The 115,842-nt window shown below is 48.3% G+C and overlaps 3 protein-coding genes across 6 annotated transcripts; 1 reads left to right on the forward strand and 2 right to left on the reverse strand.

Moving 5' to 3' along the window:
* Positions 1-713: 713 nt before the first annotated feature.
* On the reverse strand, positions 714-4,211 carry GPX2 (glutathione peroxidase 2). The gene is made up of 2 exons (XM_079769822.1): positions 3,927-4,211; positions 714-1,381 (listed from the first exon to the last, which is right to left on the reverse strand). The coding sequence occupies exons 1-2, from the start codon at positions 4,146-4,148 to the stop codon at positions 1,031-1,033; spliced, it is 573 nt and encodes a 190-aa protein (XP_079625948.1). The 5' UTR covers positions 4,149-4,211; the 3' UTR covers positions 714-1,030.
* Positions 4,212-8,296: 4,085 nt separating this feature from the next.
* RAB15 (RAB15, member RAS oncogene family) lies at positions 8,297-32,160 on the reverse strand. 2 transcript variants are annotated; one of them, XM_079769532.1, is made up of 7 exons: positions 31,882-32,160; positions 15,162-15,222; positions 14,306-14,366; positions 13,798-13,857; positions 12,999-13,088; positions 11,053-11,118; positions 8,297-10,874 (listed from the first exon to the last, which is right to left on the reverse strand). In XM_079769532.1, exons 1-7 carry the CDS (start codon positions 32,003-32,005, stop codon positions 10,716-10,718), a joined length of 621 nt encoding a protein of 206 aa, XP_079625658.1. In that variant the 5' UTR covers positions 32,006-32,160; the 3' UTR covers positions 8,297-10,715. The 2 variants fall into 2 exon arrangements, with proteins under 2 accessions (XP_079625658.1, XP_079625657.1); XM_079769531.1 differs by having other exon boundaries at positions 13,780-13,857.
* A 13,509-nt stretch (positions 32,161-45,669) lies between these two features.
* On the forward strand, positions 45,670-104,668 carry FNTB (farnesyltransferase, CAAX box, subunit beta). 3 transcript variants are annotated; one of them, XM_079767557.1, is made up of 12 exons: positions 45,670-45,907; positions 63,608-63,672; positions 68,043-68,115; positions 70,242-70,333; positions 77,324-77,470; positions 77,573-77,656; positions 82,420-82,506; positions 86,107-86,236; positions 89,663-89,795; positions 96,299-96,410; positions 97,312-97,426; positions 103,043-104,668. In XM_079767557.1, the coding sequence occupies exons 1-12, from the start codon at positions 45,764-45,766 to the stop codon at positions 103,172-103,174; spliced, it is 1,314 nt and encodes a 437-aa protein (XP_079623683.1). In that variant the 5' UTR covers positions 45,670-45,763; the 3' UTR covers positions 103,175-104,668. The 3 variants fall into 3 exon arrangements, 2 of the variants coding, with proteins under 2 accessions (XP_079623683.1, XP_079623684.1); XR_013813352.1 differs by lacking the exon at positions 103,043-104,668 and having other exon boundaries at positions 96,299-96,493; XM_079767558.1 differs by lacking the exons at positions 45,670-45,907; positions 63,608-63,672; positions 68,043-68,115; positions 70,242-70,333 and adding an exon at positions 73,082-77,092.
* Positions 104,669-115,842: the final 11,174 nt, after the last annotated feature.

Genomic DNA, 115,842 nt, shown 5'->3' on the forward strand with positions numbered 1-115,842 from the left:
AGCCATTGGACAGAACTCTGTTGTCAACAGAGGACAGCTGTCACGTTGGCAGTCTGACCGGGAAGGGAGGCCCTCGCCCAGCCCCACCCTTGTGGAAGAAACAAAGCCGATGGTTCATGCCTAAACTTGTTTGTCTTGTGCCTGAATTTGTGAATATGAAAAACAAGGGTGCAATGTGAACGTTATAAAGGAGGGCGAGTCAGTCTAGCACAAGATCAAAAACAAGTGTGCTCAGCAAGGTGACCAGGAAGCGGATGAAGTGCCCTTTGTGTGCCAGTAACTGCACCCTCCCCACCCTGCTGCTAGTGAGAGTCCACTGAATTGACTTACCAGGAAATCCTCAAGGGGTAGGTAATATTTAATTGGCCCAGTACCCATAGCAATAGCCTCGACTTCTGGGAATCCCCTAAGTAACCTCCTAGTACTCTAACCAAAGGGCCCATTGTCTTTCCTTCTTCTTTACCACCTCCTTCCCACAGCTCTGGAGAAGAGCCATAAAGTAATAACACAATTTACTGCCCTGCCACTCCACCTGCCTCGAAGAACTTGACCAGGGCCTGCTTTCCAGGCAGCCATTAGGGGGTTCCCCTTGATCAGGGCCTCCCTCTCCGAAGCCTTGGTGTGCTGCCAGCTCCTCTGGCCCACCTGCAGCTTGTGCCATCCCTCCACCTTGTCAAGGAAGAAGACACAGAGAGCCAGGCCATTTCCACACCTGCCCTTTATTGGACTCAGCTAGCAGGCTGGCCCGGGCTCTTCACATGCCTCAGACCCCGCCCAAACAGGTTTAGGACGGTGCCATCATTCTGTGAAGGCCCAGACCCCACCTACATCTTGGAGGCCACGTTGAATCACCAGCCAGAAGGTTGGGAGAGAAACAGGCTGACAGGAAAGGCAAGGCTCTTTGATGAAGGAGAATGATCTCAAGGGAAACCTGAGGTCCAGCAGTGTCTCCTGAGGACACTCTGAATCCTAAGGAGAGATACTCAGGGGCTGGATGGAGTCGGAGATCTGTGTGCTGAGCAGCCGGCGTCTATATGGCAACTTTGAGGAGGCGCTTGATGTCGGGCTCAATGTTGACGGTGGGGAAGGTGCGGCTGTAGCGTCGGAAGGGCTCCCCCTCTGGCCCGATAAGGAACTTCTCAAAGTTCCAGGCCACATCCGAGCGGCGCACTGGGCTCCAAATGATGAACTTGGGATCCGTCATGAGAGAAAATGGGTCATCATAGGGGTAGGGGAGCTTGTCCTTCAGGTAGGCGAAGACAGGGTGCTCATTCTGACCATTCACCTCACACTTCTGGGCAAGGGTGAAGGTGGGCTGGAATCCACCCCCAGGGCGGACATACTTGAGACTGTTCAGGATCTCCTCATTCTGACAGTTCTCCTGGGGGAGGAAGAAGACAGAGAGCATGGAAAAGGGGAGGGGAAGTGAAGGGTCCACAAAGCAAACCTTTCACCTTCTAGACTCCTCCCCAGGATCATTCTTTTCTATGTATCTTTCCCCCCCTCTGTTCCTTTTCTTCCCTTCTTCATTTGCTCTGCCCTACCCTTGACTTAGAATTTTCCCTCTCACAGCTATTATGTTTTGCTAGGCCATTTCTGAAAGTTTTTGCAGTTCCTATCTTGGCTGTTCCTATACTGAGAGATTTAGCATTTTTGAACTGTTGTTTCTCTCTCCAGTCTACCCTGAGCAGTTCTTAGGGTGTCTGTCTGAATCTCAAGGAACCTTAAGTTCAGGGCAGTGGAAAGGAAAAGGAGGCTCAGGTCATACTGCATAGAACCCTCCTTCTACTTACCTACCCACTCATCCTGCTACCTTGCCCTTCCTGTGCCCTGGCTTTGCCTCTGTTGCTTCTGTTTTCATGTGAGTGTTGAGGCCTTTGCCTTTGCCCTACTCAGCTCCTCAAGCCAAGGGTGAAATTGAGGCCGAGGGGAATGGGGTTTACGCTTCTTGCTTTCATCTGCCTTGTCCTGTATCTGAAGTGCAAGCAGGAGGGAGCTTTGCTGAAGGAAGACCCCCATCCAAGGAAGTCTAGTTTTCAGGTGCCACAAAGGCAAAGTGATTTGGAGACATCAGTGAATGTATTCTAAATGTAATTACTTGGTGGCTAACAGGGATGAATGAATAGGTTAGAGGGTTTAGGGGTTAGGGGTTAGAGGATTTAGGGATCTGGAACAGGCCAGGGAAAGAGGGAGTTAAGGAAATTAAGTGCTTGAGGGCTAAAGGTTGTGAATTCCTTTCATTTCTGGACTACTATCCCAAGACTCCTGCCCCTCACACTCAGTCTGCTCAGCTGTGAATGCTTTAGCCTGAACCTGTTCCTTGTCTTTCCCTCCCGCTGCCATCACCGATCTGTCCCCACTCAGCATTCCCCACCCATGACGTCCCCAAAAGGCCCCTGGAAACCCTTATTTTCCAGGGCACCCCCCCCCCCCAAGTCTAATAAGAGTCAGGTATCTCCCACTGGGAGAAAGTCCCTGCTTCTGACCTACGAGGACCAATTAGAACAGTCAGTTCTAGGCCGTCATGACATCTTGAGCCCAGAGTCCATCTCTATTAGGCTTCTTATCTCTAATGCAAATGGCTGTCTGGCTACTGGTAGGTTGTGGACTCCCTCCAGCAACTAGCTAGCTGGAAGTGATGATGTGAGTCTGGAGGCACCTCCAGGCCAGAGAGACACCTATAAAGAGGTTTTGCTTTTGCCCAGCTGGCGTGGCTCAGAGGTTGAGCGTTGACCTATGAAGCAGGAGGTCATGGTTTGATTTCTGGTCAGGGCACGTGCCCTAGTTGGGGGCTGGATCCCCATTGTGAGGCATGCAGGAGGTAGCCAATCAATGAATATCATCATTGATGTTTCTATCTCTTTCTCCCTCTCCCTTCTTCTCTGAAATCAATAAAAATATTTTTTTAAAATAAAATAAAATGAAGAGGTTTTGCCCTTTTTTATCTCTCCTGCTTTGGCCAAGCCTAGAAGCAGACTGAGCCAGGGAAGGTACAGTCAGAGCAGTAATGGTGTGGGCTCAGGTTTGTCACAGCCAATGACATTTGTCTGCCTGCATACATCTCTGCTAGTCTCTTCCTTCTCTTCATGCCACTGTGAATTGAGCTAAGGGGATTTAATGGGAGGGTTCGGTTGAGGACATTCTGCCTGCTTGTGCTGTTAAAACAATACGTGAAAATAGAAGAACCCCTAAAAGATAACTTGAGGTGTGTGGGCTGAAGCTCTATAACAACTTGACCCATTAATCAGACAGAGAGGTGCCTGTGATGCCCGGAGGAGACATAACACCCTGAGCTTTCCCTCAAATTTACTCCCCACTTGGCTGATTTCAAACCAGCAAATAAAAGTCTTCAATCTAAACAATAAAGTTGCTTGCATTTGCATATTACTTTTGTATATCTTATCCTTGAAGCCTCACAATAATCCTATGAGATAAGTGGTATTTTCTTCAATTTAGAGATGAGGAAAGTAAAACAGAAAAAGTGGGTGACTCTTCCTAGGGCACAGAGCCATTAAGTAGCAGAACCAACACTAGCTAGATCTAAGGTCTCCTGAGTCAGTTTAATCCTCCTTTGATTCTTGATCTTTTATTTCCTCCATTCATTCATTTAGCAAATATTTAATGAGTATCTTCTATATCTGAGGCACTGATAATACAATAGAGAGAAAAACAGACCCAGTACCAGCCCTCATTGAGCATAGTGGGAAGACAATAAGCAATAATAATAATAATAAAAATCCACGCCCTCGGTCTTTAATCACAGACAGAATCATATGTATACTTCTCCTTGGTAGTCACATGTACTAAAGACCTACATTGACAAACATGCCCCCGATTCCAGGCACTCCCACACACACAGTCTTTCTCCCTTCCCCTTAGCCTACTAGACAACCCAGCCCTTGTATGCAATACAAGGGACCCCTCACCTGATGTCCAAATTGATTGCAAGGGAAGCCAAGAACCACCAGGCGCCTGGGAAAGCGGCATTGCAGCTCGTTGAGCTGGGTGAAGTCCCGAGTGGTTGTGCCTCAGAGCGACGCTACATTCTCAATCAGCACTGCCCTGCCTCGGAATGTATTGAAATCTATCTTCTCCCCATCCAGGCTGATAGCACTGAGGTCGTAGAACGACTTGGCAATGAAAGCCATGGTGAGCGTGCAGGGTGAGCCTGGCAGGTGGCGGGAGCCCACTTAAGGATCTATTAAAGGGGTGGGGAGGGAGGAGGAGCCTGGAAGGACAGGAAGGATCTCACAATGGGGCTTTGAGCATCCTCAGAATGACTTAGCAAAAACAGTCACCCACCTGCAAGGGCTGTTTGCACAAGGAGGTTGCTCCTCCTATTTACAGACTAAACAAAGCCACCTCCCTGCCCTACCCTGCTGGCAACCTGGGAGGGCCAACTTGATATCTATGAACAGACATGAATAATTCACTACTTGCAGGAAACCAGAGCCCCAAAGGTCGCCCTGGAGGAAAAAAGGGAGGGAGGGACGCAGGATTGACTCCTACTTGCCCCAACAAGTTGTTTCACGTGGTGCATACATTTATTGAGTGCCTGCTGAGCGCCAAGTTCTGAACCGTGCAATGGAGAAGTCAGGGTCTGCTGAGATCTGAAATGGGAGGAAGAGAATTGGGATGCATGTCAGACTAAATGTTTGACTCAGACTAAAACTGAAATAGATATATTACTGCTCACAGTTTTCTCTTTGGCTGTTGCTTTCCACTAAATCAAAGGAGACCTTGGGGCACAATTTGTGATTTTTATAAAATAACTAGAGGCCCGGTGCATGACATTCGTGCAGGGGGGGGGGGGGGGTCGGTCCCCTCAGCCCTGCCTGCACCCTTTAGCAGTCTGGGAGTCTTTGGGGGATGTCCAACTTCAGCTTAGAGGGGAGCGAGCCTAAGCCGTCAGTTGGACATCCTTAGCGCTGTCTGCACTTGCCAGCCGTCATCTGGCTTGTGGCTGAGTAGTGCTCCCTCTGTGGGAGCATCTGCCTCCTGGTGGTCAGTGCACATCATAGTGACTGGTCATTCTGCCATTCGGTCGATTTGCATATTACCCTTTTATTATATAGGACTAGAGGCCCAATGCATGAAATTTGTGCACAGAGGAGGAGGAGGGTGGTTCTCAGCCCGGCCTGTACCCTCTCCAATTTGGGATCCCTCTCACAATCTGGGACTGCTGGCTCCTAACCGCTTGCCTGCCTGCCAGCCTGATCACCCCCTAACCGCTCCCCTGCCAGCCTGATTGATGCCTAACTGCTCCCCTGCCGGCCCAATTGCCCCCAACTGCCCTCCCCTCCCGGCCTGATCACCCCCAACAGTGCTCCCCTGCTGGCCCAATCACCCACAACTGCCCTCCCCTGCCGGCCTGATGGCCCCCAACTTCCCTCCCTTGCCAGCCTGGTCACCCCCAACTGCCCTCCCCTATAGGCCTGGTCGCCCCTAACTGCCCTCCCCTGCAGGCCTGGTTGCCTCCAACTGCCCTTTCCTGCCAGCCATCTTGTGGCGGCCATCTTGTGATGACATTGCATAAGGGCGTCACGTGAGGGTGTGATGCACCTAGGCTTTTATTATATAGGCTGGCTTTCGGTGCCTCAGCTTGTACCACGCTGAAGAGATGAAGTTGTGTTTGTCTTGTACAGTCTTCCCATGAGTGAGGTCACCTGCTCTCAAGAAAGTCTGCTCCTGCATGGTGCCATCTCCTCTCCAATACCCCTGACTCAGAAAGTCTGGAGGCCTTGCTAGAAATTGAACTCACAGAGATTTATTCCAGGATCTTGGAGTTTGCAAACTGGGAACACAGCTGGGCAAAAACCCAGAAGTGTTCCAAAGAAGAAAGAAAAGTTAAACATTCTTATAGTAAAAAGTTCATTCTTGAGAAGTATCAGTCCTGCTTGCTTAGCCCTAGGATTGGTCCAGAATATTGTCAGTCAGATGCCAGGCAGTCAGGATGAAGGTTGCCAGGTGGTCGGAAAGATGGGACCACAAGGTCAGGTCAAGTCCTGGTGGTCTGGATAATGAATGTCAGGTGGATGTATAGGCGGGTCTTTCAGGGGATAATTAGAGGGTCACCTGAAGGTCCAGATGTATATCCAGGCATTGATGCAGGACTAAAAAGTTCAAAAAAGTTTAAGTTAATGATGCCAGGCTCATTAGAACAAGAATGGAGTATTTCCTCATGCCTCAATTTCCATAACTTAATCATTTGAGCAGCTTGGTTAAAATGACTTCATTTTATACATTCCCTATCTTTACTCTTTCTTCCTCACGGGGTTGTGAGGATGCAGTCAGCTGTGGCCTGGTAAGGGTAACAGGAGTTGCATAGCAGGTGGGGACACTCAGAGGGGATGAGCTATACCCATCTCTTCTCAGACCAAGGCTCAGTCCCAAAGACTTTCCAGAGGGCTGTGCTGGTCCCACCCCACCAGAAGGGAAGTCTGCAGGGAGTCAAGCTGCTGCGATTCTAGACCCAGCGAGGCCTTCCATGACATTTTCAGCACCAGCCATGTAGGGTATTGCAGGCCACCTGGGGACCTGCTGCGGCTTGTCATGGTGTGAGCACACCCCTGGAAGCCCACAGGAATCAGAAACACCGAACGCTCCACTTCATTCCCCCGAGCACCCACCAACTCAACAAATCACCTGCTTTTTTAATGCCTGGATTTCTCCAGCGGTAAAACTGGCAATTGGGCTTTACCTGGCTTTGGGAGTGTAGAGAGATTTCAATAACAATGCAAATGTTTACTGGAGACAGTTTTCACAGGGACAGGTCCACTGGGAACTGTCTCCTAGGACAAGTAAGCGAGGCTGGCAGCAGCCAGGCCTGAGAATCTGATCTGTGAAGATGGAGAATCACTCCGCAGAGGGTGCCCGGCTTGTCTGGCTTTTGTAGCCTGTCCCATGGCTGCTTAAAGCACGTGGGAACCTACACGTCTCAACGGGCTGCTCCCTAAGAACAAGCCTCCATTACCTAAGTGGGAATGGAATCTGGCCAGCAGAAGAGGTAGCAGGAAAGGCGGGGTGGAGTTCTCAGAAGCAGCCCATAAATGTCTCTACCAAGCCACTGAGTCAGAAGGACTTGGCCTTGACAGTGGGCTAAACTTTAACATGAACTTGGCAGATTTACGTGTGCCGAGAGCTTCTCCAGAACTCCGGGTTTCCCGACACCTCCTATGGGCTGCCCTCCTGTGACCTCTCTCCAGGAAGGCCCCGGAAGTTCCTGAGCTGAGTGGGGGGTTCCCTCTCCCTCAGGTACAAGCCATTTTTTTTTTCTCTAGGTACGGCCGTTGAGTCACCCAGGTTCTTACCTTTCACAACTGAATCACATCGATAAGGCTCTCCTAAAATTCCTCTTTGTCCAACTTTACCTCAAACCAGCCCACTTTCCAGAAGCTGGTAACTTGGTGACATGCCCTGAGTGTGTGATTCCCACAGCTTCCCACAGGGACAGTAGGGGTTCTGATAACTGCACTGGCTCAGCAGGCAGAACGCTTAGGCCAGTGGTTCTCAACTCTGGCTGCAAATGAGAATTGCTTATAAAGATTTTTCTAAATAGAGGACAAAGCTTTCCCCTCCAGAGATTTCAGTTCCGTTGTCTCTAGCCACGACTCTGCCACTGTTACTTGGGGCCCCTAGACACCTGTTTCCTTATCTGTTGAACCAGGAAAATCACCCAACTTATATCACCAGATACGATCAGTGGGATTGAGGAAATCAAGTATTACAAGTACTCTTTAAACTGGAAAGTGCAAGGTAAGATCTTAGACTCTTGCCCTGCCTTGTTTTACTCCTTCCTTCTTCAGTTGACCCTTACCCCCATTCTCTGCCTCTTCCATCAACTCTGAACCCCAAAGTATAGTATTCAACAGCCGCCACCACCCAGACCTCCAGGATTCCAATATGCCGTGCTCCCCGGGAGTATTCAGTCACAGGGCTAGGATGAACTTCTGAAAGATGACTTTGCCCCTCCTCAGGCCTTCAGGAAAGCCTGTTCTCATCTGACAGCTGAGAACATTCTTGGCTTTAAAGACTCCCTCAGTGATTCTGCACAGTCTTACTTCTGCAGTAGAAGCCCATCACCCAGCAATGGGGACTTTGCTCGGGGCTCCCCTGCAGGAGGCAACAGGAAAGGTACAGCATGGAAGATGCTGGCCACTCCCATTGTCCTTCTACTGCCATTGCTTTAGGGTTCTGGAGCCTCTCCCACCAGCCCTGCCTCTCCCCTTCACTGCTAGGGTCTGAGCGAGACCTATTCCCAGGAACTCATACAGGCATCCACACCTGTGGTTTGAAATAGTCTTTATTTTGTAAACATCTGTGTTTAAAATAGATGAACCCGGCTCACAATTCATATACTGGACCCGAGACACAGCACACAAAGTTCACCCGTCACAGGGAGATGGGGGGTCAGGAGCAGGTGGAGGGCCAGGGCCGGGGCTGGGCTGAGTCTCAGGACAGCAGGTGCAGAAGTGGGAGGTGTAAGCAGGCAGGAGTGCCCGCTCAACAGTCTGGGCCTAATGCCAGACCCCAGGCCACCTCCTGGATTGGAGAAGTTTAGGGGTGGGGGGCCACCTCTGGAACCTGATGAATGTAATGCACCCTAACATCCCAACCGTCCCTGGGCTCCCACCCCTCCCCCAGCTGGGGGCTAATCAGCCCTAGAAGCTCTTCTCTTTGCTTTCCCTCCCAGAACCCCTGGGGCACAGTTAAAGCAGTCCCCGTGTCCTGAGAGGTAGGAGAAAGGCAGAGGTGCTCAGCTTGTCCCCAGGGAGAGCTGCAATACTGCCCCCCACCCCCTTGTTGGAGCCAAGGCGAATAGGACCTTCCGTCTCTGAAATCTGGGCTGAGGGCACTGAGAGCTGACTCTGAAGGCGGACGTGGCCGCCCTCCCACCCCAGGTGATGCTGCTTGTGTCCTGGCATCCGAGGAGCCAGCCCTCAGGAAGCATCCCTAGCCGGCTCTCTATATTCTTCACTAGCCAACGACTAACTGCGCCTGCCCTCCTCTCCTTCCACTCTGCTAACCTGTCCCCCTCCCTGCATCCGGAGTCACCCTCGCCTGCGGTCTCCTGGCCTGATAAGCCTGGAAGGAAGGGTTAGTGATTTCATGCCCACACCCCATTTTTGGGTAAGGAAGTGGGGCTCCTATTCCTTCCCATGGATGTGCCCTGGATTTTGGCCTTAGTTGGTGAATGCTCAACGCCCAGTTGTTCCTTTTAGCTCCAGGCCCAGCCACGCAATGCAGCTAATACGTAGCTGAAGGACGATCCCCCTGTGGAAGGGGGCAGGAGCCCTCCTGGGGCTGGTAACTGACTTGTCCCTTCCTTAAAGGGCCTTCTTCAGGATACTCTTAGGCCCTAAGGGGTTAAGAACCTTCTTCCAGAACAAAGAGCCCTGCAGGAGTCCTGTTCCCTCCACCTGCAGCCACCGTGCAGCTGGCAAACCTCAAACTTTGCCCTCAGGAGCCAGAGGGGCAAGGTGAGCCCTTTGTCTGGAAGAAGGGAGAGAACAGTGCCGAGCATTTCCTCAGGGCCTGCCTCCCTTCTTCCCCGGAAGTCCTGCTCCTCTCCCACAAACTCTGGGTCTCGGGAAAGCCTTGAGCTGCAGGCTGGGTCAGTGAAGGCCCACCTCTCACCTGCCAGGGGGTTGTGGGAAATGCTCTTCTCACACAGGAACCAGAAGGGCCCAGGGAGTCCATATTCCCCTTTGGCTGGCAAACTGCGGTCCCTGGCCTGCTCTCCCTTGCTCGTAACCTGATATATAGGAACTAGTCCTTCAATTGCAAAGGCTCCTCTTTCTGGAGTCCTTGGCTAGCTTGTCAATCACTGCCCCGGGCTCTCCTTGCCCCAGCAGTGCCCTCAGGCTTTGGTTCGGGTCTTTAATCCGGGAGCCCAGGGGGGAGGAATTGTGTACGTGCAGCACGGGAGGTAGAGAATGGAGGTGACGTTTTATCCCTGCCACTCCTCGCCATTTATTTTCTCCTCTGAAGCACCTGCCTCTGAGCTCAGTTCCCCAAGAGGGAGGTGGGCAGGCAGCCAAGCAAGGCCAAAGCTGGGAGAGGTAGGGCAGCCCCAGGCTGAGGACCACGGTCCTCCCCACCTGATGTTTCACTTCCCCAGTCAGTGGTGAGGGCCCGTGGCACAAGAAGGACGTGGGGAGGGGAGGTGGGAAGAAGCACCCCACCGTTGGCCCACCCACAAAGCAGGGTGGGGGTTCTCCCAGGAGCAGAGATGGAATATCCCAGGAGCTACAGTCCACCCCCTTGGACAGGGTTAGGAAGAAAGGAAAGAAAAGAGCTGCATCAGCAGCCACAAAGCAGGACACACAGGGCTTAGGGCGTGGGGGGACAGAGAGAGAAGTGGGAAGGAGAGAGAAAAGCGGACAGGAGACAAGACGCACTGAGAAGGAGACTTGAAGTGGCCTCGACTCCGACTCCGCTGTCTGGGGAGCTCGGGGTGAGCGTGCTCCCGCACATTGGGCTCATAGCAGGCTGCGGCGGGAATCGGGGTGAAGCATACCACTCCGGGGGAGGGGATGGGGGCTGCTCAGAGGTGACAGCGGAGTCACCCTCAAGGCCAGGCTGGGGGAGTAGCAGCTACTGATGTTCCACGGGGTCACCCAGATGAGAGGAGAAGCAGGGCAAAGCCCAGACTCCCTGTCTGCCACAGGCCTCCTGAGGGGAGGGGGAATTTGTGGGTGCTCCTCGCAGGGCCCTCAGCACCAGCAGGTTTTGGAAGAGTTCACCGGGCCCTCAGGTTTGCTCTCATCCTCCTCGAGCTCTGCCAGCGCCAGCTCTTTGCTGGCACGCGTCCGGACACCATCCAGCTCCTTCCGGTGGGCCTGCAGCACCAGCTCCGTCAGACGCGTGAAAGACTGGGGAAAACCAAGGGGCGCAGGTCAGTCCAACGTTTCCTCCTCCTCCTTCTGCAGCCCTGTAACTGCCCGAGGGGCGAGGCCTCATCTTATCGTGGCTTCTACCTGCCACCTTCTCCTCCGGCTCCCCCACTCCAGACTCAGCCAGAGACAGGCAGCTGGGCCTAGGCGTCCTCACCTCTTTAATGTTGAGGTTGGTGCAGGCACTTGTTTCGTAGAAGTCCATGCCGTACTCCTTGGCCAGCTGCAAGAGAGAACATTCCTGAGAGGGAGTCAGGGAGGGAAGGGAGGCGCCACGGCACCTGCAGGTACTTCTGCCACTGCCCTCACACCCCTTCCTGAGTGGTGACAATTTCTCAGAGGAGGTGACTTCTCAGGTGAGGCTGAGAGCTCCTTCTAAGACACAGGCTAGCGCAGACACATACACACCCAACAGACACCAAAACAGGAAGCCCTGGCAACCTAATGAAAGACACGGGCTTTGGAGGCAACGAGTCCTAGACTTGAATATCAGTGCTGCCACTTAACCGCTGTATGGCCTTATTCAGCTGTACGACAAGGTACTTATTCTCTCTCAGCCCCAGCTCTGCCATCTGTTAAAGGGGGATGGATGACAGCGTCTGTTAACCAAGGTTGTGGGATGATTAAATGAGGTCATGCATCTCCAAGCACTGGCTTAGCACATGCAGGGCTCAATAAATACTATTATTCCAGCAGCATCTGTTTCTACTCTCAGATTCTTCAATAACTAGGCATTATTATTATTGTTAAATATATTTTTATTGATTTTAGAGAGGCGGGAGAGAGAGAGAGAAACATCAGTGATGAGAGAATCATTGATCGACTGCCTCCTCCACGCCCCACACTGGGGATTGAGCCCGCAATTCAGGCATGTGTTCTTGACTGGAATCAAACCCAGGACCCTTCAGTCTGCAGACTGACGCTATATCCATTGAGCCAAACCAGCTAGGACAAGGCATTATTTTTTAAAAATATATTATTTTATTTTATTTCTTTTTAAATATATTTTTATATTGATTTCAGAGAGGAAGGAGAGGGAGAGAGAGATAGAAACATCAATGATGAGCCCTAGTTGGTTTGGCTCAATGGATAGAGCATCGACCTGTGGACTGAAGGGTCCCAGGTTCGATTCTGGCCAAGGACACATGCCTGGGTTGCAGGCTTGATCCCCAGTAGGGGGCGTGCCAGAGGCAGCCAATCAATGATTCTCTCTCATCATTGATGTTTCTATTTCTCTCTCCCTCTCCTTTCCTCTCTAAAATCAATAAAATATATTTTAAAAAAAGAAACATCAATGATGAGAGAGAATAATTAATTGGCTGCCTCCTGCATGCCCCACACTGGGGATCGAGCCTGCAACCCAGGCATATACCCTGACCAGGAATCAAACTGTGACCTCCTGGTTCATAGGTTGATGTTCTGCCATTGAGCCATACCAGCCGGGCTGCATTATTTTTTACTATCAAAAAATCAATTTCATCTTAAGTGCTAAAGGAATGCTATTGACTGAAGAGGTGGAGAAAAGCACTTGAGGCCCTCCGAGTGAGTGCATGGGTGACTTGTCTCAGTAGCATCTGTCTGTCTTTCTGTCTTCTGGGAGGGTGGTCTCCCTGTGTGCTCAGCACCATCCTCCTACCCTCTCTGCCCCCAGGGCCTCTCTGACTATGGGCCCTTCGTTCCTCATGTACCTTGCTACCTCCTTCCAAGTGTTAGAAGGATAGGGAGGGGGTGAGGAGCGGGTGGGTGGCTGTAAGACGGCACTATGCCTGGGTGCTGTTGGAGAACAAGCCAGCAACTTGAAGTCCTTCCTCCTCACTAACACTGGAATGAGCTCTTCAGCAGAGGTAATCTCACTCTGGGGGACTTGGAGTTGGGAGAGTTTCTTCCCAGTAGGTCTTTGCATCAGGGTGGACCCCAAATCACTGTCCCGAAGGGCAGAAAGCCAGCTTTCAAGGATGGCAGCTCAACCAGCGCCTGGGCCTATCATAGGAGTATGAGGGTGCCTGATGGGGGTGACAGACTCCTGGGTCACAGCTCTCAGGACTGGCCTGGAAGGTAGCAGAAAACCCCAGGGATGGATTCGGCCAGCTCACTCCCACGTACCTGCTGCCCTTGCTCTCTTCCCACCTGCCGCTTCTGCTCTTCATCGGCCTTATTCCCTATCAGGATCTTCTGGACACCTTCTGGCGCGTACTAGGGACAGAGGACAGGCAGAACCGCCCGTGAGTGCTGCCTTCCCTCCCGTCTCCCCACCACACATCTACCCTGGCCTCACAACAGCACCAAACGTCAGAGCCCTGGGACAGAGTGGCGGGCTGGGTGCAGCTGCCAGGCTCCCCCAAGAACCATGGGTGACCACAGTGTCATGGGGACAGTCTGAATAGGAAACACCGGCTAATTCTGAGGAGCTCTCACCCACGTCCCAGCCTACGTGATGGAGTGCTTCCTGAGACTGGACAACTGGTACCTGAGTTGGAAAGGACACTGGACTTAAGCCCAACCCCTCATTCTACAGATAAGGAACTGTGGACGTAAAAGAGTCCGAATGGCTTGCCCAAGGCCCCACAGCTACCATGGCAGAGCCAGGACCAGAATCCCACCTGGTCCTGAGATTTCGGGGAAGAAGCTGTTCACGGGGTAGGCTTTGACCTAACTCACTTCTGGGCAGCCTGGCTGGGTACAGAGCACGGAGGGCATGGCAGCTTGGGCTTCTCCCTATAGAGGACTTACCCAGAGGTCTTCATCCCGGGCTGTGGAGGGCAAGCTTTCCTGGCAGCGTTTGCTCGCCAGCCTCGAGAGCTTCGGCCTTTCCCATCCGGCCCTCCCTTCGCCTTCCCCGCTGAGGTGCCCTCCCCCACCCCAGTGGTGAGGTGGCATCTCCTACCTCATCCACATCACTGACCCACTTCATGATGTGCTGGTAAGAGCGCTCGCTGCTAATGTCGTAGACTAAAAATATTCCCTGGGGGAGAGAGCAAGAGAGAGGTGGGGGAGGGGGATGCGCACGGGCATGGGGCCAGAAGCCGTGTGGTGCCTTAAATGCTGGGTCCCACTCTCCCTGCTCTCTGCTTAGCATAATAAGGACCCCGCAGCACCCAGAAATACCTTCTTCTGTCTTAGACCCACCACAAAACTCTCTGAGGTAGAAAGCCACCAAATACTTGGACCTGGGTCTTTAGCTTAGGGTGGATGGAGGGTGAGGATGGGGGACCTGCCTATAGTGAGTGCTCAGAGAATCACTGATGAATGCATGGTCCACGAACAACTCAAAGACCACCTAGGGGCTCCCTCCCCAGCAGGCAACCCAAGGGCCCTATTTTGGGGGTGAGTGGCACAGATAGCTCAAGTACCCAGAGCCGGGAGTGTGGGTGGCAGCATCCCACCTCTGAACCCTGAAAATGGTGGCTCACCTGGGCCCGCCGATAGTACTGCTTTGTGATGGTCTGATATCTCTCCTGCCCCGCTGTGTCCCTGCAGTAGAAAGCCAGTCCCTCAGAAGAGCGGGGACCGTAGAAGCAGGTGAGAAGGGAGGAGCAGGAGCTGAGAGACCCTGTGCCTATGCAGGAAAGACTGGGGAGCTGTAGGGTGAAAATTAATGGAGCTTTGGTCTCTCAGGGGATCTGAACATACCTGAGTCTGCAGGAGAGGTGCCTGGCCATCTGGTGCTGACAGGGGTAGGGGCCTTGTTCACTACATCTGCACCAGAAGCCACAACCATAACTGGGCCTTGACAACTCGCTCTAGAATTTGGCCAGACTGGATGGACTGCTCCACCTCCAGATCCTCTGAAGGCAATGGCCCTACCACTCTGGAGTTGGGAGGCAGCCCGCAAAGGCAGTGAGTGTGGCCAGGAGTGGAGGCCAGAGCCACAGCGGCCCCCTGTGGCTACTTGTGGGAACTGCACCATGCTGCACTGAGGACCTCTCACCAGCGTCCCACCCTAATAGGTGGGGTATAGCCCTTTCTCCTTCCAATCCTACCATGAGTGGCACAGCCCAAGGACAAAGCCTCATTCTAAGGCAAACCCACAGTGGATAATCTGTCAATTCCTCTCATTTCTGCCTTTTGGTGACTTGTGGTCAATCCCATAGTTTCTTTAGGACAAGATCAAAGATTAAGGCTCCTGGGAGCAGGAGATGGGCTTTGAGACTTCCATTTCTCTCCATGGAACAGGTGGCCAGTTGTGCCAGATGAAGCCTCAGGATTTTACACGTGGCAGTGGCAGCTCGGGAGCAGCCCGAGGTCCTCTCCTCCCACCCAACTCACCAAATCTGTATGCGCACTTTGATGCCATCCACCTCTATGGTCTTCATCTTGAAGTCAACACCTGGGGAAAGGAAGAGAGCAAGCGTTAGGAACGAAGAGCCCACCTCGAACTGAACGGGACGGCCGGGTGCTCGCACTTGAAGGGAGCTCCTTTGGTTTAACTTGGCAGAAAGATGGCATGAAGTGAGGGCCTTCTATATATATAATTGATTTCAGAGACAGAATCATTGATAGGCTGCCTCCTGCACACCCTCTACTGGGGATTGAGCCCACAACCTGGGCATGTGCCCTGACTGGGAATCAAACCGTAACTTCCTGGTGCATAGGTCGATGCTCAGCCACTGAGCCACACCGGCCCAGGCGGTAAGGGCCTTCTTGAACCAAAAACTGACCCCAAGGAAGTGTCTGGTGCTCTGAATGGGGCTCTCCTTCCTCCTTGAGCTGAAAGTTGTCAGCAGTAAAGAGCCTGGGGGTACAGGAAGTGAATGAAGGAACATAGGGAATCCACTCCATCGCTGCCTCAGCCCCAAACATGTCTCACTCACTCATGTGTGACGTCTTCCTAGTTACACTTCCAGAGAGAACGGCTTTATTAATGCCTCTGGGGAGGCTAATTCCTACAAACAGCGATCCACCTTATGGGCCTGGGCTTTCTCTCTCTGCCTTATTAACCATCAGGAGGGGCTACGGCGCTGTCCTGAACGTGGGGAAGGGGCGTGGAGCCTGGAGAGAGGAGGACTGCTTCCCACCATGGTGTGTATGAAGCCCTCGGCACCCAGCAAAGGCCGCCGAGGAGAAGGCCTGGGGGACCTGCTGTTGACTAACTGGTTTACTGTGGGAGGTGCTGTGGTTTGCTGGGAGCCTGGGCTTTGACGTCTGGCCTGAGCTTGAATTCTGACTCTGGCCACTAAATTCACAGCCATGACTGGGCACCTTGCTTCTCTGAGCCTCCATTTCCTCATCTGTAAAATGGGGATATTACCAGTCCTTTCAGTGGGTCCCTGAAAAGAACAAGGGACATAGAGTGCCTGGCACCTGGTGGCTAGTCAGCCGCCTGCAGCGATCACCATGCCCTCATACTGTCCTGGTCACAGTGGGGGCTCGGGAGTGACTGCCAAGGACCGGATGAAGAGGCGCGGCACAGCGTGTCGTTGGGGAGGGAGAGGAAGACAAATGGGTCTCGGGCTTGAGGGGCTAAGCTGCCACAGTACACGGGACACGCAATGATCTGGCAAACCAGCCCAGGGCAGAAACGTATTTCGGGGAATTTGCAGCAAGAGAAGTCAGCGCCACCAGCAGCACACGGGCTTGCATCTGAGAGATGACAGGGAGATGAGCCGAGAGGTTTTTATCCCGGCGCCTCTCCCCAGCTCTGACGGCGCCCAGTGAGTCAAAACTGTCTGGTAGGTTAATTAAGCTTAAGTCTCCGTGTACTCCCTGGAGACAAGTCAGGAATGGGCATCGTTAACGAGTGTGCAGATGGAGAACACGGGAAAGGCAGCGTTCTGGACCGGAGTCCCCAGGCTGCACAGCACAGCCCCGCCCCGCGCTAGAACTCCCCACCTGGCTGCCAGTCCCCCGGGGCATCAGTTCTTTGCCAACCGGAACACTTCTGCCCTTATCCATCCTGTCCCCAGCTCTCCGCAAATTCAGACAGGTCAAGTTCAGGCTCTTCCCTCTCACCATCGAGACCAATAATCATTTAATTAGAAGGAGAAAAGGTTCAGAACCAACAACCTGAACTAAATAGAATTGGTTGGACGTGAATCATGTTGCCTGCCCACGCCGATTCCTATCTATGGAGCTGTACTTTTCCAATGGACAGTGCCTGGCAGCCATTCTTCCGAGTGTGCGGAGAGGTGAAGAGAGGAGGGCGGAACAGGGGAGGGGGCACTGGCCTTGGTGGGGGCAGGAGCATGCTCACGCCCTCCCTAGACAAACAGTTGTCAGGAATTTGCCTCTCCCCAATACCTGGCATAGAAGGAAAACAAGTTCTTGGGTTTTTTTTTTGTTTTTTTTTTCATGCTACAGTGCCTTCTTCCTGGGAGAACCAGCAATTGTGTTCACATGATAGTAAACCTAGCTCATCCTCATACCTAGCTCATCCTCTTACTAGCCTAGCAAGTCTAGTGCAGTGCCTCATGCCAAGTGGTCACAAGGGGGCTGCAAAGCGCAGCCCCAAAGACCCCAAAGGTGGGGGTGGGGGTAGAAGGTTCTACGTCCTTTATTCCACAAACTCCATGGGAACTGACTGTGTGCCCTGCACACTGCTCCGAGCAAAGAGCGGCAAAAACGACCCACGGTCCCTGCCCTCACAGAGCTTAGTGGGAAGGAAGCAAAGGCCCCGGGGGTGAGATAACAGCCCGAGGACAGCACAGCCACGGCAGAGGCCTGCTGAGGCCCACAGCCCATGCACCCCTTCCTGTTTCTTGAAGGAATGATGGAGAGTTGTGGGCTAACTAGGCATAGAGGCCCTCACCACACTTGGTGTCCCTGTTTCTCCGAAGGTCCTGGAGAAGGGCTGAGCCGGGGGAGGAGATCCCAGCGCTAGGCCCTCCCCCCCTACCCCCCACCAGGACGAGCGCAGGCTGTTGGAAGAGGCAGGGCGGACAAGAAGGTGCCCAGCTACCCTGGGAGTGAGAGCTGGGCTTGGACTCCCTCGCCCCGCCTCCCTCCCTTCTTAGCTGTGTGGCCAGGAACTCTGGGGCTCACAGCACCCCCACCACCTGTAACCGTGGCCCTCCTGACCACCCAACAAAATTTGTTGTAACGTCTCAGAGAAGCCAAATGCTTCAATTCTTTTCTTCATAAGCACTAAGGCAGAAACACTGGAAGCCTAGGCCTAGGTGGGAGGGATTTTCCGCTCCCCACCCACTCCCTCTCTTTTCATAAATTTAAAGATGAACAGCCCACGGATCCTCAGGGGAACCTGTTCCTTTTGCTCTACTCCCCCACACCCCGCACCTTCCGCTGGGTCCACCTGCGAGTCAACACCTGGCCTTCCACGACCTGCGCCCAGCCACGGCCCCTGCCGTCTGCCTGACTGGCTGCTGGCTTTTTCCATTGCTGAGCACGGCGGGCAGTCAAAACACTGGCCTTGTTTAGTCGCCTGCAGACTCATGCTTTGTCACCTCAGCTGGGCCCCCGCGGCTGCTCAGCAAACTGTTTAATCGATGTGTGTTCACCGCTCACATTCCTCACAGCTACTGTCCCAGTGCGTCCCCTCCCCACAGCTGAAGCCTTCCAGAGAATACCGTGGCCTGGCCGAGGGCAAAATGACGCTGCCTGATGGTGCCTTTCCTCTGAGGCCCACCCCCGTTCCTCAGAATTTTCTCTTTTCTCCACCTTCCCTGAGGAAGAGTCCTCTCTCCTTCCCATGTCTTCCCTGCAGCTGGGCATCTTCCCCACAGCTGTCCGCATCAGGCCCCTCTGGTTCACACCCCAACAGGTTCGCCCCTCTCAGTTGCGTCCTCAGAATCTACAGGAGGAAGAGCGGTTCTTCATCCGCCCCACCCCCATGTGTTATCATCCTGGCTCCCCGAAGGCAGCACTTCTCAAACTTCAAGGGGCACGCAGGCCCGTGGGAGATGCAGACTCGGATCCAGTAGGTGGTAGATGAGGCCCGAGATGCTGCATCAAGGCTCCCGGGGAGGGTGACGCTGCCGGTCCATGGATGACACTTCTGACAGCAGCTTCTGGGACAGCCGTTCTGCAAGTGCGGTCCCCGGACCTGCAGCCTCGGCATCAGGCAGCACGCACAGTCTGAGAACCACTGTGTAGCCCATCTCTAGGCAGAAGCACACCCCAGGCTCTCTGCCCTACTTATAGCGACAGCACACCCCCTGGCTAGGGGACCCAGAACCCTCAGTTCTTCCGCCAGCCCCATGAAGCAGGTAGGAGTGGAGATAATCATCGTGAGACACCGAGTGGCCCAGTAATTTACTCACTCATGTTCCCACGTCTTATGGCTGAGCCAGAACTGGACACCTGTCTCTTTAAAGCCTACCCAGGGTACTCCTCACCCGACCAGTGGCTTCCCGGCTCTCTGAGGCTGTGGAGTCTTTGCTGCCACGCCCCAGGGGCCCCCGCACCTGCTCTGGTATTACGGGGCGTCTGGAAGTGAAGCAGTGGGCGCACAGGGGCAAGCCCGCCACAGCCTACTTTCAGGGAGCCCCTGGCTCCGTGGGCGTGCATGATTCCACTACGCCCAGAAGCATCACCCTGGACAGGGCCACCTCGGTGTCCCTACAGAGCGCCTGCTTCCTGTCCCAGGCACAGGGACGGCGCGGGTGCGAAGAAACTAGCAAACCACCCCACACAGCTCCTGCAGAGGTTCCTAGAGACCCTGGAGCCCCGGGGAGGGGGCGGGGCAGGCAGGAAGATGGAGCCCCTCCCAGCCACATGCCAAGAGCATGGCGAGCAGCTCATGGTTCTCCCAGCACCTCAGATATGTTGATTGTGGTGTCTGCCACACCCAGTGTCCTTTTCCGGCTGGAACTGCCCAGCCCACAGGCTCTCCTCAGCGTGTTCTTTGCAGAAAAGCAGCTCCTGACTGGACCAGGGTGGATATCTGACCGAAAGGAGGCCCATCGATGGGCTTGCTGGTGACCCCCACGGTGACCTGGTGGAGAGGGACCAGGGGAGCTAGCTAAGCTGATCAAACCGGCTCCCTCCAGACGGTGCAGAGGGGACTGGCCAGTGGTAACGAGGGGAGCATGGGGCAGACAGATGGGCAGAGAGGCGGGATGCCGAAGGCAGGAGCGTGCGGGCCGGAGTGAGGCTCAGGGCGCTGTGTCCCAGCACAGCTGCCAGGCCACAGCAGACCCCACCTTCCAGCCTCATAGTGCACCCCATTCTCTTAGAGAGCACCTCAGGATACCCGAAGAGTCATAGCCTGTGAGTGTCAGCTGCTACCTAATGGCCCCTCTAGCCCCCCTCCCCTCCCCCCAGCTGGCAGGTAGACATTGCAAGCAAGGGGCTGGGAGGACGACTCCTAAGACGGTGTGACCTGCTCCCTGCTGCCTCCAAAGTTTGTGTCTTCCAGCCCCAACTGGTACCTAAGAGGCACATAATATACTTTGTATTTGACAGAGTTTTCTGTTTGTTTTTAAAACCTCGGCCCCCATGCAGTGTAAGGAGGGACGGGTGCCCACGGCTCAAGAGCAGGGGCGTGTGTCCTGCCTTCTGAACGCTTCGCAGACACCAGCAACAAAATCTCAGGTGAGGGCAGTGCCCGGCGCTGACGCACCAGTGGCCTCCGGCTCTTCCTGCTGTGTCCCCGCTGCCAGGCCTCTGCCCCTCCAGCAACCCCAGCGGCTGCCAGGCCACAGCGGAGGCGGAGCAGTGAGAGCTGCTGTCAGAGAGCTTGGGGGAAGGTGAGGCCCTCCTCGGGCCCAGGGCGCGGGGTCAGGTCAGAGGGACAGGGCAGGGGACAGGCACGGGCAGGCGCTCACTTGGGCAGTAAACCAAGGCTGAGCTGACTGCCTCCCCGGTCCAGCAGTGGAGACTGTGGAAAGAAGGGGACAGGGCACCCCCCGGGGGAAGGACACTCCTCACCATGACGGTCTCTCTCCAAAGACAGCCCTGAAGCAGGGAGGCAGTCAGGGCCCAGGGGTGAGGCCAGCGTTTGCTTCCGATCCTGCCTTTGCCGCGAGTCACCTGTGTGGCCTTGCGAACGCTACAGAACCTCTTTGATTCCTTTCCTCGCCTATAACACGGGGTGACAACTCCCGGTGTGGGAGTTTTTGTGAGGATGAGGAGATAAGGTGTAACACCCGTCCCACGGGGCCGGGCACACGGAGCTTTGTCGAACGTTAGCGGAAGAAGCTGCCAGCTCCCTCGGGGAGGATGAGACTTGGGGGCCCAGGGTCACAGCGTGGGCACTGGAAAGAGCTCTGAGAAGCAGGAGGGCTCACGCTGGGCAGCGGAGGCAGAGAGGCGAGAGAGAAAGCGCCAGAACCAAGCTGGCGCGGTTTCACAAAAAGAAAATGCCACCCCCCCCCACACACCCCCCGTGGAGCCCGAGGGCCCCCAGCATCCGGCTGCGACCTGAAATCTGGAAAAGCAGGGCTGTGCCTGCTGGTGGGCCAGCACCTCACGGGTTAACGTCAGGTGCCAGCCGGCCTGCGGCCAGGTGCCACATGCTTCGAGTGGAAACGGGGCTCTCCGGGGTGCCAAGTGTTATCACCGCCATCAACCGCAGCCCAAAGGACCAGCAGCGTGACCTGAGCCTTTTCAGGAGCAATGAGACGCCACCACAGGAACAACTTAATACACCTGAAACCCAAGGCCGACACCTAATCCCTGGAGCCGTGCTGGCTCCAGTTACCAAGCCCAGGTCCCAGCAAGGCCCCCTTCGGCCCCTAGGAAACCGGCATGTGCTGGACGGTGGAGTTCACGTGGGTGTGACAGGAGGTCACCAAAGAGCAACCCCAAGACAAGTTTAGGGATGGGCCGACCCTGCAGGGGGCGCCTGCCGGACTTTGCCACCCCACTTCAGAACCCCCTTCTCTCATCCAGAGAGACCAGTGGCGCTCGGAGACCCATGATGCCATTTCCCCCAATGGAGGTAAAGAGCGGGAGAGCTAAGAGCCAAGACTCAAGAGAAGATTGAAGACAAAGGCTCCTGGCACACCACCGTCCCTCATACCAGTTAGGTTGGGGGCCAGGGGAGAGCGTCTTTGCCCCGGACCTGCCACTTGCTGTATCCTCTTCCTTCCTTGTCTCCGGGGACCTTAGCCTCACTGTCTGGGGGAATACATGCCCACTGACCTCCTCCTCTTACCCATTTGCAGACAGACGACCCCTCACGCCGGCCTCATCCCTGCTCTGAGCACATGCTCAGCCAGCCTTCGCACCATCTTGCTCTGGGAGTGATGGGAAGCAGAAACAAAGAGGCCCTGGTCTTCGGCAGACAGAATCCTGGTCTTCTAATGCCAAGGCCATGTTTTAACCTCCAGGGCACTGGGGTCAAAGGTCTGATGAGGACGCCCACCCACAAGAAAGATTGGAGATTTCAGAAGGATACTCTTCTTTTTGTCAACATACACACTTACAACCCCAACATGGAAGGTGGTTTGGGGTCTAGGACAACTCTAGAGGCAACCACCTTCGCATCAATCAGCACAGGCCAGTCTTTAGAATCCCAGGAACCCAGGGGTTTTGTTTTGTTTTTCATCAGGCAGCAGGGTTTCCCAGCCAAACCCGGACTCCCAAGATGCTGGAAGGAACACATTTCCCCAGTACCGGAGCCCTAGGAGCTCCCTACTGCAGAGCCCAGCCATGAGGTGGTCCTGGAAGATCGCTCCAGCCGCCTGGGGAGCTGATGGGCTACACCTGACACCAGCAGTGACCCTGAGCGACAGGCAAAACTGACCTTAGTCTAAGATACAACCCCTCATCTCTTCATACACTAAGAGGACCCACTCATACAGGGATTGCGGGAGCTTGTTCTTGCTCCTTCCTGCACCTGAGCTGCTCCTAGGATGTGTACCTGAGCAGAAGAGCTACAAGCTACTGGAAACAGTTCACCCCTACAGTACTCCCCCGCTCTCCCCGTCTCAAACACGTGTAGCAGAGTGAGTCTCTCTTAACTGTCTTAGGAGTCCCAATTAACCAATGATGTTTGAGACTTCCTTCAGGAGGAGGATGGAGGAATGAGGGGTCAGTGCCCACTGTAAGGCAAGGCCCAGATCAGGGTCCTCTAAGAAAATTCATTCATTTATTCATTCGAACAAACTGCTACTGAGCACCTACGATGTGCCTAGAACTAAGCTCAGAAGACACAGCAGTGAATAATACAGAGAGATCCTTGTCCTCAGAGAGCTTCTATTCGCATGAGGAAGACAGATAATACAGAAGTAAACTAACACGTCATTTCAGAGAAGGATGTGTTCAGAGGCAAACGCAGAATCGTGGAGTAGACAGTGAAGAGATCTGTGTGCAAGCGGCTTCCGGTTAGCTGGTCAGAGAAGACCTTTGGAAGCAGGTGGCATTTGAGCTAAGAGCTGAATGACAGGAAGGTTCCAGCAGGGGGAAGATCTAAAGGATCAGGGTCCCAGGCAGGGGAAGCAGCAAATACCCATCAGACCGGCACACATTTCAGTCAAACTTACAGTTCCTCAGGGAGAAAAGGAAGAGGGACCAACATGATCCCTTCTATTGTTATAAAAAGAAAAAGGCTCAGCAAAGCCCTCCCTTCCCTTGGGTCTCGTGGGGACCCACCCTCACATGTGCACACGTGTGCACCCACCCACACGTGCATGTACACTTGTTTCAGGCTCTCACCTGAGAAAATGTACCAAGAAACTTCTCAAACACTAGCAAGGCCAAGTTGAGGGCTCCGCACCCCCACTTTACATCTCTGCACTGAATGCGCACGTGTGCAAAGCACACTATTTCTGTGTACAGAGCAGGTACACAGAACAGGTGGTTAGGAAACATCCTTTCCTTTACCCTTGCCCTTTCCACTGCCGTGTGCACAGACCTCCATGGGGGCTCTGCGACATGTGCCGTGTGCTCCAGCTAACCCTGCCGCACCGCCGTCCGGCAGACCCCGATCTGGGCCTTGCCTTACAGTGGGCACTGACCCCCCATTCCTCCACCCTCCTCCTGAGCCTCTTCCTAGGCAGGGCTGCATTGACAGGCAGCAGAAGGTTCTGGGAGGAAGACTCGGGCTGGGAGCCTCAGAAGCAAACACATGGGGTGGGGGGTCAGGGCCTTCAGATGCATCTACCCCCACCCAGAGCCCAGCAAGGACTGAAGTGAACGTACGCTGGTCTGTGAAGTTCAGACCAGCCAGGCACATACTGCACCTCCTCCCCCACCCCCTTACCCCCTGGGGAAGCCTTCTTCGTCTTCAAGGCCCCACTCAAATGTCACTTCCTCTGTGATGCTTTCTCCAGCCTCCCCAGCAGGAATTAGTCACTCCTCTGTGACTCCAGAGCTTTTGCATCGTGTTCCGGTTGTCTGTTTGGAAGCCTGGCTCCCCACCTGCACTGTACGCTCCCAGAGGGCAAAACGGCATCCTGTTCATTTCATCTGATCACCGCCTGGTAGAAGGTAGATACTCATTACATATTATTCAACAAATTGAATAAGTGAGAGAGAAAATGAACGCGTGAGCAAGCGAGTGAATAAATGAAGTCAGCACAGGCCAGGAGAGGAGATGCGTGGAGAGAAACTCTAATCGGGAAGAGCGATCAGGAAGGACCCACATTTCAAAGCCAACTGTCCTCTCTGTAGATCCCGGTGCCCTGGTCACAGAGTTCTCAGGAAATAGATTGTCAAAACAGTAACACGAGGGCGACACTCAGATCTCACTCTCAAAGGTCCCCCAGCCGGACTCCTCAGTCACACACCCCCGCCTGCCCTCCAGGGGACGCACCACGGTCCCACGTCCCACACCCTCAGACGGGTGGGGAGCCACGTGTCCTCTTCCCTTTGGCTCACAGGACGTTTTGCTTGGCAACCGCGGAAGGACCTTTCAGGATGAGCAAGGGCATGAACAAAGCCCGTGTGGAGAACTGGGGGAGGGGAGAAGGCTCCAGTTTGGGCCACCTGCCTGCAAGATGTGAGTCATCACTTATCTCAGGACCTCACATTTCCCAGTTATAAAACAGGGCTGATGAGTAGCCCTTTCCTCGTCAGTGGGCGGAATTAAATGTCTGTGGCCCCCTTGACAAAGCACGCTGCCCCGGCAGAATAGCCAACGAGAGGTCACAGGCCTCCGCAGAGGATTGGCAGTTTTGCAGGGGAACGGGCACACATATTAGGTTACAGACGAAGGCACTCTGAGAAGAGCTGGCAATCGGGGTAGAAGGGTAATGGCCAAATATCGACTTTCATGTGAGAAAGCTCATCACCATGCTGTCCGGGGAGCAGGAGGAGGCTGGGAGGAGCAGGAAGGAGCAGGAACGAGGGCGCCCAAAGCCGTGGGTGCCTCTGCAGAGCTGTGAAGGTGTCACAAGTGCACAGAGCAGCAGAAATGAAATCCTTGGAGGGTTTCCGAGAGCCATTATCGGGGATCATGACCTTGGGGAAGTGGGCGGGCAGAACGCAGCCTGAGGCAGAGTGGCACCTGACAGAGCCCTGAGGCAACCCCCCTCCCTACTCCTTCACACTTCCTCACCAACCCTTCCTTCTCAGCCCCGGGCACTGCCAGGGCAAGGGGAAAACTGGCACAGGCACGGGAATGAGCCTACTCCTGGGCTCCCTGGAGAGTGAGAGGATGGGCCCCTGACTCCTGTCTGTGCTGTTCACCGCTCTGTCCCCGGCTCCTCACACCCACCTGCGAGAGCGGGTGTCCAGTCAACAGCGCCCACATGACCGACGGCTCGAGTGATGGAGCGTTTATGCCTCTCTACAACTTTCTTGTGAGCTAGGAATAACAATGATGATACAATAACGGCAGCTGCCACTTTTGGGGGGCTCTGCAAGTGCCTCCTATTCCTCAGCCTCTGTAAGCTTCACAGCGACCCTTAAGAGAGATTCTGCTATTATCTTCTATTTACAGATGTGAAACCCAAGCAGAGATGTTAAGTACATGTGGGAAGTCCTGGAGCCAGGGAGGCCGTGGGAATTTCACGCAGGTTGTCTGCGCTCTTTTCTTTCTTTCTTTTTTTAACTTGTTTTTTATTGACATAGTTGAACTTCACAAGTGTCATAAAATACTGTCAACAGAGTGTTCAGACAGAAAGAAAAAGCAAACTTAAATATATTAACCAGATTAAAGCATGCAAAAGATCCAATGATACTTACATTAAAGAATAACATGCTGATGGTATCTAATTTACCCACTTTATATTGTCATAAAAATGTTAGTAAACATCAATTTGAAATTTGGTGAATGGACTTGATTATTTATGTGTAAGACATGCTACACCCTTTGCATGTATACGGATGGTTAACTTTACTAGTTGTGTTACAGTACATTTAGAGAAGTTTGGTATCGGTATATATTTACTATCCATAGTGCGGTAAATAATGGTTAGAAATGCATTCTCCTAATTTTCTTTATGAACTTAGGAAGCATTAAAGAATTAACTACATGGGTCACCAAGTGACCAAAATTCCTTACTATTCACATTCACGTCTGTGCTCTTTTCATTCTACTCACAGCGACTCACCTTCCCTGCCTTTCTGGGGCGGCTTTGGGAACAGGGTGGGAAGAGACCTGTCTCAGGCTGCCCAAGCGCATGGGCCCAGCCCCAGCCCAGACCCTCTCACAGTGTCACACAGCACAGGTGCACAGCGCCTCACGGTCTGGGTCCCACAGACCCAGTGCTCTGGCACAGGCCTGATGTTTGTTCGAATCAGCTCTCTGGTCCTCCCCAGCCCTCTCCCTCCCCTTCAGTCACCCACAAGTCCTTGCCCCGGGCTCTCAGTTCAAACAGAACTTCCTGAGAAAGGTGATACTACAACACAAACCCAGCCTGAGAAAGCAGCCCTGAAGCCACAGTGGTTCAACCAGCCAAACTGGAAAATCACAGGCTGTGGCCTCCTCGGAACCCAGAGGGGTGCAGGGGTGCAGCGGAGGGAGGGGGTTGGGGGTGGGTACTTTAAAACAAAAGGTCGAGAGACCAGGGACAAACGGAAGACCAATGATGAGCGGGAGAAAATCAACTCATGGATGATCCCTTCAGCTTGCATTCGCGGCTTATATGTCACCCCTGGCTGCCACGCAGAATGGAAACCAAGTCCCTGCATGCAGCTGTCCACGTAGAATAGCACATGGTCTCCTTGCCTGGGCAGGCAGCTCAGGTCATGTGAGGCCATCTCAGAAGTTGCCAGGTTGAGGGTGGGAACCAAGAGCAGGTGGTGGTGTGGAGTCTGGTTTTGGTGCCGTAGGAAGGGGTAAGAGGGGGGAGAGAACAGGCTGAGAGGTTCCTTTGTGCCCAGACACTACCGTAGCCCTGACTGGTCTACTGCTGCAAGTCTTAACCCCTCTTGCAGCCAACACCCCAAGTGCCATTCTCACCACGTCATTCCCCTGCTCAGAAACTGCTTACACTATTGTGCAGGCTCCAGTTCCACCCCTTCAGCCAGACCCTCAATGCCCTCTGCCCCCATTCATTCATTCAATATTTATTGAGATTGTGGCTGACCCTGTACTAGGATTATGAAAACAAAGAGGAATAAGATTTGGACTCTCCCTGAAGGCACTTAAAAGTAGAGTTTGGGAGACAAGGCGGTAAAGAGGAATGTTCTCATTCTTCCCCTAAAAACCCCCTTCTCTTTCCAGCCAGACTGCCCAGAGTTCCATGAACACCCACTGAATTCCCACCTCTGTTGTCTCTGCTCCCATTTCACCATCTGCTCCTTCCCCTACAGCAGTGGTGGGCAAACTGCGGCTCGCGAGCCACATGCGGCTCGCGAGCCGCGGTTTGCCGCTCTGTTGACTAATGAGTTTGCCGACCACTGACCTAGACTCTCGATTCCAATAATTACAGGCTGTTGTTCCTTGTGATTAAGCCCCTATCCCAGTGGTTGGCAAACTCTTTAGTCAACAGAGCGGCAAACCGCGGCTCGTGAGCCGCACGTGGTTCGCGAGCCGCAGTTTGCCGACCACTGCCTTACAGGAACTGAAAAGCAGCCCCCACTACGAGGCCTGGCTTCGGCTTCCCTTCCTCCTTGGAGCCCTCCCTGTGGTTTCTGGTCCGCCGGGCCCCTCTCCTTCTCGGACGTCCTCTAGCACTTGGTTGTAGCAGCGGCACTCACAGCCCCCTCACCATTCACTGGCTGCCTCCTGCACAGCCCCCCATCATGGCTTAGCTGCTGATAATGCCTGTGAGACCTTTATTCATGGTGATGATCACGATCATCGTGGAGCTCTACATTGGAAGAACGCTTCACCAAGTGCCCACAGATACACTATCTTGTGGGGGCCCAGGCTCTCTTGGCCTGTCTTGCTTGCCAGCTAAATTACAGGCTTCCGGAAAGGTGGGCAGGAAAAGGTGGACGGCAACACGTCTCTAAATGCCTGTCACCGTGTTTTGTAGTGACTGCTCAATTAACTTAACAGATCGGACAGTCTTGTCAGGAAAGAGCAGAGGACCTCAAGGCAGCAGCGGCCCCCCTTTGCCCGGCATCTGGGTCAGCACAGCTGCACGGGAAAGGCGTGTCAGCGGCACAGGCCCAGCGGCAGGGCCACCGCCCGCCGGCTGACTAGGAAGAGGAGGGTGGTCAGTGCCTACATGGGCGGTCTCCTCACTGCTCCCCGGCAGGCCGGTCTCTGGACTGTCACAGGATGTGGCCGAAACAGTAAATCACTCAAGTGCCAGCCGAGGTGACATCAACATGGTCCGAACTCTGTCTTAGCACCACGTGGTGGGTTGCCTCCTTTTCCCCATTCACAATAGAAGCTCCAAGAAAGGCGCCTCGATCAATGCCCAGTGAGGGAAAAGAATGTGCCTTCGACCAGGAGCAGCTTGAGAGAGGTGACTCCGTGTATTACGCGTCTTGGAATCTCCAGGTCTCAGCACCGAGCCTACCAACAGGACAGGACACAGGCACAGTTCTGACTGGATAAACTCATGAATATGACTCGGTAGTGCCCATTTTCTTGGCTCTTTGACTTGTCCCCCTGAGTGCCCCTTCCATCTCTATGGAAAGCTTGCTATATCTGGACAAGGGGAAAAGCTTTTCCTGACCACCCCACTCCTTCCCCACGTCTTCATGAATGCTGAAAAACACACACAGGATGAGGCAGAATAAGCTTCCAACAAGAATGCATTTAAGAGACCCCGTGGGCAGATTTTGAAAGGCTGGTGTGAAGGAAGACATGGGCTGAGAGGTTCTCTTCCACAGAATCCAAAATCCTAAACAGTCCTCTGCCTCCTGGGAAACGGTGGACCCAGCCAGCAAAAGCAGAGAAAAAAAGGCCCTAGCCGGTGGATAGAGCATTGGCCTGCAGACTGAAGGCTCCCGAGTCGATTCTGGTCAAGGGCACATGCCCAGATTGAGCGCTGGATCCCCAGTAGGGGGTGTGCAGGAGGCAGCCGATCAGTGATTCTCTCTCATCATTGATGTTTCTATCTCTCTCCCTTCCTCTATGAAATCAGTAAAAATATATTTAAAAAAAAAAAAAGCAGAGAAAAAACGAGGAGAGCTGCCTCCAGGTTTTAGGTCAATATACCAAGAGCCTGTGGGGACAGGAGGGCTAGGGTGCTGTGGGGACACATCCAGCTCCAGTTCACTGATTCACCTCTGCCCACAGAGTGGCAGCCCCAGAGGGATTCTGAGGCACTCTCCCCGCCCCCGCCCCCACCGCCACCTGTGAGGGAAAACTGCCCACTTACCTGTCTAGCTGGAAGAAATGTCTAAGATGGGAGAAGACAAGGCAGAAGAGACATTAAGGAGAAGGGCTGGTGATTAGCGATGTGGGGGACAGGGACTCAACACATTGCGGGCAGATCACGAGAATTCTCGCTTCACATCACAGTGTTTTACAAAGGCTCACACTTTAAAAAGATATTAGCTTGTAAGAACATGTGCTAAATAACTTCAAAATGCAATGGGTATTTAATTTTAAAGCGTGCCTTTAACATTTATGTAAAACATTTTTTGTACTCGTTCAATAGAAACTTACCCGGCCACTGGGTAAAGCTAGCAATAAAACTACTGGGCCGCAATGTGTTAAGGAGAGCTTTTCACAAGCTTCAGAAGGGTCCACTTGGTATTTCAGAAACAGCAGTCCTTCATTTGTCTGTGGGGTGGGGGCCCCCGTCCCCTAGGGGGGCCCACAACACGGAGCAGGAGCCCGAGAGCTCCTGAAGTGAGGTGGGTGAGTCAAGCTCTCCAGGGAAAAACTCTGGCCACTCCTAGGATGTGAAACGTGGTCAGGATGCCGGAATGCAGACTACTGCTTTTCACGCACGAGCCAAGGTCCCCCCAGACAGCCCACCGCCCTGTGCGATGGCTCAGCAGCTCCTGGCACCGGGCCCATCCCCAACATAACCACTGCCAGCTTCTTTAAGTGCCACCCTGCTGCCCTTTGACCCACACCCGCACCTGCCTCATGTCCCACCTGGCTCCTCAGCCACTCCCTGGCTCACTCCCAGGCCTTCCTCTCACACCTCCTCCTTCCCCAGAGCCTTCCCCAGAGGCAGGCAGCCTCCTGGCCTCTGCGCCCTCCCATCCCTCCGAGATGTCTCTCCATGTCTCTCCATGTCTCTCCTCCAAGCGCCTGGATCGCCTAGGAGCCTGCCTTACAGCTTCTCTGGGAAAAACGAAAGCATGTGTCCCCTGACCTTACCAAGTCCCTTGAAGATAACGAAGCAAAGAGAGAATGAGCCCCTAGGCCCGTGGTCGGCAAACTGGGGCTCGCGAGCCACATGCGGCTCTTTGGCCCTTTGAGTGTGGCTCTTCCACAAAATACCACGGCCTGGGCGAGTCTATTTTGAAGAAGTGGCGTTAGAAGAAGTTTAAGTTTAAAAAATTCGGCTCTCAAAAGAAATGTCGATCGTTGTACTGTTGATATTTGGCTCTGTTGACTAATGAGTTTGCCGACCACTGCCCTAGGAGGCCAATGATGGTAACATTACTCAGTTTCCCAGGTGTGTGAGCTTGTGCTAAGTGCTTTTACAAGCATTATCTCATTTATTCCTCACAACACCTTGGTAGGTAGGTACTGTTACTATTCCCATTCTACAGAGGGAAAACTGAAGGTCAGAAGCTTATGTGATATTCAAGGTCATGTGGCCCCAAAGTGAAGTCTCCAGGTCTGTCTGACAACAAAGACCGTGTCTTAACCACAGGCCCTGTTCCTGGGGACTCCACCGGCTCCCTCTCCTCTCTTGGCAAGAAGTGTGTGCTGGGAGGGAGGGCGGAAGCTTCAAGTGCTAGGGTCCTGACGGGGCGGGGCACCTGGGCAGCGCTGAGCTACTCCAGGCATCAGCCAGGGAACCTGTCAGATGTGGGTGTAAGTCCCTCAGCTCACACCCCCAGAGGACCCCCCTCAGCGGGGAGGCACCCTGCCCTGCCAGACAAGTGATCTCATCCTGTCCTGTCGGGGATGCCACCAGCCTGTCCCTGAAGCCCAGGCGCCAGCATTGCCCGATCAGAGACGCATTCCAAGGGGGTCCTGCCTGCCTCTGACCCCCTGTCCGGACAGGGAGTCCTGACGTTCCTCAGCCTCCTTCAAGGCAGCCACTGCTGTCCCAGAGCTGGCTCTAAGGGGCCCCTATCCCACCTTCTCTGAGCCCTCCTCTGTGTCCCACCTGGTGGCTTACCTCCCCGCGGTGCCCTGGAAACTCAGTCCCGGCGGCCCCTCCCTCCCCTCCCTCCCTCCTTTCTTCCCCTCCAGGCTCCACAGTGGGCCGCCCCTGAACTCAGTGACTTGGCTCCCCACCGTGAACCCCCCCTTCTGAGCAAAGGCTTTAATCCTCCCCCTCCCCCGGGGGTGTGGGGGCGTCATTTCAGTGGCCAAGGTCCTCGCCGCCCCAGCTCAGGGCACCCAGGCCTACACCCGCCCGGTGCTCTCGGCCCGCAGAACCCATCTCCAGTCACGGACAGCAGCAGGGACCCCTCGCCTGCAGGAGCCGAGGCTCACGACCCCCGCCGGTGGCCCCGCACCCCGGGATTTATGCCCTCACCTTGCCTCTCAGACCCCCGCCTTCAGACCCAGAGGCGAACAGACCCTCCCGGGCTGGGCTGCAAGGGGCAGGGGCACCGGGCAGGTGGCGGCGGGGAGGGTGGGGCGCGCGGAGCCACCGCCCCTTACCGATGGTGGAGATGTGCGAGGAATGGAACTCGTTGTCGGTGAAGCGGCACAGCAGGCAGGTCTTGCCCACCCCGGAGTCCCCGATCAGCAGCAGCCGGAACAGCACATCGTACTGCTTCGCCATGGCGGGGGCGAGGAGCCGGGGCTGCGGCGCGCGGCGGGCTCAGCCCCGCTCGGCCGCTGCCATCGCGGCGCGCGCCTGCCGGGGACGCCGCGGGCGAGGAGGAAGGCGGGCCGGCCCCGCGCCAGCCCCGCTCGCCGGGTGCCGGGAAGCGCCGCGCGGCGGGAGCGCGGTGGGAGGAGAGAGCCGAGGCCCCCGCCCGCCCCTGCCCCTGCGCCGCCGCGGGGAGAGGGGGCGGGGAGCGCGCGGAGAGCACGCGGCGAGCGGCGACCCCGCGGCGGGGGCGAGGCCGGTGCGCGCTCCCCTCCCGCGGGGTGCGCGGCCCGGGAGGGGCCCAACTCCCCCCACCCCCTCCCACCCCCTCCCACCCCCTTTTTGCCGGGAACTAGACTCCCGGGGAAACATTTTTGTTTTTCTGCGGACATTCTGCATCGGTGACTTGGAGGGAGCTCCCATCCAGCCCACCTCTACCAAACGGCTTTTAGGTCTCATCTTTTTTCCCCAAAAAATCACATCCCGAACCTGGTCCTGCCAACCTGCCAACTCCGCCTTCCGCCCACCCCCAGCTTCCCGCCCCAGCAGCAGCCTGGTGGTGGTGGTGGTGGTGGTGGTGGTGGTGGTGGTGGTGGTGGTGGTGGTGGTGTGGGTGTATGTGTGTGTATGTGTGGGGTGTGTGTGTGGGGGGTATTTGAGGGGTTAGTGGGGCGGGGGGCGGGGGTGGGCGGGGGGGTGAAGGAGCCCAGTGGTTGGTCCTCACCTGGGTTCTTCCCGGGGAAGGCCCAGGCTCTGCATTCAAACACTTGAAGCTGGGATCTCCAGAACACTCGAGAGTGCTGCTAGAATTCCCCCCGGCTGCCATCCGGCTTGCCCATAACCCTGTGTGACTGTGCCTGCCCTCCGCTGTGCTCCCCCATCCCAGTTGTCCTTTAAACGGGGGACATTGCTGACCTCCTTCCCCAGGCCGAAAAGATAGATGATCATAAAAACGTTCCCAAATGCAAAATCCTTTGGAAGTGTTGTGCAGGCAAAAAAGTCTCTGTTTTGGGTCTAAGCTGCTCAGGGTAGGCGCGCAGGATGCCAATACATTATTTCAAGCCACTGAGTATTCCTGCTAGTGTACATAATGGCACCAAGGAATGAATCGGCCTCTTTCAAGATCTAATTTACTGCCGCTGAATATGTTAGCACTGGAAGGAGGCAAATAAATGTTCTCTGGAGTCTAGAAAATTGCCTATTCCTCAGAATGAGTGTTAGGGGAGTCTGGCCCATTCGATCTTGAAAAAGTGATGGAAAAGTGTGTGCCTGACTTTTCAGGCTGAGTATTGGACGGAGAATGTGTTTTTCAGGAGTAGGTCATGCAAAGCACCAAGTCCATTTACTTGAAGAGTTCTATTTCAGGCAAAGTGCCAAAATTTATAATAAAAAGGGAGACAAAAATCTTGAATTTGAAAGCTATTTTGATTACATTACAACCTAAGGAAACCGATCCGGTGGATTCCATTAAGATTTCCGGGTGTGCTTCTCTTCTCTGGACTCCGTGCATGCGGAGGGCTCTGCTGTTGGGCATCCTTGGGTTTTGCCCAAGCTCCTCCATTCACCAGTTATGCAACCTTGCGCATGTTACTGAATGCTTGTGCCTCAGTTTCCTCATCTGTAAAATAGGATAGCGTCACAGGATGGTTGGAAAGATAAAATAAAATAATTTGTGGAAAGGACTTAGCAGAGTACTTGACACAGTACGCAAGAAATGCCAAGAGGAAAGCACACCCTGTGATGTTTTCCCTGTGCATATGCGGGTGGTAAATATAGCCCCCAGCTGGCCAGGGACGTTTCCCAGACTCAGGCCTGTCCTGCTGTGATTTTCCTCACAGGCCCAGACACAGTGCTGAGGGCAGGTTCAACTCAGCCTGACCCCGCCTGGGCCCGCAGAGACCTTCCCATTGATCCGCCCTGTCACGGTCAATGCTCTCACAGGCCTCGTACTGGGACCATTAGTGGCTCTCTGCTTGCCTCTGCCTGGGGAAACAGGAAAGAAGTTGCCCGCGGAGGTGAGTTCTTAGTCTAAGAAAGAAACGTCACTTTGAAGGAAATGGCTTTCCCTAGGCAAGACAGGAAAGGAAGTGAGGTTTCCTGAACAAATCCAGGGAAACCAATGCCCAGACTCATTAAAAAAAAAAAAGGGAAAAAAGGAGGATATTTCATCATGCTGGGCTCATCTCAAATTCAGTAGCTTACATTGCTTAAGAAGGGAGTGGTGGGCGGTGGGGGGTGAGGGGGTAGGGGAAGGGAACATCCTTTCCCCACACCTTGCCCCAATGCCTTTCTTCTGTCCGGCTGTTCCTGAGCTGTATCCTTTTACAATAAACCGGTGATCTAGAACATAGGTAAAGGAACAGTCTAGAAGTCTAAGCTTCTAGGTTTTCCATTTTCATCCTGGCTCAGCTACTTGAAAGATGGTTCTAAAGAGCCATCATACGGGGATTTTCCTCTTTCTCTTTCTCGTGTGTGCGCACGTGTGTACATATGTACACACGCTGTGAGATGTTGGAACCGAGATTGTAAGACAGTGTTAACAAAAGAACCACAGACGCTTACTGGAGACAACAAAGTTAGTTTTCGCCAGGGTCTTTGTAAATGAAATACCCAACTGCACCACCCCCTTACCTCAGTCACTCAGGGGGACATTTGGGCATCCTCCCCAGTTGAGGTCAGCTTGGACCGGGGCAGATTTTAGTAGAACTGGGAGACATCTGAGGAATGGTTGCTGGATGTCTCTCCACAAGAAGCCTCCGAGAATCAGTCTCCCAATTACATTATTCTGATTCTTTCACCAGGGAGACAAGTGCCTGCCCCTGCTCCCTGCCGCCGCCAGCCCAGCCACACTGAGCATGCTCCCAGCAAGAGCACCACTGTGGGATCTACCATAGCAACAGCTGAATGACTGGAGAGATGAACCGGTAGGCAGCTCACTGCCGAGACTCAGCATAGTCAGACCCTGGGACTCCTCATTAGCAAAACCCTGTGCCCCTTCTAGACTCATTCCCATGTTTCCTACTCTGGGGGGCGGTAAGCGATGTCCTCACCTCGCAGAGGGTTTCCACCTTATCTTGGGATTAGAAGAAACAGGCAGACCCCCTGCACCATCTTCTCAGTACTGTCCTCCATTCACATCCTTTTTCTTTTCTCTCTCTGGTCTATAGAGAAAGGGGGAAAGAGACTCTGAAATGACAAGGAAAGAGGGCAGAGGGCAAGTTGTCGGAGACTTGTGTAAATTGGGATTGGGGACCAAAGGAGACGATGCCGATGGTAGTTCGTGTTAACCCAAAATGACGCACGGCACCATTTCAGGTTGTCCGTGGTGGCCCGGACCCCACCGTCATGACTGTATTAGTTTGCTCGGGCTGCCATAACCAAGTACCATAGACTGGGTGACTTATCAGTAGAGATTTATTTTCTCACGCTTCTGGAGGCTGAAAGTCCACAATCAAGGTGTTGGCAGGGTTGGCTTTTTCTGCGTTCTCTTGCCTGGTACCTGGCCATCTTCATGTTCGCATTTTCTTCACATTCAAATGTTATGTGCCTGTCTGTGTCCTTATCTCCTCTTCTGAGAAGGACACCAGTCACACTGGATTAGGGCCCACCCATATGATCTCGCTTTTCCTCCATTACCTCCTTCAAGGCCCTATCTCCCCAAATACATTCAGTCCCATTCTGAGGGATGAGGGGTTAGGACGGACTTGAATATATGAATTTGGGGTGGGGGACACAATTCAGCCTGTGATAAGGAACAAATCCAAGAGCCTCATCAGATATTTCCTGTGCACAGATAGTTTTTTAGAATGATTTCATTCTCTCAGAACAGGAAGTGAAAGTTGTGTCTTTCTCATGGCTTCCTGACAGGTGGTCTAGACTGTCGATGTGGCGGACTTTGTGATGGAAAAGCCTCAGAAGAAAAGTTCTTTTCTTTCTGAGACTAGAGTTGAGAAACATGACTAGTAACCTCCGGCCAAGCAATATATGTTGTATGAAACTTTTATTGTCAAAGTGATGTTTTGGGTACCCCACCCGGTTTTGCTCAGTGGGTAGAGTTGGCCTGCAGACAAAAGGGTCCTGGGTTTGATTCCGGTCAAGGGTACGTATCTAGGTTGCAGGCTCGAGGCCTGGCCCTGGTCAGGGTACCTGTGGGAGGCAACCAATCGATGTGTCTCTTTCACAACCGAAGTTTTTCTCTGTGTGTCTCTCCCCATCTCTTCCACTCTCTCTAAAAATCAATGGAAAAAATATCCTCGGGTGAGGATTAACAAACCAACAAACAAAAAGTTATGTTTTGGGGGACAAAACATAACCTGCAGTTAGGAATCTTTGCACAATGAGTCATTGTATGTATTAGTTAAGGTAATGCTAGTTACAGTAACAGATAAACCCCTAAATCTCAGGAATTCATACTCTATTTCCTTCTCATGTAAGGTCTAGTGGGTAGCAAGGAGGTGGGAGCTTCGTTCCATAAAATCATTTAGGCACCCAGGATGGCAGAGATTCTTCAACAAGATTCACAGGGTAGGACTCAACTTAAAAGCAAGTCACTGCTCTTCCTAAGATCTGACAGGCAAGAATGAGGGAGGAGAATGCCCACCAACCAACAATTGGGAAACACCACACCCCAGGTCCCTCACATATCAAGATTACAGGCTTTCTCTTTTACCTAAGTCTATCCCTAAGACGCCCTCTAAGATTGGCTTGCAGATATCAGGGAGGAGGGGCTCTGTATGGAAGCTGGAACTTGGGGACACACGACAAGTGGAGGGGAGAGTTGACCCTGTAGTCACAAGTTAGCAAACTTTAGAAAGGAGTGGCAATAATATACATTTGAAAGAAGTCACAATATTTGTCCAGAAAATCATTTGTATCTATAAAGGGATTAAATCATATGTCCAGTGAATAAAACCCTGCAGACTCCTTTGTTGAGATTTTTAACGTTTTCATATGAAGGGCTGCCCTAGGCATTGACCTTTTGCTGGCAGAGAGGGGAAGAGAGGAGCCACGCCTGGATGTACGGTACATCCCTTTTGCCCATGTTCCATTGGCCAGAACTCAGTTGCAAGGCCCTGCCTAAATGCAAGGGGGACTGCTGGGCAGCCAGCATTTTCTGTCACATAAATAGGTGTGTGGTGGCTGTCAACCCTACCTGTGTGTAAGCATCACTGGTGGAGTGGTGAAAATTGCATATGCCTGGGCCCCAGCCCCAGCCCCAGAGATTCTATTCAGTAGGCCTGGGTTCGTGCTTGGGAAAAGCTGTGTTTTTATTAGTAAAGGCACAGCCTGGGTTGAGAGTCACCAGTATGCTCTGGAGGGTACACTCTGGCATTGCCTCTGGACAGTTTAAAAAATTATTTCTCAGATTTCTCAGTGTGAACAATGCTCTTTAATTGGTTTCAATTTTGTACCTGCTGGTAAAATAGTTTTCACCATGATAAACCCCAAACAGGACTAAGAGTCAATACTTTTGTACAGGTTTTCAGTAATATCGCATATGTAATGATTAATAAAATTAATGTGATTAATTTCATATCAATACATGACAGTAAAACAATGCATTATGTGTAACTGATAGATAATTGATAGTTTTATGACACAGTTGTTCTTTGTACCATAAAATCATTGCATTTAGAAAGCCATTTTTTTTTGGAGAATTTTTATAAGTTTATTTGAGCCAATACTGTCGACATATGCCAGGGAGCAGGACCTCAGATGCTCCCCAGAAAGCAATTCTTCTTTGAGTGATTTGAAACCTTTTGTGTTTCTCTTTATGTGCTATAGGAAATAAGAATGAAAAAAAATAATTTCACAATTTCCAAATTTTAATTTGATCATTTAAAAAATTATTACCAGAGAAAATTCATCCTACTGAAAGTATTTCTAAAGAAAAATCCTGTCCTAACCGGTTTGGTTCAGTGGATAGAGCATTGGCCTGTGGACTTAAGGGTCCCAGGTTCGATTCTGGTCAGGGGCATGTACCTTGGTTGCAGGCACATCCCCAGTTGGGGGTGTGTAGGAGGCAGCTGGTCTTTGTTTTTGAGTTTGTGTTAGGCTAATCGGCAACAAGAGTGGAAACAGGGAGAACAGTTGAGAGATGAATGTAAGAATCGAAGTAACAGATGATGGTGACTTGGGCCAGACACTAGCAGTGGGGTCGGTAAGCAGTGGTCAGATTCTCCATATATTTTCCACAAGATGTATGGGGAGTGAGAGAAAGAGAGGCATCAAAGATGGCTCCAAGGTATTTGGAGTAAGTGGAAGGATGAAGTTACTCTTACTGAGACTGGAAACCAGCAGCTCTGTTGTGGTCATACTAAGTTTGAGATGCCTATTAGACATCCAAGTGGAAATGCAAGTAGGCTATTAGATACGAGCTCTGGACTTTCGGAGAAAGATCCAGGTTGGAGAAATAAATGAGGGAGTTTTCAACCTCCTGGTGGTATCTACAATATTGAGACTGCCTGGGCTCACAGGTGAATGACTGTAGACAGAGAGCCCTGGGCTGCTCCAAAGTCAAGGTGTCGGGGAGATGAAGAAATAGCAAAGGCCAGTGCTAGACACTCCAAGAAGGTATTTCAAGGAGAATGGCATGATCAGCCAGGTAAAATGTTGCCAGGAAGTCAAGTAGGAAGATAAGAGGAGGACTGAGAAATGGCCCTTGGATTTCTCAATACAGAGTTCAACAGGGACTTGACAAGAACTTACAGGGAAGCCAGGTTGGAATGGGTTCAAGAAACAGTTGGGCCCTAGCTGGTTTGACTCAGTGGATAGAGCGTTGGCCTGCGGACTGAAGGGTCCCCAGTTCAATTCTGGTCGGGGCACATGCCCGGGTTGTGGGCTCGATCCCCAGTAGTGGGTGTGCAGGAGGCAGCTGATCAATGATTTTCTCTTATCAATGATGTTTCTCTCTCCCTTTCCCTTTCTCTCTGAAATCAATAAAAAAAAAACACCACCAAAACTGAACAAACAAACAAACAAAAAACACAAAACAGTTGGAGGAAAGGAATTGGAGACTCTGGTAGGGAGGAAATGAGATGAGTAATGGGGAGGTAGTTGGAGGAGGAGTCAAGAGGGTTAAAAATGCCCCCCCTTCCTCCACCCCAAGAATGGAGAAGTAGCCTGTTTGAGGGTGATGGCAGTGATCAAGTATAGGGTCAATTTGATGTTTTAGGGAAGGCAAGGGAAGATTGCTAGAATAAAGTCTTGTGGTGGGACATGAGGAGAGGAGAAGGGGCTGGCTCTAGGTAAGAGCAGGAAAGTCATTGTATCCAGGACAGCAGAGTGGGCGGCTGCAGATGCTGGTGGAAGAGTAATTGTGTGGGAGAAAATTAATTATCTAGTGGGAAAATAGATGATGTGTTCCCATTTTTTCAAACTTTCTAAGATATGCATTGCATCATTTCAGAAGATATTAAAAGAAACAATTCATGCTGACATTATGAGCTCCTGTGAGTAAATGGCAGAGCAGTCTTAAAGCCTCCTTTATAGGTTTACTCTAGGGTCAGAAGCGACCTCTAGTGGTTCATTTAGGCCATTCATTTTTTTCTTTATTTTTTTTGCTCTTGATGGAAGTGTATAATTTTGTATTATTTTTATTATTTAATTTTTTAAAATTTTTTTATTGATTTCAGAGAGGAAAGGAGAGGGAGAGAGATAGAAACATCAATGATGAGAAAGAATCCTTGATCGCTGCCTCCTGCAAGCCCACACTGGGGATCAAGCCTGCAACCCGGGCATGTGCCCTGACCGGGAATCAAACCGTAACCTCCTGGTTCACAGGTCAACGCTCAACCACTGAGCCACACCAGCGGGGCTTGTATTATTTTTAAAGAAACAATTATAACTCACAGTTTAATTTAGGAAAATATCAGGAATTTGAGTAAAATAAACCCAAACCATCTACAGTCCAAGCTGGAGTTGCTATGAATTATCATTACTGAGACTTTCTCATGTAAGTACATCATTTGCTACCATACTGCCAGTATTTATGTTCATTCTGCTTTATTTTTAAAATCCTCATCGGAGGATATGTTTATTGACTTTAGAGAGAGAGGAATGGTGTGTGAGAGAGAGAGTCAGAGAGACAGAGAAACATCCATCACTTGCCTCCCATTCCCGCCTGACCTGGGATCAAACTCAAAACCTAGGTATGTGCCCTGACCGGGAATGGAACCCACAACCTTTTGGTATACGGGATGACATTTCAACCAACTGAACCATCCTGTCATGGCTGTTCATTATGCTTCTTTAAAAAACAACAACAACAACATGTTTTTATTGATTTCAAAGAGGAAGGGAGAGGGAGAGATAGAAACATCAATGATGAGCGAGAATCATTGGTCAGCTGCCTCCTGCACGCCCCCTACTGGGGATCGAGTCTGCAACTCAGGTACATGCCCTGACTGGGAATGGAACTGTGTCCTCCTGGTTCATAGGTCTGAGGCTCAACCACTGAGCCACACAAGCAGGGCAATTCTTTAAAACAATTTTTAAAATATATATTTTTACTGATTTCAGAGAAGAAGGGAGAGGGAAAGAGAGATAGAAACATCATTGATGAGAGAGAACCCGTGATCGGCTGCCTCCTGCATGCTCTCCATTAGGAACTGAGCCCGCAACCCGGGCATGTGCCCTTGACTGGAATCAAATCTGAGACCCTTCAGTCCACAGGCAATGCTCTAGCCACTGAGCCAAACTGGCTAGGGCAAAAAAATATTTTTATTTACTTATTGATCTTTTAGAGAGAGAGAGGAAGGGAAAGACAGATGAGAGAGAGAAACATTGATTTGTTGTTCCACTTATTTATGCATTCATCAGTTGATTCTTATATGTGCCCTGACCAGGGATCAAACCTGCAACCGTGGACTATCGGTTGACACATGCCTGATTGTTTTGTTTGATGCTCCAACCAACTGAACTACCCAGCCAGGGCCCCTTCTGCTTCTTGAACAAATGGTTTTATTAAACCCAGAAGAAGGACAACTGGTGGGCCACTGTTGATCCAAGGTTGAACAATCTTCTTGATGCTACATAGAGTACAAATTCCTCATATTTTTCATGCCTTGTTTCACCTGATTTTTGGTTGTCACTGGGTTTCCTATATCGGGATAACCTGTCACCCTGGGTTGGTTAACTGGTTTCCTCATACCAGTCTTTACTGGTCTTCCAGATTACTTTCACTGTCCTCTGTTATGCAACCTCACAACACCCTGTGCTTCTTTCTCCCTCATGCTATTTCCCTCAATGAAATAGTTCTGTAATGATTGTTTAATGTCTATTTTTTTTCTGATAAATCATGAGACTCATAAGAGCTGAGACTGTCTGGCTTGTTCACCACGGACTCCTCAGCACTTAGCTCAGGGCCCAGCACATGATAGGTACTCAATAAATATTTACTGAATGAACAAACATTATTCTGCAGGTGACTCTTGCCATGTCCCTATTAATATCTTTCAGACCCCACTGCATTTCATTAATGGATTTCTATTTCTTGAATACAATTTGCAACTGCTTTAGGCACATCTGTAATAGATGTAACAATGTGTTACAAAACGCTTCCAGCTACTTTTGCATAAATTTAAATTTCTAGCCAGCAAAGCAACTCTTTACAAAGAAGGCTGAATCCTTAGACCTGGACCTTTATCAGACAGTTTTTTCTAAAACAGAACTAAGGGAAAGACAGTAAGTTGCCAATACAGAGGGAAGTATAGTGTCTATCGGTGATCCTAACCCACATAGTCTCGCTTATTCTCAGATTTAGTAACATCCTGCCACCTCCAGGACTTAACTTGGCAACAATACCACTAAAATGGTATAGGGCAGTGGTCGGCAAACTCATTAGTCAACAGAGCCAAATACCAACAGTACAACGATTGAAATTTCTTTAGAGAGCCAAATTTTTTAAACTTAAACTTCTTCTAATGCCACTTCTTCAAAATAGATTCGCCCAGGCCGTGGTATTTTGTGGAAGAGCCACACTCAGGGGCCAAAGAGCCGCATGTGGCTCGCGAGCCGCAGTTTGCCGACCACTGGTATAGGGTTTCAGAAGGAGTCACCCCCAGAGATGCCTCTGTTTTAGGAGGGTTATTTTGAGCTAAGGTAAGGTGACCAGACGTCCCACTTTTGGCGGGACAGTCCCGATTTTTAACAATTTGTCCCGCGTCCCGTGGCGTTTTAAAAAAGTCCTGATTTTTGGAAAGAATGCACCACAAGCTAGGGAACGGCGGGAGAATGGGAAGGGAATATACGGTTTTCGACGGCCATGTGGCTATTTAGCCAGGATATGAGTTTTATATTATTTTTGTTAATTTTATAAGGTTAAACTTTAATAATAACAAATAATTGTTGAGAACTGATTATTGAGAACTGCTTATCAAAGTTCGCATTGTTGATCAGTTGTTAGAATTCGACCACCATTGTTTGGACTTAATGAACAATGGCCTTTTTTGGGACTGGCAACGACTAAAACATTTTGTAACTGTCTCTCAGACGATACACATCATACTGCGTGCTAGTAAGCTAGTTAAACAAGTGATGTCATTACAAATCAGCTATTCAGATAATTTAGGTAAGTAATTTATTTATTTATTTATTTCATAAATACATAAATTTTCTTGAATTTAGCAGACAGTACTCGTATTATTTATATTTTATAGTGGCGGCAAAAAGTCTAGCGCTGGCCTTGAAAGTGACACTTACGACTTACATTACGGCAAATTCAGAGGAAAAATAATACAAGTTAGTATTGTTATTATTTAGAAAGAAATATAGGATTAAAATAATTTTTAAAATATAGTTACTTTTAACAATCAAATTAATTTAATTTATAAACTAACAATAAAATATGTTCATGTAATTATGTACCTACTTACTGTGTTTTTAAGCAATATGTATATAATAATTTATAATATAATTTTAAATTATTTTTTTTAGATTTTTAACATAATGAGTAAGAAAAGAGGATGCAAATTCAACGATGATCTAAGAAGTGAATTTCCTTTTATTAAAAAAACCAAAAGCGATTACAATATAGACCAAATTTTTAATCAAGAACACCCCTCCCCCTCCCCCCGGGTCGAAACCGGTTTGGGTCAGTGGATAGAGCGTCGGCCTGCGGACTCAAGGGTCCCAGGTTCGATTCCGGTCAAGGGCATGTACCTTGGTTGCGGGCACATCCCCAGTAGGGGGTGTGCAAGAGGCAGCTGATGGATGTTTCTCTATCATCGATGTTTCTAACTCTCTATCCCTCTCTCTTCCTCTCTGTAAAAAATCAATAAAATATATATTTAAAAAAAAAAAAAAGAACCCCCCCCCCTCCCCTACCCCGGTCAATGGTGTCCCGCTTTACCAATGTTAAAATCTGGTCACCTTAAGCTAAGGTCAACTGAGACCCTGGGGCTCAAGAGAAACTTCTGCCCGCCACTCCCTTAACTTCCTAGAAGAATTTGGATTAGGGGCCTTGCTCATAATAAGACATTATCAGAGGTGACCTTTAAAAACAACAACACTATTTATAAGGCAGGGAAAACAATGAATTACTGAACACCTGCTCTTCTTATTGTCCTGCAATGACCCTTTGAAGCCTCAAGGTGCCTTACCTCAAACTTTGTTCAAAATGCCATGCGTGCCCCATTTTAATTGTCTCTGACTCTCTTACATATGTGGGGGTTCCCATGTGTACATATGTAATCAAACTTGGTCATTTTCTCTTGTTAATCTGTCTCAATTTAATTATCAGACCAGCTGAAAAAAACCAGGAGTTTCTTCCTCCACCACAGTAGATATGGTGATAGTGTTTATATGCCTGAGGACTTTAGGCCATCCTGGCCTCATCCTTAGAATCTTTCTATTTGACACCAGAGACTAAGAATGGGGGAATGACTGGTTGTGAAATATCACACCGCCATTCTCTGGGTCCTGGACATGTGACTTGGAAATGAGTGGGAACAGAGTAAAATGCCCTGAGCAGGAAGTTGAGCTTGTGTCCCTGTCTATGTGGAAAGTCTGCTATCATCTTATCTTCTCCCGTACACCCCATCCCCCCCAACAAACCCTCTGTGCTCTGAATAGTTTAACTTCTTGGTATTATAGTTTTGGTGTAGTCCTTTTGATGTGGGCCTGAAAGATTCTCTTCTATTGCTTGTCCAAAAGTAGCAGGAGTTTCCTAATATCAATGGGGTTAAATTATTTAACCCCATTCAGCAGGGTGTTTTGTTTGTGTTTTTTTTAAATATATTTTATTGATTTTTTACAGAGAGGAAGGGAGAGGGATAGAGAGCTAGAAACATCGACCAGCTGCCTTCTGCACACCCCCTACCGGGGATGTGCCCACAACCAATGTACATGCCCTTGACTGGAATTGAACCTGGGACCTTTCAGTCCGCAGACCGACGCTCTATCCACTGAGCCAAACCGGTTTCGGCCAGCAGGGTGTTTTTTAACTTAACCCCATTCAGTAAGGTTTTTTTTTATTCTGAATACTTTCAGATTAAATATCAGAATTAATATAAACATACGTATGTATATCTGTCATGTTCTCTCAAACTTGCCATTCCTTCCTTTTGAGCTCTTCCCCGTATTGTTCACATGGATGGCTTTTTGTCATCCTTCCAGATCTCAGCTTACATGTCACTTACTTGAAGAGACTTGGCCCAATCTAATTAGTCACCTCCTGCTTTAATTTCTATCAGAGACCCTGTTTTCCTTAATACCATGTATCACAAGTCTTCATATAGTTACTGTGTTCATTCACTTAATTCTGTCTACTCCACTAGACTGCAAGGTTTCCAAGGGCAGGGGCCTTGTTTGTTTCATTCACTTTTGTATTGCTAGGGCCTAGCACAGTGCCTGACATAGTAGGTGCTTTACAAAAAAAAACTGATAAATAGCCCTGGTCAGTGTTGCTTAGCTGGCTGGGCGTCCTATGCACCAAGAGGTTGGCTCAATCCCCAGTAGGTGGCATGCAAGAGGCAGTCACTAGATGTACTGTCACACTGATGTTTCTCTCCCTCTTCCTTCCTCTCTCTCTAAAAATCAATATATTATTCTTAAAAACACACACATGATAAATAATTGAACGAATATTGCCTTGGTTGTTTCACTTGTGCCTTCAACTGCATTTTAGTTCTTTCTGCACTGCAACCCCCTAGGGAATAGGAGAACTTTTCAATGCCCCTTCCCTTCATCACCGAGTACTGAGGTGGCAGTTCCTTTGTTGAGAAGCTTTTGGCTTCTCCTGGGCGGCTGTCACATACCCAAAGGTGCACAACAATTCTATTAGTAATAGTGTGATTGAGGCATTCAGGAGAGCTGTCAGAAATGCTTTCAAAGTTACAATCACTGGGTTCTTGGACATTCGAGCCTATTAACTAACTGCCGTTTACGATTAGCAATTAAGTGATGTTGAATGAAGTGTGTATTTTTTTTTGCACGACGAACCAAGGCATCTTACACCATTCCTCTGAAAGGAAAGTCAGATGTTACACATCCTTCCTTCCGTGAGCTCCAGGAAGCTGAGCCTCTTGCAGCAGCAACTCTGACCAATGGGGGGCGGCAGCATCTCAGTAACTCACTCCCTGAAGATTTGTAGGTAGGAGGAGAAAGACTCGCGGTCAAAACCTTTTTGACTCCATCCGCTCTCCGTAGCGCCTTAACCCGCTCGAGTTTCAATGCGCGCTGTTGTTGGACGAAGCTGAGTCCTATACACCGCCCGCTGCTCTCCTGATCATGGCTTCTCCGAGTTCCTTCACCTACTACAGCCCTCCATCTTCTTCCCCTGTCTGGTCAGAGCCGCTGTACAGTCTGAGGCCCGAGCACGTGAGGGAGCGGTTGCAGGACGACTCTGTGGAAACAGTCACGTCCATAGAACAGGTGAGATGACAGGACTAGGCGAGGCGCCCGCGCGGGGGCTTCTGGGAGTGGGAGTCCCATCCGCTGGGCCACCCGTGTGCGGAACTTATCGCGGAACTACAGTTCCCAGAGTGCAGCGCGGAGCCTCTCTTCTGGGGAGCTCCGGGCGCCAGGGCTTGGTCTGGGGAGTGAAGCGTTTGTGGGGTGGGGTCGTTGTCAGGATTGGGCTTGGAGGAAAGGACAGTCCCTGGGTCCCCTCTGCCTTAGGAAGCGGAGAGAATCATGTTCTGTGCTTGGAGGTCAGAAGCAGCCCGGGTGGGTCAGACAGCCCACTCCATGCTGCCGGGACTTCTGGAGGTTCTGGGATGGATAGTGCAACCTCCTCACCCTACTTGTACTTGGGGGACATGGAGTGGAAGAGAAACGGCCAGGCTTAGGTCATGTCATTTCACGATCTGTTTAATTTCTGCCTCCAGTGCCAGGCTTGGGGCCTGCCTCGCGGGTGGGCATTGTAGTCATTCAATTATTTGAGCACCAGCAGTGTGTTGGACACAATGTTAAACGCTGGAAATACAAAGAAATAAAACAGCGCCCGACCATGAGCATGTCACCGCCTGCTTGGGGAAGACAGACAGGAAAACAATATAGTTTGGAAAGTGTTTACAATAAAGGTATACATTTTAACTACTCGCCATTCACTGAGCCCTCGAAGTAGGATGGGACCTATCGCTTTGAGAAGTGTTTTAGGAACGAGTAGTGAACTGTAGTTTTGTTTTTCTTTTCTTTCCCCAACTGTTCCCAAGTAATTGTGAAAATGTTTACCCATCTGTCACTAGGAGAAGTGGTCAGGATGATTCTTTGCAGCACTTACAAATAAGCATCAGGCTGCTTACTAAAATAGGTCTCATAGAAAGCGCAGTCTCCAGGCTTAACCTTGGAGGGACCTGCTTTGACTTTCATATCTGAAGTTGGAAGCCCCCATTAAGGCAAAATTAGTAGTGATAGTTTCAGATTGTATATTTTAGCTATAAATACAATTATAAGTTAATAACAAAAACAAAGGCTTGACTACACAATTATTATACACATAGTAGCAGAGAGAATATTATAACTGGAGATTTATGCTTCATGGATTTTAGGGTAGAAAAGGAAACCCTTATCTTTTGACTCTAGGTTCACCAGTGTGTCCTTTTCAGAACTCTTTTGCAAAAGATGGCGAAGAACTCTCTCATCAATGAAAAACCTATAGCGTCTTTGCAGTGTTTATAAGTGATGAATTTCTGAGTTTAGATCAAGGCTTTTTCTTTGTATTTGACCTAAGACTTTTAGGTCACCTTTTATGTAGTTAACTGAATTGACACAGGGGTAGAATGCTAATAGAGAAAAGGGGATAGAAATTGGTCTGTATATTTAGTGGCCAGAACAGAGACTTCCATGGTTAGAGAGGTAAGTCAAAAAAGGAACATTATCAGGAGCCTTACTCATCTGCTCTTTTTCTTTTTCTATACTTTTTTTTTTTCCCTTCAGTAGAGTGCCCCTGCTTAGTGCCTAAGGAAAACACCAGTGCCTATATTCTAACTACCTAAGCATAAATGAGTGATGCAAAAATAGATACAACAAGGTTCTGGTCTGCAAAAGGGCGGGCCAAGGCCTGGGCCAGGAGTGGAAACCGGGTTCTGATACAGAACATAGGTACTTCAGGGTGTCTTTCCAGTGTAAGCCCAACTGTGAGGTAGATGGAAAAGGAATATTTTGTTTCCTTTCTATGTCATTTTCCAGTTCACATTTTAAAAGTCTAAGATAAACAGTTCTAGATAGTGGGAAGATAATATAGTATCTCATTTTCATGGCTGCCTCAATGTTTTCATCATCATCATCATAATGTCCATTCATTGCATCCCAGCACTGTGCTTAAGGCTCTCCACACATTGTATCATTCAGTCCTTACACATTTTACAGATGAGAAAACTGAGGCTTAGAGGAATACTAGGTTGGTAGATTAATAATGATATATTAATAAATACCAACCTTGCTAGGAGGAGTTGTTTACAGAATATACTACCGCTATTCTTTTGGTTCTGATGGAACCATTTATTCACAGGGATTTACTCAATTTTGCGCCATTTCCAATAAAAATAAATGCTTAAAAAAACACCAAAAAAAAAAAAAAAAAACACCAAATGCTTGTCACCTGCTTTCTGTCTGATTATCAGGAGACTTTATTTGTTAAACGACAATTTGATAACAGGAGTTGAACCTATAAGTCATGGAAAGAGCCCTTAGTTATGATTCCTTCTGTTTTATTTATTCATTTTAATTTAGTCAACAAATACTTGAGTGCCTTCTGTGTGTCAGGCACTGTGCTAGGCACTGGACATAAGGCAGTGAACAAAAGGGGCCAAGTTGATGGCGTTATGAAACTTTTGTTCTAGGCCAGGAGGCAATCAGTTAAAAAAGGGAAAACTACCTACCTACCTACCTACCATCTATCATTTATTAGATATGTTAGAGAGAAATGCTGTGGAGGAAAATAAAGCAGGATAAGGGAGGTAGAGTGTGCCGGGAATGGATGGGGTGGAAGCAGGGGTGGTTTTATATAAGATGACAAGAGAAAGCCTCTGATGATGTGACATTTTGGCTGAAACCTGAAGTAAGTGAGGGCACAAGCTACGGGGGATATCTGGGAATTAGCTTCTGTTTACTTCCCCAGATTCACTCTACCCTTCCCCCCTGCTCTGTAGATGTGCCCAGGAGGTGGGCCTGCACTGGCAGGCTCCCTTGCTTTATGGCTTCTGGTTGTATTGGGCAATGGGGAGCAAGGATAGGGGATGACAGAGAGAGAGAAGAATGAGATCAGCATATTCATTCCCTTCCTACAGGACTGCATGAGCTGTATCTCTAGACTTAAGGTCACATCTCCCATCAGGTGCCTTCTCCACGGAGCTCTCTGTGTCCATCTCCTTCTCTTCACACCTGGCCTAGGAGGGGATCAAGCACCCCTGTGTCGCCAGCCCCCAAGCACTGCCCCCTCCTCTGTGGTTTCCCTACACCTGCCCATGCCTTTGTAACGCCTTCCTTTATAAACTCTCCTCCAAGCACCCACTTTGAATGGGCCATCTGTTTCCTACCAGACTGATCCACGATGGGAGGGTTTGGACACACGCTGACGAGCATTTCACCAGGCTCATTTAGGCCACTGTTGAGAAATAGATTGTGAGGCGGAGAGGGTGCCGGGAAACCAGTTAGGAGGCTATTGCGATACTGCGGGTGACAGATGATGGCTGCTTCACTCAGGGCGGTGGTAGTGGAACAGTGGTATTAGCGTGTCTTAGGTCAGGTCCTGGGTAATGTTTGAAGGTCTCCGCCTTGACAAGTGTTTTACTGATGGATCTGATGCCTGGAGCACCTTGTATAACTCCAGAAAGAAGACGGGGTTGTGCTGTTAGTGGTTGCCTTCCTTTTTGTGCCGCCTGCAGTCACCCCGTTGCAAACACTCTGCGATTCGGGTCAGCAGGTTAAACTGGTACAGTCTCAGCGGTAGCAGGCTTGCCAGAAGCAGTCGTGTGCGGAACGTACTACTCCTGTGTGTTTTTTTCTGGTAGTTTGCCCTTGAACAGGGACAAAAGCATCCTCCACCTGAAATGGCATGGTGTCATTAGACAACCTTCAGTGACGTGACAATGAGCTCGGAGGGGACTCGAGAAGAATTCTTAGTTTTAGTCCCTGCCCTCAGAATTCTTTCCTCTGAGAAGGGGGAGAGGGGAAATATGCCTGAAGCAATCACAGAATAGCTTATGAACGCATGTAATTCAGTGCTAAATTATGACTGCGTTGCATGAGGATTTCCGGGAGTGGAAGCCCGTCTGTTGTGGGCTGAGACCATCAGGACACCTTCCTTTCCTGGCACTGGGTTGGGTTGTAAAGGATGGGGTTGGGGGTGGGAGAGCCCTTCCAGTGGAAGGAGCCCTTGTGAAGGAAGACTCACCAGGAATGAATGGAGGGTGAAGTGGGGCGTGGGAGGAAATGAGGTCAGGCTGTGGGGGCTGCTGGGGGTGGGTCCAGATGGAGGGCCAGGCTGAAGAGCTGGTTTGAAGTGAGGGGCATTGCACCACGGCAATCCCTGGAGGAAGAGCGTGGGGATCCAGGAATGAATCCTGAACTCCTGCTGTTGACGTGTTTCAAGTTAGAGTCTCCAAAAGGTTATTGACTGGGGGTGGGACATACCACTAAACATGATCAAACTTCCCAGTTTTTGCGTGCACCGAACAGAAGAGAAGAGAGAGCTCTGCTTTCTTAAGTAGTCAGTAGGCTAGCTCTGTGAGTCAATTTTATTAAATTCAGCATATACCATACTGCCCACTGTAAGGCAATTTCCAACATCAAAATTTCCCCCATTTTCCCTATTAAAAAGTCCCCCAAAGTGTTTTTTGGCCAAGTTGAAAAAAACATGTACTTTTAGGTATGTAGACAAACAAAATGCCTACTTAAAGTAAAATTTCCTTTTTTTTGGGGGGGGGGGGTGGAGCAAAATTTACATTTCAAATTTAGGTACATATATCTATAATCACATATGCTCTATAAAATCACACTAATTTAGAAATATGTTTTTTCCTCCTCCTCTTATTCATAAGATATTTTTCTTCAAACTCCTCACATCCATATTTGACCTTAGTATTTTTATCATTACTGGAGCCACATTTTGGATCAGCTAATATGCTTGTCCAGACCACACTTTCAGTTTTTTGAGATTCATCCCTTGTGAGTATGGGTAAGATACTGTCATTGACTATTTTACTACAAGTTACAATTAGCATTTTCTTACAATGTGTCCAGTCTGTGTACACCTGTGGTCGCCATGACTTAGCCATGCTGTTACTTTTTAAAGTAACCTTGAAAATCTTACAATGGCAACTTACATGTGGAAGTGTGAGTTCATAGCCCAGGAATAACTACTAAATCTGTGTTTAATTTGCCTTCTTTTGCTGATATCATCAGTTTAGCTCTACAAGTAGTCAAAACCAGACCTTATTTTTGGCTGATGTGTCAACCCCAACTGGTACTTTGTATTTAAGATAAAGAATTGAAAGAACTCACCACAGCAAGAGTTCCTTTGTAAGGATTGCTTATAAAGTAACTTGTTTTTTCTGAGAGGTATTTTTTTTCTTTTTAAAAAATTTATTGTTGACATTATTACAGATATCTCCCATCCTCCCCCACCTTTTCCCACCTCCAATCAAACCCCCCATTCTCCCCCCGCCCCCTGACTCTGGTGAGATAAATTTTTTTTAGGGAAGAATCCTTGCCTTATATTTCACCTATTAATGATTCTTTTACCGAATCTTCAGAATTAGCATGAGTCTCAGGCAGTAAATCTGCTTTCTGGAAGGGCCCTCCTCTGGGAGAGAGGGGGAGATATAGGGAAGTGATGGTCCATGATGTGGAAGTTGGTGCATCATGAGATTGCTTCAGGTAGAATCTGTGACAGAGAAAGGTACCAAATGCATTAGTTGGTTTTTGTGACTCACCTATGAATGGAAATTATTCTGTGGTTCTATTGATTGGATTTCTAGAAAGTTCCATGATGTATCCTTTAAACAAGACGGTCCATCATTGAAAAACACAAACTAATAAACATTAGTTTCTATCATGTGTATAGATGATATGCACACATACTGATATGTAATGTATTAGTTTATATTATATATCTTAAATACTAGTATATATGTGCACATATAGATATAAATATACTAGAGGCCCAGTGCACGAGATTCGTGCACTCAGGGGGTGGGGTCCCTCAGTCCAGCCTGCACCCTCTCGCAGTCTGGGAGCCCTCGGGGGATGTCCGACTGCCAGTGGGGAGTGGGCCTAAGCTGGCAGTTGGACATCCTTAGCGTTGCTGCTGCATCGAGCGTCTGCCTCTGGTGGTCAGTGCACTTCAGGGTGACCGGTCATTCTGCTGTTCGGTCAATTTGCATATTAGCCTTTTATTATATAGGATAGTAGACCAGGAAAAAAATATTTTCTTCTACCAATTTCAGGTTCTCCAGCTGGGGCCCTGTAAATTAGACTAGCCAAAGAAGTTTAACCAGAAAAAAACAGAAATTTAACATATGTATTACCTAAGAACACATGTCAGCACCCATCCATGAGCAACCCAAAGGTGTGGTTAGAACTTGGGATTTTATACTGTTTTAGGGTGAAACAAAGGAAAAGGGCTTGGGGCTTCTAGGTAGGGGTGATAAGTTATGAGAAGGGAACAGGAAAAGTCTGGTGAACAAGATTTTAGTGAGGTTTGTTATGCAGATTTAAGTCGAGTCTTCTCCATTGATTTATTCTCTACTTCCTGGTACGGAGAGGGAGAGGGAGCCTAGCCTGTGTCCTGTTAAAAGCAGGGTAAACTTCCAACAAGCGGGTAGACTGGCACTCTGAACCATTGTGTTCTCTCTTTGCCATGTGCTAAGTGACCTGTTGCCCCATAACCGGAGAAAATGGGAGGTGTACTATTAGTATTCACTGTTATGTTATACATTAAACAGGTTTAGGAGGGCTGGCCTGGGAACCTGTTAGCTATAACGTTGTTTTGATGGGAAAACAAGGTCTAAATAACTGACTTACCAATGAACTTTCAGAACACAGTTTCTTTGTGTGTTGTGGCCTGCCGATCTATGTAGGATGTGGGGAAGATTGGGTGATAAGGCATCACAAAGCAAAGCACTTTCTGATTTTTTTTTTTTAATTTTTAACTCTTTATTGTTGAAAATATTACATATGTCCCCTTTCTTCCCCCATTGATCCCTTCTAGCCTGCCCCCACCCCCTGCCCTAGGCCTCCACCACCCTATTGTCTGTGTCCATGGGTTATACATATACATGTATATGTATATGTATATGTATATGTATATGTATATGTATATGTATATGTATATATACTAGTTTTTTGGTTGATCACTTCCCACCCATCCATCCTCCCTTGCCTTCCCTGTGAGGTTCTGCAGTCTGTTTAATCTTCTTTTAAAAAGAAATTTATAGTTAACAAAAAATACAAATACCTATAACTTAAAATTAGCAGTTGTTAGGGTGTTTTTGTTTGTTTGTTTGCTTGCTTCTTGTTATTTGTTTGAAGGAAAAACAATCACAAATATAGCTAGTCTCCTTTAACTCCCTCCCAGTTCAGTTTGCCCCTCACCCTCTGTAGAAGCAATATCTATCCTGAATTGCATGCATATACTTCTACTTCTTCATTTTAAATCCTTATATGCATCCGTAAGCTCTGTATTTATGGGCTGTTTTTAGAAATTTGCTTAAACTGTCACACTGTCATTTTACCTTTTTCTATTTAATGTTTTTCATCTTTATCCAAATTGATGTTTGTACATCTAGTTCATCCTATTCATGTACTGATAAAGATAACTTTAAGGAGAAGATAAAATCATAACTTCTACAGATAAAAATGAATGTCTTAAATTTTTTATTTTACTCATATATGAGGGAACCACGCAGATGTTATGACCAGTTCAAAGAAAAAGACAACAGGCAATTTATGTGGACTAAAGAAACTGACTTGCAAATGGTACAAAACTGTTTTCTCCACAGTGGCTTTTGGGAGGAAAGTCAATCAAATCAAAACTTAAGGGACCAGATAGAGTTTTCTTGTAATCAATCTCCTAAATTTACATAGAAGTCTAAATAGTTCAGAGACAATGAATAGGGCTAGAAGCAGACAGCCCAGAAGGGTGTACTGTAGACAATGCATAGTTTTCTACTGAAATACAGAATTTTTTTTTTTACATTGCTATATGGTGTTGGGAAAAGTATATAGTTGGGGAAGAATAATTTTTTAAAACTTTCTGAAACCGGACAATCAATAGGTCCGGACTGCCTGTCACTACTTGAGCCAATTCAGCAGAGAGAGGGTTGAATCATATATGAGCATTTATCCCAATCCTGCTGGCAGTATGGAGAGCAGCAGGTCATCACAAAAATCTGCTCTACCCCTCTCCATAAGTCAGCTGCTTATATTGGGTAGAAGGACAAAGATCACATGGGAAAGCAGGAGTTACAGGCATGGGAGAGTAGGCACGGTATAATGGTTACAGGTTACAGGCAATGCTGGCTGTGAGGGCGGGTGCCTCCGGGCCCTTCTGGGACCAGATTGTTCCAGCAACAAGGTTGTTAATCTAGTGCAGTTCTCAGAAAAGGAGGATGGACCGCATTCCGATGTTAGTGCCCATGTCCCAGGGCATACGACCCTCAGCCAGGTTAGAATGTGCTTTCTCTAATCAGAAAGGATCATCACGGTTAACAGAGCATGATTAATATTTACTATTATTATAATTATAGCTAGTCCTCAATATTCTATTTCTGTCCCTAACAGAAGTGACACATTTTGGGGTGGCATTTTCTGCTCTGCTTCAATAGTATATGTAGTATACCATAGATCTAAGTTTTACAGGTATTTACAGGATTGCAGTGAGCATCTTTATATATATACCTTCTTGTGCAAGTGTTTCTCCAGGTATATCTCTACCTGAGAGTAGAATGGCTGTGTTGCAGGGTCTGTGCCCTCCCAGCGTTATTGCCTGCTACCATATTGCCATCCAAAGTGGCTTTAGCAATGTTCCAAATATTGTCTCCTGGGCTCTTGTTTGTCTTTAAGCTTGCTTATGTTTATGTTCTTATTTGTCTTTTTCCTTATAGCTTGGGCTTTTTGAAGAAATCTTTTTCTATCTCAAGAATATAAAGATACTCTCCTATGCTTTTTTAGTGATCTGACTCAACTTTTCATGTTCAGGTTTAATCATCCTGGAATTTACTTTTTTAGGGTATGAAGTAGGAAGGTAATTTTTCTTTTCTTTCTTTTTTTTTATAATATATTTTATTGATTTTTTTACAGAGAGGAAGGTAGAGGGATAGAGAGTTAGAAACATCGATGAGAGAAAAACATCAATCAGCTGCCTCCTGCACACCCCCTACTGGGGATGTGCCTGCAACCAAGGTACATGCCCTTGACCGGAATCGAACCTCGGACCCTTCAGTCTGCAGGCCGACGCTCTATCCACTGAGCCAAACCGGTCAGGGCAGGAAGGTAATTTTTCAACCAACAACACTTACTTAATAGTCCATGTTTTTCAGTTTTAGTCATTCTGCCGGTGGGTGTGAAGTGGATGAAAGGGGCCACATGCTAACCTCAGAAGCTCAGGGAAGGCCTGTGTGGCAGTCTTGCAAACTCTAAGACTTAAAGTAACCACAAGGATGGTCTGAAATTAAAACTTTAACTAAAAGCAGTTATGGTTGGGTCGTCACGTCCTAGGCAGGTATCTTCCCTGACAAGGTCAATCTTTACCCTAACTGAGCCTATTGTCTTTTTGCATCTAAGATAACATAGCCTTGAAATGTCAGGGTAACTTGTAACTTCCCTTTTTTCCGGATCCCTCAGGGCACAACGTGCCAGGACAGATACCACAAATTCCTTCATTGTTATTGTTATCGTGTTAATTGTTGACCATTAACTATCCTGTCCCACCTAAGTGAAAGAAGTATGAGTCTATCATTTTACTTTTTATCCAATCCCAGAGGCTCCCTCCCCCCCCCCGCCCCCCACCTCACCACTTTGCTTTCTCCCGCCTCTCTAATCTTTCACCAGTGCATTTCCTGTAACTCATCTACATCTCCTCCTTTGATTGTAATGTATAAAATAGGCAAAAAACCGCCATTCTCTGGAGCATTATCCCAGTCTGTTGAGATTCTGCCTCCCAGTGTTAGAAATAAGGCGAGTCCCCCAAGTAGGGGTCCTGGTAGAACACAAAACATACTCGGGAGCCAGGCAGCAAGGCAGACATCTTTACTTCTACATAGAAGGGTGCACACACATGGTCTGGAAGTGCGTGCACACCAAGCAGGTGGGCTGCTTGGGTTTATAATCCCTGACGCACGTGACCTATCCTTTGCTCTTGATTGGAGCTCAGGTGCACAGTCTTTCGCGATTGGCTAACTCAAAGGGAGGGGTTGGCCTTTGCTGTTTCAAGATGGCGGCCCCCGGGGGAGCTGCAAGCCATGCGGCCAACATGGCGGCTGCCAAGTCACGCAGTCCAAAATGGCGACTGTTTAAACTGTTCTTTGACAGAAAAGATGACTTGTTTATTCCCACACCAGCAATTGTCGACAGTTTGGCTCAAATAAGCTCATAAAAATTCTTTACAGGTTTGAATGTTTTTACGTTAACACATTCAGAGGAGCCTGACTAATGTTTGGTCAAGGCGAGACTCTGTCAGGGTCTCATTGTAGAATATTTACTTTTTAAATTGCCAGGAGCATTCTAACTGGTTTTGTCACCAGACAGAGACCAGGACTGAGGTGGGTTCTTGACTTCATGCAGGAAAGACTTTATGGTATGAGTCCAGGTGATTCTGAGAGCATGTTTATTGAAGCTGGGACAGTGAAAGGCAAGATCCTAGCAACAGGAGGAGCCTAGGCGAGGCTGCCTTCGCCCTTTAGAAAGAAAGTCACGGAAGCAGAAGAAGTGAGCCAGCTGGGCTGTGTGTTCTCAGGAAACGAGTTCCAGAGGCAAGAGGGGGCCCTTGGAGACAGTTCAGGGGTTAGCTGCCCCTGCCCACTGCTTCCCTGGCTGCAAGTCTGGTTGGTACTCTTAGAGCTTAGGAGAAAGCAAGCAAGATACACACCTGAGAAAAGAGGGGAGGGCTAGGCAGTGCCTAATGAAGAGTGAGCAGTGGATCCTTTGGCTTAAAGGTTTTTATCTGTTTTCCAAAGATGGGAATTTTAGGGGAGGTCTCAATCAGAATATTCACCATTTTCCAGGTGTGTCTTTGGATATGCTGATGCATCAAAATGAGGGATCAGGGTCATTCTCTGATCCCTTTCACTTTCAAAGAAGGTCACAGGAAAGGGACCCAGGGGTGTCTGCCCCTGCAATGTCTGGAAAGTGTAAGCCATTTGCTCCCAAGTGTCCTTTGCTAGGGAAGATAAGATCTTGCAGTTGGTTAGCTGGCTGCTAACCACTCAGCCTTATTTAGCTATCTGTCTCAGTTTCCACTTGTCAAAGAATTCTCCTAGCATCTTACTAACCTGCTACAGTTTAAGCATTTACTTGTCTGCTATATATATGAAAATGCATCGAATATGTGGATGCATATGTATCTGACTTTTCAACAATCATTCTTATACCTGGATAAAGAAGTCATGGTGGCATCTGGGTATTGAGTGTTTTGTTTTGATTCATAATAATTTCCTCCAACTTTTTATTATTAAAGTTTTTCAAATATACAGAAAATTGGCAGCATCTGTTTACCCTTCACTAACCTCCCTCCTTCATATAAAATGTCAAAAAATAAATTTTAAAAGAAGATAACATCATGATTCATATAAATATAAAATGAACACATGTCAAAGATTTTATTTAACTCATGGAACTAGTCAGATGTTGCAACTAGTTTAGAAGAGAACTCCAAGTACCACACACTTACAGTCAGATAAGGAATGCTGAAATGAATTTACAAATGGCTGCAAAGCTGCTTAATAGCTGTAGGGTGATAATTAATTACATTTTACAAGATACAATTTGCATTTCTACAAGTTAGCTTCTACCTCTATAGAGTTGTGAAGTAGCCTAGTCAAGGACAAAGGTAGAGATAATGCAATGGGTCATCTAGCCAGGACACAATTTTTCAGTGTGTGTTTGTGTGTGTGTACATGTGTATATATGTAGATGACTAATGTTTTTCTGAATCTTTGAAAGTAAAATGAAGACATTATGACATTTCACCCCTAACTAATAAAGCCTGCATCTCCTAAGAATGGCATTCTTCTGCATAAGGACAATAACATCATACCTAAGAAAATAAAAAATAAACTGTTTATTTATTTATTTATTTATTTTTAAAATATATTTTATTGATTTTTTACAGAGAGGAAGAGAGAGGGATAGAGAGTTAGAAACATCGATGAGAGAGAAACATCGATCAGCTGCCTCTTGCACACCCCCTACTGGGGATGTGCCCGCAACCAAGATACATGCCCTTGACCGGAATCGAACCTGGGACCCTTGAGTTCGCAGGCCGATGCTCTATCCACTGAGCCAAACCGGTTTTGGCTAATATCCAGTGTATTTTAACACTAAAGGCCCAATGCACGAAGATTCATGCAAGAATGGGCCTTCCTTCCCCTGGCTGTTGGCACCGCCTTTGCTCTGGCCGGAGTCGCCTTTCCACCTTCCCATGCTGCGTGGTGCAGAACGCCTGCATCGTCGCTCCCGGCCACTGTGCGCCTGTGTATGCAAATTAACCTGCCAGCTTTGTTTGGTTAATTTGCATACTCACTCCTGATTGGCTGGTGGGTGTCACAGAGATATGATCAATTAGCATGTTACTGTTTTATTAGTGTAGATTTCCCCAATTGTCCCAAGACACTTCTTAGCTGTGTGTGTGTGTGTGTGTGTGTGTGTGTGTGTGTGTGTGTTGAACTAAAGTTTCTTTATTTCAGGCTATTTAAAATTTTTGAAGAGCTAATCCCTTGGGATTAAATCTTCTGGTGATGCCCTGACCAATTTGGCTCAGTGGATAGAGTGTCGGCCTGCGGACTGAAAGGTCTCAGGTTCGGTTTTGGTCAGGGGCATGTACCTTGGTTGTGGGCACATCCCCAGTGGGGGGTGTGTGTGAGGCAGCTGATCGATGTTTCTCTCTCATCAATGTTTCTGACTCTCTATCCCTCTCCCTTCCTCTCTGTAAAAAATCAATAAAATATATATTTTTAAAAATAAATCTTCTGGTGACTATGCTGAGGGCCTTTTTTGTAACATTGCCAGTATCACTGTTTCTGAAATGGATCAGTTGCCTTAGGCTGTCCTCCTCCTCCCTAGAGAGCCATATCACTTTCATTAACATGGTCATGAACTGTGCCCTGTGCCCATGGGAAAGGAACCTATGGGCCCTTTGCTATTTATGCAGAAGAAAAGTATCTGTTGTTTTAGCGCTGTTAGCTAGCCTTTGTGTTGTACCCAGTTGGTAACTGCCTTGCCTATGAGGATTCTCGTGCAGACAGGAGAAATGAACTGGAATAGAATAGTCCATTTCTTAGGGATGGAACGGAAGCATGGAAATTTGAGATAAAATGTGAGACCAGGAGAGTGGACATGCTTTAGCATCCCTGTATTGAAGCTGCTTTTTGTTTTTTGAGTTTGGATTTGAGAGCTGTGTAGTGTTGAGAGTTCGTCACAATTTAGCCTTGTGTTGTTGTTGTTTTTTAAATAGTTACCCCTCAGTTTTCCTTAAAGTGAGGATTTTGATAAAATTTTAAAAGGAATTTAATTATAGATCTTGCTTATAAATGTTATTCAGTTGTTAGGACTATTTCCTTTAATTCTGTCCCAAAGGCTAAATTTCTAAACTTACTAAAGTGTTGAAGGTCCCCAAAGCCACCCGTAGGTTTGGTGATTCAATATAAAGATTCGGAGAACTCAGCATATAGTCATACTGAAGGCTATGATTCATTACAGCAAAACGCTGCAAAGCAAAATCAGCAAAGGCAGAGGCTCCTGGGGTGAAGCCTGGAAGACACAAGGCATCAGCTTCCAGAGTCCTCGCCTACTGGAGGCACGCAGGACGGGCGTAGTCCCTCCAGCATTGAGCTGCGAACTGGAACAACGCACCTAAAGTGTTGTCTACCAGGGAGACTTGTTAGAGACTCAGTGGTCCCAGTTTTATTGGGGGTTGGTCACTGAGGTACCCTCTGCCTAGTGCTTCCCAAAAGGAAAGCAGCCGTTCAGCATGAAGCACATTGTTTAAGCAGTTTCGGCACAGGGAGCCCCTCCTTTCGGTTTTGGAAATGGTGGGAACTCCCCTGGAATCCGGGTTCTCACACACCAGCCAAGGGTCAGCCTTTCAGAGAGGCCTTTCTAAGCATCACAGTCTCAGGCCTGTCATGCTAAGTCTTTTATATTCAACTGATTTTTTTCTTTACCTTCCGCGATGCAAATCAAAACATTTAAAAATGCTCACGTCGTCTCAGTAACAAAGTTATTCAGATTTTATATACACTGGCAGGCTACATGGGCGGAGGTGTAGACAAAAAGAAAAGGATGTTGCATGTTTTGGTGATTACTTTGATTTTTTTCTTTCCCGATGAGTACTTTTTTAAAATTTAATTTTACCTGAATGTATGCCTAGAGAGAGGGGGGAGGGGAGAAAGAGAGGAAGAGGAACATAATCAATTGCCTTCCTTATGCTCCCCGACTGAGGATTAAACCCAAAACCCAGGTATGCTCTGACCGGAAATGGAACCATTGAACCAACACTCAACCAACTGAGCCACTCTGGCCAAGCAATACTTATTAATTTCTATATTAGTCCGTTACTATTTGTAAAAAAACCCAAAAACCCACATACAACAACAACAAACCCCCACAGTTCAGGCTTATTGCTAAATATTATTTTTAAAGTTATAATCTAAAAGCCATACTGTGTATTCTTAGGTGATCCTTTCTATTAAAAAATACACTAGTTTCTTAAAAAATACATAGAATGGGAGCAAATTTTTGCAGATCATGTATCCAATAAGGGATTTGTATTAGAATTTACAAGGTACTATTACAACTCAGTAATAAAAGACAAATATCCCAATTTTAAAGATGAACAAAGTATCTGAATAGACATTTCTCCAAAGAAGATATACATATTCAATGTCATTAGCCATCAGGAAAATGTAATCAAGACTATAATCAAACTCTTGTTCAAAGGCAAATCAATGTACTTTGCTATAACCAGTGTTTCACACCCACTCGGAGGGCTGTAATCAAAGACTCAGCCAATAGCAAGTCTCGGTGAGGATGTGCAGAAGTTGGAACCCTCATGCACTGCTGGTGGGACTATGGCACGGCTGCTTTGGAAAATAGTCTGACAGTTCCTCGAAGAGTTAAACAGAGTTGCCATATGCTCTAGCAATTCCACTTCCAGGTATATACCCAAGAGAAATGAAGACATCTGTTCATCGAAAATACTTGTACAAGCGTGTTTACAGTGGTATTATTTATCATAGCCCAAAAGTAGAAACACCCAAATGCCTATCAGCTGATGAGTGGATAAACAAAATGTGATAAATTCATATAATGGGATACTACTCAGCAATGAAAAGAATTGAAGGACTGGCACATGCTGCAACATGGATAAAGTTTGAAATCATTATGATAGAAAGAAGCCAGTCATGAAGGACCCTATATTGTGTGGTTCCATTTAAATGAAATATCCGGCATAGGCAAATCTATAGAGATAGAAAGTAGAATAGTGGTTGACAGGAGCTGGGAGGATGGAGGATTGGGGGTGACTGCTAAGCGGTGCAGGGGCTCTTTTTGGGGCAGTGAAAATGTTCTAAAACTGACTGGGGTGATGGATGCAGCACTCTGAGAAAATACTAAAAGCTGTTGAATTGTACACTGTAGATGGGTGAAGTGAATAGTGTGTGGATTGTGTTTTAATAAAGCTAATAGAAAAATAACCGGTGCTTAAGAGAAAAATAACACGAGTTCTTATTTGTCCATTATTCTGAAAAGCTGACCTGTCATACTCAGATGTTTGTTAGAATTCATAACTTAGATCGTCAGACACGAGTCAGTTACTAACTGCGTTGGAATAGCACTTGTTCATTCTGAAGAATGTGATTAGGAAATGTGATTAGGAATGTCCTAAGAGAAATGACACTGGGCTGGGAATATTTAAAGCATTTTCGACTTTGCTGTATGACATACCGCTGTGTTTCTGTCAGGTATCTTGCTTTAGAAACAAACCTCCGTTTTCCTCATCTAGTACTTGGCTGCTGAGTGGGAACTGAAGGTGGGGTTTTTCATTAAGGAGCTCTTGGCTGGAAGCTTTCCTCCTAGGGCCGTGATGGGCAACCTTTTGAGCTTGGTGTGTCAGACTTCGCCAAAAAACTGAGCATAACTCGGGTAGTGTGTCACTTTGAGGAAAAAACTAACTCCAAGACTCTAGTCGCAAATGTTTCATCCTCAGGAGCAGCAAATGTTTCATCCTCGGCATGCGGCCACGTGTCATCAGAAATGGCTACGCGTGTCAGTGCTGACACACGTGTCATAGGTTCGCCATCACTGTCCTAGGGGGTCTCAGTGTCAAAATGCCGAGGAGAAGATGGGCTCATCCATTAGCCTTTGAATATCAAGTCATATGGATTTGAATCGGCAAATGTTTGGATAAAGGAAGTATGTTTTCTTCCCACTTGCTTTTGTTTCATTCAGAGTTCATCAATGCACTTTGCTGTAACCAGGCAAGTCTTTATTTGAGGATCTCACTGACAGATGTTTCTTGCCCTGCATATTTTTTTCTATCCATTTCAGCTTACAGTTAAGGAAGGCATGGCTGAAAAATGCAGTCTGTGTTCCATTGAGGCTGGTGTTTTATGTTAGTCCCACGTGAGTGTCTGGAATGGAAAAAGAGGGATGAGGAATCGGGGACAACGCTCTCATTCCTCCTGAGGCAGGTTCTCACAGGGACCTCAGTCTGGTTTTTGAAGGATTGCACATTCTTAGCCAGATCATCCCTCAAAGTCTTGTTCAAAGGCAAATACCAAAGCATATCCTAAAACCACATATAAATGAATTTTCAATTGGCTGTCATTTTCGATGACTCACATCACGGTTCCCCTTATCATCACAAATCATTCCTGCATACCTGTCAAAGAGACACGGAGCTCGGGCTCAGTGGGTGTTTCAGAAATAAATAATAGTTAGAAAAAGTCCCAGAAAGGACATTATTATGTATCTTGAAATCTCAGTGAGGACATGCCTCACCACAAAGAGTAGGGATGCCGATGAAGGGGAAGCCCTGTATCCTGGTAGCCGCCCCTCCCGTGTTACTGGGCCCGTTTCTTACAGAAGCTGTACTGTGTGAGCACACTGTGGTGTGGTCTTCAGAGGACCAGGGGGATCTGGTTTCTTTTGTGACCTGACTCTCTGAGAGCCTTCATTTTAGTCCTGAGTGTGACGTAGAATCAGTGAGCAGATACGTTATTTCTTTGGTGTTTCTACGATTGATGTTCTTATAAATCCTTTAGGGCAGGGGTCCTCAAACTTTTTAAACAGGGGGCCAGTTCACTGTCCCTCAGACTGTTGGAGGGCCGGACTATAGTTAAAAAAACAACAACTATGAACAAATTCCTATGCACACTGCACATATCTTATTTTGAAGTAAAAAACAAAATGGCAAAAACACCCACATGTGGCCCTCGGGCCGTAGTTTGAGGACGCCTGCTTTAGGGGATTTTAATACTGTTCAGTATGTATTTAAATCTGTATTTAAATAATAAGAAGTTAGGACTCTTGGCAGGAATTAATTGTCTATTGGAGAGAGACCAGTAAAATGAACCCTTCATAGAGTGGGCGAGAATAAATCATTCAAGCAAAATGTATCTGTCTTCCTCTGCTCCCTGGGTAACTGGTGCCAGGGAGCCACACTGCCATTCGTTTGGATATTCTGGATTAGTTTACAGAGAAGTCGATGGTGGCACCAGCATGGTACAGGGAGGGCATTCTACTTCTCTCCTGCCATCCTGCAGCGCCCCTGAATGCAGGCTTATAGTACCGGGAAGTACCAAACCACGCCGAGCACCTCTAGCCAGTGGGCACGTGTGGCAACAGGAAGAAAAGCTGATAGAGGTCTCATCTGTATTTATTTTCTCTCTCTCCCATCTCCTGCATCCTTCCCAGGCAAAAGTAGAAGAAAAGATCCAAGAGGTCTTCAGTTCTTACAAGTTGAACCACCTTGTTCCAAGGTAAGCTTGGTCAGGAGTTTGAGGGGTTTGGGGAGACACTGCCTCCTGGGGGAGCCTTTCTTCTCTCCTCCGTCAGCTCATCCACCCTCCGGGAAGTGTCCGCTGCGAGACATGTTTCTTGACCTTGCGGCCACTGGCATGTGCTTATCACCCCAACTCCTCAATGGTTTCTTGGCTCTTCTCATCCATTGTACCCGTCCTGGCCATACCCAGCCTGCTCAGCCTGGGCCAGCACGTATCCTGAGCTCTCTCAGCCATTCTGGTCTCACTCAGTTCCTTCACACCTCTACTTTCCATCTAACCAGCCCTAACCATAGCATCCCCATCGCTGCTTCTACTAAAGGGTCCCAGCGAGATTTCCAAGAAAACAAAATCATGTGACAGTGCCTGCGGAATGGCTTCACTGAGAATGATACTACCTAGCTTCAGCTGGGCCTTACTACTGCTTTCCAACCCTTTCATGCATCCCCTGTAGATTCCCTAACACACTCACCACAGTGGCCAATCCACTCTCCATGGTCTGGTGTCCTGATTCCTGAGGAAACTGAGGCCATCCCCTGTGAGTCTCCTCGGGTTCCCGCTCCCGCCTCCGGAGTCCTGTATGGTCTTGGTTCTTTCCCATCATTTCTGTCCTCGAGAATGTAGAATCCTCCCTTACTGCCAAGCTCACCTCTCCTGCTGACCTCTCCGTCCTGACCCTCCTGCCTCCACTTTGGGGACCTTCCTTGATGGATTTTGTCTGGGCTCTGGCATTTTCAGCGTCTCCCCTTTGCTCACCTCTCCTCCATGTGAACCACGTTTCTTCACCCTAGTGCTGCATCAGGCCACTGCTCTTGTCTTCCTTCCCTCATATCACCACAGATACCTTTAGATTGTGGGTTTGGTTTCCTGCCACTAGCTGATAATCACCCAATCCGTTTGGCATGCTGAGGCTAGCGCGATCTAGACCAGCGGTCACCAACCCGTGGCCCGTGAGGTCCGAAAGGTTGGCGACCGCTGATCTAGACAGTGCAGATCTGACCATGTCTTCCCTGTGCCTGAAATACTTCAGTGATTCCCTTAAATTCTTTTTTTTTGTTAGTAGTTTTAATGAGATATAATTCATACATATCTCATTATACAGTTCCACCCACTTAAAGTATACATTTCATTCATTTAAAGTGTACAGTTCATTGTTTTTTTAGTAGATTCACAGTTGTGCAGCCATCATCACAGTTAATTTTAGAATACTTTTATCACCCCAGCAAGAGGCCCTCAGCCATCACCCTCCATTTCTTCCATTCTACCCCTTCTCCCCCAGCCCCTGGCAACCACTTAATTTACTTTCTGCCTCTATGGATTTGACTGTTCTAGACATTCCATTTAAACAGGATCATACAATATATGGTCTCTGTGACAGCTTCTTTCACTTAGCACAGTGTTTTCAAGGGTCATCCATGTTGTAGCTCAGTGACTCCTGGGTGCTCTTTGGTTTAAAATCAGGCTCCCAGTGCATTTATACGTCCTGCATGGTCTGCCACTGCTCACTACCGTGTGCTTTGGCTCCAGCTAAACTCAGCTCACTGGAATGTCCCCGGTGTTCCCTTCCTGAAACACCCTTTTGCCTGGCTGACGCATGCCCTTGGGTCTCCTTCATTCATTGGCCTAATGCTGTGTCCTTGGGGAAGCGTGTTCTGACCCTCGGTGCCATCCCGCATGCTGCAGAGTCCACCACCCGTCCTGATCAGAGTGTTTGTTGGACAGGGCTGTAATCACCGTGGACTTGTCCATGTTCACCTCCGGACCGTAGCTTGAGGGAGCTGAGTCAGCGTCCTCCCCAGCGCCTCCCTCTCGGCCCCCACAGAGTGGGTGCTCCCTGAGTCCTGACCCCTGCACCTCCTTGAAAGAGAAATCGAGTCTGGCCTTCTCCTCTTCTTTGGGATCTGGAATCTACTCTCACCACCCCCTGAACTCTCTTGAAGGTCATCAGCCACTCTGCAGTTTGTCCTCTTTTTCCTCAGTCTTGCTGCAGCATTTGCCACTGCGCAGTACCTCCTTGAAATTCCCTCCTCCCGAATCGCCTGTGACCCGGCATCTCCCCAGCTTATGTAACATTTTATTTTTCTCCTCTGGCTTCTTGTCCTCCAAGGACGGGCCTTCCCCCAGTTCTGCACGGAAACTTTCTCTCTGCTCTGCCCTCCCCTCCTGCAGCTTGACCTGTCTCCTGTGTGCAGATAAATGGTTCCCAGTCTGCCACCTGGATCCCTCTCTTGAGTGTCACATGCGTTTCCAACTGTGTGATTGACATCCTCCCCTGCACTTTCAGTGCCTTAAAGCCCACCTGTCCGGAAGCCAGCTTATCATGGGTCACTGTGCTCGTCCCAGCCCTCAGTACTCTCAGGACTCCTCACCTGGGTGACTCTTAACACTTGCTCAATAAACAGCGGCTGACCTGAGTACCTAGAAAAGAGAATGGCTCATCTGTTTTCCCACTCGTCTAACCCGCCTTCCCACCCCATCTCTCTCCACCTAGTGCTTTCATTGAGGCCATTTGTAAACACATATTGAATACCTACTGCTGTCAGGTAGTTTTTCTAAAGCACCATTCAGGTCATATTTTCTCTCGCTCCATTCACAACCTGCAGGGCTTCCCTTTGCCTCCTAAACTGGGTAGAAATTCCCCAGCTGGAACCCCAGACCGCTGGAAACAGGCGTCAGCTGCCTTTCGGCCATTTCTCTTCCATTCCTAATATTCAGGCCAAATCCCCCACCTCTCCTCTTGCACATTACACCTGTGCTGCATAATGCGCAGCCATTTAAACTTAATTAAAATTACACAAAGTTTACAATTCAGCTGCTCAGTCACGCCAGCATATTTCAAGTGCCCTATAACCACATGTGGCTGGTGGCTGGTGGCTGCCTCGCGGGCAGCACAGATGGCATTCCTGTCACCACTGAACGTTCTTTGGACATTCTGTACCTTTTTGATTCTGTTCTTCTGGCTAAACCATCCTCCCACCATCTCCTCCCCTCTGGCCATCTCTGCCTGTAAAATTCTCTTCCTCTACCTGGGCTGTCTACCTCAGCTTCCTCCTCCTCCACACAACCTTTCCTGATCATCCCTCTCAGGCCAAGCTGCCCTCCCTGAGAGCCTTGGTCGGGTTTGGTCTGTTTCCTGTATGAAACCTACCCATTTCCCCCTCATATTGTAGCCACTCGTGTCCTTATTTCATTTCTAGCACTGAAGGAAGACTTTTTTTTTTTTTAATCTTCACCTGAGGGTATTTTTTTCATTGATTTATTTTTAGAGAGAGGGGAAGGGAAGTTGGGAGAGAGAGAGAGAGAGAGAGAGAGAGAGAGAGAGAGAGAGAGAGAGAGACATTGATGTGAGACACATAGACTGGTTGCCTTCCCACACTTGCCCAACTGGGGCCGGGGATTGAGTCTGCAACCGAAGTACGTGCCCTTTGGTCCGTGGGCCGACGCTCTAACCACTGAGCAACCAGCCAGGGCCTGAATGAAGACTTTTTGAGGTACAGACGATGTTAATGATCTTATTTTGTGCACAGTGCAGTGGGAGTTCCACAAACAATTGTTGAATTGAATACCTAGAAAAGAGAATGGTTCTTCTTTTATTTCCGAGATCAGCAAGCACAGTGAATGTGTCGCCATGGCAGTTTTCCCCTTTCTCTGTAGTCACACAGGCCTCTTCTGCGAGACCAGGCGCGCAGCGCAGCCCCCGGCCTTCGCCTGCCTGTGCAGGTGGCCACGGCGGCACATTCCATCTGAGAGCCAGTGCTGCTGACACCCGGGCCGAGGAGAGCGGCTGGCTGTAGAATGCAAGCGGCCCTCTGGCCGGGGCTGTGGGTCAGCACGTAGGAGGTGGAATTTCGGGGAGGGAATAATAGACAGATAACTGAGGGGCAGGCAGAGTGCAAACTACAAACCTCAGAGAAGTGACCCCAGGAGAAATGACTGGAATGACGGAGGCTAACCGCGTCAGGGAAGTGGCGAGGCTCAGATTAAAGTTGCTGACAGGCTGGGGAGCACAGTTAGACCCTGGAGCAACTTTCTGGGCGGTTTGTCACTGCCTCGCTGTGTGTGCTCATTGTTGCTTTTCACTTAGCCAAAGCCACCCGCCATGAAGAAGAGGATCGCACCCACAACATTTGTCAGCGTGGTTCCGGGCACTTTAGGGACATACAGATGCTGGGCTAGTTTCTCTGATTTACCTGCCCGTGGAGCTCAAGAAGTTGCTGGTTATCCATTCATTGACTGGGGTGGGGATGTCCTGAAGCCGAGAGAGTGTGTGCACACAGGTGCATGTGTGTTCTGTACGGGGTGGAAGCCTAAGAGACCAGACTAGGTTTACGAGCTCTTTGTCTTTCCAGGCTTGTGTTGCAGAGGGAGAAGCACTTCCATTACCTGAAAAGAGGCCTTCGACAGCTGACAGATGCCTATGAGGTAAATGCATCGATCAGGAGCATTTTCTATCAAATCATCAGCCAGATAGTTCTTCCTTTGTTCTATTCGAACGTAAGAGACTTATGAGCGTGACCTGCTGCAGGGTTGCGCATTGTACACCTGGCTCTGGCGGGAAGCAGGGACACGGGAACCCAGGCCCCGTGGGAAGGGCAGAACTGGCTCTTCCTGGCCCGTCCTCCCTCAGCTCGGGCAGCACCCAGATGGGGCAGTTTTCTTCCTTTGAGATCATGGCGGAAGGGGTCACGTGCTTTCTTGTAGACACCCCTTGACAGCTAGCTAAAAGGCAGTTGTTACCTGTTCATCCCTAACCCTCTGCCCTATAAACTGATCTAGTTCCTAAGCTGGTCAAAGGGTCAGCGTGTAACTCCAGAGAGTGGTACTGCAGTTCCGTGCTGTGAGCATGCCGCTGTAAAAGTCATCTCCCCCAGCTCCCAGGGTCCCACCGAGGGCCTCGGGGAGGGGCACTGGCGGTGGAGGAGCGGAAGGGTGTGGAGTGGCAGGCAGAGGTGAGTGTGAGCAGGAGGGCTTCAGGCTTCCCGTCCCACGTTACACAGAGCGGCCCTGCTCTTAATTTGTTTTTTTTATTTTGGAGTTGTACATTTATTTACTATAGGGATTGACCAACTCAAATGCCCATAGACCCAAGAAGCTAGCATGACCAGGAGAAGTGGGCTGGGGAGACTGAAGCAAACCAGAAGCCCCACACTTGTATGTACTCTGTTCCTGCCCATCCCTGCAGACCCAGGTTGCCAGAGCTCGCTCTCTTTTCCCTCCAAATGAAGCCAGAAATTCAGATTGGTGTGTGAATTTCCAAATGCTTAAATGTTGCAACCAATTCCAATTAAACGGACAAACAAGCAAACAAGCACTTCAGGGAGCAAGCAGAACACATCCCCAGGCTAGCGCTGGCCTTGGGTTCCCATTTTTTAATCCTTGACTCGAACCCTCCATGGTTAGGGTCCAGCCAGCCCTGCTACAGTTCACACCGAATCAGCTAACAGCTCATTGAACAGGGTGCTAAAGCTTACCATGCATCATCTCATTCCTCCTTACAACGACTCCACGAGGGAGGTGAGTCTTTATTCTTCGCAGGTAAGGAATCAGGCATAGCAAGATGAAGTAATTCGTTCAAAGGCAAATCGCTAGGAAGCAGAGGAGCTGGGACTCACACACCCAGGCCGGCCAACTCCATAGCAGCTTCTTCGGGCACCACACCAGGTGGAAAGCTGGTCCTCGCACGTTTACGAAGAGGGCAGCCTGGGCAAATGGGAGGAGCACTGGCTTGGGGGTCCAGAAACCTGCTTCTTGTCTCATCTCTGCCATTGACTGTCTTTGTAATCTAGGAAAAGTTCGTCTCTCTGGGCCTCACTTATATACTTTAAATCTGTACCCCGGCGGCAGAAATACTACCTGCCTGTCTGGCCTTGGAAGCTCAGTGCATGTTTGTAGCTCGAATTAGGGGAACGTTCTGTTCACTGTCACCTCGGCAAGCCTTTCCCAGCGCCCCCGGGCAGAGTCAGTCTCTCCCCCGTGCTCCCTCAGGACTGTCTCTGCCCTTTCCAGCTTTTATCCAGGCGTATGTACGCACGTGTGGCTCCACCTTGTTCCAGAAAAGCAAGGTCACTTGTTCTTCTGTGTCTAGTGCCCTCTCCCTCTACAGATAACCACACACATCTTGTATTCCAAGTATCTCAAGAATAGGAGCAGAACTGAATTCATGATTGAGCCCCCACAGTGCGTGGCACCAAGTAGGTAGTTACTAAACATTGGTTTAATCAGTGACTGAGTTAATCCAGGAAACCCGTCTCTGGGATCCCGCCTCTCCTCGGGTCTACACTGAGAACATAGCAGCCCTTCCTGGCGCGCGAGAGGTGCTCTGCTCAGTCCTCCTCAGGTCGGGTTCAGGGTCAAGTTCTTTGTCCCACTGTCCTTTCTCACACGTGGTTCTTTCAGCTGCTGGCAAAGTGTCCTTCATTCACTGATGGTGCGGAGGGTGCCCTCCTGCCCCTGCCAGGCTGCCAGCAGTGAGACAGACATCCCCTTGTCCGCCGTCTCTTGGGACGACTCTGAATAAGGGGTGTGTTTTCTCCCCGTCCCTGTGCCAGTGTCTGGACGCCAGCCGCCCGTGGCTCTGCTACTGGATCCTGCACAGCTTGGAGCTGCTGGACGAACCCATCCCCCAGATGGTGGCGGCAGAGTGAGTCTGGCTGCGGGGAGTCGAGGGTGTTCTCTGGGACTGTATTGTGAGTCTGGGGTGCTTTTTGTTTTGTGTCTGTTTTATTTACGTTAAATGAAAAACACAGACCGCTTCCAAGAAGCCCATGCTTTTCTTGACCTCCAGTAACCTCCTGAAACTCCTCCACGTTAGAAGCCTATCATAAGCTCGTGGGTAGAAAAAGGCTTTGAACTCCCGAGGGAAGGATTCTGATTTCCTCTATGGGTTTTTCCTTTGGCTCTTGTTCTGGTCTGCGAGGAAAGTCTTCATCATCAACTCTGGGAGACACGATTCTGCCAGAAAGTACAGTATGCTTCTGTGGGAGGGCATGTGCCAACCCAAGGAACAGACACGCCTTGCCTTCCATGAACACCTCCACTGAAGCACCCCCCCTCCCCGCCCCCAGTGCCTGGGACGGTGTCCTCTTGATGGGACTGGATGTGTTACCATCCTGGTGTGCAGATGCCCTGACTCACCGTTTTCTTAAGACTCGAGATCTAAGCAACTAAGATTCTTCCCAAACTGCTGGTGCAGATGGTGTCCTCAGGGTGGTACCTCATCCTTAGCAGCTCATCACAATTTTAAAGAAGAAGAAACTGATCATCACCCCAGTCTTGGGGATACCTGGGGGAGGGGAGGTCAGGCAGCCAGGAATCGGATCCAACGTCCCAGTTCTCACTGAGAGCATGTCCCCTCGGCAGCTACTTGAGATCCTCCACGCCCCTTGGGGCTCCTTGTGGAGAGGAATCTGGGAGGGGAGGCCCCCCACAGCACACAGGGGTGTCTGTACCAGGATGGGTGGAGGCTAGCCGTGCCCCTCCCTGGCCACAGTGCCCTGCATGAGTCACATTGTCAGGTCAGAAGAACAGAACCGCACATTGTCTCATTCATTCTGTCTTAACAATAACCTCTCATTCTTGCCTTCCTGGGCAGCTTGTCTTGTGATGAATGTGGATAGGGAAGATAATAAAGAATTAGGCCATTAACCCTTGTGATACATAACGATGCCTTCTGAGGGAGAGGAGAAATATGCATTGTCTCCCTCCTCACGATGCAGCTACTACGAGCCTAGCTGCTTTTTAGCTCCGAGTAGGGTTGGAGGCAGTTCCTGCAGCAACAGGGGTTTGATTGTCAAAGTAAAGGCCCGTGTGTTTTTGAAATACCAGTTGGGGGTTGTGGCTTGTTTGGGAAGTTTCCCCCCCCACACACACACACAATCGGGATTTCGGTAGGGGAATGGAGAAGTCCAACGGGAGAGAAGGAAAAGGTAAGGGGGCCATTGTTGAGTGAAGTACAGGTGCCCCCGGGGGAGAACAGGCCCCTCTGAGGTGGAAGATCATGATGAGGGGTTCTTGGGTCAGCATCAATTTTGAGTTTTTGATGGTTGTTTTAGGTGAGGCTTTCCTGAGGAAGTAAGTGCCGGGACAGCTTTGTGGCATCTGATAGGAAGAGAGGACCCCTTTAAAGGGCTCTGACAATGACCAATTGGAGACAACCTGAACAGTCACTGTAGGGTTATGTAATTAAAATTTTAGAAACGATGGCGCAATTTATACAATGAAATACTATACAGCCATTTAAAAATGAAAAGTTAACAGATGCTAACCAGATCTATTGTGGCGATCATTTTGCAATATACGTAAAGATCAAAGTGTTATGTTTACATCTGAAACTGATGTTATATGTCAATTAGACCACAATAAAGTTATATAGATAAATATGTATATTTGTACATAAAAATGTGTATATTTATATAGAGATGTTCATGATTTAAGTGCAAAGGTGGCTTCAAAGATTTCACTTTTATAGAGTAAAAATATAGATGGTTCTATGCATGGACAAACCAGAAGGATGGATACACATGGTAGTCGTCACTTCTAGATAGTGGGGCTAAAGGTGATTTCTTTTTTTTCTAAACATATTTTCATTTTCTAAAGTTTCTACATTGAATCTTCATTGTTTTATGATTACTCTTTTAAACCTGAGAGCTGATTTCAAGAACAACATGATATTGAAGAGCTGAGAGTTTCTGTTCCATGGCTACCTTAAAAGCGTACCTGTGGTTCTGTGGAGCACTGACTTAACACACCTTTCAAGATTTACTTAGAGCCTTGGCCGGGAGCATCGTCCATCACACCAAAAGGTTGTGGGATCAATTCCCTATCAAAGCACATCCCTAGGTTGCGAGTTCCATGCCAGGTCGGGGAGCATATGGGCACCAGCTGATTGGTGTTTCTCTCCCACATTGATGCCTCTCTTTTTCTCTCTCTAAAAATCAATAAAAATGTATCCTCGGGTGCTGATAATATGAACAGAGCCCCAGTAGCTCTGACCTATAAGGAAAGCAGTTTTTAGTGAGATACAGAGAAATCTTAATGACTTTTCTAAAAATACGGGGATTTGTTTCTTTAGACTACCTGATATAGGATATTGCCTTCTTATTTATTTTGCACAGGGAAAAGAAATGCTTTGAAAATGGGGACAGGTTTTTTTTCTTCATACAAATATTAAGGTGACCTAGAGGCTGAGTTTCGCTCTGGAATTTTATTATTTCCTGCCCTCTTTTCTCCCCTCTCCCTCATCTAGTGTCTCTCTCTCTCTCTCTCTCTCTCTCTCTCTCTCTCTTCCCTCTTTCCTATTTTGTTCACTGTTGTGACTCTATTTGTTTAGGGAACAAAATGCCACGCTGAGTTCCCTCTAGTGGACAAAATCACTTTTGTCAGCTGCTGTTTTTTTTTGTTTTTTTTCTGCTGTTGGTGTCAGACCCCTCAGGAGCAATATATTCATCGGTAGGAATTTAGCTTGCCTCTCTTAAGAGATTGTACCCACAAATGTAAATGTGTTTACCTTAAATAAATTAATATTTTGGAACCAGACTAAGGACATTTGCTTTGTTCGTGATTTTAGCACTGAAGGGAGCAACCCCATGCTTTGTTATGGAAAGCCACGTTCACGAAGGGCGCAAACAAAATGAAGACCGTGGGGGGACCAGTGCCCTGTTGAGTTAGGCTTTTATTTATTTATTTTTATTTTTTATTTTTTAAAATATATTTTATTGATTTTTTTACAGAGAGGAAGGGAGAGGGATAGAGAGCTAGAAACATCGATGAGAGAGATGATCAGCTGCCTCCTGCACTCTCCCCACTGGGGATGTGCCCGCAACCAAGGTACATGCCCTTGACCGGAATCGAACCTGGGACCCTTGAGTCCACAGACCGACGCTCTATCCACTGAGCCAAACCGGTTAGGGCAAGTTAGGCTTTTAGCTTCCGTAAGATCTAAAAATCGTCTTTAACTTGAAAATCGTTTTAGGACTTTTTGCTTATAAAATTTTTCCAAAGATTAAATTTTCACGTGTCAGTAAATAACTCTTTAAATATTTTTTTTCCTTTTAATTTTTAAGTATAAATACGATTTGTTTCTTTACCTTTTAGTAAGGACACCTCATTTGTCTTCTGGGCATTTTGTTTTTGGCCAGCAGCACCAGGCATCTAGTGGGTGGAGGCCAGGGATGCTGCTAACCCTCCTCCACAGGACAGTCCCCCCCACGAGGAGTTATCCAGCCCAATATGTCATAACGCCAAGGTGGAGAAACCCTGCTGTCCAATCACCACCTTCAGACTTGACCACACGTCCCAACTGCAGACCCAGAGGCCTGCCGGCCCCGGTGCGGAGTCAGAGGACCTGCCCCACTCTACGGGCAGCCCCGGCCCCGGGGTCACCTAGGGAGCTGCTGCCTCTCACCTGTTCATTGCTGCCCCAACCAGGGCAGGAGTTTTTCTCTCCCTCGTCACGTGGAGCCGAAGCTGTTTTACAGCTTGACGTCTGAAAGACTTGGCGCTAGAAGAAGCTTGGCGTCCACTCCTTCCTCTTGCATTTGCATCTGCTCCTGGGCCGTTCTGCTCAAGGGTGACTGTTCCTCTTTCCAAAGCTGTAATCTTCGTGACTTATTCTAGACCTACCGTCCGTCTGTGGTCACTTACTCTGGTGTCGCAGTTTTTCTTAACGTCTAACCTAAAATCTTGCTGCAAATTAGCTTCCATTTTTGTTTATTTACCAGGAAGCTTGTATAATTACCCTTTATGTTTTTGAGGTATGTGGCTGGGTAGCTTTCTACTGTGGTTGCCTGTAATATTAAGCCTTTTAATCATTTTTATATTTAGCCACTTTTACGACTCTAATCTGAACTTCCTTTGAGTTGGAAAATGGAGGCTTGAGTCAGATACAGTTCCGACGAATAATGCTTTTAACCGGCATTTTTGTTATTGTTCACAACTCACGGACCCTATCATCTGGTCCTTTTTCTGCTATATTCCTAGTCCTTTCCCCTCTTATATTTATACACTTTACTCATCCCCCACTCCTGCTGTCCCCTAAATACATATATTACTACTTGCACCTAATTTATTTGTTTTATTCTTATTGGCTTCTGTTGTTTTTTGTGTGTGTGTGTGTTTTGTTGTTGTTAATCCTCACCCGAGGATATTTTTTCCATTGATTTTTAGAGAGAGTGGAAGGGAGGGGTAGCAACAGAGAGAAACATGGATTTGAGAGAGACACGTCAATTGGTTGCCTCCCACACTCCGGGATTGAACCTGAGACCCTTCAGTCCGAGGGCCGGCGCTCTAACCACTGAGCAAACCGGCCAGCGCTGTGTATTCTTTACTAGCTCTCCAGTGATTCTGATACACACATTTTGAGTTTGAAAATCCCCGATCTAGAAGATAGTTTCCCACTTTGTTGGTAATTGTCATGTAATCTGGAGTGAAATGCCTTGCTGATTTGAAACCAAGCTGATCCATTAAATCTTTTAGTTGTATGACTAAATGAATGATTTGTGAATAACTGTTTTCCACAAAGTGTTAGTGGGTGAACTTCTGGTTTCTAGGATAAGTCTTTCTCCCTCTTTTGATAAAGTGTCATTCACATTTTGGTTTTCTGAATTGCTAAGGATTCTGCTGAGGACAGCTGGTAGCTTCATGGCCAGGTTGCCAGTTCCTTGAGGGGCAAGGCTTCTGGATCAGAATGTTCCGTAATGCGGAAGTGGCTGAAAGTCAAGCAAAGCCCAACCCCTGTGCCCCAGCACAGCCCCGGGGACAGTCAGACGCAGCCCGTCAGCTGATGGGGGTTGGCATGGAGGGATGGCTGAGAGGTGTCTGGTACATTCCGATCCCGGCTCATTCCAGACTTTTCAGGCTGCGGGGTCAGGAGGGTTGCACTTGGCATGATTCTGTCTTGGGAGCTGGGGAAGGGAATGGTAACTAGGTGACTCTTCTTGTCCTCTTGAATGTGCTAAGTTTTCATAGCAACTCAAACCCTTTGTGACATAGAATACTTTTTATATGCGAGTGCAGCCAGCCTTTGCTGGGACATGTGTTTATTAGCTATTTGCTCCTGGGAAATGCGACAGAGATTAGGAATGGTTTGGAAAATATGTTAGGAACAAGCTCATTTTCTCTGTGAAAAGTAATTGCTATCAACGACATGCCGCAAAGCGGTCTTCCCTCTCTGATTATCAACTTCAGTTTCGATCCTTTTGTTCCTTACAGTAAAATTGTAGGGGCAAATGGAATTTACTGTGTATTGTTTTCGACCTGTGACGATTTCAGGACTCCAATAGTTGAGTCAGCCAAATTTTCTATTGCTGTCCCAGCCCAGATAATGGGAGATCGGAAATCAAATACGTTGAGGAAAAGCAACAATAAACTGAGTCTCGGTGGAGATGAACTGGACTCCATGCGGTCTCTCTGGCAGCCGCTGATAAGAAATTAAGACATGAAATCCCGGGAGAAGGCTGCCTGAGCACTAGGAGGACACGGATCTGCAGTTTGTTCCCTTAAACAGAGGCCCATCCTCCGAGGAAGCCTGTGACCTCAGCCGGGTCACGGGGAAACGACTGGATAACCAGGACTTTCCTGGGGCACCCCCTTCTGGTGACCCTCAGAGGACCTGGGTCAGATAGGGCCTTTCTGGGTTTCACCTGAAGCAAGAATGAAACTTCTGGGCAAACTGACGCCAGGTTTGGAGGCAGGAGCTCGGCGGCCAGCCCTCACTAGACAGCTTCTCTCGGTGCGGGAACCGGAGCCTGTGGGATTAGTGTGAAAACTCTGCTGGACCTACAGACCAGGGTGCGTCTGTGACCCGAGTCAGCGGAACACACAGGTTTCCACCACTGGGATGCACGGTTCTCCTGACCTTGGCGCAGACTCCACAAAAGCTGGTTTCTTGTCAGTTAAAGGAATAGCAGTCAGTAGCCCAGTGGGGCTTAGGCGGCAGTGGGAGTGAGCAGGCATCTCTTCGAATATTCTGGGGGGTCTCGGTGGGGGATCTGGACCTGTGTGCTTAGTGTGGACAGGAGCAGCAGAGCACCAGCTTGGAAAGGTGGGAGGGATGTGGTCAGGAAGCGCCGCAGTTCCCCCAGCTCCGGGAAAGGCTGTTCCTTCCTGCCCAGCCTACGTTCTTCCTTCATGAATAGGCCGGTGCTTAAATGTAAAACTCAGATGGGAGAGCACACAATACTGATGATGGCAGGGCAAGAGTTAGGCCTTTTGCAAGGTGTAACTATGTTTTGTTTTGTTTTATCTATTTTATATTTTATCTTATTCTATTTTATTTTACTTTGTAATCCTCACCAGAGGACATGTTTGAGGGGTACAGGGAGAGGAACATCAATGTGAGAGAGAAACATCAATTGGCTGCCTTCTGTACGTGCCCTGACCAGGGGCCAAACCTGCAACCCAGGTATGTGCCCTGACTGGGAATTGAACCCATAGCCCTTTGGTGCACAGGACCTTGCTCAACCAACTGAGCCACACTGGCTGGGAGGGTTTAACTATTTTAAATATATATTCAAGAAGTAGGAGGAGAGGTTTTATTTCTTTTTTCCATTTGGAAAGGCATGGATCTGGTAGAATTTGATGTTTTGAAATGAATGCTCTCTGACTTTGCTTTCCCCTTTGGCTGTGTACCTAGTGTGTGTCATTTCCTGGAGCTGTGTCAAAGCCCAGATGGTGGCTTTGGAGGGGGCCCTGGCCAGTACCCACACCTTGCACCCACATATGCAGCAGTCAACGCACTGTGCATCATTGGCACCGAGGAGGCCTATGACGTCATTAACAGGTACAGCCAAAGCCAGCAGTGACGGGAACGCAGAGGGCTCCCCGCCGGCGGACACTGCACTGACCATTGCCCTCTCCTGCCTCTCTCCCATTCCTTTCTCAGAGAGAAGCTTCTGCAGTATTTGTATTCTCTGAAGCAACCTGACGGCTCTTTTCTCATGCACGTTGGAGGTGAGGTGGATGTGAGGTGAGTGGGGCCTTCTCCGGCTGCTGCATCAGTAGGTTCCAGAGCTCACCTGCCATGAGAGACGCCAAACCCAAGCACCAACATGGCGAATCTGCTGTGTTGTCACAGACTGACACGCAGAATGACGTGTGGGTGACACGGTATTGCAATCACAGATGATACCGAGGTCCTCAGTGTGATGGTCACTCGACTCCTTTTATGTAAATATCAGAATAGAAGCAAGACAGAAACAAAATCAACTGCTCTTATTTAAAAGTTAAAGATACATTGATTTGGTATAAGATGATATACCATAATCCTATCTAATAAAAGAGTAATATGCAAATTGACCATCACTCAAGACACAAGATGGCCGCCCCCATGTGGTCAAAGATGGCTTCCCCCATGTGGACACAAGATGGCCACCACAAGATGGCTGGCAGGGAAGGGCAGTTGTGGGCAGTTAGGGGAGACCAGGCCAGCAGAGGAGGGCAGTTGGGGGGGACCCAGGCCTGCAGGGGAGGGCAGTTGTGGGCGATCGGGCCAGCAGGGAGGTCAGTTAGGGGTGACTGGGCCAGCAGAGGAGGGCAGTTGGGGGGGACCAGGCCAGCAGGGGAGGGCAGTTGGGGGAGACCAGGCCTGCAGGGGAGGGTAGTTGGGGGGGGGGGACACCCAGGCCTGCAGGGGAGGACAGTTAGGGGCGACCAGACTGGCAGGGAAGGGCAGTTAGGGGTGACCAGGCCCACAGGGAAGGGCAGTTAGGGGCAATTGGGCCGGCTGGGGAGCAGTTAGGCGTCGATCAGGCTGGCAGAGGAGTGGTTAGGGGGTGATCAGGCTGGCAGGCAGAGGCAGGCGAGCAGTTGGGAGCCAGCAGTCCTGGATTGTGAGAGGAATGTCCACTGCCAGTTTAGGCCTGATCCCAGTGCGATTGGGCCTATACGGGCAGTCAGACATCCCTCAAGGAGTCCCAGATTGGAGAGGGTGCAGGCTGGGCTGAGGGACACCCCCCCGGGACTCTAGTATATAATAACCATATAGTGTCATACGGTCCTTCATCTCTCTGGAATAGAAGGGAGAAAAACGCCCAGAAGGGACTTAGCAAATATTTTGGCATGAATTTGATGAAGTCATGACAATGTTAAACACCTGAGTGAGAACTGCTCCGGGAGGTGCAGAAACCCTTACGGGCCAGTGGAGTGAAGGGAAATAGACTTGCATTAACGATTGGAACCAATTGGTGCAACATTATTATTTAACTCAAGAATTGTCTGATGTACCTAGCAAGCAGCTTACTTACCTGGCAGGTGATTGCTCCTAAGCATATAGAGAATTTACTGAGCAAATCATTTCTCAACGGCAGCGGATCATTGAGATTTTATACCCAAGTCTTATGACTTAGTCTGAGAAATACATTTTTATGAGGTTTCTATTTCAAAGCCATCTTATTGCCTATTTGCAAATATGTTTTCTTCTACACGAGTTGATTAATACCCTGGCTTCACCACTGGCTTGGAAGTAGCTGGGAAGAAAAGAGCATGCCAGTTGTGGAGCATAAACTACATGCAGATAAGGCAGGCAGCCGGGCCGTGGAGGCCTTCAGTAAAGGATTTTCTTCTCTCTGTCACCTGTCTGTTACAACCAAAAAAGCAGCTTATGTACCTACTGGAAAGCTGTTTCTACTCATGACACTTCTGACCCTGGGTGTGTGTTTTCCCTCATATGAAACAGTTCTGACATGGACGACCCAGAGTTAGGACAGACGCCACAGGTTAAGGGCTCAGACGCACAAGGCTGCTGCCACTTCAACCACCAGTCACAAGTATTTTGTCCCCAGGTTACCCATACTCTTGCCCGTCTTGGCTACAAATTGGGGGTTCCCATGTTGCCTTCCTTAGATTCAATAATTTGCTAGAATAGCTCACGCAACTCAGGGAAACACTTGACTATTGCTGGCTTATTCTAAAGGATACTACAAAGGATACAAATTAACAGCCACATGAAGAGGTATATCTGGTGATGTCTGGAAGGTTCAGAGCAGGGAACTTCTGTCCCCATGAAGTTGGGGTGTGTCAGCTCCTGGCAGGCACATGATGTGTTCGATCACCCAGAAGCTCCCCAAACCCCTTCATTTAGGGTTGTTATGGGGGTTCCATTAGGTAGGCACGATTGATGAAATCATTGGCCAATGGTGCTTAATCCAGTCTCCAGCCCCGTTCCTCTGAAAGTCCCAACCTTCTCATCACCTAGTTCCTTCCTCCGGCAACCAGTCCCTTCCTCTGGGAGCCCCCTCAGGTATGGCTGAACGGGGCTTGTTATAAATCACAGAAGACTGTCCCATCACACCTGTAACTCAGACTATGCCAAGGGTCGAAGGAGCTCCGTGCCAGGAACTGGGGAGAAGACCCAATAGCTTTCCTGTACCACAGTATCTCAGTATAGTCGTTAAAGAGACACTGAGGCACATTAAACAATTTTAAGAGTTTATTTGAGCAAACATCTATTTGAATTAGGCAGCACCCAATCTAGCAAACAGAAAGGACTCCAAGGAGCTGCACAAAGCGACAGCTTTTATGGGCGGTAGGGGTCAGCGACACGGAAGGTACGCCAGGCAGAAAGCAGGTTGGTTATTGCAACGTTCCTTTCCTTTAGAGCTGGCAGGACTGTATTAGGCAGACGACCTAACTAGGACTGACCAGGCGACTCCTGATTGACCGGTTTAAGATGCCATTTTTGGGAGAGCGGAAACTAAGTATTGGTTTAGCATAAGTGACTCCATTTGGGACCTCTGACCTTGTTTGTAACACTGTGTAGGCCAACAAAGCCAGTCTAACTATTGAAGAAAAGCAATACAGCATTGTGTTGATACTTCTTACGGAAAAGTTAAAAGATATTTTTTTTCCCTTCAAAGTCACTACATTTTCATACCTGTTTTGTAGACATTCCAATCAAATATGCAGTCTTGAAACTTAACTTTCTAAAAACTCCCTGCGATTATTAGGCAAAAGCAAGCAAACCCTGGCAAGATCGCTTTGGCATTTTACCCCATACCTAGGAGACAGAGCATAGGGTGTGTTTGAGAAAGAAGTTCCGTGTTGCTGAAGCGTAGGGGCCCCGTGGGGCAGTGGGAGACTGGGGGCTGGAAGGGCCGGCGGGAGCAGGTGCGGGGCCCTGAAGTCTTCCGAAGCCTGGAGTTTATTTTAAGGGCAGTGGGAAGCCACTGACACCTTGGAAGTAGGGAGTGATGTGATCCGTACATGATTAGTTCCCCAGGTGTAATGAACAGGTTGTAGTATTTTAGCAAAAAGCCTTCTGGTTTCAGGACTGGAGGGCGGAAGACCGGACAGGAGACTGATCCAGGTAAAGGTGTCTTGGGTTTGGGTGATAGCGGCGTGGATGGAGAGCAGTGGACAAATTTGAGGGATGTGATGGCTGGATGGAGGGAGAGAGGGAGAAACGGCACCAGAAAGATGCATTTTGCCCCCTCCCCGTCTCCATGTGAGAGCCAGGACTAGCTAGTGGCTCCTGGCATCCCTTCTCGGTTCTTCCATTCGGGAGAGGCGGGCTATGATTCTGGCTGCCTCCCTGCCTCCGCAGTTACATTAGGATTCAAGAGCAAATGCTCCTGAACCCCTGGGAGAGGCTCGAGGCCTGAAGGAAATTAGATCAGACCTTCGAAGTTAGCCCTTGGTAGACGATAACATTTGGCACATCGGACCCAGGAGCTTCTGGTGCCTGCTGGCATAGCTCAGCCTCTGCGTGCCTTTGGCCGGCGTGAGCAGGCTGATAAAAATGCTTGCAGGATAATAATGCTTGCGGCTTCTGCAGAGATCTCCTTGCAATACCTCAGTCAGTCTGACTTATTATTGGAATGATATGGAGACTAGGCCCTTCCCATTCCTCCCTGTTATCCTTCCTTAGGAGGCCTTGGGAAAAGGGCTTGTAAGCAGAATTAGAATTTTGGTCTTCAACATAAAATGGAGCGGAGATGCTGACTATTTGAAAAGACAGTAGGAGGGAAGAACAGACAGTTTGTAGACATGTTCCATAATAGAGGACGAAACTGGAGTAAATGTGTCCCGAGGAGAACTGGGGCTGGCAGAATTACTCCAAATAAAGCAGGATAACAACAAAAAAATTAAAAGCCCTGCTCTTTCTTTTTGATTTAGAAGTGTGTGTGCATGTGTGTGTATGTGCTGGTTGGTGCTTGAAATCAAAGTTTTTTTGTTTTTGTTTTTCTCCGTCTGGAGGCCCAAGGAATGTATCTGAGTGGGCCCATCCATTCCTCTCTCATCTAAGCAGCCATCAAGGTCTGGTGGCCTGCATTGCAATGTGTTCATTGCAGAAAAAAAAAAAATACAGTTCAGCTTTAACGTGTCCATGCCACAAACAGACGGAAATCCTGGATCTAAAACAATACTGACATCTGAGGGAGTGAGCATATCAGGAATGCCTGAATGACACCAGGGAATTTTGGAGCAAAATTCACTTTTGACATGAGTTGAGATGGCTGTTATTTCCTGTGATGTCGAGTTGACCATGTGGAAGTCGGGAGAATAGAATGTCATGTTCTTTCGCGGGAGCCATGCTGTGAGCAACTCTATCCAAACAGAATGTCAGACCTCTCAGCTGGAGGCCCGGGAGGACTGACCCTGTGCCAAGGGTGAGGACAGGAGGTGATTACAGCTTACGAGGCAAAGGGAACAATCTGCCCGAGAAGTCCAGGGAGCCTGATTTAGGCTCTTCCACAAAGCCTAACGCTTCCCCCTCTATTTCTGTCCTTGCAGAAGTGCGTACTGTGCCGCCTCCGTAGCTTCCCTGACCAACATCATCACTCCAGACCTTTTTGCGGGCACTGCTGAATGGATAGCCAGGTGAGAGAAGCTGGGATTTGTCCTGGCCTCTGAGACAGCAGGTGGTCAAAGGACTTCTGAAAAATAAAGGCAATGAAAAAAGACTGGAAGGAAGAGTAAAATTACAAGAGATCCATTAGGGTTGTAGCATTGTGCATTTTAAAACTACTTTGAAAGTTTTCTTTCCCCCCCAAATTTCTTTGATGTTGTATTCGTTTAGATTGGCAAAGATCAAAAACTTGGTTAGACAGTAATGGTGGGAGTTCAAGTGGATTTATCCAGTTTGGAGAGCAATTTGATGATATCTCAAGGTAGCCCTTGCTGATGACCCAGTGATTCCACTCCTGCAGAAACTCTCACTCAGATGCATGAAAGAGGCGAACATAGGTCTTGTTTATAACAGCAAAAAGCTGGAAACAGGTTAAATGGTCGTAAGTACGAGATGGAGAAGTAATTTTTGTACAGGCACATTGGAATATAATATAGCCGTTAAATGAATGAACGAGAGCTGCATGTATCAATATGGACAAATCTCAAAAACAGTGTTGAGTAAAAAAAGGGGGAGGATGTTAAAACATGCCAATCAGGATATTTACTTAACATTTTAAAATATTCAAAACAGTTCTATATTGTTTATGGGAAGAATCACATTGTTAACAATGTAAAAGCATGCATGGGAGCCCTGGCCAGTGTGGCTCAGTTGGTTGGGCGTCATTCCGCGCCGCACATTGAAAAGTTGCCAGTTTGATTCCCAGTCAGGGCACATGCCTGAATTGAGGGCTCCATCCCGGCTAGGGGGCATGCAGGAGGCAGCTGATCAAAATTTCGCTCTCACATTGATGTTCCTCTCTCCCTCCCCCTTCCTCTCTCTCTAAAAAAATAAATTTAAAAATCCTTTTTAAAAGTTATTAAAAAACCCCCCACATGCATAGGAAACTTAAAGAGCAAATTCAGGATAGTGGTTACATCTGGGGAGAGAGTAAAGGAAATGAGGTCAGGGGAGGTCTGCACATCTCCCCGGAAGACTTCAACTGTATCTAATTGTTTCTTTAAAATATTTTTTAAAAACCCTGAAATGTACATGAGTAAATTAAAGGTAGGTATTAGATACATGTATGTTCCATGTATTATTTCCTATACTTTCCTGGATGCCTCAAATATTTCATCATTAAAAAATAGAAAACAAACTCTAGCCAGTTTGGCTCAGTGGATAGAGTGTCGGCCTGTGGACTGAAGGGTCCCGGTTGATTCTGGTCAAGGGCACATGCCTAGGTTGCAGGGGGCATGCAGGAGGCAAATGATCAATAATTCTCTCTCATCATTGATGTTTCTATATCTCTCTCTTTCTCCCTTCCTCTCTTAAATCAATAAAAATACAGTATATTTAAGAAAAAGAAAACAAAAGGTATAGTAGATACATATTTATATTATAGGAAGATATCCAAACTGTATGGTTTTTTTAATATTTCAATTTTTATCAAAGTAATACTTAGTACTATGAAAATATAATTTACAGCTAAACCAGATGATATACTATTTCTTTTTTAATATAACTTCTATTTTCTTAGAATTAATCATTACTTCTTTTTAAAAATGTATGTATCATGAATTCATTCCCCCAAATTACTCTCAATGCAGTCAAGCACTTCAGATAATGTATTCATTCCCTTTTGTGTGTGTGTGTGTGTGTGTGTGTGTGTGTATTTGTGTACGTGTGCGCACGTGTGTGTTTTAGTCATCCCACCTGGAGCCCTCTGCCCTCCTGCTTCTATCTGGACAGATTGCTCTCAGCTTGCGCACAGCGGGCATCCAGCAGCTTCCTTTCAGCACGAAATTCACTTCACTCCTCTCCTTTGTCGAAGCCCTGTCCTCCTTTCTCTTGGTTTACTAACTCATGTTAACAAAGCACATACTCCAATAAATCTTCCAAAAGAGCAATTGGTGATACATTTTTAAAAAGTTTCAAATTAAATTGATTGGGGTGACATTGGTTATGGTGATACATTTTTAAAAATATATATTTTTATTGATTTCAGAGGGGAAGGGAGAGGGAGAGATAGAAACATCAATGATGAGAGCGAATCATTGATTGGCTGCCTCCTGTACGTCCCACACTGGGGATCGAGCCTGCAACCAGGGCATGTGCCCTGACCGGGATTCAAACCGTGATCTCCTGATTCATAGGCCGATGCTCAACCACTGAGCCATACCAGCCAGGTGGTGATACATGTTGTAAGATTTTACATATATCTATTTTAGTCTCACATTTGATTAGTAGTTTATTTGGTTAGAGATTTCTAAATTGGAAATTATAAATTATATTCCTTCAGAATTTTTAAGTATTGTTCCATTATCTTCTGGCTCCCAGTGTCATTGTTAAAATTGGTTATTTTTATACTTTTTTTTTGCTCAGTTGAAATTTTTTTATTCATTACAAGTATATTTTTCTTCACTTCACTGAAATAAATATATAATACCTGCTTCAAAATTATTCTCTGGTAATTTTAATATCAGGGTATATTTGAGTTAATATGTCACACTTTCCTGATTCTACATATGTCAAGTACTTCTATAGTCTTTGAAATGACTGTGTTGTACAGATACACAAGGATTTATATAATTAGTCCCTTACTGTTGAGCTTCCATGTTGACACTAATATTTTATGGTTATGTAAATATATAATATAGTAAAAATTCTTATAATCTGATCTTTGGAAACACTCTTATTTTATACGATTAATTACTAGAAATGACCCTATATTTCTTGGCCAAAGATTATGCATGTTTTAATGCCTAGAAAATATACTCTTAATATATAGTCTAACCTCAAATTACAATAATAGTAGTAAGAATAAATGAGTAATTTGAATACATAAGAAACTATAAATTAATAAGTAAGTTATTATGGCCCTAACTGGTTTGGCTCAGTGGCTAGAGCATCGGCCTGTGGACCGAAGGGTCTTGGGTTTGATTTCGGTCAAGGGCATGTACTTTGGTTGCAAGGTACTCCACAGCCCAGGCCCTGGTCGAGGTTCATGCAGGAGGCAACCAAACGATGTGTTTCTCTCAGATCAATATTTCTCTCTGACTTTCCCTCTCTCTTCCACTCTCCCTAAAAATCAATGGGAAAATATCCTTGGGTGAGGATTTAAAAAATAAAAATTAAAAATAAGTTATTTTTTATAATAACTTATAAAAAATAATAAAAAGAAAAAATAAGTTATTTTGAATAGTTATAAAGGCATACATGTTTACTATAGAAACTCTTGAAAATACAGAAAAATAGGAAAAATATCAGCAATAGACCTGTACTAAAAGATAACCAGAATTAGCAATTATTTGTCAATTTTATAACTTTTTTCCAAAAAGTAATGCTTTCAGGTGCTGTGTTTGTTACATAAGTAGACTATTTCTGAGTTTCCTTTTTTGGTGGTGGTGGGGGGAGGCATTTCCAAAAGTTAATTAGGTGACATCTTTCTATTCATAGTTGTGGTTTATGCCTTAATGTGAGCGAACGCATGCTTTGCCTCCCAGGGTCCTACATGTGTACCCATCCACTCAGCTCAGCCTCTCATTGGTTGACACTGACCCCCTAATCTCCCTTTCTCAATCTTCTCCCAGGTGTCAGAATTGGGAAGGTGGCATTGGTGGGGTGCCAGGGATGGAAGCCCACGGAGGCTACACTTTCTGTGGCCTGGCCGCACTGGTCATCCTCAAGAAGGAACGTTCCTTAAACTTGAAGAACTTATTGGTAAGTGTCTGTTGATCCATCTTCCTCCCAGGCCCCCAGGCCCCAGGGATGTGACCACTCAGACAGGCTCGTGGGAAGGTCTGGCTCTGGGCAGGCGGATAGCTCCTGCTTTGAGCTCGTGAACCAGAAGTGCTGTAAAGCAAGCATGTCAAATTCGCGGCCCAAGGGCCGCATGCCTCGGTTATTCGGCCCTTTGAGTTTGACATGCTTGCTGTGAAGCTTTAGAGAGAGTTGCTAGAGCACTCACGCTGCTCTGAGGAAGTGGAAGGAGTGGACAGCTGCTCTCAGTTTCAGCTCCCTTCTGCCTGCCCGCCCGTCTTCCTGCTCTGAACTTGCTACGTGGTGCGTTAGGCCAACTCCAGCGTTTTCTCGAGTCCCTCAGACATCTGGGATGAGCCAGAGTACCTTCCCCAGACTTCCAAGAAAAACGTAGCTCCGGTCTCTTAAAATTAGGGGTTATCATATGTCTTAGAATATCCTAAGAGAAGAGTTTATGTGAAGCTTTGAGGCATCTTGAAGCCAAGCTTTTATTACCTACCACGCTATGTGAACACTCAGTAACCAAATTTAAATTTGCTGGGCAGAGCTGGGTAATTGCATTGAGCAGGCGGCCCACACATTTATATCTCAACTCCCAAGCTCCTGACCAATATTCAGAATGAACTCAGAAAACGGTCAGCTTCAAGGAGCCACTAGATTATAGTCAAATTATCATTGGAGACCTTGTGCACAAACACACACACCCACAGCCATCCAGGAGATGTCTTTGGGAAGCGTTTACTCTCTGATCATGACCTTACAAACCGCTGCAATTGACAGTCATCTTTTCTCCCCAAGTTCATATGTCAGGTTCCTATCGTGGGACCCATCGAGAGCTTCCTAGAGACTCTGTGTTACACTGTGTAGGGATATGACCAGCAGCGTTTTGTCTTCCTCCTTAGGGACCTCCTAAAACATACTCTTTGAAGGCTTTTAAAGGCTTGAAGGTTCATATTGAAATGGCCAACTTTTTAAAAAAAATATTTTATTGATTTTTTTTACAGAGAGGAAGGGAAGAGGGATAGAGAGTTAGAAACATCGATGAGAGAGAAGTATCGATTAGCTGCCTCCTGCACACCTCTTACTGGGGATGTGCCCGCAACCAAGGTACATGACCTTGACCGGAATTGAACCTGGGACCCTTCAGTCCGCAGGCCGACGCTCTATCTACTAAGCCAGTGGTTGGCAAACTGCGGCTCGTGAGCCACATGCGGCTCTTTGGCCCCTTGAGTGTGGCTCTTCCACAAAATACCACGGCCTGGGCGAGTCTATTTTGAAGAAGTGGCGTTAGAAAAAGTTTAAGTTTAAAAAATTTGGCTCTCAAAAGAAATTTCAGTCATTGTACTGTTGATAATTTGGCTCTGTTGGCTAATGAGTTTGCCGACCACTGCTCTAAGCCAAACCAGTTAGGGCTGAAATGGCCAACTTTGTGCATTGACTCTGAAATCCACTAAAATCTGATTACTAACAACACATGAAACGTAGAACTTCCATTTCTCTCCCAGATAGAACTTTATTTCTCTCCCAGGCAGAAATAAAGAATATAATTAGCAAATGCCTCAGTTACAAATATTCTAGATTTGGACCCTGTCTCTACCACTTCCTAGTGGCCTTGGGAAACTTGTCCAGTCTGTTTCAGCTTCAACTCCCCTCCCCCGTCTCTATAAGGTAGAGATAATAGTTCCTTGAGGGTTAAAGGATTGAACATATATAAACAGCCTGGCACCTAGTAGGTGCTCATTAAATGTTAGTGTCCTTACCAAACTACTCCCTCCCCCCCACTTGCTTTGGGAGAACTAGGCCCTATATCTGAAGGATGTTATATGGTCAGTAGAATGAACCCATGGGCTTAGACCCTGGAAAATATTTTAGTTTGGCTTAAAAACACTTCATCTGTGGGATAAGTAAAATGAAGAATGGACTTCCCATGATAGTGCCAGTTATCGCTTTTCTTCATTAAATGGCATCATCCCTAAGGCACTGGTTCATTTAAGACAACTGGGGATATACTAGTGCCTACATCTGCAGTGCAATTTACTTATTTATTTATTTTTTTGGTCTTTCTTTTAAGAACTTGGGATTGTGGCTTTCTGAGTGGGTGTTGCCTTAAACCAGGGGTCCTCAAACTTTTTAAACAGGGGGCCAGTTCACTGTCCCTCAGACCGTTGGAGGGCTGGACTATAGTTAAAAAAAAAAAACTATGAACAAATTCCTATGCACACTGCACATATCTTATTTTGAAGTAAAAAAACAAAACGGCAAAAACACCCGCATGTGGCCCGCGGGCCGTAGTTTGAGGACGCCTGCCTTAAACAGGGATATCACCTAAACTCTACAACCGTTAACTTAAAGGAGGACTGGAATCGCTGCTCTCCCCCCTTCCCCCCCCCCCCCCCCCCCCCCCCACTTTTCTGCAAGCGTTCTGTGTGGCTACTTTCAGGAACTCAGCCTAGTAAGAATCTAGGTGCAGGGAAATACCCTACTCTGTACTGTTCAGTTACCATGGCAGCTGTGGAAGCCGACGGCTGGTGGCTGCCACTGGCTTGCAGGGCGGGGAGGGGAATGGAAATGCCATTATCTGCTCAGCCAGTTGGTTCTGCTCATTCCTAGGGGCCCAACCTGTGACTATCTGGATCTTGGTAGGCGAGTGTGTTTAGAGAGCTTGGGAGATAAGCGAGGAATGGTAATATCATGTGACCAGTGAGTGACATCAAGAGCCATTTTACAGGTCCAAAGTGAAAGATTTTCTTCTATCAGTCAGCCAGGTTCCCTGGAGAGAGGCTAGGCCGGACACAGCCATGATCAGCCGTCAGAGCCACGATCGGTCGTTGGGACTAATGGCTTCTGCTTCCATGCTTGCGAGGGACTTGCTTAGAGACCTGGGATGAATTTCCTCAGGAGCTAAGTAAAAGTCAGGAACAGTTTGAGATCATCGGACGGGGTGTAGCACAAAATTCCACTTATCTGCTTTCAATAAACTTCCCTGAGCAGGGGACGCGGTTAGAAATGAGTTCCTGGTGGTCTCGCCTTCCGTGTCCCAGCGAAGCCCCGTTTACTGAGAGACATTTGCAGATCTCCTTACAAGCCAGCGTGGCCTTTTCATCCTCTCAGCTCCGGAACCCATTTGAACTTGGGAAAAGTCCGTTAATTGAGTTAGGCTCGAGCAGAGATCCATGCCGGTTGCCTCGAAAGGGTGGGCTTACGCGCTCCACTTGAGGTCTGAGGTCAGAGGGGAAAGAAGTAAGAAGCCCAAGCACCAGAGCTGTGAGCACCAGGAAGCTAAGAGACGGGAGCCCTCCCTCCCCGATCGGCCTCTGGAGCCGGTCTTGCTGGACTTCGTGTCTCCTTTAGCTGACAGCCGCCTCTCCCTCTTTGTCTCTTTCTCAGCAATGGGTGACGAGCCGGCAGATGCGGTTTGAAGGTGGGTTTCAGGGCCGCTGCAACAAGCTGGTGGACGGCTGCTACTCCTTCTGGCAGGCTGGGCTGCTGCCCCTCCTCCACCGCGCGCTGCACGCCCAAGGTGAGCCGAGCTGCTGGCGAGGGCGAGATGGTGTCCTGGGCTGCTCACCACGCCGCAGAGCCAGCGTGCATTCCCAAGGGGTTGAAATAGCTCGGTCTGTCCTGGATTTCGAGTTCCCAGTCTGGGGCCTCGTCTCAGGCACGCACGTGCAGACTCGGGCAGGAATTAGCGTTTAGGGGGTCATGGCTGCTTCACACTGGCTGTGACTAGAGGAGGCGGGCGCCTGTCCTGGCTCCAAGGTGCTGCCACCTCCGCTGGGTGTGAAGCCACCGTTTCCAGTGCAGTGCTCTGTCCCGGTCCCATCAGAACCGAAACCCCACGCTGCGCCCACGGCAACTGCATAAAGCGGCAGAGAGCCAGAACACACAGAGAAAAGACCCGCCGTGTGTGTCCGGCTGCATCATTGCCACCGCAGAAACGTATTTTAAAATGTTGAAGAGCCTGGCAGGTGTGGCTCAATGGTTGAGCGTTGACCTATGAACCAGGAGATCACGGTTCCATTCCCGGTCAGGGCACATGCCTGGGTTGTGGGCTCCATCCTCATTGGGGGACGTGCAGGAGGCAGATGACCATGATTCTCTCTCATCATTGATGTTTCTATCTCTCCCTCTCCTTTCCTCTCTGAAATCAAATAATAATAATACTAATAGTAAAAAAATAAAATGTTGGAGAACCTGAAACGCAGGTTTGTCCCACCAGCACTGCTGGAGTGGAGGGACCCATGTTCTTCTGTGGCGTCTCCGATGGGCGTGCAAACCCAAAGCAGTTAGACAGCAAGCAAAGCCTCTGGGAGCCTTCCCTGATTGCCTCTTGAAATCTCAGGCCGCCTGCTGACTCCTGGATTATCTTCCCGACGATTTTGTGTGAGAACAGGATGTCCCTGAGGAAGCAGAGGGAGAGGGGAGGCGTGGCTCTCTGCTGGGTGCCGATCTGTTCTTGGAGTGAGGTCCCTCGGCCCAGGGGAAGCTTTTCTTTGGACTTTGTGGTTGGGCAAAGTTACTCAACTGTAGAAGATGAGATTCTTTCCCACTGCCCACCCCCACCCCTAATGCGCGCGCATACACACACACACACACACACACACACACACACACACACACACACACGTTTTCTCCTTGTTTGGCTGTTCTTTCAGAGCCCCTTTCTTTAGCTTCTTAATTTCATTTGAGTTTTGGCACTTTTTGAGACTGAATTGAAGTAAACAGAGCCTCTGTCCTCCCATTCTCTCTGTCTCCGTCTGTCCTGAGATGCTTGGCCTGGGGCCTCTGGGCTTCTGGTCTCAGGGCAGTAAGACCAACCAATCCCCTGATTCTGGCCTGACCACTACAGTGTGTGTGTGTGTGTGTGTGTGTGTGTGTGTGTGTGTGTGTATGTGTGTGTGTGTGGGGGGGGGCGGGTGTCGGGAATTCGCCTAGAGTCCAGAAATAGCATGGGGTTTTAGTGAATTTTTTATTGGAACTGGTGAGACCGAGCCCCTGGTAAAACCGGCAGCCGTGCCCAAGCCTGTCCCTGGCAGGGGTAAGATGCAGTCGCCCTGCAGTTGCCAGGAAAATGCGGAGAGAGCTGTAACAGGAGCACCACGTGCCAAAGTCTTCAAGGGGGGCCCCGGTTGACATTTTGTTGATTGTAGCACACGCTCTGGAGGACTCATCACATCCAAAGCTTTGCCCGTGGAAAGGTTGCCGGTGAAGCTTGGTGCTCCCAGCTTTTCTCATGCCTGGGAGAAGGCCCGTGCTGGGCCCACACTCGCGTTCCTCAGAAACAGTGGGCTTGGGCCAGGCAGGGTCTGGGAAGAAGGGAAGTGTTTTGAACGGTGGGCAAAATGCTGACATTGGGGGTCAAAAGGAGACGCAGTGGGGAAAGTTATTTAGCATAGACTGTGATCAGAACTAGGTTTCAAAGCATTCTGTATGTAATTCCCGTTTCCGCGGAGAGCTGACTCCAAAAAATTAATGGGAGGTATCTGGGTTGTGAAATGGCAGGTGATGTTTTCTTTCTTTTTTTATTTTTATTTCCCAATTTTTCTACAATTACTTTGTATTTCTCATATAAAGAAAACCAACAAAAGTTATTTTACAAAAGAAGGGAAATTACATAAACAGAACAAGTAGCAAGGTGGGGGACATATTTGTGACAAACAATGAAGGGCTCATTGCTTTCATTTGAGAAAGTCAACAGGGAACAGCGAAACCACCCAGTTGAAAAACAGGCAAAGGATCTGAACAGGCAGGTTCAGAACAGACAGAAACAGAACTCATGGACTCGGACAACAGTATGGTGAGAGGGGTGGGTGGAGGTACAAGAGGGGAAAAGGGGGTGGTAAATGGTGATGAAAAAAAAAGAACGGCTATTATTATTATTACTTCTACAACTGCTGCTGCTACTACTGGCAGCTGAGACTTACCAAGCACTCACCGTAAGCCAGGGTTCACTGAACTGAGGGGGGAGGAAACGGGGGAGGGGGGAGGGAGGGAGGCACTTCCTTCTTAATTTGCTCTCTGTACTATACTATGCCCTTCTCCTTCCTCTCCCCATTTTTTTTCATCATGTGCATTACTACTTTTAGTAGATGAATAAATACACGTTTAGAAGGCGGTGATCATATGCTAACTAGAAAGATAAACAGGGATCGACATAGGTCAGTCAGCACGTGAACCCAGGCTGGACCCTGACTATAAGGGGCCTTCAGTAGTTCCTGGGGGTGGATGCCTAATGCGTGTAGAAGACAGTGTTTGAGTAGAAGCGTGAGTTATTATTAATATCAAATGCTGACTATATTAGTGAATTATTTGGTGTTGGTGGAGGAGTAAGAAAGCAGCAGGCCTGTGAGTTTCTGTCCGGATTGGTTACTCGTTGCTTGTTTGTTCTTGGGGACATGCCCCAGGCCTGTGTTTGTCCACCTGTGAAATTGAGCTCCATGTGGCCGCACCTGTCACTTACTGTTTGGGAGAACTTTTCATTTCTTAGATAAAAAGAAACTTTGGAATGCAAAATGGCATGATAAGGAGGATCTGTAATTTCAGGGAGAGGTATGAAGGATTTAAAAGCTGACTCCAGTGCACAGTGTCACCCTGTAATCATATCTCCCTTCATCTCACTATGATTCCGTGTGCGGTGCGCAAATTCAAGTTCTCTGGAAGCTGCTTGTCGAGGTTATGAACTTGGGGCTTTCAGACTTCAGTAATGTGGGAGGTAACCGAAGCACTCTGTAATCTCTTCAACAGTAAACATAGCATTTTCTTTTCAGATTCTAATTTTTGTGATAGGCTATCATTTACCTTATAATAACAGCCTTTTATTTCTTATAGGATATGAAACAAAGGTATATTTTATACAGATGCTTAATGCTATTATCCTAAAGGTTAATAAATATGCTTTTTAAAACAATAGCTTTCTTGAGACATAATTCACATACCATACAATTCACCCATTTAAAGTACACAATTTAATGGTTTTTAGTGTATATATAGAGTTGTGCAGCCATCACCATAATCAATGTTAGAGTTTTTATCAACTCCCCCCAGAATCCCTGTACCCATTAAATATGCTTCGTTAAAGAAGAAATTACAAAGGCAAAATCAACAGTGTGATTACAGCATATGTGTAATATATATGTATATTTTTCTTTAAAACCCATGTAACCAAACAAAAGGGGAAATATGTGTAGCATATGATACAGACAAAGGGTAAATATAATGGAAAGCTAGATTGACAAAATAGATTCTTGGATCTCAGAAGACAAAGGACCAAGAGGCACTCTCAAAAAGAAATACAACTAGTAAATCAAAGTCATGGGACAATTTTACTCTAATTAGTAATCAAAGGCATGTCAATCAAAACAAATGATCAGGCACTGTTTCTTTTTAACATTTTAAAATACTGAGAATTTTTTTAAGTAATCAATGCTGGAGGTAGTACAGGAACATCTTAAATTTTGCTGGTGGCTATATAAAATTTTAAAGCAGTTTAGCAGTATCTATTAGAAGCCTTAAAAATGTTATTCCCTTTACCTGAGTAATTCCACTCCTGTGAATCTATTGGAAGAAAGTAATTCTAACACAGAGAAGCCTCACAAAGATGTGTATTGCAGCATTTTTTAGTAATTGCAAGGAACTGGAAAACACTGGAAATAAGGAAAAGGAGAGAGGGTGAAGTCCCTTCATAGATGTATGTATCTTCTACAAAGTCAGCTGTGCTCATAGGTGGGGGAAGAAGAAAGAGGGGAGTAATTAAAATAGTGCGAGTGATGCAGCGAGCATGCGCTACGCTGAGCGAGCCTGAGGGGGGGCCTCAGAGCTCTCTCCTGCCGCTGGGCTCAGTTCCTGTGTGCCTCATCAGAGTGAGCGTCTCAGGGGCTGAGCATGACTCAGGTGCTGAAGATAGATGGTGCTTGCACATGACCCCCAAATGTCCACTGCACCACACTGAGTGCTCAAACCAGGAAACAGCAGTCACTTTCCAGCTGCCCCATCTCTTCCTCTCTCATTTAAGAAATATGTATACGGTATGTATGTATGTATGTGTGTGTGTGTATATATATATATATATATATATATATATATCCCACAATTAAATATTTTGCTCACACACTCTCTCTTATAGACTGCATTTACTGTAAATATTGACAAATTTTTATCATAGAAGATTCTATGCTCATATATATGAAAGTTTTGGCCCAGTGTCTATGTTAATACAGTTACCTTATGCATCCACTTAATGAAATGCTATATGGCTCTTCAGAATGATGGTTATGAAGATTATGGAGCAGAATAGGAAAGTTTATATCTATAGTGTTAAATGAAAAACTTAAGATACAATCTGTAGATATAAAAGGGTAATATGCTAAGTGTCCGACCGTGGGACCAGTCACTATGATGCGCACTGACCACCAGGGGGCAGACGCTCAATGCAGGAGCTGCCGAGCTGCAGTGACTTGGCAGCAGCGGTTCTCGGGTGACGCACCCCGAAACCTGAGAGGAAGGAGCCTGATTCCTTGCAGGGTCGCGTGATTCCACCTTCGGCTGTGGGTTATGTTGTTGCTGGGGCACTGTCGGCCCCAAATCTGGTTTACTGCACACTTGCGTTTGCGTTCCACACCCTGTACGACAGCAACTTTGCAGAGTGCCCTCTCGCACTCCGGGACCCTCGGGGGATGTCAGAGGGCCAGTTTCGGCCCGATTCCCACAGGCCATGCTGAGGGACCCCACCTGCCGGAGGGACCCCCGCTCACTCCGCAGATGCTGGGGAGGGACCGCGATAGGTTGGCTCCAGGGCGTGTCCAGCCCGTCTCGCCCAGTCCTGCCCCGCTGGCCACCTCTAGTTAATTTCCTTTCAATGTGCACAAATCCATGCACCAGGTCACTAGTAGTATAATAACTATATAGAAAATTGCTTAGAAACAAAGAAAAAATGGCTTTCAATTGCCATTTACAGATTGTTTTCTATCTTTGAAGCCCAGCTATCAAAGTATAAAATTGACCAAGGACTTAATGAACATCCTTATGTGTGTATTTTTTAAAGATGTTTTTACTTCATATTTTTTATCCTGACTTGAGGACATTTTTCATTGATTTTAGAGAGAAGGGAAGGGAGAGAGAGAGAGAGAATAATGTGAGAGAGAAACATCGATCGGTTGCCTCCCACATGCACCCGAACCGGGCCACAACCTTTTGATGCACGGGATGATGCCCAACCTACTGAGCCATGCCAGCCAGAACCTAGATGTGTATTTTAAAAAAATCAACCCCATGAAAATGTTTCCACCCACATCTATCTTTCGGTGATTTGTCCCTCCTCCCCACTGATTACCATGTGGCCCACAGAATTCTCTGACCATCCTGATTGAACTTCAGCGTGAAGAAGCGCAGTACTATAGTATTCTTACCAGAATTGTCAATTTCTGCTCAGGCTACCATGTTACATGATACAGGAGGGCAGTTCCCAGCAACGCTTCTCAGGAACATTTTTGAGCCAAGAGGAAAGTTGGAGAATCCCCTTTGGAGATAGAGTAAATTCAGGCTTAGAAAAGTAGAATATCCAGACACCATCACTCCTATTAAGAGTTCTCTTAGCTCATGAGAGTCTGGTTAACAAGCTTCAGAGATGAGCTAGAGGAAGTTTCCTCAAAGCCCAGAGTAAGTCGTGGACCAAATCAGGCGCAGTCACAGGTCAGCCTGGAAAGCCGAGCTCCCCAGCTGGGCCACGCCTGCCACGGCCGTGGCTGAAGACGGTCGTCCTAGGTAGTGAGTGGGTGACTTGAGGCAAAGCCAAAGCCCCTCTGCACTGCTGCTCTTGGACTCATGTCAAGGTTCAGGAGAAGGAACGGGTGATGGGACTTGGGTGAAGGTATCAAATGTCCCGAGATTGTAATTTTCAACAGTAGTCCAAGAAGAATCGAGGGAAACCTTGACTGTTCCCATTGGGTAATAAACTATAAAGAAGTGATGGGTGCTGTGCTGGGCTTCAGACAGGCCGGGCCGCACTGACCCTTTGCCTTCCTGCAGGTGACCCCGCCCTCAGCATGAGCCACTGGATGTTCCATCAGCAGGCGCTGCAGGAGTACATCCTCATGTGCTGCCAGTGCCCCGCGGGGGGCCTTCTGGACAAGCCCGGCAAGTGAGTGCCTGCCCTCCGGGAGGCGGGCTGGAGCGGGCACAGCGGCGTGGACCTCAGGTCTCCTCAGAGCCAGGCGGCAGCAGGTGCCCACCTTTAAAAGCCCGGGTGTCCCTTTCCCTCCAGCTGCTGGTGTGGTATGGGGAGAAGCACCCCAACTCTGGAGCCCCCTTTGAGTGCCGTCGATCCTGGCACCTCCAGTGCCCATCCTTTCCCCCAGTTTACATGCACTTCCCTCTCCAGACAGGCCAACAGATTGCTGGGATACAGAATTTTAAAACCCTTCAGTATCGTAAACAGATATTATAATCACAACTATTACAGAATAGCTTTGGGTGCCAAAGAAAAGAAAAAGGGAAATCAAATAAGTTCTGTTCCCTTTGCTTCTCACCTGCCAAACATGCTCTCTCTCTCCCCCTCTATCCCTCCCCCCGTCTCTCTCTCTCTCTCTCTCTCTCTCTCTCTCTCTCTCTCTCTCTCACACACACACACACACCCCTGCTGCTGTCAGCGCCCAGGGGAAGGTGCAGCTGAAGGCCAGTCCTCAGCAATTTATCAGAAAGAATTTGGCCTGTTTCTAGACATTTTGGTGGTTTTTGTCTGTTTTTTTGAGAACTATATTAACTCAGCACCAGCTCTGCCCAGAGGACCCCTTTCTGGAAGGCAGCGGGAGGGACTGGCTCTAAAATGAGAGCTCTGTGCCTGGCAGGGCTGAGGATGGGCTTTGAAAGGGCCGCTGGGGAAGCGGGCTCCTGGGGCTGCTGAGGAGGGCGGGGCGGGACTGCGAGCGCCTGGCCTCTGAGCCTGTGGTCGCTTTATTGAAGGCTGTGCTGGGGCGGGGCGGGGGGAGAAGGGGTCCTGGGGAGCAAAGAGGCACCTGCTCAGAGCTGCCCTGTCCTTGCAGGTCGCGGGACTTCTACCACACCTGCTACTGCCTGAGCGGCCTGTCCATAGCTCAGCACTTCGGCAGTGGAGCCATGCTGCACGACGTGGTCCTGGGTGTGCCTGAGAACGCGCTGGTAAGGCACCCCTTCTCCACAGGGCCCCCCGGACAGGCTAACCCAGAGAGAGCAGCGCTCCCGCTTGCAGAACTTGCTCTGCCTGTCTCCTGTGCGGGTCACCGCCCTCCTGTGCTTACAGCCCATTGGGGAGGATGTGGCTGTGGAGGAAACACACCTGGAGGCAAACTCGGGGTTCGAGGTGGGGGTTCCAGTCTGCTCCAGTATTGTGCCTCTATCCCGGAGTCTAGGTAGGACCTGGACCATTTATCACTAGTTTCCTCTCCGAGGAGCTTCTCAGAGGCAAGGAGTTCTGCCCCGCGCTCACTGTGTGGCCGGCTGTTTCCGGAGCTCGCAGCTGCGTGCCTTGTCGCCGGGAAGCCTTCCCGTCCGCCGTCCACCACCGTCCACGGTCTATAAATGAGATCACCCAGAATGCTCTGCCACGCGCCTTGTTGTGCTCTTCACAATTTGTTTAATTTGCTTTTGTCTGCGGCCCTCAAAACTGTCAGCCCCGTGCGGGCAGGACGTTCACCCCCACAGCCAGCCCCGGAGCAGCCTGGTCACAGGATTGTCATGAGGTATTTCCAACAGAAGAAGCACAAATGGCCAGTAGATGGATGGAAATCAGAGTGACAGCCACTAGCTGTTTCAAGTCCTAACATTTTCCCATATTTGCCTCCTATGCCACCCTCTTCCATTCTTCTCTCTCCCTCCTTCTCAGCGTAACCCCGCCCTAAATTTGACCTTTATCGTGCCTGCAGGTGTTTTTGTGCTGTTACTTCAAATGCATGATTCTATAAATAATGTAGAGAGAGTTGTCTTGTATGTTTTCAGACTTTTATAACAGTACTAGAGGCCCTGTGCACGAATTTGTGCATGGGTGGGGTTCCTTGGCCTGGCTGGTGATCGGGGCCGATTGGGGCTATCTTGCCCAGTCCCTATCAGGGTAATCGAGGATGGCCGACCAGAGGGGGGAGGTTGGCTGGCTGGATTGGGGCTGATCAGGGCCAGCGGACAGTGGGGGGAGGGGCAATCAGGGCCAGCCGGCCGGGGGATGGGGGGGACCGCAGGAGGTTGGCCCGCCCCAGGAGGTTGGCTGTGGGAGTGCACTGACCTCCAGGGGGCAGCTCCTGCATTGAGCGTCTGCCCCCTGTGGTCAGTGCATGTCATAGCAACTGGTCGACCGGTCTTTCGGTCATTTGGTCTTAATGTCCGCTTAGGTTTTTATATATATAGATCTACTGAGCCACTTCCTCTGTATTGCTCTTTTCACTGACCTTTAGTTAAACTGTTGAGTTTTATCTGTGTTCATAAGTGTTGCTCTAGTTTAATCATTTTACGATCTTCCCTTGTATAATGTATCTCAACTTATTTTCCTAGTCTCCTGTTGGTTAACATCAAGCTGGTTTCAGTTTCCACGATGACAGTGTTACAGTGGACATTGTGATGTCAGAGTTTCTCTAGGAGAGGCTTGCTGGGGTGAAGAAAACCCACACCCCCACCGTCACGGATGGCAGTGGCCTCCCCACATGCCTGTGCTGTTTTACACTCACAGGGCACTGGGCCGCCCCACAGTCAGGGTCTTCCTTTCTGCCAGCTTGATAGTTTCATTTTGCATTTCCCTGGCTACCAGTGAGGTTGAGCATCCTTTCAAATGTTATGTCTTTCTTTGTTATGTCTTCTGTGAATCGCCTGCCAGCTCATATCCTTTGCTCATTTTTTCTTCCTGATTTGTAACTTTAATTGTTTGCCCTTTCTTACATATTTGTAGGCGTTCTCTCATACATGTCAGTATGTTCCCGATACTGATCCTTTATCAGTGGTGTGTGTGTGGCGAATCTCTTCCAGTTTGTGACTTGCCTTTTCACTTTGTTTTTGGTGTTTTGTGTTGAATAGATGGTTTAAATTTTAAAGGGAACAATTTTATTTGCCTTTTTGGTTTTTGAGGTTTCTTTTTTTTTTTGTGGGGGGGGGGGGGTAGGTGGTTACCTAAGAAATTTTTTCCTATGCTGAGGTCATAAATATATTTCCTTCTAGACAGTTTAAACTTTTGCTTTTCCCATCTAGATTTTTAATTCTCTTGGAATTCATTTCTGTCTGTGGTGAGGGTTGGATATAATTTTACCTTTTTCCCATATGGATAACCAATTGACCAGCGCCATTTATTCAAGTTCACAACCTTTCCTACTGATGCGCATTGTATGTGCCATGTGCTCAGTTGCTGTATATGAGGTGACTGTTTCCGGACACGGTCCTGTTCCTTTGGTCTGTTTGTCTGCACTGTCTTAAGCAAATCTTAAATGCAGGTAAACACGTCCCATCCACCTTGTTCTTTTTCTTTAACCCTTTGCACTCGCTTGCTTTTTTCTCGATTCCTTTATTCTAATGCTAACCGTGTCGAGTCACACTCGACATCCGAGTGCAAAAGGTTAAAGTTGTCTTGGCTATTTTTTCATTTTAGCTTCTTCCTGTGAATATAGAATCAGCTTCTCAAATTCCACAAAACACATCTAATGGAATTTTTATTGGCATTGCATTGAATTTAAGATTAATGGGAGAGCACGACGTCTCAATATTAAGGCTTCCTCTTTGTGAACGTAACCATGTCCTTCAATGTCTTTTATCATTTTCTCCATAAAGAATTAGCACATCTTCTGTTAGATATACACTGAGTGGCCAGATTATTATGACCACCTGATGTTTGTAGGCAAATTAGCCGTACACTGCATCGTATGGGATATGGAAGCCGAAGGCCTGTTCAAACACCTTTGCTGTCTGCAGTTACCAAGATAAAACGTCTCCAATTCGCACAGGAACACGAGGATTGGACAGTCGAGCATTGGAAAAAAGTCGTGTGGTCCGATGAATCACGTTTCCAGTTGCATCATGCAGATGGCAGAGTGAGAATTTGGCGGAAACAGCATGAAAGCATGCACCCCACATGCATGAGTACAACCCTTCAAGCTGGTGGGGCAGTGTTATGGTTTGGGGCATGTTTTCCTGGCATGATTTGGGCCCTTTAATTCGTGTGGAACAATGTCTGAATAGCACAACATACCTAAGTATTGTTGCTGATCAAGTTCATCCTATCATGTTGATGGCGTATCCCAATGGAGATGGCTTCTTCCAACAAGACAATGCGCCATGCCACGGTGCTTGTATTGTGCAGGAGTGGTTTCAAGAACATGAGGGAGACTTTACCTTGATATGTGGCCCCCACAATCACCAGATCTCAATCCAATTGAGCATTTGTGGGACGAAGTTAAAAGAGCCATCAGGCAGCTGGTTCCACAACCATCAAATCTCACAGAACTGGACAGTGCTATTCATCAGGCATGGTGTCAGATTCCTCGCATCACCTTTCAACATCTCATGGAGTCAATGCCAAGAAGAATCGCCACAGTATTGAAGGCAAAAGGTGGCCCAACGAAGTACTGATGGAGTAGTCATAATAATCTGGCTACTCAGTGTATGTCTAAGAAATTTATAGTTTTTGTATATATTGTGATCAGAATATTTTTCCCCATTATATTTTATAATTGGTTGTTACTAATGTATAGAAATGCTATTTATATTTATATTTTAATTTTGTATCCAGCAACCTTGCTAACCTTTCTTAATAGTTGTAATCGTTTATCTATAGAATCTTTTGGATTTCCTATTTAGAGAGTAATGTCATCTTCAAATAAGTTTTGCCTTTTCCTTTCTGATTCTTAAGAGTTTTATTTCTTGTTCTTGCCTTCTGACGTTGGCTACGACCCCTCTAGAGTGTTGACTGGAGGTAGTAATAGAGGCTGTTCCTGTCTTGCTTCTGACTGCTGGGAAGGCTTCTCTAATTTCACCAGTAAGCAGGATGCTTACTGTGGGGTTTTGATACTAGTAAATACTTCATATCAGGTTAAGGATGTCCCTCTCTATTCCTGGTTTGCTAGGTTGTTTTTGTTCATCAGTGTTACATTTTATTGAATGCTTTTTCTGCACCTGTTTTTTCTCCTTTAATCTAATGTGATATGCTTACTTAATAAATATTCTGATGTTAGTCTTACATGCTCGGGTAAGCCCTTCTTGGTCTTAGTGGCGTATGAGTGTGTGTGTGTGTGTGTGTGTGTGTGTGTGTGTGTGTGTGTTTAATACACTGCTGGATTCAGTTTGCTAATGTTTTTTGGCTAGTATTTTATTTAGGACTTTTTGCATGTATGTTAATAAATTTGATCTAAATTTTTGTTTTGTTGTTGTTTTCCAGATTGTTTTAGGATAATATTATAGCCTCATAAAATTAGATGAGTATCTCTCCCCACCCCCTTTCTTCAGTCTTTGAAAAAGTTGGTATAGGTTAGAGATTTTCTGTTTCTTCTAGGTTTGATAACACTTGCGTGAGAAACCATCTAGGCCTGTATTTTGGGGGGTGAGGTGAGGTGAGGAATGATGGTAGCAAAATAAGCTTGTTATTATAGATTTAATTTATTTTATATAGGTTTTAAAGAAATTCTTCTTAAGTTGGTTTTGAAAATTTATGTTCTATAAAGTTATTCACTTTATCTAAAGTTTTATACATTTGGTATGAACTTGCTCATAGTATTCTCTTAAAAGTTGTAAAATCTCTCCTGCAATTATGTCCCCTTCTTCATCCTCTCAGAGTGGAAGAAAGTCCTTAATACTGACCGAGGCTTGTGCCCGGTCACAGACCTAAAGTTTCTTTTGGGTTTCTGTGATGGAGTGGAATACAAAAGTATTTAAATATGGCCTGTCACCTTTACTGTGAAATAGGGTTGTGGTTCTTTTTCTTTATTATAAATGTAAATGCATGTTCATTATTTTAATTAGAATATATATAAAAGTTTAAATAAGAAAATTTAAAACAATCATATCACTATATCACTCTTTCTATTTTGGTTTATGACTAATTTTTGCCTGTCTATATACATCACAGCTACAAACACATTTTTATTGTTATATATTTTTATTTTTTAACTGCACCTTTTAAATTACAATATTAACATAAAAGATTTATAAAACATTTTTCAGAAAAAATGGCATTTTTCCAGGTGGTGTACCTAAAATGTCCTTACCTTGAGTTGCACATACTGTAACTCAGAATTACAAACAAATTTTCAAAAAGTAAGTTTGGAATAATATTGTATATACTATTTCCCCCCACTTAATATTTATAAGCAGTTGCCCATATCATTAAATATTTGAAAGCATGTTTCTTACTGGCTATATAATATTCCTTTGTGTCCCATGGGACCATGAAATTTTTTTATCAGTACCCTGTTGTTGAACATTGGCTTTGTGTGATAAAAATCTGTGTGTATCTCTGATGATTACTTATGATACATTAAAAATTTTTTTTATTTATTTATAGAGAGAGGGGAAGAAAGAGGGAGAGAGAGAAACATGGATGTGAGAGAGAAATATCAATCGGTTGCCTCCCACATGCATCCTGAACAGGGACCAAACACACAACCTGGGCATGTGCCCTGACAGGGAATCAAACTGGCAACCCTTTGGTGCATGGATGACACTCAACCAGCTGCCACACACGGCCAGGGCCTTATGCTAAATTCTTACAAGTGCATTTAACGGGTCAGATTTTCAAGGACGATTAATTAGCATCCGTTCTTCTCTTTGCAGCAGCCCACTCACCCCGTGTACAACATTGGGCCAGACAAGGTGATCCAGGCCACCATGCACTTTCTGCAGAAGCCGGTCCCAGGCTTTGAGGAGCGTGAGGATGAGACCACAGCAGAGCCTTCCACCGACTAGAGGACACAGCGTCCCGAGTCTCTGTGTTCGCCGCAGTCAGTGCTCACCTGTGCAGACCAAGGTTTATACGTCTCGACAGTACTGCATTCTGTGCTGCACAAGCCTTGGCCACTCTGGAGCTGTGATTGCCCTTCTTTGTCAACCACAACAAAACCGATGGCTCTGGGTTTGGAGAACACAGTGGCATGGTTTAAAAAAAAAAAAATTCTTTCCACTCCGGACAAACCAAAAGTCTATCAGCACATGCAGCATATAAACCAATTTGGGCCTGGCCAGGGTTGGTTGGGGAACAGTGCATGCTGGGAACAGCCCCTCCCAACCAGCTCTCCAGCCTGGACAGTCCTATTGAAATGAATGACGTCCATGAGTATTACAGCATCTACTGCTGCGATTCCTACTCGCACGCCACCATGAAGTCGCCAGAAAGGTGCCCTCCCATCGGTGAATAAATCTGCTCCATGCCAAGGGAGGGGCTTTGGGTCCCACCAAAATGAATTTTCCAGGAAAACAAGCCCAAGGCTCTTACCTCCCTCCCTGTCATTTGCAATGGAAAAGAGTGGGGTCCCTCCTCCTCCACACTGGAGAACTGAGCCACACCTCTCTGGAAGGCCACGCTTGGTGCACGGGCAGGATTTGCTTCAGCCCTGGCGTGGGAAACCAATTATGAGCGGAAAATGAACCTCTAATTCAACTCCGTGCCAGAGGAAGCAGCCCCGGGGCCCATGCCCTCACTCCACCCCATCATGTACCATGAAAAGCCCTTCTGATGACCTCAAGGCAGCGCCTCAGTCCATGGCCATTCTGCGCGTCTCCATCTCTTTTCCACCAGAGCCCCAGCCCACCCTCCTCAAAGACAGTGTTGTCTTCTCTCATCCAGAGTATTAACACTACTAAGTCTTTCACCTTCATTTCTGACTCAGGATCTCTTCCCATCCTGCCCACTCCAGGCTCAGAGAAATAAAATCAAGTGCTGGACAAGCTGACTGCTGCTAAGGCAGTAGCCGCGTAAACCTGGTGTGTTCAGCCCCTGCTGCTCACACGGAACCCTCTCTCGGTCAGTGGGGTGTCGAGTTGGGTCATCTGTCCAGTGCTGCTGCGGTCACAGCAAGCTCCAGGTCACCCCGGGCTTTCCTGTAGGCAGCCACGGGCAGTGGGCAGATGAGGCTCTTCTAAAAAACTCTGACCATTTGCTGCCTCTAATTCCCTATTGCTTTGGCATATTGGACTATGTATTACCTCCTGGAAGTAATAAAAGAATAACATTTTCTCTGACGTCTCTCATTTGTGACTGGTACCGGGAAAATTCCTTCAGGATGCCCAGTGTTAGAAGGCTGCTCTCGAGCATGTCTCCCCGGGAGGGGGATTCCACACCACGTGCGTTAGTGATTGCAAACAGGTCCGACGTGGGTTCTGCCCTCATGTGCCTTCTCCAGTGGAGGACGCAGGGCCTAACCAGGAGTGGGGAAAGCTGTTTCCCAGGTTCCCTGGAGCAGTGCGGTTCGCTTTTGTCCCACACTCTGCACACTGCCTTTCACGGTCTGTCTGGGTGTCTGTCTCCTTGACCTGACTCTAAGCAGGGACTGTGCTCCTGAGTCCAAAAGCGGGAATGACCAGAAGGGGGAGCTCTCAGGCCCTACGTGGAGCACGAAGTGCAAGGGGGAAACTAAGAGCCCTTCCCAACTTCCTTCCCCTTCATAAAAGAGCTTTCTCTTCTTTGTGTTAGCCAACTTGACTTGCAGGTGGCTCACCGTGGTCGCATGCACAGGATTGCAATTCCTTGCTGTTTACCAATAAACCCATTTTGCTGGAGAAATATCTGGCTGACTGTTTACAGTCAGAGCCCCAAGGTATTCTGAAATTAATTGCAGTAGTAATTGGTGTGGTGAAGACAAAAGGGACTGCTCAGTCTGAGCTGGCTTTATACCAGAGCGAGGATTTGAGCTGGATCCCAAGAGGTAGGTAAAATTTGGCCAAGTACAGAAGAGAGGGTCATTTACTAGTATTCTTATCTCAGAACTAGAGGCCCGGTGCACAAAATTCGGGGGCGGGGGTGTGTGTGGTGTCCCTCAGCCCAGCCTGCACCCTCTCCAATCTGGGACATCCCTCTCACAATCCAGGACTGCTCCCAACTGCTCGCCCGCCTGCCTGCCTGATTGTCCCTAACTGCTTCTGCCTGCCAGCCTGATCACCCCTAACCACTCCCCTGCCAGCCTGATTGCCCCTAACTGCTCTCCCCTGCTGGCCCGGTCACCCCTAACTGCCCTCCCCTGCCAGCCTGGTCACTCCTAACTGCCCTCCCCTGCCAGCCTGGTCACTCCTAACTGTCCTCCCCTGCAGGCCTGGGTTCCCCCCGAACTGCCCTCCCCTGCAGGCCTGGTCCCTCCCAACTGCCCTCCCCTGCTGGCATGATCGCCCACAACTGCCCTCCCCTGCTGGCCATCTTGTGGCAGCCATCTTGTGTCCACATGGGGGCGGCCATCTTTGACCACATGGGGCAGCTATCTTGTGTGGTGGAGTGATGATCAATTTGCATATTACTCTTATTAGATAGGATAAGCATCTTACTGGCCTACCCATAAGACTTCCTTTCTGCTCCTCATTGAGTCTGGAGGGTTTCCTGACTCGAACAGCATTCAAAGTGGGTCCTTGAGGTTCAATTCTCAGATTTATCATGTGGATCCTTAAGTAGAAGGCACTTGCATAGCACTCAAGGTAGGTTACCCCAAAGAAATATTTCCCCCATCAATAAAGAAATATAAAACTATTACAGATCTCTATATCCTGATGAGCCCCACTTCCCCCTTGGATCCATCTCAGACCCACGTTGAGTGCTGTGTAAGTTGGGAAGCCTGTCCGATCCTACTGGGAGCCGAAGGGGAGCCTCATGGATAAGCCAGTGCAAACTCCCCTGAGATAACAATACAGGACCAGTAGCAGTATCCCTACACTGCCTTCTCTCTCTCTTTTTAAACATGTCTTTATTGATTTTATTTTTTTTTTTTGTTTTGTTTTTTTTTTTTTTTATTTTATTATTTTTTTTTAATTTCTTTATTGATGAAGGTATCACATATTTGTCCTCGTCCCCCCATTCCCATCCTTTATTGATTTTAGAGAGAGAAAAGGAGAGGGGTAGAGAGATAGACACATCGATGAGAGAGAAACATCGATCAGCTGCCTCCTCCATGCACTTTACTGGGGATCGAGCCCGCAACCCAGGCATGTGCCCTGACTGGGAATAGAACCAGTAACCTCTTGGTTCATAGGTCGATGCTCAGCCACTGAGCCACGCCAGCCAGGCTCACCAGTGGCTTTAGTATCCCAACTCAGAGGGAAGGGTAAAGGCCCAGGTGGGAAAAGAATGTTCTTATGCCTGTAGGCTTCTGAGACATTGTGACCAGGGCTAGTAAGATCCAGGCATTGCATAAACCAAATCTTAAAGACATAGACGTCTCTCATTCACTGTCTGGGATAAGTTCAATTCTATGAAAGTTTGCTTTCCTAATGCTGATAATCGAACCTGATGTTAATGGGATACAATGGTCTATGATGGAGGGCCAGTCAGTGTTACTTCCACTTGAGGACACAGGTATTCATTTGGGGAGAAGTAATTTGCTAATATTTTATTCTTTTGCCATCTACATCAGGGGACAACAGACTTCCTCTGTAAAAGGTCAAATACTAAATATTTTAGGCTTTGCAAGCAACTACTCAACTCTGCCATTGTAGTACAAAATAGCCATGAACAAAGGTGGTGGGCCAGATTTGGCCCGTGGGCTGTAGTTTGCCTACCCCTGATGTAGACTAAATCTCATCCAGTCATTCGGCATTCTTCCACTTCCTTCATGGCTGGGATGCTGTCTATGTAATATTAGTGTCAAATGACAAACGGTGAAGTTCGGACAAACGTTTTAGCCACCCACATGCGCTGCTCATTGCCTCTGAACAGGAAGGAGAACTGTATGATTTAGGACACTGTTGCAACTCAGAAAACTTGACCCAAACTGGCTTAAAGCAAAGAGGAAATGTGTTGGTCATAAACTGAAATGTCCAGAAACTAGCTTGGCTGTGTGAGTGACTTCCGTAGGCCTCTTCCCCTCTCTCCATCTCTCTCCATTAGCTCCAACTTCAGGCTCTTTCCATGTGGTTGTAAAATGATAACAGCAATAGCTCCAGACCTTATCCTCTTACGGTCAAGTTCAGCAGACAAGAGCAGCAGGCAACAGTCCCAGCCTTCCTTCCCAGTGAGAATCATTGTGTTTCACTGGCTTTGATCAAACCAAGTGCCAGAGAAGCAATCCAGTGGCCAGATTCCAGGGCACTGATTGGCCTAAGTCCTAATCACGTGCTTCTCCCATGAGTGGGAAATGGCGTTCCAACGGAAGCACATAGACTAAGAATAGGGAAGGAATAAAGCCCAAAATGTAAGTTAGGATTGTAGCCAACAGGGGGAAACGGATGCTAGAGAAGCTAATTACTATTGTTTACTATGGTGAATTCTTACTGTGATAGAAACGTGTAGTGGATATTGTTGGCATCGTTTCCCCATTTCCTAACTGTGGCAGACAAAAAGCTTGCATGGATTTGATCCCCTCCTACCTCTAGGTCCAAGCCCTGATTGGCCTAGGCCCGTGGTTGGCAAACTCATTAGTCAACAGAGCCAAATATCAACAGTACGACGATTGAAATTTCTTTAGAGAGCCAAATTTTTTAAACTTAAACTTCTTCTAACACCACTTCTTCAAAATAGACTCGCCCAGGCCGTGGTATTTTGTGGAAGAGCCACACTCAAGGGGCCAAAGAGCCGCATGTGGCTCGCGAGCCGCAGTTTGCCGACCATGGGCCTAGACCAATCATTTTAGTCTGCCTCTCTGCTTCCATAATTTGTTAAGGTTTGGTAATAACCCAGGTCTAAGCAATCAACATGGCTTGTCCTAGATGTGCTGATTGATTCAGAGCCAAGCATGTGGCCTGAAATAGACCAAAGAGAGAAGCCCTAGACATGTTATGATAAGAAAAAAAGCAGCTATCCCTATTAGGGATGGTGGAATGTGTGGCCTGGGACTCCTACACAACCATTTTCCCACCTACAAGGAAGCTAGCCATAGAAGCTAGTACATAGGATTCCCTGGGAGACTGAGCCATCACGACCACAACCCTGATCACACTGCTCCTGCGGCCAGCTCTGCCTCTGGATGTTTCAACTATTAGCCAACTGGAGTTGGATTTACTATTACTTGCAACCAAAACATCCTAAGTCATACAAAACTCTATCCCAGATTAGCCCCAGGGCCACGCACGTCCTTACTTGGTGACTTAAGAACAGTGACCACCCTGGCCACACCCACCCAAACAACATCCCTAAGAGAATGCTTCCTGGTCTATTAACTCCACATTTGATCCTTGACTCAACCTCATGAGGTGGGTGAGGCAGGTGTATTATCTGCATTTTACAACTAGAGAAACAGGTCAGAGAGCTAAGTGAATCACCCAAGGTTTCCTAGGTATCAAGTGGTGGAGTCTGAACCTGAACCCAGATCTGCTGCCTCCAGGGCCATGCCCTTCCACAACCCCAGGTCTCTAAAGGAGGCAGCATGGGTGGTCTCCGGAGGTGGGTGCCTCCAGGGCTGGGTGGCTGAGACCTCGAATGCCTGCCCCATCTTTTACCTGGATGAGGATGGTGACAACAAACAGCAGGGGCAGGCTCACTTCACCCTTTTAACCCCTCTTCCACTCTCTGCCTAAGCCCCTGGCACTAACTGCGTGCCACTCCACTGCAGAGCGTGACCCTGCATGACTCACAGCAAGGCCGTGGTGAATCAGTCTTTCTGGGAGCTGACCGCAGCCCCCGTGGCAGCCAGCCTTCTCCAGCCTGGCCGGCACGCCTGGCCATTTCCTGGACATCCCCTTTCATTTCCCTGCAATAACCACCTCACCGCTGCTTCCCACCAGCTGGTGCAGGAGGCCCAGGGCACGGGGCCTGGCCTCTGATGTTCCGCCCTCCTAGTTCTCGGGCACAAGCAAGAACAAACCAGGCAGGTGGGGACAGAGCGCTCTTCACCGACCCAGATGAACAAAACTTTCCCTGTCCTCTGCTACCCTCTCCCCGCCAACGGAAACACAGCTCTTACAGAATAACAAGAACAAGAATGCATTTTTAAAAATAAACATTTGTTAGTCTATACCCCTTAGCCTGTTTCCCCTATTGTTATCACCTTGCTGAATATGGTATATTTCTCACAACTAATGAACCGATACTGATACATTTTTATAAACTAGAGTCCATACCTCATTCAGATTCCTCAGTGTTTACCCAATGCCCTTTCTCTGTCCCGGGATCCCATCCAGGATAGCTCATTACATGTAGTCATCACATTGCCTTAGGAAGCTTTTGGCTGTGACAATTCCCCAGACTTTTCTTGTTTTGGGTGACCTTGACGGTTTTGAGGAGCAATGGTCAGGTATTTTGCAGAATGTCCCCAGTTGGAATTTGTGTGAAGCTTTTCTCATGATTAGTCTGGGGCTCTGGGTTTTGGGGACAAGACCTCAGAGGTAAGTGCCCTCTCATCACGTCCTAACAAGGGTACATGCTGGGAGCGTGGCTCACCACTGATACTCTTAACCTTAACCTCCTGGCTGAGCTGGTGCTTGTCAGGTTTCCCACCTTAAGGCTCCTCTTTCTTCCCTTTCCCATAGTGCATCCTTTAGATAGAAGGAGGCCCTGGTGCACCACCCTCACTTAGGGAATGGGGCGTTATGCCCTCCACATCTTGATGGTGGAGTACCTATATAAATTATTTGGAATTCTTCAGTATGGGAGGTTTATCTATTCTCTATTTTTTTCAATCATTTATTTATATTAGTATGGACTCATATTTATTTTATACATTGGGTTATGTTCCAATACTCTGTTGTTTTATTGCTGCTCCAATTGTCCTAGCTTTGGCCATTAGGAGCTCTTTTAGTTAGCTTCTGTGTCCCTCTGACATACCCACACTTTCTTAATAATAATAATAATGCATTTAAAAATCCATTTTTCTTTCAAGAAGTATTGCATGTTGATAATCATTGACACTGGACAATGAGGACATTAGGGTTCAGTACACTAGTCTCTCAACTTTTGGTCACCATAAAATTCTTCCATAATAAAAAGTATGGCATGTCAGTTATCTTGGATGTGAGACTTCATGTTCCATCTGCTGTACCTGAGCCGATGGGCACTGGGGCTTCACCTACCAGACTTAGAGCAGCTCAGTGCCACAGCTCTCTCTAGGGGGAGGCTCGGTGGACCCTCGGCAGAGAGGCTCTGTTTTCCAGGTGTGCTGGCCAGTGCCTGCGGGGCGGTGGTGAGTGCCCTGCACATAGCACCTCTGTGCAGGGGATATTGATGGTGATGATGACATGAGCACCTGGGAGAGCGACACTGTTCCCCAGGAAGGCTGGAGCTTGCTGGCCTCCACCACTCAGGTACCTCCCTCTCTGGGAGCAGTGGCTGCCAGGAGCCTCGATACCAAGGTGGCCAATGAATGTGTTGGAATGTGAAGGGTGATTCAGCCCATGCAGAGCAAAGGCTTCGGCCCACCTTCCCTTCAACAGCCTCTCCCCAGCCTCTCTGCCAGCTGACAGGGAGGAAGACAGGAGAGCATGATGACCTAGCCCTGCTCCTTGTCCCTCCCGTATGCCAGCCCTCTCTCATCGAGGCTCCCAACTTGTGAACTCCTCTGCCCATCAGAGCCCTGGCCTGTACTTCTGTGCCATGTGCAAGAACCAGGTCTCTGCCCACTCTAAGCTTTTTGAAGGCAGGGCCCTGGCTCCATTAGCTGCCCTGTATTAGCTGGGCTAATACGTGCTGCTCCAATACCTGTGGGTTGAACTCATGCAGAGGCTGACCTAGAAGTGCAGAGATGAATGTGCACTGGGGAGCTAAGTCCACTGGCACACACACACACACCTGAATATTTGTGGGCTACCCGTGATAGGCCAGGCACTGTGCTAGGGGTGCAGCCACAGGCACCAAGACCAGACCTGGCCTCATGGGAGCTCCCAGTTGGAATGCCTGCCAAGGTGTTCACGGCAGCACTCTGCAGAGGAGGGGCCCTGGACTCATTTCCTGGATGGGAAACAGTCAGGTTGTTTGAACCAGAGTTCCCTTACACAGTCTACTGCTGGCCTTGCAGTAGGTACATACTGTGGACGTGACATTCCTTCTCCCAGCTGGCTGGCCTTGCTGTGGCCTTTGGCCCAAAGCCATTGGCGGCTGTCCTTTAGCCCTAGATATACCCAATAGGTAGGAAACAATGAAGCTCTCACGCAGGCGTGTAGGAGCCACACGGCCAGCTGGACTCCTCTGGCTGGTGATGAGTGACCAGGGGTATGGGTGGCAGCTCTACATATCCATTTGGTTATTATTTTTTTAATCAAAAGTATATTTATTTTTTACATTCAATATTATTTTGTATTACTTTCAGGTATACAGCATAGTGGTCAGACAATCATACTTTACAAAATGTTCCGCCGATATTTTCAATACCCACCTAGCACCATACATAGTTATTAGAATACTAGAGGCCCGGTGCATGAAATTCATGCATGGGGGCGGGGGGGGGGGGCGGACTTCCCTCAGCCTGGCCTGCCCCCTCTCCATTCTGGGACCCTAGGGGGATATCCGGCTACTGGCAGTTAGACATCCCTCTCACAATCCGGGATCACTGGCTCCTAACCGCTCGCCTGATCGCCCCCAACTGCCCTCCCCTTTGGCCTGATTGCCCCTTAACTGCTTGCTCCCCTGTGCCAGCTTGATCTCGCCCCTAACTGCTAGGTCCCCCGCCGGCCTGATCGCCCCTAACCGCCTCTGCCTCGGCCCCTACCACCATGTCTTTGTCCAGAAGAAAGTCGACCCGGTCTAATTAGCATATTACCCTTTTATTAGTATAGATTATTGACTATATTCTCTAAGCTGTACTTCACATCTCCAAGACTATTTTGTAACTACCAATCTGTACTTCTCAATCCCTTCACCTTTTCACCCAGTCTCCCATCAGTCAGTTCTCTGTATCTGTGAGTCTATTTCTGTTTTGTTTGTTTATATTGTTCTTTAGATTCCGCATGTAGATGAAATCACTTTGGTTATTTCTTGAACCAGACGTTGCATGGCTCACTGGGCCCTTGCAGGAGCTAGCTTGTGACGTGCGTACCTTTCCCTACAGGCCTGCCACGGGAGCTGCCAGGTTTCTGTTTTTCTTGGCAGGAGGCTCAAACCTTCACCATGCTCAGCACTGGAGTGGAAGGTTCTGGCACTGATTTAACAGTGGATCCTTGATTCCTCCGTCGCTTAAAATTAATAGCAGAGACTGTGGCCGAATAATTTTGCCCAGAGAAGGCTGTGGCTGTCCGAGGGCCCCACCCCTGCAATGGACAGCAGAGGAAAACAATCCTAAATGGGGCCTGGCAGTCAGAACAGGCTGGCTGGTGCAGCTGGCATCCAGCACTGGATGCAGGAGGGAACCTGCTTGGCTGGTTGTGAATTGTCCAGGGCCACCTGTTTGGTTCTCTTCTAGACACGCCCATCTTACTGGGTGTCACAGGGCACACACATCAGCCACGGTGAGCTGGAGTGGACCACTCGTCAGACCGTACAGAGCCAACAGGGTAGTCTGTCCCCGCCTCACCCTGGAAAGTCTGAGTAACCAGGGTTCAACCCTGTCTTAACCAGGCCCTGGTGTGAACCTCTGGGCAGGCACAAGATGGGCTTGCAGTGTCTGTGCCTACCACGGTGCAGACCACCAGGCACTGCAGAACAAGCCCTGAAACCAGGAGAACAGTACAAAGCAATAGTTCTGATCCGGCCAGCAAGGGTATATTTCATTTCCCAAGTCCAGATTTTGTTCAGATTCAAGGTCTTTCATGAGTTCCTTCAGAAACCAAGCAAAGCCTTTTGGTTACCAGCCTTTGGTATTCAACATGCATTTACTTCCCCTTTAAGGACTCTAATGCACTGAAAAATGGGATTTATTCACTCCATATTTCAACATAACTCAAACAGAAAGGGCTCACTGCCCGGGGCCCATGATGGCACACAGACCTAAGAATTGTTAATATTTGAGTACTTATTAAGGGCCAGGCACGGGTCAAGGGCTTTCACACACCTTATGCCTTTGTGCTGCTGTTGTCCTCATGTTATGCTTCAGGAAGCCAGGGCAGTGCCACTTAGAGCCAATTCAGACAGGTGGGCTCAGGGGCTGTGACCTAACCACCCGGCTCTGGTTCTGAAGCTCCGTGCCCCACCCTGACCCTGCGAAGCAATGACATGACACAGTGGGTGATGGCGGCTTGCTGGGAGAGCTTCCAAAACTCGCGGGGCCTGCCTGATGTCGTCTCTCAGCCCCGCACACAGGCAAGCCTGCTTCTTCAAACTGGTCCAGGGATGGGGGATTTGGCCAATTTGATTTTCTACCTGAGGAATTAACTAGAAGCTATGCATTTCTGTCTATAGCCTGGGAAAGTCTGGGGCTTAGTAAACCCCAGACTCTAAAGGACATTCTGCCTTTGCCCAGGGACGACCTAGCAGTGCCTCCGAAGGGTCCTGTTCTCCCATGGTGTTCGCATGCACATCCAGTGTGGAGGCTGGGAGACTATTCCCTACCTGGGTTTCCTCCACAGGCCAGAGAAACAGATTTGAACAAAAAAAAAGGCTCTGGTTTCACATTCCCGGAGACTGTCCAGGATGGAGCCTGGGAAAGAGCTTGAGAGCGAGCGTTGCTCTGGCTGGCTTATAAACCTGCCTGGTGACCGGAGGACAGCCAGTGCATGGCGTAAAAATGGGTGTTGCCCCATGATGTCACCCTCTCTTGGGAGCAGTGGGCTTCAAAAGCAGGTGCTGGGCAGCCATTGGCCAGACGAGGGTTCGAGCCCCCCTGGGGGAAGGGAAACACTGTCTAACACCATCAAATGGACTATTTTCACTCACACACACACACACACACACACACACACACACACACACACACACCGTCCCTCACCTTTGTCCAAGTGCGGTCTCAGAGAGCCTGGCCTCAGCCACACTTTGCTAATTCAGTCTTCCGTACCTCACTTTCCCCAACAGCTTCCTTTTGTTCCTGGGATATTTTACTTTTGGGAGTCAGAGCTTCTTAAACTCAGTCTGGGTGTTGGGCCACAGTATGCTTTAGGTCAGGGGAGGGGGAGCCCAGGACTCCTTTCAACAAGCACCCCTGGGCATGGCCCAAGGGCCCCACCATGGGGGCTTCTGAGTGATTCTTCCTGGGCAGACTGTCCAATAGCACAAGTTCAGAGACACCACTGAATGGTGGGATGAGGCAATGGCACAACCTCACTTGGGCTGACACCAGATCTGACCCAGGCAGCCATGGGGCTTCCTTGGTTTTGAAGAGTGCATCAGTCCAGTCTTGGGGTTCCCTTTATTCTCCTGCTGTCTTTATTCTCTCTGCCTTGTAAGAATAGGGCACGTCTGAGGGTCGGGAAGCATTTGCGAGACACCAGGAAGCCCACCCTCCCACTCTGCAGAGAGGGCCGCGGGAGCTGGATTTTTCCATCCTGCAGATTCAGCCCTGGTCACACGCTGTGTGTCGGTAATGACAGCTGGCGCCTACCTGAGTGCTCACTTGGTCCCAAGGTCAAGCACATGATAAGCATATTTCACAACCACTTTACGAGGTTAGTACTATTATCACCCTCATTTTACAGATGAGGACACCGAGGCCGAGAGAAGTGACCTGCCTGGGATTCCCCCACTATGGACAGAGCTGGGACTTTGAACTCAGGCAGTCTGACTTCAGGCCACGCACCAAACACTACTCTGTTCTAGCATCTATTCAGTCTTGTGCTTTAAACCTTTCCAGCCAGGACAGCTCTGTGAGCTGAGGTAAGTCTTTGCAGAAGTTGTAGCTCCTCTACAAAAGTTGGGCCATTTATTTTACTTTTTCCACCACCATTTATCCCCTCTATGCCCTCTTATTCCACCACCCTCCCCTCCCCCACTCGCTAACATGACATTATTGTCCATATCCATGAGTTCTTCCTTTTGCTTTTTTTTTTAAAAAAAGCCGAGACATTTAAAATACCCTTTTACTTGGGGCAATTAATTGTAAAAATAGGAAAACATCAAGTTCACCCTAAGAAAAAGACAGGGCTTTTAACAAGACCCTCAGCGATGCCACCTGCTGCAGTAACCCAGGGAATCACCAGGTTCTCTGGCATTGCATGGGACTGTCCAGAACGCAACAGCGAGAACAAACCAGAGAATAACATTGCTGTCAAGAGTAAACCACGGTCAGACGTCGCTGTCCTGGTGGGTAGACACTGGTTCCCTGGACACACACACACCAGAAGGAGCATGGCTGTGACTTTCACTAGTCCCCTTTAGAAAGCACCATCTCTAGCTTGGGTTTCTTACCTTGTTTCTTTCCAGGCAGCTGCTCCCAGTGTACCACCTTTCCCCACCACTTGCCAGTCTGCTCAGCAAGTCAGTCAAGGGCTTCCGATTTCCCAGGTGAGTCAGCTATCCGTTGTGGCTCTTCTTCCAACAGGTTTATTGAAATTTTGAGAAGCCTAAAATGTAACCCCTTGTCCAGCCAATATGCTGGAGCCAGGAGCTGGCTCTCAGGGACACTGCCTATCACTGTGCTGGCTCCCTG

This window comes from Cnephaeus nilssonii, assembly GCF_951640355.1.
Source record: "Cnephaeus nilssonii genome assembly, chromosome: 4".
Taxonomy (NCBI): Eukaryota; Metazoa; Chordata; class Mammalia; order Chiroptera; family Vespertilionidae; genus Cnephaeus; species Cnephaeus nilssonii.

Excerpts from the sequence above, each read along its gene's own strand:
- RAB15 (XM_079769531.1), bottom strand. The coding sequence starts at position 32,005 with ATGGCGAAGCAGTACGATGTGCTGTTCCGGCTGCTGCTGATCGGGGAC. Across the intron at positions 15,223-31,881 it reads CTCGCACATCTCCACCATCG|GTGTTGACTTCAAGATGAAG; the intron begins GTAAGGGGCGGT and ends TCCTTTCCCCAG. Across the intron at positions 10,875-11,052 it reads CCAACCTCAACATTAAAGAG|TCTTTCACGCGTCTGACGGA; the intron begins GTGAGGACGCCT and ends GGTTTTCCCCAG.
- FNTB (XM_079767557.1), top strand. The coding sequence starts at position 45,764 with ATGGCTTCTCCGAGTTCCTTCACCTACTACAGCCCTCCATCTTCTTCC. Across the intron at positions 70,334-77,323 it reads CCCCAGATGGTGGCGGCAGA|TGTGTGTCATTTCCTGGAGC; the intron begins GTGAGTCTGGCT and ends CTGTGTACCTAG. Across the intron at positions 89,796-96,298 it reads CCGCGCGCTGCACGCCCAAG|GTGACCCCGCCCTCAGCATG; the intron begins GTGAGCCGAGCT and ends GCCTTCCTGCAG.